Source organism: Pseudorca crassidens, chromosome 10 (genome assembly GCF_039906515.1).
Source record: "Pseudorca crassidens isolate mPseCra1 chromosome 10, mPseCra1.hap1, whole genome shotgun sequence".
NCBI classification, from domain to species: Eukaryota; Metazoa; Chordata; class Mammalia; order Artiodactyla; family Delphinidae; genus Pseudorca; species Pseudorca crassidens.
In genome coordinates, this window is record NC_090305.1 from 99,146,360 (window position 1) to 99,253,490 (window position 107,131).

General features: G+C 48.7%; 1 protein-coding gene across 4 annotated transcripts; it reads left to right on the top strand.

Annotated features, from left to right (window-relative positions):
• Window positions 1-35,452: 35,452 nt before the first annotated feature.
• LMCD1 (LIM and cysteine rich domains 1) lies at window positions 35,453-103,425 on the top strand. 4 transcript variants are annotated; one of them, XR_010947149.1, is made up of 6 exons: window positions 35,454-35,621; window positions 64,380-64,468; window positions 71,012-71,267; window positions 77,635-77,964; window positions 101,513-101,661; window positions 103,216-103,425. XR_010947149.1 is itself a non-coding variant. In XM_067755290.1 (6 exons), exons 1-6 carry the CDS (start codon window positions 35,580-35,582, stop codon window positions 92,779-92,781), a joined length of 1,092 nt encoding a protein of 363 aa, XP_067611391.1. In that variant the 5' UTR covers window positions 35,454-35,579; the 3' UTR covers window positions 92,782-93,286. The 4 variants fall into 4 exon arrangements, 2 of the variants coding, with proteins under 2 accessions (XP_067611392.1, XP_067611391.1); XR_010947150.1 differs by having other exon boundaries at window positions 101,513-101,634; XM_067755290.1 differs by lacking the exons at window positions 101,513-101,661; window positions 103,216-103,425 and adding exons at window positions 90,768-90,983; window positions 92,623-93,286.
• The last annotated feature ends 3,706 nt before the right edge of the window (window positions 103,426-107,131 follow it).

The window sequence follows — 107,131 nt, forward strand, 5'->3', positions numbered from 1 at the left end:
CACCAGTCTTGGCAGACTCCTGAGAGCGTGTGAGGACACATCTCGACCAAGGGACTGCAGTTCTTTCTCTAGTCCCCCGTACAACATCAATCCTGTGTACCTGTAAGTAGGTTTCAACTTTGAGTGCCGGAGTTCAAGATCTTAGCTTGATACTCAAGACCGTTTACAACTGGCCCTGCCTGCTTGCGTATTTTCATATCCTGACAGTGCCTGCATTTTACAGTACATGCTAACCATGCCAAGCTGCTTATCTGGGACCCAAACGTACCTGGACTTTCACGGCCAGCTCACCACTGCACTACAGTCAGGTTCAACATCTCACCTTCTCCCGCGCATACACATGCTTACACACACATACACACAAATACAGAGACACACAAATCCACGCCCTAGAGCATTCAGACCATAAAGCGTAATTTTACTGCCGGTCTGTGGAGAGAAGACTGAAGAAGGGGATTAGACTGCATCATTTGGCCGATGTCCTTTAATGATTCCTTCTAAAATATTTTCTCAAAATTCCTTTCCCTAAGACAACTGTCAACTGTCTCTCTCCTCTCTTGATGCAGAAACCGCTCTCCAACTGAAGTTAACGCTTTCTCCTCATTCCGCCCTCAGCTCAAATATCCATGGAACAAAAAGGGGCTGAGAGGTTGAAAACAGATCATTAGGCGCACCTCGACGACCCAGCATTCCTGGTGAGTCCCAGGCTGTGGAGACATGCGTGCTAACGCTCCATTCACTCACCGTGTGAAGTTTACAAACGTACCAGCCAGCTCTGGCTCTGTGAGTGCACATGCCACTCCCTCTTCCTGGCATGCCCTTCCCACGTTGCCTATCTGATGAACCATTCAAGGCTTCAAGACCCAGGACAAGAATCACCACTTCTGAGACACCTTGGGGATTTCAGACTTGCTTCCTCAGCCAAAGGAAAGAAAACGCAAGTCCAGAGCTGACCACTCTGACTTAGCACCGTTACACAATCCTTGGGTTCTGCACTTGTTGGCACACCCTTTTGCCCTATTATGCCACCAATTCCTTCAAAAAGAAGTCTTCCTGTCTGAATGTCAGCTCAGCACAGTGCCTGGCACTTAGTATGTGCTCAGTAAACGTGTGTCAGGTGGAATTTTACTTTCACCACACAGCTGGGAGTTAGGTGGAGTGGATGTGTATAAAAACAGGAATCCCAGGCAGATTCTTTCTCCTTTCTGAGCCACGGGGTATGCTGAATGCATTCCCTAAGTACTCTCCCTGCATTAATTCATTCAATCATCACAATGATCCTATGAAGTAAATGTTATCATCATCCACATTTTACAGATGATAAAGATAAAATTTTAAATTTCCCTATTGCAGATTTTTAATAGTGTCCAAAATACCTGTTGTCCACCCCTTATATAATCCTATATAAGAGGATTATACACTCATGCAGGGGTATGTGACCTGCTTTGTCCTATGAAAACTAAGACGTGAGGTGTGTCATCTCAAAAGCTTTAAGGACCAGCACATGGTTTCCCCTCTTTTCCCTCGGTCCTATGAATAGCCTGCCTCCTGTCACTCTGGGTCCCAGAGTGAAGAGGATGTGAAACAGAGATGCAGCTGACCACTGTGGCCAAATAGGACAAGCAAGTCCGTTTTTTGTAAGCCACGAAGATTTGGGGGTCATTTGTCACCTCGGCATAACTTAGCCTAAACTGACTAATGAACTCCACAAACCTGGAAAAAAGTTTCCATGTTCCCATGTCAGTAGAAGAGACTAACATCCACCTAGCGACATAAACTATAAACCTGGAATTTATCTCTGCTACCTCTTCTCCCCTCCCCCCAACCCCCCCGACAAAAAAATCCTTTCAAGTCCTGCCAACACGCTTCCTAAATCTCCCTGGGATGGAATGTCTTCAATGTCCCCCTTCATCTGCAATGCCACCATCTCAGGTCAGGTCACCATCATTCTCTCCCCTTGGCTGTTGAAAAGATGTATCTGAACTCCCCAGCCCCACGCTCCACCCACCTGTCCCTCCTTCCACGCTATCCTATAAGGACAGCATCAATCACGTCACCATGGTGCTTGGAAACCTACAACGCCTCCCCCTTATTCTCAGGAGACAGAGCAAAATCCTGAACCTGGAGACAAGTCCCTCCATGACCTGGCTCCTTACCCCTCCCCAGTCTCAGCTTATCCCTCCCTCCTACTTAATCTCACTGGTCCAGCCACTCTGCCCTTCTTTCCACTCTTAGACAAGCCTGCTGTCTTCAACCTTCAGGCCTCGCGTACGCTGTTCCTTCTACCTGGGGTTCTCGCTCCACTTCAGCCATCATGCTCCCCCTTGCTACTCAAATGTCACTTCCTTGGGGAAGCCTCCCATGGCCCCCATCGTTTGGCAAATAGACCTTTATTAAGTGTTTTCACTGGACCATATACTTCCCTTACCTACTATTTTTCACAGTTGCAATTTTAGATGTATTTACAGGATTGTTTTCTGAAGCTGCCTCCCCAACTAGACCATGTTAATGAGAATCATGCCAAATTCACCTTGTAACCTGGACACCCAACAATTTCTGAAACATGGAAGATGCTCAAATGACATCTGATGAGTGAAGGAATGAATAAATATGGGAAGTGGAGACCCTCTCCATGTGGATATTCTAGGGTTCCTTGTAGCGCTTGAAAAATACACGGGCTTGCTTTCCCTCTTAAGCTGGAAAAAAACAACCCTTTCCATTCAATTTGTTGGGTCAGGAAATTCCAGATGCCACAGTAGTAGTATTTTTGTCCGTGTTTCCAATGGTACTTTCTCGTGTAATCTCATCCACTTAGCCCTCCGGCCATGAAGATAAGAAGTTAAATTCAGGCTTGCTCTGGACACTGGCTCGGGACCTAAAGCAAATAGATGAACGTGAGTAGGGACAAGTAGGGCTGTCTCTCTGCAGTCTCGAAGTTAACTTGGTCATAAGCTAAAACGGACCGCCTGTTTTGGGAATGGGTTACAGATGGTGACCAGAAATGGAGCACTTGCTAATATTTTCCCTCAACCGTAAGCCAGAGCTCGGGGCATCCCAGGGGCATAGACTGAGCAGTTTCATATAAACAGTACCAGAGGGCCACAGCGGAGCCCCTGTATTTTTCTAGCCACCGATGGTGACACTGGCTGAGCTACTGCTCTTACTGATGGCAGTCAGAGGGAGGAGGGATGGGCCAGCTGCCAGAAGATGCTCTGGAGCTGGCCAGACTATTTATTTCAGAGAGTTCCCATCTGAGTCCTAGAAAACGGCCTTCAACAGTTGTGTTGAAGTTCGCACAACGGGGGAGCCCAAGCACGAGCAGTATGCTACGGTGAAAAGAAGCAAGTTTTGCCCACGTTCTTGGGTTCAAATCCCAGCATCGCTACTTATCATAATGTAAAAACCGCACAGCTCACTGCATTGCTCTCAGCCTTAGTATCCTCATCTGTTGAATGGGAAGCACAGCAAGGATGATTCCTTCTACCGCTGGGACAACTAAATGCACAGGAAGCACCTAGCAGGTAGGAGGTACTCAATGAACATCCACATCTTCTCTCCATCCCTAACCCTTCTGCCAAGCGTGTAGCAAAGTCGAATCTTCAGCTGTTATCTAAATAATTAAGAGGTCAATTCTTTGAACCTCATACTCTCCTCTTTCACGGAAAGAACGGAAATTTTTACTCCCTTTAGAAGTATGACAATTGGGAGTGACTTAATGAAAACCACTGGAACATTGTAGAAATGCGTGCATATTAAGGAGGACCTCTCCTTCCGTCACAGAAACAATAACATCAATGTCTGTCTCTTCTTGAGTGTCTCCCAGGGGTCAGACACTGAACGGAGTGACTGGCATCCCTGCGGGAGGTGTGACTTTGGGTGAATTACCCATCTGTGCCTCGATGGCCTCTATTGTAGAATAAAGATCATAGCGATACCTTCCTCCTAAGGTTGCTTTGAAGTTAAAGTGAAATATTCTCTTGCACTTAGGTCAGCTTATACGTGTATGCATGTTAAGCATTCGGTAAATGGCAGACGCTGCTTTCCTTAGGAAACACACAGCAGCCAACACGCTGCTCCAAGAGCAGACTGTGTACAGTTCTTCCCAACTGTGTGCTTAGTGCCCTCACATAGATAGCTTGAAGTCAGCGACAGTGGGTGTATTTACTCCAAAGAAATCAGCAAACTACAAATAAGGGCTCTTTATTTTCAGAGAGCTCGTCATCAACCATTTACCAGCACCCCACTCGAATTATGCTTTCTGTTTACCAGTAAAGAAAACAATGCTTCTGGGGAATTTAAGTGACTTACCCAAGGTCACACAGCCAGTAAACGGAAGAGTTGGGGATTAAATCAATTCCACTTGACACCAAATCTCACATTTTTCCCCCATAATAAATGTGCTAACATTTAAAGTAAAGGCAGACGAATCAACTTGCATTTTTAACTGGTTCCTTATACATCCTGAGGGTCTTCAAGACAATTACAACAACTGACTTATTATTTTTAATGTAGCAAACACCTTTATAGCATTTACTTTTATTCTGCAACGGTGCTTCACAGTGTGAATTCATTAAATTCAATGAGGTTGGTTTTATTATTGTCCCACTTTACAGATGAGATAACCGAGGCAGAGAGAAGCTAAGCAACTTGTTCAGAGTGATGTAGCAGAACAGGGATTCAACCCAGATACTCTAACTCCAGAATCTGTCCCCTTAGCCGTGATGGAGACTATGCTTCTGTGTTAACAAGACGCATTGGCTTCGAGCTGCAGCACAAAATCTGTTCCAATCCTTTGCCCTGGGAACTGAGCGGCCCTTTCTTTTTTCCTCCTTGAAGCAGAGAGGAAATATTTATGGATGTCCCACAGCCACACCACGGGGGCAGAAGTCAGTCTACACAAGGGCCTAGCATGTGGAACTCTTCAGTCAGTGAAGTTCTAGTTATTTCTTGAGCTCCACTTTGGAGCAAGCCCTCATGCTGGTGAGAGCAGATGGCTGGAGCCTCTGAGCGGGCAGCCGGAGGTAGTGCGTGGGGACGATCTCCATCACCTCCTAAACTTACTTACTTACTTAATTTATCTGGCTGCGCCGGGTCTCAGCTGCAGCATGCGGGATCTCCGCTGCCACTTGCAGGATTGGTGTGCGGGATCTAGTTCCCTGACCAGGGATCAAACCCAGGCCCCCTGCGTTGGGAGCATGGAGTCTTAACCACTGCACCACCAGGGAAGTCCGTCCTTAACTTTTTATTATAGAAATTTTCAAACAAAGGGGAAAGGTGGAGGGAGGGCTAAATTAGGAGCTTGGGATTAACACATACGCACTACTATATATAAAATAGATAATCAACAAGGACCTACTGTATAGCACAGGGAACTCAATAATCTATAATAATCTATAATGGAAAGGAATCTAAAAAAGAATGGATATATGTATATGTATAACTGAACCACTTTGCTGTACACCTGAAACTAACACAACATTGTAAATCAACTATAATATAAAAATTAAATTAAAAAAATTAAAAATTTTTTTCAAACATTCACAAAGCTAAAGAAATGGATCATTTTCAATTCGAAGACTGATTTCTCTACCGACTGAAAAACCAGAGCATGTTCGACTCACGTATTTCAAGGGTAAATGAGGCAAGTCCAAATATATTCCAATTCCCATCGTTTCTCCCCAGGTCCACTGCTGTGACCTCAGCCCAAGCTGAAGGTCTCACTGCCTGGAAAACTGAGGCAGAGTCCTAACAGGTCTACAGTCTCCCATGCCTGCTGCCCTAAACTCTGCTCCCTTGAAAGCAACCACAGTGAGCTTCGTAAAGTATAAATTACGTTACATAACATCCCTACTGAAGCCCTCCAGTGCCTGCCCATCATACAAGAATCAAATCCAAACTTTTGCCACGGCCCGTAAGACCCCACGAGATCAGCCCGCAGCCGATATCCTCCACCTCATCTCCCACCAGCTCCAGCCAATGGGCTTTCTTTCAGTTCCTCAAACAGGACAAGTTCCTTGGAACCACAACACAGGGTTTTGGTTCCTTAGGAAATAATAACAGGTTTTTGGTTCCAGGAACCACAACACCGACCTTTGCACTTGCTCTTTCCCTACCTTAAATTTTTCTCCAAATGGTGATATGGCTGGTTCCTTGTCATCGTTCAAGGCTCAACTCAAACACCACTTCCTCAGAGCACCTTGCTTGATCACCCCCATTTAAAGCACTCCTCTGGCATGTTCTAGTCAACTTGCTTATGCATTTCTTGTTTAATTGTTTATTGGTTCTCTCCGCTAGCTGGAATGCAAACTGCATGAGAGCAGAGACTTTGTCAAGTTCACAACTGTCTCCCCAGTGCCTGGAACAGTGCCCAAGAGGTGTGTGATCAATATTTGTTGAATAAACTAACAATACATGACGAAAATGAAATATGCAAGGGTGATGGTCTCCCACTCCTACGATTACACAGCATCATATAAGGCTCCACCTCAGGGCTTCTCTGGTGGCACAGTGGTTAAGAATCCGCCTGCCAATGCAGGGGACACGGGTTCGAGCCCTGGTCCAGGAAGATCCCACATGCCGCAGAGCAACTAAGCCCGTGTGCCACAGCTACTGAGTCTGCGCTCTAGAGCCCGCGTGCCACAACTACTGAAGCCCACACGCCTACAGCCCGTGCTCCACAACAAGAGAAGCCACCACAATGAGAAGCCCGTGCACCGCAACAAAGAGCAGCCCCCGTTCGACGGAACTAGAGAAAGCCCGTGCGCAGCAACGAAGACCCAACGCAGCCAGAAATAAATTAATTAATTAATTTTTAAAAAGAGGAAGTGTCCACCTCAGCCGACCAGCGTGACTGAAGCTCCCTCTCTGTTGTTGGCTGCAATGCTCTGAAACAGACAGGGAGAGTCATGTGGCAAGGGGCCCTCCAGGAGCTGAGAGGGGTCCCCAGAAAAAAGCCAGAGAGGAAACGGGGACCTCAGTCCTACAACCAAAGTGGCCAGCCAAGGGAGCTCAGAGGTGATTCCTTCCTCAGCTGAGCCTCTTATGAGACCACAGCCCTGGTTGGCACCTGGGGTGCTGGTTGATAAGACCGAGTGGGGGACCCAGCTAAGCTGTGCCTGGATTCCAAACGCACAGAAGCTTTGAGGTAATTAACATTTGTCTTGTTCTAAGTCACTAAATTTGTGGTAGATGGTTTCACGCCAACAGAAAACTAATACAAAGGAGATTAAAGTCATTCAGTCATTTACAGAAACAAAGGTGCCTTCACTAAAGGTGCCTTCTGCACTCAGGCCAAATCAGAAGCAATTAGCATTTACAGAGCCTGCGATCAAGAACATGAAGACTATGATGCTCTTATTCACTACTTCAGAGACAAAGCTGGTAAACTAGTAGCCAATATGGTGGTGATGTCCTCTGGTAGTTAGCGTTAAACTAAGAAAAATGTCCCTATGCTTCTGTTCTGGAGCAGAAGGGAGAAGAGAGACTTGTTACACCCCCCAGCCAGGGCTGGGGGCAAGAAAGTCCCAAAGGAGGATGTACGTTGTGGCCAAGAACATAGCCGACTGAGACTCTGCGGTCTACAGGAAAAAGAAGAAAGAAAACATCTTGTTGTGCACAACATGGGCCCCAATTATACTGGGGCGCTTCGCCATAAGGGAGCCGCTGGTGGGCCCCAGGGTAGAAGCTGCCCCCTCTTTCAGCTCTCTGTCTCTCTGGGAACCGGCTAGAAGCATCTTCAGATCACTGACTTGCTTAGGGAGGAGCTCAAGGACATGCTGGGGCACCCATCCTCCTGGTCACCGCGCACTCCAGCCCAGGAGGCAGACCTGGGCTCACTGGGAGTTCAGTGATGGTGCTGGTCAGCACTGGCGCTGGGCTGCTGCTGAGCACGAGTTGGGTTTTAGGTCCAACCACTTCCCCAACTCCTGGGTAAATTTCACGACACACGTGTTACAGTCCCATGGGGATCGTCGTCATCCCTCAGAAGTCATGACGGTCAGCACCTTGAGACGGCTGACACCAGGCACCAAACATAGTTTTGAAGAGAAAGTACAAACACATGGCGGAGCCCCAATGCAAAAAAACAACCAAACCATCATAACTAGAACCAAGGGACCTTCCTGGGACACTGTCTTCACACTGACTAGTGATCTGCATCGAAAACATGGAGTGTTTCCCTCCAGGAGGTCGCGACTCAGCTGCCAGGCAGTGACTAGTGTGTGTGGTGGGCACACTCCAGCCACACAGGCACCCCGGGTCCTAGCATCCTCTAGGGGCAAAGAGAAGGGGAACACATGTCAAGGTGTTAGGGAGAAGGACTGAGGGGCTCTCTGGGAAGAAAAGGGGGCACAGAATCAAGAGGGAGATGAACGGGAATGAAGGACACAGGTGCTGGAATAGGACTGGCATGAAATCAAAGGGGAGAGCAATGACCATCTCTAATGAATATCACTCGCCTTCGGTCATAACCAGGTCCCTTGGGAAGTGGTCCTCACAGTGTAGTTCCTGCATGAACAGCATACCTGGAGATGTGTTGAAAGGACAAATTCTCTACTACCAGAAATTCCGGGAGTAGAGCGCAGCAGTCTGTGTTAACAAGCTCTCCAGCTGATCCTGATAAATGAAGTTTGAGAACCACGGCTCTTAGTTATCCAGTGCCCTCAGGTCGTCTTCAGGTTCCAAATCTATGCCACATCTAGAGGATAAATGGGCTTTATGTTCTCACCTTCCCTCACGTAATTGTATGAGCCCTGTCTGCCAGGCCTTCCCATCACTACTCCCCCTGGAAATAAGCCACCTAATTCATACTCAGGTGTCAATGGTTGTCACAGATTGAATTATCAGCCCCAGGTCTTCACCCCTCCCTGCACTTGGCGCCATTTGCCACAAAGCCATGCCATTCCTCCACCAAAGGCACGTTATACAACCCTTTCCCTTTTCTTTGAGCTTTGTCATGTGACTTGCTTTGGCCAACAAGACGTCAGCAGATGTGATACAATTAGGGGCTTGAAATGTGCCTGTGCAGTTGAGCTTACCCTCTGACACCTCTGCCATCCCCATGAGATGGGCTCCCCCAGGGACACGTGACCCCCTCAGCCTGATCCCAGAATGAAGCCATGTGGAGCACAGCCAACCCAGCACAACTGAAGCCAATGCACAGACCGATGAGCAAAATACTTCTTGTCCTAAGATTCTGGATTTATTTCTTACCCAGCAATAGCTGACCAGTACATTGCGCATCAGTGGATTTTGGTGCTCGTCACCTGGTTGATCTATTTCACCTACGACATGAGCCTCCTGAAATCCCAGTGTCTTACGGCAGAGTAGGACTTTCAGGCCCTTGAAAGGGGACAGTAGGGAATAAATTTTAAGAGGACCCGTTTGGTCGATGGGAGCTCTCCACTTCTCTCAAGCAGACTGTGAGCAGGGCTGCCCTGCAAGACACTCCTGGGTCAGACGATGAGATACATAAGGCAGATACATAAGGCAGAATGGGAAACAAGACTGGAAGGAAAGACAGGAAAGAGTTTGAACAGAAAAAGAGACAGCAGGTTAGAGGGAGAAGAAGGTGACCGGCAACAAGCGTCATTTCATATGCTCACTATGTCCCACTGCTGAGGGCTCCCAAAGGGAATCTGTAAGTCTCTCAGCTCCAGGCAAACCCATCTTCATTTATTCCTGCTTCTGACCCTGCCCTGTCACCTGGCTCTTGCTTAGGACGCCCTGTTGCAGCAGTGCCCGGTTGGGAAGCAGCATCCTCTAGGTGGGAGGCGGCCGCGCACTGTTTGTATTGAGAGAATTATTCACTCTGGAAGCCAAGTACTCCCACCCAGATTCTTAGACCGCAATTAATTGTTCCTAAAGTGTTCTCTCTTAGGTGGGGTCACAGCAGTAAAACGCCACATGGGCTCTCAGAGCTGCCTGGGAACTGAGATGGTGAGAGAGGCAGCACGTATAACATGCTAGCTGCCACAGGACAACCACTGGCCACGTGGGAGAAGCTGAGGTTCCTCCCGGTCATTGGCACACACTTCCCCACAGGGCGAATGATGCGTGCTCTGCGCACAGCAGCGGCATCTGTCCCGTAAGTCAAACTCTGTCAAAAGGGGAAACAGTTTAACAAGTACTCCCTGGATACCCAGAGGCGGGGACTTGGCGGTTTTCCACACTGGGTTGCCAATGTCTGAGACAGGCTGTGAATACTCTCTCTTCTCTACCCCAGTGAATTCAGCTGGTTCGTGCCGTGACAACATCAGCCGACGCCCCCCCGCCCCGACCCCCAGCACAGGGACGCGAGCTGACCCAGCTTCTCAGAAAGAAAGGGAGGTTAAGGGCAGCACTGCCGGGTGAGCACGCGCTTTGTGCCACGCACCACGCCAAGTGGTTTTCATAAATTGCTTTCATTCCCGTCTTCACTCTGCAAGGTGGTATCCTCACCCCCATTTTACAGACGAGAAGGCTAAAACTCAGGGAGGTAAGGTCACATAGCTGTTAAGTGGACAGCCAGGGTTGGAATCCAGACTGAGCTAGAAGCCACCATTGGCATTCTTGCCGTAATACACTATAGGCGCTTGTCTACTATATTAATAATCATTTTACTATTAACTTCCTGAGGACAAAGACTGGGCCTCTTCTCTCCCTGGGCTAGGTTCTACACAAACTGTCTCATCTAGTGTTCTCAAGGCTAGTGTTATCCTCATTTTACAGATGAAAAAAGTAAAGCCCAGAGAGGTTTAAGCAACTTGCCTAAGACCACACAGCTAGTAAGTGGCAGAGTCAGGATTTGAACACAAGACTGATTCCAGAGTCTGAATCCCTAATCAGGTGCCCTTTCCTTAGGTTGTGGATGTCTGTGCATTACCACCCAATCCGGCCTGTTGAGAAGCGCTTATGAGTCAGGAAAAGAACTGTCTGAAGAATGTAGGTTTCTCAAAGCCACAAGACACACCCCAGACCTCTTAGAGACATGTGACCTCGCTAACTTCTGTATCTATGGCAACCTTGAAGCTTCAAAAATATTTTGGGAATGAACTCTACCCCCTCACGCAAATGCCCTGACCCAGCCTTTGGAACTCACCTTTGGAAACAGCAAGAATGAAAACAATGAGCGCAGTAGGTCTGAACGAGTGGCTATAAAAGCAAGGCCCTTCTTGGATGAGAAACAATATTAAAAATGTATTCCAAAGGGTCACAGTTCCCCAGCCTGAAAATATCCAAAAATGGAGATAAGAGAGATAAATTGGAAGAAACAGAAAGAGCCACGTTCTAAGATGGTTTTCCCCTCGTTAACCCCCGTCTCCATGAGCTTGGAAAGAGACGCATAGGGTTTCCACATGGACACATCAGAGGCTCCATACCTGAGCTCATACCATAGTAGATGGAACCATTTTTCTCTCTCAAAAGCTGCCTTTGCGGTTTGGTTGGGCCTTGCCTGCCTACCATCTCTCCTCTCTTCCGGGAGCATCACCCTCATTTTCCTGGAGGGGAACTACCATCTCCCACTCGGGTTCCCGGGTTTCAGGAGGGGAGAACTCCACTGTCCGTCCCAAGGGCGCCTGATGTAACCAGGTCTCGCCAGTTGGCATATTCCATGGTCCCGGCTACAAGGATTGGTTCAGGACCTGCTGGCAGCTCAGTCTGGGCTACTCAGAGGGAGTCCGAGGCTTGTGGGGAAGCTCCCGGAAGAGCACCCCTCCTCCCCTGCCAGTGCCGGCAGCTGCAGGAGGGGATGGTACAGGGGGAGACTGTCAGGGGGACCCTGCCTGGAAGGGAACCTGTGAGATGGGGGGAGACTGACTCATTTTGCCAAATGAGGGGTAAGCTCACATTCTCCCTGCACGGCCAGATTTGAACGTGAGAAATGCACAGCTTGGTTCTTTGTCAACAGCTACCCAAAATCCTAGCTCACAGAATAACAATGAGTAGAATCCAGGAGAGAGACACAAACAGCCTATATCCTGGGGCGCTGGACTGGCGATCCAGTATTAACTGGGTATGTCCTATGTCCCACACCCTAGGCCAATGCTCTTCTTACTTTGAGGGCAACTATACTTGCTCCTACTCAAGTGGTCCTTCCTGGAATAATCTCTGCTCATCTCCATCCAGTGCACTCCTACTCATCCTGCAAAACCCTCCACCACCCCCTCCAGGCTCCCACAGCATGGGTCCACATCTCTGTTGTCACCTCTGTCATACTCGTTTCATATCTGCCCCTGTGGCGATGTTTTTTATTGGCAGTGTAAAAATATTCAATGTAAAAATAAATAAAAATCCTAACAGTACACGAGGGAACGAGATAAAAAGCAAGATAAACTCTCTTTCAACCCCGTGTCTCTCTCCAGAGGCAAACATCATCAACACTCAGTGTGAATCCATCCAGGTGCTTCCAGTCGCACTACGCTGAAATGTCCTAGGACATGCGACATTCCGAGGACAGGGATTTGGCTTCCCACGTTTTGTAATGATACCATGGTGCCACTCAGCCTGGATTCCACCCTGGCCCAAACACTGACTATAGTTTGTGACCCGGGACAAGTTAAGTGAACTCTCTGTGCCTCAGTTTCCTCATCTGTAACATGGGATTTGTCTCCTGTCTCATCAGGTTCTTGTGAGCGTTAAATGAGTTGATATATTAAAGCACACAGAACAGGGTCTGGCACACGTACAAATCTTTACTGCTGCCATTAGTCTCTCTCTCCAGTGTCTAGCCCTAAATAAAAAGTTCTGACTAGGTGGGGATGCATTTCTCTCAATCTGTGTGATTTCAAGTGTGCGTGTACCTGGGTGACCTCCAGGACTCCAGCTCGTCCCTCAGGCAGTGTTCTGGAACTTTCTCACTGACACTGCCTCCCCTTGGTAAGATCCACCTTCATCACCACTACCATTTACTGAGTTCTCATGTGCCAGAGCATATCGTATCTCAGTTTACCTCCCGATTTTCTTATTTATAAAAAGTACTCACCATTGTTCATGGCAGCATTATTCACCGTAGCCAAACTACGGAAGCCACCCAAAATACGGGAGAACTTGGTCTAGGTTCCCACAACTAGCAAAAGGTATTCAATTCAAGTCTCTGTCACCCGAAGTATACTACGCGCCCAGTGTGCCTGGTCCATCGTCAGTGCCATTTTCGGTGCTTAATAAGTTATCTCTTGGATGCACAAGACAAGCGAAAGCTATCCTGATGATTAGCCTTAATTTTCCCTCTGCTAGGTGTAGTCAATGGCTTCCTGAAAACAGAGAGACAGCAAATGAAATCAAGGAAGAGTAAGAAAGACGTTAGCACTATCTTTGTTCACCCCGGGACCCCCAAACCCCAAAGCAAGGAAATTCCTTGGTGTTGCCAATCCAGACACCATTTTCCAAGACGACCCACCCCACGCTGTGGACCAGACAAGCCGGAGTGCGGGCTGGCGGGGGATGGTCCCTCCCAACGCATCCGCCACACAGGTACTACAAGCAGAAGAATCAAAGAAGCTTGAGGTAGGTCCCGAAGCTTTGCTGGAAGAAAAGCTGTCGTGGTTCCGAGGAGAAACTGAAGCCCAAAGATGGAGGGACCCATCCAACAACCTCCAGCCCACGGGTGGGGCCACAGGGGCTGGAGCCAGACCTCGCGTTTCAGGCCCACGGACTTTGTAGTAGGAAGACGGTGTGGCCCTGAGATCCTGGATATACACTGGGTCAGACAGGTCCTCCATGGATCGCTACGTGACCTCAAGCAAGTCACTTCACCGCTAGGACACTCGGTTTCTCCACTGATGAAGTGCAGATATTCTTCCGTTTGGATTAGTAACGAAACCCCCCAAAAATCAGTAAGTAAAACACAACCAATGCAATAGAAAAAGCAGGGAAAAGAAACAGACAGTTCACAGGAAAGGAAACATAAGGCCCAAAATAAATAAATTGATCTTCCACGTCACTAGCGATCGAGAAATGCAAATCAGTACCACAACAGGAGACCAACTTTTTTATGTCTATTAGCCTGGAAAACACATTTAAATGTGACGATTCCACACACTGAACTGGATGTAATCTGAAGGCTCTCTTATAAGTTGCTGGTAAGTGTGTAAACTGGTGCAGCCGCTTTGGAAAACTGAGGCCACAGTGTTGACAAGAGCAAAAGTCTGGCAACCACCCAAAACCCCGGAGCAGAACAGTGACTGCATCAACTGTGGGCTATTCCCCAGTGGAATCTTCTAAGGCCATCTCTACAGATATACCAGGAGAAGGGCACAATACAGATGATCTCGGCCACGGCCCTCTAATTATGAGTCCCTTGATACAAAGTTAAAAAAACTAAAATGAAATATACACATGTAGTATGAATGTACACACATGAGATACAATTGTATCAAGAGGAAAAGCCAGAGGCTGGTGGGAATGGGGTTCAGGACAATGGCCACCTCGGAGCCGGTGGCAGGGATGAAATGGGGGAGGGACCCCAATATACTGAGATGTAGTTAGTGTCTGCACTTGAAGGCCAGGCCATGAGTGCTCACTGCATTATTAAAATATGTAAGTTTTCACATGTCGTGAACTTAGAGTCGTTATTAATTTAATCCTGCGAAGCTGAGGACCAGTGACAACGACAACAGTGACTCCTTCTGGCCGGGATGCTGTGAGGCTCCGGCTCCCAGGCACCAGCTGCGGGCTGGCGGTTGGCACACGCCCATAATCTGCATGTGGCTGGAAGACAGCTTCAAGTGAGCTAAAGAAAATAAAATTCCTTTCGCTCTGACTCCCTCGGCCTCAGGGCTCCACCGATCCTGTGAATCATTACAACCTTTCTGCTCTCCTGGGCCTCGTGCTTTTAAATATCACCCAGCTCTTGTCCAGTAGATGACAAGACCCGGTTACTTCCAAAATCGTCAGCTGACATTTTTTTGGATAGCAACCTCTTCAAAGCTCGTGATGTGCCCGCGCTTTCCCTACAGAAAGAACTCTCACAGGCGAGCCTCTGGCCCTGCCCTTTGAAGGATTTCACCCGGTCTGGACTTCGGGTTAAAAGAAAGCTGGCTTTCAGCAGGAAAGGGGTGTGTGTGTGTGTCGGGGTGCTTGTTGACACCGCTCTCCCAGCAGCTGCAGGGAAAGAGTTTTTCGTCCCACGTAACACAAGGGACAGAGAAGTCATTTAAGCTTTATACATACTGGCAGGTTCAAAAAGCAAGTCGCCAGCCTTAAAAACATGTCTCTGTTTCCTGTGGCTAACTTGCAAATCCAGTCATATTTTCAGCTAAGAAGGCAAACAGAGGGGTGGAGGAGATGAAGGAGACCCATCTTAGGCCAGTATCTTTACTGAGAGACCAGGAGGAGAAATGTTACTGGAGTCTTTCCCTTTCAGGGAAAAGGATGGCAGCCAAGCCCACAACAAGCCCCAAGCCCCGGAGTGTAGCTGAAGCAGGCATTTCTTTCCGCCCCTTCAAGAAAAAAATCAGGACACCCGTGAATAGGGTGGCAGACGTATTTGTACCAGAGCCCAGTCTCAGGGCTTAGAGGCAGGGAACAGGGTCGAAGAAGAAACTGTTCTGCGGTCCGCAGAGTTCTAGAATGGAACGGGCTGCCTGGAGAGGTAGCAAGTTCCCATCTCTTAAAAAAAAAATCCATACCTTGTGATAAGCCCCTCTTAGCAAGGATGCTGAGGAATGCGGAATGTTCTGGTAGAACCAGATCAGAAGCTGGAAGCCAGAGGTAGACAGGATGAAATCAAACCCTCTGAAACTAAAGGCAGAAGTCTGCAGAGCTGGAATGCAGGTTCACAGCTTCTACAATATTCTCAAAGAAGCGTGTGACCAAGATGGCTGCTCTCTTGCTCTCTGTACATCCCCTGCTGGACCAGGGCCTGCTTCACCTACACCCTACTCACCTGACCGACCTTCCTACATACTTGTCCCAGGCACCATATAATGACTGGCCTAACTTTAGCCACCATCATAGCTTATCAAAGGGGCAGTGAGGAGTGTGCCCCTCTGCTGGTTTCCTTGGTAACTGATGAGCCAACCAGACATCAATTCCCCTGTAACTGGTAACCTTCCCCTCCCCCACCCCAGAGCAAAGACTGCCGCCATGTCCTGCCCTCTGTCCGTCTCACACAGTGAGGTGTTGCCCCAGGACCCTGCTTCAGACATACAAGCTCCCCCATTCATTAAACCATGGATGTCTCTGTTGCTGACTCCGGGCTCGCTCTTCTGGTCTTAAAGCTGAGCAAGTACAGGGCTTGTATGCCTGTGGGGTGCAGCCCAAGAGACCCTAAGAAAGATGATGAACCAACAGACCAGATACTCTTTAAGGTGCCTCCCCCAACCAGGCCCCAGGTCCTGGAATCCTTTATGTCTCTGAATTCAGGCTGAAGCAAGCAGATATTTTCTTAGACTCAAACAACTACCCTAAGTAGAATGTGGGCTCCAGGAAGCCAAGGATTTCTGCCTTTCCTGCACGGCTGTGGCATCTCCACCTGTGACTGACACGCGCTAGGTACTTGGGGAACATCTGCTGATGAATGTAGGTGAATGAACGCCAGCCAAAGCCTCTATTTCTTCTCCTAAGGTGACCCATGGACCACGATGTCTCATCTGGACGGCCGTGGAGGAGGCAGGGCCCCAGCCAGGGCTCCTCCTGGGACCTTATCTGCACGGATTCGAAGAGTCACCTCTAAATGTCTAGGGATGACCACGTCTGGAACTTATGTCGGCTCCTGACTATTTAATCTGATGGGCAACCCTGAAATGTCTCCTCCTTCCCATCTAGAAAGGAAGGCGTTAACTGTGGCCCCGACACCAGATTTATAAAAGGCTTCCGCTGCCCTTGACCTCCACGTAGCTGATATTGAAACCTAATTGTGTTGATGTTGGTCTCCAAGGTAAACAAAGCTTTACAGGGGAAATGTTTGGACCTAGAGATTCCTGTGTGCTCCAAGTTTGGACGAACAGCCGGAATCGTGAGCATTTCCCTTCATTTCCTTTTAAAGGGCTGTGTTTAGCCCAGCCGAGTGGACAGCCCCAAACCATGCCTACGGGCAATTTTCAAAAACAGTCTCTGAAATACAATCAATTCTTCCCACCTCTGTGGAATTTCACCTGGAGGAAATGCCGAGGACTGCACCTCAATGAAGGCCCCAAGAGCCTAAGAGCCTAAGAGCCAGGAGAGGAGGGGAGAAGACAGCAAGGTTAGCAGAGAAGAGAGAAGGACAATCGGCGGCAGCTAATCTGAACGGCTCATTTCCACCCTTAAAATATGCCCCTTGCAAAATAAAGCCTTTTAATTTTAACTGTGCAATGGCTCAGTGACTCTTTTCAACAACCCTGAGAAAAAGGTCTCACTTTCCCCATTTTATTGATGGGATAACTGAGGTCTCAACACTTGCCCAAGGTCACACAGTTGAGGTACAACCAAGCTGGGATGTATACTGAGATAAACCTGCACTCTTAACCACCAGTTTGCACTGTCTCTTTATGCCCAAATCCTGCCCCTCTCATGACTACAGATACCCTTCTATGGGATATGAAGGATGGTTTCTGAGTTAAATTGTGACTCCTCAGGCCTAGAGAGAAGAGAAAGCGACCATATGAAATGAGGAACTAATACATGGGTGAGTTGTAGAGGCTGGAGATGGGAGTGGAGCTTGGTGGGGAGACCAGTGAGCCTGACCCTGGCCAAATCCGGGCCAGGGCAGGGTTGGAATTGGGGAAGGAGTGTGGCCAGGACTGTGTGCTAGAAACAGCAAGCTGATGATGGCGAGCCAGCCCTCAGGAGGCCCCAAGCAAGATGGACGCCGCTGGGACGAGGAAGTCATCTGGCCCACGGTTCTCCCGGAAGGGGTGAGCCTGGTAGACTTCAGCCTCGTAACCCAGTCTGGGAAGCCGGCCCCTGTTGGGTCTGGCAAGGAGGCATCTATGAGCTAAGCAGGAGAGAATGCCGAGTGTTCCTGGTTTAGAGAAGGAAAGGATCTGCTGCGTCCCCATCACAGCCGGGCCCTCACACGGGGAGGGCGTGGCAGTGTGTCCGGCTACCTTTGTTTCTGATACGTGTAGCGTCGCACCCAAATTAAGGGTTCGGCTCATCCTTGGCACACAGGGCTTAACAATCTGAAAATGATCCCTGTATCGTGCTACTCCAAGTGTGGTCCAGAGCCCAGCAACAACAGCATCACCTGGGAACTCGTCAGAGATGCAGAACCTCAGGCTGTACCCACATCTGCTGAATCAGCATCTTTAAAGCCTGAGAAGCCCTGCCTTACACGGTGCCACAACCTAGGATCAGAACCTCTGAAGCTATACTTTTCGAATCTGCTTGATGTACAAACTCCCCAGGTGAATCAGATACGTGCTGAAGGCTGAAAACCAGGACAGGAGAGCTTTGAAATGTCCTAAGGACACCATCACTGTGGCATTCAAACCACATCTTTCAGATACCTCCTGCACCCAGGAGCAACACAAAAATTTCCTTTGAGATGGCAAGAAAGGTATCATCAGTTGATTTGTAGCCCACCTACTTCTGGAAAAGGACTGGTGATAGCTTATAAACAGAGCAGGCCAGCTAAGCAACATGACACCATGGACTGTGGGGCAATTCCCCAAGCCCGCAACCCACTCAGTGCCTTTCTCCACACATGGGCTATTAAAGAGCCTAAAAGCCCATCACTGTGGTCTCTTTGTGCTTCTTTTTAAAATTATAAGCTTTCCCCAGAAGAAAAAGCACATCTACATTCAGACCCAGTCGGTGATGAGCCTTTTCAGAGCCTGCTTCTCCCCACGGCCATCTGTTAGCAAGTCTTGTCGTTCGACCTACCTCCAGAGAGAACCTTGAAAGCTCCACTTCTCTCCACGTCCACTGCTGCGTCACAGCTCACGTGTGCCTGCCAAGAACTTCCCAGCTGGTCTCTCCGCTCCCACTTCTGCCTGCCTCTGCTCCACTAAGCACTCAAGGTGGTCCCTGAAAGATGCAAGTCCCATCACGTCACATCCCAGCCTAAAGTTAAGAACTGCCTGTATCCATTTCCTTTGGTTGCTGTAACAAATTACCATAAACATGGTGGCTTATGATAAAAATGCCCTGTCCCACAGTCCTGGGGAACACAAGTCCACATCAGTGTCACTGGGTTGAAATTAGCGTGTTGGCAGGGCCACGCTCCCTCTGGAGACTCTAGAAGACAATCTGTTCCTCGCCTCTTCCAGCGTTTCGGGGCTGCTGGCTTTCCTCAGCTTGTGGCCGCATCACCCCAATCTCCCCCTCCCCGGTCACACTGCCTTCTCTTCTTCTGTGACAATGGTCCCTCTGGCTCTTTCTTCACAGGGATACATGCGGTGGCACTCAGGGCCCACCCAGATAATCCTGGATTAATCTCTCCACCGAAAGATCGTTAACTTCATCACACCTGCAAAGTCTGTTTTTGTCCTATCAGATGACATTTACAGATTCTAGGGACGAGGGTGTGGATATCTGTGGGAGGATCACTACTTAGCCTACCACACTACGTTTCCACTGCCCTTTTGCTAAAATCCGAACTCCTTACCATGGCTCTGCGGTCCCTTGTGATCTGGCCCCTACCCACCTCTCAGACCCTCAGACCCCATCTTGTTCCATATTCCCCCTCTCCCAGCACACCCCTCTGTCTGCTTTTAGATTTTCAGGTAAGCATGTCCCTGCCAAAGGGCCTTGGCTCTCGCAGTCCCTTTTGCTTGGAAAACTACTACTCCTGGCCTCAGCTGATGGATGAATGAATGTCTTCTTCCCAAGAACTCAGGAAAAGTAGATAAACAGCAGCATGAGGAGAGACAAACGTTGCCTACCTCCCGATATTGCCTGGTTAAAGGTGCTCCCACCTAGTCTTCCTTCAGGGTCCAAATGCCCCAAAACATCCACAGCCCTTGGTTACCTGTAGACTCCGTCTGGAACGGAGTCACTGTGGACAGCAGGGTCAGAACTGGGAGAGGGATAACGCCAGGGGCACCAGCCCAGGCTCCATGTTCTGGGAGAAAGACCATCCAAGATATAGAAAACTTTTTTGATTTCCTTTTTATGACGCAACTTCTTTTAGTGGTCAATAAACACTCACTGCTGATTTTGTGGGAATTCTGCAAAGGCCACAGCTAAGGGTAGCATCCTGCTCTGGAGACGGGAGGCCTGCCCGTGGTAAAATGACCTTTAATTTTCTCCTGACTCTGAGAAACAGATCTCTCATTAAATGGAATTTCTAGTGTGCTATTATGATGAAAATGTAAATAGCTTTTCCTTGCCCCAAAAAGGAGTTCTGTGAAGTTATACAAATCAACAGCAATCAGTATATTACAGATAGTGGGTGGTCTCAAGGTATCAACTCACCTTGTTCTAATCTGCCTGGGTCTTTCTCCATTAGCAGGGTCAATCCTGCATCCTGGGAAACCCCTTAGTCCCAGATAAACCAGGACAAACTGGTCGCCCTAGTGGTAGCTGAAGGCCTATCCCTAATACTTGAGGAACCCAGGAGAAAAGGGTACAGGCAGAGGCCTATATACGGTATGTCCAAATATACAGAATTTATAAATCAAGCTGACACGCTGCTCAATAAAAATACGGTCTATCTTCCGGCCGTGACAAATGTCTTTAAAACTACCTGGAAGGCTAGGTTTGAATCCCAAGCTCTTGGATTTTCCTGTGACTTCTGTTTCCACCTTCTTTATCCACCCCGAGAGCTGTCCCACACTCTAAGGGATCTTGCTTACACATACGCAGATTCTCAAACGTTATCCACGTGCCGTGAAGGGCCACCTCTTGGTTCGCCATCAGGCCTACTGGTAAACTGTGCCAAGGTCCATCCTCGGAGGAGAATGGTCCCAGAGGAGAGGACCGCTCTGCTCTGGAAGCGGCATTAGAGTCTTTCAAGCAGGAAATTCTGGGGTCTAAGGAACCTAAGCCTGGCCTGGAAGGAGTGGGTGACCAGAGGGCCAGGGTGGGGTCCCCAGGACAGGAGCCACTCTTGCCCTTGGGACTCATCCCTCCCTGGAGGTCCGTTGAAATTGAAACCACAGAATACTTTCCAATGTCCAAACACACCAGGTCCTCCCGGGCAGAGGTCAGAGTTGACCAACCCCGGGAAATAAAGCTTACACAAAACCTTCTGGATGCCCTTAGATGATTCCTAGAGAGAAGGAACTAAGGTCCTCTCTACAGGAAACAAAATTATAGTGTGATGAAGGGGAAAAGTCATGAGGCAAAAAGGAAGTTCTTAGAGAAAGGCTCTCTTGCCTGCAGATAGATAAGAAAAGTATCGGTGACAGAGAGGACACTGGGAACTTGCCAAGCTCCTCCTGCAGCGTCCCCGCTAATCCAGGTTTCTGTTTTCCTTCATGGGCTTTACTTCGATGGGTGATGCAGACTGCAGTCCAAGTACCAGTGTATTGAAAGCAATGCACTCTGGAAATGACTGCTGCTTCTGCAGCCTTGTTCCTGAGTGTGCTGAGTGCCAGGCCATCACTGTTACATAAGCAACAGCACAGAGGTGATTTGACACGAGGTGGTGAGACAGACCATGAAGGTGGAAGGCACTGCTGTGGTGCTTAAAGGACAGTGCCAAACAAGTTGGCTTCAGATAATTCCATTTACTCGCGATGAGACCTCAAGTGAGTAACTTTGCTTATCTGAGCCTTGGTTTTGCTTCTTCAGCAAAAGAGGGATCCAAATAGCACCTACCATATGTGATCGGTACAAAGATGAAATTAGACACAGCATATGAAGAACTCAACCAGTGGCTGTAACACAACCAGTGGCTGTAACACAGTGTTACAAAACATCACCTGCTGGCACTAAGAGGAGTGCTGGTGATAGCTGCAGTACTGCAGGACTAGTTGTCAAGAAGAGACAGTACCACTATAATTATATGGGATTTAGGCAGACTAGTTGGATTCTGAGTCTCACTGTTTGTGAATCTGGAAAAGAAGGAGGCGTCTTTTTTTTTATTGAAGTATAGTTCATTTAAAATGCTGTGTTAGTTTCAGGTGTACAGCAACATGATTCAGTTTATATATACACGTTTATATATATATATTAGTGATTCAGTTAAATATATAATAACTGAATATATAACTAAAAGAATATATTCATTTTCTGATTCTTTTGCATTATAGGTTATTACAAGATATTACATAGAGTTCCCTGTGCTATACAGTAGGTCCTTGTTGTTTATCTCTTTCATATACAGTAGTGTGTATCTGTTAATCTCAGACTCCAAATTTATCCCTCTCTAATGATGGACCATCTTTCATGATAATGAGACATCGGGTAAAAGAATCCCTTTGGGGAAGGGATGATGGATGAACTAAGCCTGTGGTAACTGCAGACACCGAACAGAAAGGACAGGGAGACACGAGGAAACATGACTCACTCATGCCTCCATTGAGAATATGCCCCTGTGAGCACAGAGTCAGCTCAGACCACGTGGGGGACACCAAGAGAAGCTGCTGAGCGCGCTCACCATCATATTCACAACTGTACAGACTCAAGCTGAGTCATCACAGCAGTTCAGTCACATCTCGAGTGATAGAAGGCTGACCACTCACTGGCAAGCCTGAATCACCACCACTGCTACAACTATCGCCATCCCGGGCCAAACTTAGGTACTACTCGATGTGCAGATGAATCACTTCTAAATTAAGCATGAAGATTTCCAAATTAGCTCACAGTCATCTAACATCTGGACGGGAGATATTTATTACTGAACTGGACGAGGGGACATAAGGAGAGAGAAAAAATAGAAAGAAGGCTATGTTCTCTAAGAAAACTATTTTCTTTTGAAATAGACGACCTATTTATGCAAAAATGACTGACTCATTTTCTTTTTCTGATCATCGAAAAGGAAAGCGAGTGCGTATAACGGAGTGCTTTACAACCAAATAAAGATGTCATGTGGGCAGTAGGTTCTTAACTCAGTTTGTATTACTCTAGCTACACTTAAAATGCACGTATGAGCATAACATTGAGTTATTTCTGGGGTGCACTGCCTAAGGTCTTTCTACTCTTACATGTAGCTTCCCTCAAAGCGTTCTCATGCCTTCTGGGAGGCAGGAACACAGCTCACACCAAGATGCCCTCTGACCTGGTCACCCCAAGTTCTTGCTCTTGTTCCCGTGGGCTGCCAGCCTCATTGCAGACCGCTTGGCTCTTTGGAAGTAAGCTAGGAAGGTCCAGAGGCTCTCTTTGCCTTGAGTTCTCTGTGCCTTTGTTACAGGTTTCCCAGTTCCTGGGCACAGGGAGGAAAAAAGCATCTATGGTTATCACCATGAGCTCTGGGAGCAGACAGAACAAGGTTCAATCCTGGCTCTGTCACTTCACTCTGTGCAACTACAGACAAGTTGCTAATCCTCTTTGAGCCTCAGCTTCCTCATCTGTGAAATGGGGATAATTAGAGTCCCTAACTCAGAGTTATTGGGAGGATTAAGTATGACCATCTTTGTAAAGGACTTCGCTCAGTACCTGGCCACATACCAAGAGTTTCATAAATGTGAGCTCTAATTCTTTCTAACGGAGGACTGTCTGGAGTCATTTATTTAGACACCCTGGAAGTTAGGCCACTGGAGTCTGATGTTTTAGGTAACAGAGAACTGTAATATCCAGCCAAACTGATCTTCTTTCCCCTCGGGGCCCATGTCTTTCCTATCGCCATGATCCCCATTCATCACCTTTTGCTGTAATTGCTTGTTTAACATCTGTCTTCCCCAGGAGAGTAGATCCTGTGAATTTTTTTTATCACTGCTGCATGCCCCACACCCAGCAGAGCTTTCGGTACAGAAAGAGATGTGCAGTGGCTGTTTGTCGCATGACTGAAAGACTGCAAAATCAATGGACCCATGGAATGAGACCACGTGACCAAATGAACCGCAGACCAAAAGACTGAATGACCCACTGAGTGACTGACTGAATGAATGAACAGATGAATGACTGAAATTAATCATCTACATTCAACGGATGATCTGAAAATACTTCCTAGCATGACAAAACACAAGACTACTAAATACAGGATTTTAACTTGGACAAGTAGGATCTTTGGGGGGATATAAAATAGTTGGTTTTCAGTATCTCAAGGAGTCCAATTCTTCCACCCCGCTATCAGTGATGGGACGGGTGATAATACCCTACTGGAAAACATTACTCACTCCACACTCATGTGGCCCTCAAACTGCACATCCCTCCCCCACTCCATCATAACCCGGGATCTGCTTGACAGCGTCTGGCCTCGGCGTGTCTATCTGTGTCAGATGACATCATGGCCAAACGATGTTGTCTTGGGCTGTGAGAACAACTGGGAGAATCAAGAGGAAGCAGGCCCCAGATCTTTCAGTGACTAATTTCTGAAAACGAAGCATCTTCCCTGAAATCGCCCACCCCTTCTTCTGGGTGAACTCATCCAGTCTTTCCAGAAAGGCAGCTCAGGGGCAAGGCCTTGCTGGACTCCATCGGGGGGGTTTGGTGTCTTCATACCTTGTTCATCAGCCACAGGACACGCTCATCTTTCAGAAGCTCTGGAGTTCTGCCCACGGACGTCTGGACGTTGTGCTGCATTCCCAGAGGGCCTCTCAGGACATACACAGTTAGCCGGAGAAGATGCAAATTGTTTTTAAATGATAACCTGCCTCAAACTAACAGACTGAAAATGACCATTGGATGGTACTTTGACTATCCTATCCTCCTGAGAATCTGTGATTGTAACGAAATAACTGAAACACTTCCTTAAGGCCATTTGCCCGCTGTGATGAAGGAAAGGACCCCACATCCAGGCTGAGCAAAACCTTAAGGGGCCCTGGGAAGATTTTAAGTGAATGAAGCATGATGACTACCTACCTGAAACTAAGCAAACAGTACCTGCATAATAATTAAATAATAATTACATAGCCACCAGGTATCAAACACCTTCTCCATGCCAGGCGCTAGACAGCATGCTTTCTAGACATCAGCACATTTAACCTGCGTGGCAGTACTATAAGATTGGTATTATTGTTTCCATTTTACAGATAGGTAAACTGAGGCTCCCAGTAGGTGCCCAAGCAGGGATTTGACCCGAATCTGTCTAATATCAAAGCTTGTGCACCTACCCCTCTAGAGGCTGCACCACAGCCCACCGAGATAGGAGGGAAGGGTGACCGCCGACAAAGTGGAATAGAAGGGTGGGATGAAACTCAGGCAGGATAAAGTGGTACCTAAAATCTGGAGGGGAGAAGGGGAAGAACTGAACACAGGACCACAGTTTTCTAATAGATCAACCGTCAACACGTGAGAAAAGGAGAGCCCTCCAAAGAGATTCCAAAGGCTGGAAAGAACAGATGGGTGACATCCTGGAGGGCAGATGTCAGTCCAAGGTAACCAAGCCCCTCCTAACAGTGAGCGCTGTCCAAAACTGCTGGAACTCTCTGGTCAGCGAATGACCTCTTGGACACGGAAAGCATTCAAGCACACAGCAGGAAACAGCCTCGTGGGTGCCACAGAAGTGGGGACGGGGTACCTTGGAGGTCCTGTCCAACTCCCAGTCCCTCTGTTGGCTCTGGGGAAATGCTCACTAAGCATCTGACAATGTCACCCTTGTGTGCGCCCGACCACCATCTGCCGCAGACATGCAAGTAAAACAATCTTTGCAGAACCGGTCCATAGCAGTAGTTTCATCTCTCTCAGGACAGAGGAAGCAATCATGGGGAACCATTATGCTGACCCTACTTGTGATAAACAAGGAAGAATTGGGTGGATGTTAGAAGAGACAGGAATCTTGGGATTGTACATTGTACAACAGTACATTGTACTGTTTGCAATGGATTGGGTACATTCCCTTACTAAAGCTGGGTACCACCCTCTTGAAGTGGGGCTCCTCATTTCCATCTTACAGCTAGAACAATCTAAGAGAGAAGTTCATTTGCCCACGCTGCATCGCTAATAATTGGTTCAAACTCAGATATGCCTGATTTCAAAACCATCCCTCTTTTCTCCAAAGTACATGCTGAACCCAGGGAGGGGATGACTGAGCAGAGCCCTGAGAGCATGGCACTGAGGACAGGTAGGCTGTGAAGGGCAGAAAAGGAATGATAAGTCTGCAGCGTAGAATAAGACACAGGGAGCAGGTCAGAACGGGCTGCTCAGGCAAGTTAATTTATAATCACTGAGGAAAGACAAGAAACACGAAATGGATCAAACCAGAAATCACCTCCTTCACAATTCAGTCTAATTTTGGCCTACAGCCCAAGCTACAAAACTGGTTCCAAATTGCCAATAATGCAGGTTCATAGACAGGACGTCAGGCATTTCAATCTGAACGAAACCCACATGTGTCAACTTTGCCCTCAAAGGTAACATATAAAAGCACCGTCACCATTTTTTTCCAGAGTACAGAATGATTTCAACATCCCATGAGGAGATGTTACCAGGTAACACAGGTTCACAAGGCTTTGGAAAATTAAAATGCCAACATGGCAGACAGAATGGAAAACACGATGATGAGAAAGGATGTTAATGACTACTTTAACTATACTGATTTTTATCTCCTCTCTGTTCCTTAAGTTCTCCTGGGAAACCGCGGTGCTACAAGGCTCCCCCCGACCTCTCGCTCATTAGAGATTTCACGATGGGTCGAACAGGCCTGATTTTCCCCATTATCTGGGGCGTTAAAGTTATTCTCAAATAGATTTTATTCTAAACAGTTGCGATAATTAGCTTGTTGAGGGTTACCTACAACTGGACCACAGGTTTTAAGTGTGTGTTGTGGGCACAGAGGGCTGAAATGCTTTTTATGTCTATGCTAGGGATTCAGACCCTACACCGTAGGAATTAAATGTGATGAACTCAGCCTGACACATGGAGAACAGCCCAAGAAATGGTTGCTGTTGCTTTAGCTGTTGTTTTGTAGTTTTTATTCATACCATCTTTGGAGTTTGACACATGTGGGTCCAATTTCAGGCTCTGCAACCAGCTACATGACCTCAGGAAAATTATGTAACGTCCCTAGGGCTCAGTTTGCTCTACTGTAAAAGGGGGACAAGATCACCGCCTCAGGAAGGTGTTGGGAGGATGCAGTGAAATCGCTCAGGGACAGAGCCTGGCAGAGCTGTGCTGATGCGAGCTCAGAAAGGGCACTTGGACCAATTATCTTGCGCACATCCCTCGAAGCTGGGAATTCCCCCTTGGATAGGCCACTGTAAATCCTCCACCCCACCCCCTGCAAGCTCGTCCACCCGTCCCAGGACCCCCCTACCCCCAAGATCACAATCATTCTCAGGCTAGGAACTCAGAGCTGCACGTTTGCCCCTTAATCCTTAGTGAGTCATATCAACACCCTGGGCCAGTGTGCCAGGCCACACACAAGCATCAATATTTTGCTACCTACCGCTTGGTTGCAAACTCCACGCAGGTCAGCAAATTCCAGTGATTCCAGTTTAGGAAGAGGGTCCAACTCGGCAAATTGCTCCAGGTTCCCCAGTGTCTCACGCGCAAGCCTCATCCTCAAATACTCAAGACGAGCACCCTGTTCGCTGGGGCCTGGCACGGGAATGCTTCACGTTTGGAAGGGCCATCGGGGCCCAGACCCAGCTGCTGCACACAGCCCCGCATTCACTCCTCAAGCCATTTTCAGAAACCAGGGGACCGAGGCACAAGGGAGGGAGAGACCTCAAGTCACCATCACTAGCCGAAGACACTCCACGGTCAGTCTTCTCCTCGAGACTCACAAGCAGCCGGCAGAGCTGCCCAAGAGAAGGCTGCCAAGTTTCTGTCTTGCCTTTCCTAGCATCTCTATCTGGTTTTCCTATTCTAATTAATCGCTAAGCCTCAGATTCTTTTAACTAACTCACATGCCAAGAGCCAAAACGACAACGTGGGAGACCACAGGGCAGCCCGTATCGCCACAACCTAGGGAAGGGGTCCTCTCTAAAGCCCACTTTAGCTTCTGGGTCAGGGGGCTAGCTGGAAACACTCGAAGGGGGAACTGAAGGGGGTTTAACGAAAGGGCAAATCAACGAGGGAGAAAATAGCACCGTTCCATGAACCCACTTGGGAGAAGCAAGCATCCCGGGGCCAGCGACCACAGGAGGCAGGGACCACGCCCAGCCTGAAGGGGCAGAGGGAGAGAGCTGTCCCCAGGCTGACAGGAGCTGTGGTTGCAGGTGGAGTAACACGACCACCTCCAAAACCCAGGCCAATAGGGAAGAAGCGGGGAGATTTAAGACACCCACCTCTAATCTCGAACCGGGGCCTCCTGCTCTGGCTGAGCTGTGCATGAAGAACGCGGGTCGGCCTCCCAGGCCCAGAGCTGGAGGCGACAGGAAAAGGGGCTCTGGAGGGGTCACAGGGAACATCCAAAATGATCCCCAGCTGTCAGGAGTCCTATCTCTACGCCATCGTCCAGGCCGAGCCCTTACCCCGAAGCCAGGCATCTCCTCAATGATCCGTGTTGGGTGTGGATCCCAACTAGCCCTGAGGCTTGAGCAGCTCACATAACACAGCAGAGCTTCATTTTCTCATTTGTAAACGGGATTAACAATAGCTACCACCTGGGGTGGTCTTAAAGCTTAACCACATAAAACGCTGACGGGCACAGAAAAAACACCGAGCACCTGTTCACTTCCTTCCTACCACGCAGACACATGCGTGCGTGCGCACGCAAACGCACCTGCGCACATAAACGCATGCGCGCGCACGCAAATACGCGTGCGAGCTCACAAACGTACGCATGCGCGCGCACACGCGCACGCACACGCACGCGCGCACACAGCGAGGATGGATAGACGGAAGGTAGCAGTAAATACTACACCTATGGAAATTATATGTGGAAAAGGTTCAGTCCGCCAGGACCGTAACTAGAAAGTTCTCGTTGGTAAGAGTAAATGCTGCTTTCCAAAGGCCACACTCATGTAACTTACTGCCCCAGGAAGCGTTAAGAATTGAGGTGGGCTTCCCTGGTGGCGCAGTGGTTGTGAGTCCGCCTGCCGATGCAGGGGACGCGGGCCCGTGCCCCGGTCCGGGAAGATCCCACATGCCGCGAAGCGGCTGGGCCCGTGAGCCATGGCCGCTGAGCCTGCGCGTCCAGAGCCTGTGCTCCGCAACGCGAGAGGCCGCGACAGTGAGAGGCCCGCGTACCACAAAAAAAAAAAAAAAAAGAATTGAGGGGAGCAGATGTATTTCTTTTAAAAATAGATACCAAACATCTTCTCCCCAGGAAGTAGCAGAGAAGTAAATCTTTTAACCATATCCAAGAGCGAAGAGGGTGATAGTATGTTGGTTTTCAATACACCACGAACTTAGCAACTTACAACGGTACTCGTTTATCATCCTGCCGCGTGGTTGTTGGCAGAATTCACCTCCTTACAGACGTGGAACTCGTGGCAGCGCATTTCTTTAAGGCCAGCAGGACAGAGGTAGAGATTTCCTCTGTCTCTGACTTCTGGCTCCTCCTGTGAACAGCTCACCTGATTAGGTCAGGCCCACACAGGATAGTCTCCCTATTAGGGACCTTAATTACATCTGCAAAATCCCTTCACTTTGGCCATAAGACTCAACATCATCACAGAAGTGGAATCCCATCACCTTTGCCACATTCTGTTCGTTAGAAGCAAGTTAAGAGGTACCACCCACACTCACGGGGAAGGGATTATATAAGGGCCTGGGTCATTGGACAGCATCTTAGAATTCTAATACTACAGATGGTTATAGATGAACGTACGGATATGCCTTGTACGGCAAGAGGAATAAATATTGTTATCCTCATTTTTTTCAAGGACTCAGACACTCTTAAATATATTGCCCAAATCACTGAGCTCACGCCCGTGATGAAGCTGAAACACACACGGAGATTTTCTGGGTCTCAATCTCGTGCTCCTTCCACTCCCTCGTCAACCTGGCAAAGAAGGGAATGGCTCCATCGCACCATCAGGCGCAATACATATCTGATGTTCAGAGGAAATTGATCACGTGCTCCCAGTAACTAATGACAAATTTGAGTTGCAAGTGGCCTTGTGGATGACAGCAGCTACACCGCTTTCAGCAGAGCTAGAATCAAATGCGGGGCTCTGGACTCGTGACCCAGTGCTCCTTTGCAATGGACAGATCTTCTTGTGCGTTTCACTGTCCCTGTCAAAGACAGGCTCTAAGGCAGGAGGATAGCTGGGTCCAAGAATCATGTTTTGTTTTCATCCAGATGCTTTGGCCTTACAGGCAAAGCCTTTCTTGATCTAGGAGTCAGTCCATCCAAAAATCTGGAGAAGATTACATAGTTATTCTAAAATTAAAGTTACTGTAAGCATGGCAGGAAAGAAACCAAAAAATTCAAGTCGTGAACAATTCACATATATATGGTACAAATGATGGTCCAAGCTGATACACATTAAAATATATGATGCAGTTCATGGTATACTTATATCAATTAATACACATTAAAATATACTATGTGGTTCACGGATTATTGATATCTACCTACTCTTAAGTGTTCGGTGTTTTTAATGAAAACAATATGTTAACGAAAATCATAACCAAATAGAAGCCACCGTGCATGTTTGCATATTAAAACAACTAAGCCACATTTGCTACATTATAACAGTAAAAACATCATCTTTGTGAGCCATGATGATTGGGGATTTTCTAAATTGGCATGGAACTAAAAGATCTGGGTTCCAGGTTTTGCTTGGCCTCTTTCTAGCTCTCTTACTTTGAGGAAATCACTTTTCCCTCTCAGCTCAATGCTTGAAACACACATAGGAGGCCAGAAACTCAGTTGTGGGTTCCCAGCCTCTCAGCCTCACACTCTGATAATCAGAGGTTGTTAGTTACCAACTGAGTTTCTATTAGAAACTCCTGGGTGTCCTTGCTGTGAGTTAACTAGCAAATCAGATAGTGCCACTCCCCTACTTAAAGCTCTATAACACCCTGTCCAGTATGGTAGCCACTGGCCACGCACGGCTATTAAGCGTTTGCAAAGTAGCTGACCTTAGCTGGGACGCCCTGTAAGTATAAAATACGTACCAGGTTTCAAAGATGTAGCACAGAAAAAGAATATACAACATCTCAATAATGTTTTACATCATTCACAAGTGGATATGACACCATTTCAGATACATGGGGTTAAATATAGTTTACCTTTTTATAACTCTTTTTTAATGCGGCTATTAGAAAATTTTTAATGATATATGAGGCTCATATTATATCTTAGTGGGAAAGCACTGATCTATAGTTTCCTACTGTCCTCAGAAAAAAATTTAAATTCCTTGGGACTTTGCTGCTGGTGCAGTGGTTAAGAATCCACCTGCCAACCCAGGGAACTCAGGTTCAAGCCCTGGTCCGGGAGGATCTCACATGCCACGGAGCAACTAAGCCCGTGCGCCTCAACTACTGAGCCTGCACTCTAGAGCCTGCAAGCCACAACTACTGAGCCCTCGTGCCACAACTACTGAAGCCCTCGTGCCTAGAGCCCGTGCTCCACAACAAGAGAAGCCACCGCCATGAGAAGCCCGTACACCACAACGAAGAGTAGCCCCCGCTCGCTGCAAGTAGAGAAAGCCCGCATGCAGCAACGAAGACCCAGTGCAGCCAAAAATAAATAAATAAAATAAATTTTAAAAAAAATTTAAAACTCCTTAACAGCATCCAAGGTGATCCAGTTCCCACAAGGTCTCCTCACAAATTCTCCTTGTCCCTCATTACTCTCCAACTGTAATGACCCTATGATCCCTCAGACACATCAAGCCCATGCCCACCTTAGGGTCCTAGCACTCATGACTCCATCCTTCTGGAATGTTCTTTCTGTGGCAACTCTGCTCATCGCCATGCTGACTCGAACTCCCTCTTTAGGTTTCATCTCACACATCACCTCCTCAGTCAGGCCTTCCTGGACCACCTGATCTCAAGGGACCACACATCCAGTGACTCACTCCTCCATTTATTTCCTCTGAGGCCCTCATTGCCATTCTTAGTTCCCTGATCTAATGATCTGTTCACCTGTTCCACGCCAGTCTCCCCCAACCGGAATAGAAGCTGTATGAGGGCAGGAACCTTTCCGGTCTTATTCAGTCTATGTCATATCTACAGCTCAGGGCCTCACCCATTAGAGTTCTCAGCTCAATGTTTGTTGAATGCATGAATGAACAGTGAAAAGAGCATGAAACTCAGAGTCAAAAAGTCCCACTTAGGACAAACCCAATGACAAGGATAACGACACCATCACCTTGCTCTGAATGCTGACTCTTGTCCTGTAATCAATCCTTGACAGTCACTATGGGAGGCAGCGTGATAACTCAGAGGACACAGTCTGGAGCTAAAAGCCCTGAGTTTGAATTTCACCTCTGCCACCTGCTGGAGTATGACCTTGGATGGAACCCGTGACTGTCCCAAATCTCCATTTTCTCCCAGAGATATAATTAGAATTATTATGGAATAATTAGAATTGTACCACGGTTGTCTTGAAGGTCAAGTAAGATAAGAGCTTTGTGAATCAAAAAGCCCCAGTGAAATTGATCAGACCAAGACATTCCTGAAGGGGAAGAATTCTTTTATTTACCTGGGTGTCCCCAGCACTTAAAACAGGGCTTGGCTTGAGGCAGGCACCCCCAAAACTACTTGATGGATGAATGAAGGTTCTGATAAGCCCCAGCACCACCAAGCAATGAACCTTGGGGAAATCAGATCTCTTTGCTGTTCCAACCTGGAAAGATACCCCATTTTCTCCCAAAGAGAAGCAAAAGGACCCCAGAGATGGAGTGAGGCTGAGATATAATGGGCCCTATTGCCTCCATTTTCCAGAACAGTCTGGACTATAAGACTCTGTCCAGGTGTCCAGTCAAAACTCTGACTATAGGTCCCCTGGAACCTTTGGCTTGAGAGTAGGATTTAAAGAGTCAGAGTCAGCATCTTCAACTGAGAACAGACTAAGCACTACAGGAAGCAGGGAGCAGCTCTCTGCCTGCGACAGGTTCTTTTCCAGAAAGGAGAGACAAGGCCATCCAAGCAGTAGCTTCTTTTTCTTTTCTTTTTTTAATTCATTAATTTATTTTTGGCTGTGTTGGGTCTTCGTTGCTACGTGCAGGCTTTCTCTAGTTGTGGTGAGCAGGGGCCACTCTTCGCTGCGGTGTACATGCCTCTCACTGCGGTGGCCTCTCTTGTGGAGCACGGGCTCTAGGCACATGGGCTTCAGTGTTGTGGCTCGCGGGCTCCAGAGCACAGGCTCAGCAGTTGTGGCACGAGGGCTCAGGTGCTCCGTGGCACGTGGGATCTTCCCGGACCAGGGCTTGGACCCGTGTCCCCTGCATTGGCAGGCAGATTCATAACCACTGCGCCACCAGGGAGGCCCCCAAGCAGTAGCTTCTGATACTCATATTCTGAGAAAGAGCCACAATACCTGCTTCCTTAATTGAAACTGTAGCCAAGGGTAAAAATAAGAAGAGGGGAAGACTGTCTTTTTTGGAGCTAAACAGTGTTACAGTTCATAAAAGTCAAATTATTCCATGGAACAATAATTTCTCAAAATGGGGCAGGGAGGGTGGCTGGGAAGAGAGTGGGAAATGACTTCACTGGGTAGGCTTCTGCCTAGTTTGCAAGGGATAAAGCCCGCCTTTGTTATTCTCCTGGCTTCTGTTCCCACAGCTCTGAAGTCTAAAGGCTTCTGGCAGGACATCCCAGTTCAACACCATTGTTTCTAGGATTTGCTACTGAAAGGGCTATTCATGTGGAAACCTCTCCCAGTCCAGGCTTCCGTCCGTCAGCCACGGTTAATTTACACTCTGGTTTAATCATGCAGCCCACCTAGGAAATTTGGACAAACCAGACTAGGGGTGGCACTGAGCCATCTCTCCCAGTCCCACCTTGCCAGCTCACTGCTGGTTCAAAGCCAGAACGCAACCTCCATTCATTCCCCAGATGTGTTCTGAGCATCAGTCATGGGCTAGGTGTCCGGGCTACAGGTGGGAGCAAGCGAGACAAACACTAATCAGAGCGGAAATCCATGAAAGGAGAAAAAGATCATCCCGTGTCTCGGAAAACAGGAGTCACAGATAGAAAGCCCTTTCCAGGAATGTGAAAAAAGAACCACAACTTGGGATCACGGGTCAAGATTCGGGATTGCTGAGGATGATGATGTGTTAAGAACCAAACTGGAGGAGGCTTTAAGAAGGAAAGCATCTCCAATAAGAGAAAAAGCCCTAGAAAGTGACCTGCAGCTTCCCTGTCCCCTCACATCAGTCCCACACGACGTACTTTGAAACCACCCTGCATTCTTGCAGCCGGGTTTTATTTTAGCCCACTTGAGCCCTGGTTTCCAGCAGGGGGGCACTGCCAATGTGGGTTACAGGACGGAAACCTCATGACAGAGTACTCTCTTGTCTGGGAAAAAGGTGAAAAGGGGCTGTGTTTAATCCTCTGTCTAGGCTGGGAAAATGGCTCTGGGAACCCAGGTCTGTGGAACTGGCTTAACAGCTGTGGGTTATAGGCAGACAGCATGACACGGTGAGACCTGGCCGATTTTGTCTTCTAGGACTTGTGATGTTAGATGTTGCAAGAGACTTCCTCCCAAGGATGTGAGAAATCCACAGATGGAATCTTGCTTGTCCAGACCTGCATGACTCAATTAATCTAAAAAAATAGGAATTTCCTAGTTTATGGCTTGTTATCCTGTGTTCCTTCTCCCCAGATGAGCTCTCAGGCTCCCTCTCTCAGGTTAAAGCCTTGCTGAAGACTTCGCCTTTGTCCCAGTGACCCTCTCTGATCCTATTCCCTCCTCTGTTAAATGGGAGTGACAATCATCTCATTATCATGGTAGCAATAGCAATACCTGAGATGATTACTAGACAACAATGAGAAAATATGACTACAGGAGTGAAGATGTACATGCTGCCACTTATAAAATCAGGACAGTGTTCTCTTCCTCCCTGAACGGGGAGGACTGACACGAAAGCAAGTTATAAAAGGCAGAATAATACTTTACAAACATTAAGTTTAAAACACAAATCACAACTCACTGCAATCTCACCTCCTCTCCGATGATTGGAAAACTTGCCCAGGTTTGGGAAAAGCTAGCCAGCTTAGTCAAAGCTGCTGCACGCCACCTGCCCACCCCTCTACCACAAGGCAGAAAGGGTGGGCAGGGGAACACAGCTCAGCATTTATTTTTGGACCCAGCTCACTAAAAATACCCGAGCCTTCCTGTTTGATCACTCTCCCTTTTGACCTGAATGGATCGCGGGGCCGGCGGCCCGCCCCACCCTCTGCCCATTGTCCTTTAAAGGAGAAGGGCGTGGGGACGGATTCCTGCCGCTCAGGGACAGATGTGCGCCGCCCGGGCAGGCAGGGGCCGCGGCCGCACTGACGTAAGGGCAGCGCTCACTCAGCTGCAGCCTCCCGGCGGGACCCAGACCAACCGAAGGGAGGGGGGAGCCGTGCGCTGGGATTGGCTGGCCAAGCGCGGGCGCCCGCGCCGATTGGCTGGCGAGGTTTTAGAGGGAGTCCCGCTCTCCAATTAAAGGGCCCCGCCGCGCCGGGCTGCGAGCAGAGCTCGCCCTGGGCCAGCGATCCTGGCCATTCAGCCACCACTGTCCCCGCTGCGCGCCCTCGCGCCTCTGCCTGAGAAGCCAGGCGCTGTTTGTCCACCCCAGAAGAGGATGGCAAAGGTGGCCATGGACCTCAACCCAGGAGTTCAGAAGGTGAGCTGCGATCTGTCTGTACTTACCCAGATTCTTTCTTTGCCCGTTTCCCTCTCCTCTGTGTTTGAGGCGGCTTACCTAGAAGTAAGGAGAAGGAAATTCATTAAATTCCGAGACTTAACAGAAAATAGGAAAGCTGGGAATACATGTTTGAGCTAACAGGCACACCCCCCAAATTTTACTCTTAAAGGCCGTCGTGTAAAGTTTTTGCCAAGGATCTTAGTTCTCTGATGATGATGCTAATTAAAATTTAAATAAGGTAAAACTTTTTCTGAAATGGTAATTCTCTGGTCTGTAGTGGGGGGAAGACCCTACCTTCCCCCTCCTGTGATTGAGGTGAAGGTTTGGGGAGGGGGTTATATTTACTCACAAGGAATCTCCCTTTTTGCTGTCATCCTAGCGTTTTGTGTTTTTCAGACACACACACACACACACACACACACACACACACACACACACACACACACACACACACACACACACACACACACACACACACACACACACACACACACACACACACACACACACACCACCCCCACCCCCCACCCCCCAGTTTCTTTAGTTGCCGATATTGGCACTGGCAGCAATTCCAGCACACGGGAACTAATTTCTGTCCCCAGGGTCTGCACGTTTCCCTTTCAAGAAGGGCTGGCCGGGAGCCCAGAAGGTCACGGGTGAATTACTGCCTGAGGGGCCTGCAGCTGTGCCCTAGCTCCAACCACCGCCAGTTACGTACCTGCAGGCAGTTGGGAGGGGGCACAGGCCGGAGGCTTAGAGGACCTGTGAGCTGGAAGGAAGCCGAGCGTCACAGAGAGTTGCTCCCAGCAGGCAGCAGAGCCTCAGGAAAACCTTTGGCATCGAAACCCCAGCCCTGCCACCTTTTAGCTGCATCACAATGACCGAGTCCCTTTTCTGAGCCTCAGTTCCCTTGTTTCCGATGGGGGGATGATAGGTCCCACCTCCCTCACAGAAGCAGTAACAGCGATGGTACCCTGTAGGGTCATCTCCCAAAGAGAACTTGGTCTTACAGGGCAAATTCCTCTTTAGACATTTGCCATTACCAGAGGCGTGGGGGGGGGGGGGCGTGGAGGGGTGCGTGCAGGAGTAGAATGAGAAGGGGGAAAAAAAAAAACCTATGTCAGAATCAAGATGCAAGCCAGCCACTTAGAGGTGCAGGATTCACGCATCTGATTTCCAGCTACGCCACTGCATGGCTGGCCTGCCCCAGACTCGCATACAGAGAGTGCATGAGACCCTTCTGAATGTGTACACCAGGGCAGACTTCATCAGGGCATCTCTCTGGAATGTACCTGCCCCCATTGCGTTTGCCAGACTGTGTGCAGAACCAGTCACCTCTGCTCCTTTGGAATTCTCACCGCATGTTAGACCTTGGTAAGATACCCGGTAATTTCTACCACCAGTGAGCCAGGCACACACTGCTCTCACTTCTCTACCCACCTTTCTAAACTCCTGGAGGACAAACCTTTCTCTCTCATCTCTGTCCTGATGCAGCACGCCACGCACAGCAGGACTCAATCAACTACAAGTGAACGGGCTAAGACTGTGGTGTTCTCGGACAGTACAATTCGTGCATTACTGTTTTCTAACTTGTGGCGGCAACCGGGATATTTGTGTGTCTGAACTGCCTCCCCAAATTCAGCCAACGTAAAAGAGTTCAGAGCTAAAGGGGCAGCGTCTCACTGTCCACTGGAAAATCAGATGGTTCGGGGTGCTTTCACTACAAGCTAGTGGACGGTTAGTGGGTGAAGGGAAACAGGATACACGGAACACCCCTCCTCAGCACCAGCCCTGGCCACCGCTCGGAGGAAGGCTTGCTTTTACTTTCCTTTGCATGGGAGCGTGTGATTATCTGGATTAGAGGTGGAACACAGCCTCCGACCTGTCACCCTCTAGTGCCAACTTCCTTGGCCTGCAAAGCGTTTATTTTCCATTTAGATCCAATTACAGGCTTAGCGGAAGAATGTGGTGGGTAGAGATGAAAGGGCGGGTATTTTTTACCCTTTGGGACTGTGACAGAGGAGGATGACCACTTGGTTGATTAACCCATGTCATCAACTCAGAAAGTCAAGAAAAGGGAAGGGAACGGGGGGAAAGCGCCACTTGCTTTTGTATAAGCTTGTGCTTCCTGAGCTGTACAGCGGTGATTAAACACTGGGTCACGTCAACAGCACGCTGCACAACTTTTATTGCATAATTTACTTTCAAAATCTGCAACAGTGGGGGTTTTCTAACATCTGGCTTCAGGAGGCATAATCACACTTAGGCATTCTGAAACAATTTCATAGCCCCTTAGAGCTTCAAGGGACCTGTTTACAAAATGAGAAATGATTTCAAATGGGCTACAAGCTGACTCCACTGCCCTGCCCCCAAAGGGATGGGCGCTGCAGGGAATCCCTAGCAGCTGGAAAGTCAGAAAAAAAGTCTTCAAGAGAGAGAACATAAAATCCCAAACCTGGAGTAGGCTTTGAGACCATCTATCCAATTCCGGGCAGACAGGGGGACTGGCCGTGGGTCACATCCATAGTTCGTGGCAGGGCGTAGAAATAGTTCCCTACGTCCTCTCATCTGTGCTGAGTCGAATGCTCCCGTTGGCGGCTCTTGAGTCATGATTTGTTTTTCAACTGGGAAAGAGGTTTCCTAGCATGGAGAGTTTCCCTGAGAATCAGGAACTAGCCACCATGCCCTGGTAACAAAAAGCCTGGAAGGCCAAATGCCATTTCTCTTGGTGGAATCAACCACCACTGTGGATGTGTTCTTCTCTTGTTTATTAAGCAGTTAGTATTCTTGTAACCAGATCTGGGTTCAAATCCCAGCTCCACCACTTACTAGCTGTGTGCTCTTGGGTAAGCTTCTGAGTCTGCGTCCTCATCTGAAAATTGGGAGACACTAAAAGCATCTCCCTCCCAAGGGGCCCATGATCATGAAATGAGCTGATGCTTACAAAGAGCTCAGCACATGAGCGCAAATAGATGTAGCCATTGTTATTGTCAGTGGTGGTTGTGTATTTCAGTGGGTGTGTGATTGCTGAAAGGAGTCTTTTGGGGAATGAAGGACGTGCTCTTTTTTCTTCAGCTGACTGGCCCATCTGACGGGTAACTAATTTTCATTCGGCTGAGTGAAAGCCAGCTGCTCAGCTTTGATAACCTACAGCAATGACCGATGACCTTGTCTTCATCCTAGCCCAACAGATACAAAATCTGCTTACACAACAGAGGTCATCAGTCACTGAGCATTTCACTCTGGAGTGCTGGAATGGTAGGCCTGGAAGCAGACACAGAGCTCTTTTCACTTTATAGATTAGGAAACTGAGACCCATACAGGTCAAGCCCCTTCTCTGAGATTGCTAAGAAGGTGGGCCAGGGCCCATTAGGCTCTGTAAGAATACAGGCCCCTTGGCTGCCAAAGAGCCATTTGCAGGAGTTTGGAAAGGACTAGAACAAAAAGATCAGAGAGCACGTTCACTGCTGACTGTGAGTGTGCCAGTGGACCGGCTCCGGAGGGTTCTATTTCTCACCCCTCAGCACCATGTCAGAGGAGCATGAAAGACTGGTTCGTCCTAGTGCATTGCCAGGTTCAGCTGGGCGTCCCCGTCCACGCTTCTCCACGTCACGTCCCTCCTGGCTTTCCTGTCCTCCAGCTCTGCCCTCCCCTCCATAATTCAGCCCTTCCTGCTTTCACCTCCAGTTCCTGCCGCGTGCAAAACTGCTGGCACACTGCCTGGGCCAGCCAATCCAACATCAACACGGCTCCTCGAGAATTGTCCTTGGCTTCCTCCATCTTAGAAATATATTAAGCTGCCACTTAAAGACTTTAATAGCCAAGCCATTGGATACATGCCCATAGGTGTATAAACAACTTGGCCCAAAGAGAGCCATATTAAAAAAAAAAAAAAGAAAGAGAAAGAAAGAAAGAGAGAGAGAGAGAAAGAATGAGAGAGAGAAAGAATGAGAGAGAGAAAGAAAGAGAGAGAGAAAGAAAAAGAGAGAGAAAGAAAGAAAGAAAGAAGGAAGGAAGGAAGGAAAGAAAGAAAGAAGGAAAGAAAGAAAGAAAGAAAGAAAAGAAAGAAAGAAAAAGAAAGAAAGAAAGAAAGTATCCAAGTCCTTCTTGAAGATCTCCCCAAACAGATGCTGAAGCCACTGCTTGTAAGTTGCAGATGCTTGTCATGTGCAGACACGTCCGAATATATGGGGTTGCAGTTGACAGCTGACTTGCACCAATGCGTCCACCCCCTGAGGTGGTGGAAGGCAGGGAAAGGTACCTCGCAGGTCATCTCTCGGCTTTATTCTAAGCCATCTCAGCTCCAAGGCCTTCTCCCGGCCCAGGGCTTACCAACAGTTCTACAGGCAGGACAGGGGAAAAATGACTCTGGTATTCCCCTCTGGATCCCGTGGTATCCCTTACGGATCTTCCCGTAGTTTGATCTTCTCTCCATGTTAACTGACTAAAGGTGACGAGGGAGAAAAAGAATGGGCTAGATTCAGCAAAGGCCTGGGGACCAGGAAGGAGGGACAGGTGCACAGACTCACATGGGCATCTTCCTTTCCCACCCCCGCTCCTGTTACTTCCGGTGAGGGTAAGTCAGGAGCAGAGAAGTCAGGGAATAGTTCCTCCTGTAACCCCCCCGCTAGGGTCAACTGGGCTCCACAAGAGGTATTCCATTTGACTGTGGCAAGGAGAATCTTTCCTTCCAACTTGCACATTCAAAATAGTGTCTGTATAATAAAGTGGAAATCTGTCCTGATAAGCACAGACCCTGGGAGTTCTTATCTCCCCAGTGTTTATCCGACACCATTTAAATATGTATCATAAGAAAAGTTTTCTGGCTGGGCCAGGGGTCGAGTCATTACAGTAACCGCAAGCACTTACCGGTGACTTTGGGTAGGTCACTTTCCCTAGGAAGTGGCCGACCTTGAATGAGAACTGGGCTTCGTTCCCCCTGCAGTCCGCTGACCTCTCCTGGATACCACACTGTCTCCCAAATAACACATGATTATGGGAAAACAGGGCTAAAACTCAGTTTCACTGAAAGCAGAATTGGGGAACAGCTTTTCGGGACCTCCAGAAAGAAGAGACAGCTGCTGCTCTCTAAGTGGCTTTGTTTGGAAGTATCCCCCTCTTCCCTTTCATTTGCTAATAGAAGAGGATTTGGCTGGCAGCTGCCGTGACCCCACCAGATGCAGGGCCACCAGCTACTTGTACAGGAGACCCTCAAGATCGAACCGTTTCCTTAACGCAACATTGGGGCTATCCTGAACCCATTGTGGGAGCTGAGCACATATCCATGGCACAGATCTGCAGATGCTCCAGAAATGCTGTCTAGATAGCTTTTCTAGAAAGAGTAAAACAAGAAGTCAGGTCTTCTATGTGGGCCAAGACTCTCTTAGTGGCAGAAACTTGTATTTCATATCAAGCCTAAATATTTGATGTGGAAATCCAGTTGCTCACTGTCTGCTCTTTTATATGAGACGTGTTTACATGTTTTCTCAGAAAGGATGTGCTGGTCTTACTTTCATCATGTATTTGGGCTCTTGTCCCCTAAGGATCTGCAGGAAGACTCATCTGTTCTCTGTTAGGGTGGACAAGTTTGGGGAAGGGCACAAGAAAGGAAGGAAAGATGTCTTTTGAGTACACTCAGGATGCTTGATGTCTTCTCACATCCTATCTCTCTTCGCCTTTAGGACTACTGTGCAAAAATATTAATATCCTTTTTACACATGAGTAAATGAACGCTAAGGGTTTAAATGACTTGCCTAAGATCATATGATGACAAGTTAAGAACTCATACCCGGTCTTCTCTGATTCCAAAACTGAAGCTCTTTCCACTACAGGAGGAAACCAGAGGCTTTCATCAGAAGCCGAAATCTGGTGAAGGACTAGGATTATTACTACAGGCTTCACACAGAGATCAAGGTCTTCCTACACATTGACAGTGTGATTCAGGAATGGCCCAGCATTTGCCAAAGGTTACCAGGCATCTGCGCCTCTCTGCTAGTTCTCGGCCATGGCCAGGTGTATACCATCACCCACGCCAAGGCAAAGCTACTTCCCAGATAGAGAAGAAGGACTTTCTAGATTTCTCCCTTCCTGGGTTTCTAGAAGTCTGAACAGTTTCTAGAACTGTCTAGAGAGAAAGCTGGTAGAGAGACAATCTAAAGAATCATACAATATTATCCAGAAATTACTGAAGAAGCAATGATACTTGACAAAAAAAAATCCTAGAGATCCAAGTTCCAGAGCTTCCAGGAAATTCTATCCTGGGGATAAGCTTGGCCTCTGGAATGTGTATCTCTACGTGCCTGGTCAGCCTGACTCACGGTCTACCCAATAACACGGGACTCAGGACCAAGCAAAACAGCCCAAGCCCCCCCAGGACATGCTTTAAAAGGAAATAAGATTGCCGAGGGAGAAGAAACCAAAGGCTGTATTTGGCAAGTCACTCTTCTGAAGGACAAAGTTAGTGCCACGGTCCAGCCCATGGCGGCTGTTTCAAATCCACATGATATGTGCATGGACTGATTTTTTTTTTCCTCCTCCTATTTTAAAACATGGGGTCCTTAAAATTAATCTTTGGAGAAAATGTGAAGGAATCCTTATATAAAAGAGCTGAGACAGATCTAGTGATCTGCTTGGTCAATCCCTTCACGTGGCAGACGGGACATGCGGGGAAAATGTCACATCCAAAATTTACATGGGACACAGCAGAGATGCACTGACTCACAGCATCTTTTAAGAATGAAGGAGAAAAGGGTATCTTCTCTCTTCCGTCACTTCCATGGCCATGGTACCCTGACTTCGTGTCACCCTCACACCTTCAAAGCTCAGAAGGTCAGGTGAACATTTTGGCTGTGAACGTAGCTTTGGCCACATGGTTCAGAGGCCATTTGGAGAAGTGGCTAAACATGCAGCCTTTGCAAGCGTGGAGATCTAGACGTGACACGTAGTTCTGACATTTCCTAGGTCTGCAACCAAGTTGCTTGTCCTCTCTGGACCTCTAGTTCCTCATTTGAGAAAGAGAATTAATAACAGTGCTATATTTAAGCAGGAGTCTAATGAGATAAAGCAGGTAAAGGGCCTGGATGCGTAGTACGCTCTGAAAATAATCCTGCCTCCTGCTATTGGTATGCCCTCTCATCAGCCCAGTGCAGAAATCCCATAGGTAGTTAAGTGCTAGAACGTGGAAGACCAAGTTCAGCTCACTGACGTCACAGGTGGCTTCTAAGGTATCAGACTGCAGGAGCTTCTCTTTGTAGCTAAACTTAGACCTGGCCATAAATAGACTCTGGTCACATCGTCTGCAAAAATCATGACAATGGCAACAATTTGCCTTGGGAGTGTGGTTGCCACACTTGCAAAAAGCAGCCCTCGCCTTTGCTGAGACCACTCGTTGGCCCCAGCTGGGTGATCTGACCCAGGCACTTACCCTCGCCAAGGCCTCGGATGTCTTGCTTATAAGACAGGGTAACAGTCACCCATTTCTTCACTTAGCAGATATTTATTTAGTACCTATTATGGGCTGAGCACTCAGTACAGGGCAATGAATAAGAAAGTTTTGGTTCCTGCCATGTTAACTTGAGTCCAGTGCAATGTGTTTTACATGACGGTAAGAGAAGAACCAAATAATGGCAGTGTTCTTTCACTCTGTGTGTTCCTTGACCTCCCCCATCACACACACACACCCCTCTTCCTCCTCTTTTGCTGTCCACCCTCAGATTTCAGCACTGCACACATCTGAGCCACTCCCAACCTCAGTCATCTCTACAGTGTAACAGTGAAATAAGTACGACAATTCTGCCCCCAGCTGTTGCATTTTAAACAGGGCACTGAGTGAAGAGAAGTCTGAGGCAAGGGGGCTAGTGGCAGCTCTCATGTACCACTGGTAAGCAGCGGCCCCGTCAGCCCCCTCGCCACTGGCGGTAGACCGGTTGTCTGTGCTCAGCCCATGTTCTCAGGCAGCTCAACACCCCAGGCTCTCTCCTTCCTGGTGCTGGTGTCAGAGGCACCAAAGGGCAGGAGCATGGGGTGAGAGCTCTGAGCTGACTAATGCCCCATAAGAAACCTGCCTTAAGAAGGTAGCGTCTATTTGGGCTATATGACTAAGAGGCATTTCCACGTACTGATTCACGAGGCTGCCCACCAAGGTGACTGACCTGGCTAATCCTCTGACTGGAAGAGGTGGAGGGAACGTGGAGCCCAGCCCTGCCCTCATCCTGGAAGAGAGCCACCCACCTGCCGAGGCACACCTGTGCTCCCCACCCCAGCTTTGGCCCTGTGGCCACCAGTGTCCTTGTTAAGGGGGCTGGCTCTGATGGGGGGAGGGGTCAGCATTTGAGGCTTATTTTAGAGGAAGTCTGGGAGGGAGATTTTGTTTTTAATCTTGTTAGTAGATAGAGGAGAGGTTTTTAACCGGGGATCCGTGGATAGAATTGAGGGACGTAAATTAAGAAAACTGTTGCATCCTTGTATACCCAACCTCTAACTGAAATATAGCGTTTCCTTCCATTATAAATGAAGACAAAAGCCGTGGCCGTTCAGCATCCCCTATGCCTTTTTTTGTTTTGTTTCTGTGTATGACATTTAAGTTAGAAAATGATAACTGGAAATAGACCCCGTTCCCTTCATACCGATGGAAATCTGATGTTTTCATAATCCTGTTACAGCCAAGAGAAATGCCGGGCATACCGCTCATGCTTGTCCTTATTCTGAAATAACAGTAATTAAATCCACGGCTGGTCTTGTTAATTAATTTAACAAAGGTCCGTATGTTACTAAATTACAGATTTGTTTTTATATATTGGTCTTATTTCAGTAATATTCATTTCCTTTGTAATCCTACATATTTTAATTTGTGCATTTAAAACATGGTTCTGAGAAGGGACACTTCCACATCAGACAGTCAAAAGGGCTCAAATAGATTAAGACTTCTGTCGACATAAAGCTTTAACAGTATTCTACACACATGCGTGCGCAAATATACACATGTATGCATATATAAACACACATGTACACACACAATCATAGTGGATTGAGATCTGAGGTCCTTAGAATGGACAAACTGGGTTCAAATCCCAGCTCTGCCACGTGTTTCCTATTTGGATAAATCACATTACCTCTAAGCCTCAGTTTCTTCATCTATAAAGTGGGCCTAAAAATTGTCGTCACAACAATAATCTATTAAGTTCTTAACACAGTATTTGACAACTAATGAATGTGTGTTACACAAGAATTATCATCACTATTGAAACAGCCAATAAGAGTGAAATGGTAAAGAGAATGAAAACATTATTTTGATGACACTTATTACCCACCTCTGATTTGGCTGACTTTAAGAATTTATTCTGCGCAAACACGTATTCCATGTAATTATTATAAGCCAGGGACTGAGCTGGGAAGCGGAGAAGTAAAAAGGAAAGAAATCCCAGAGGCTGATGGTTTGAGAGACAGAACAGCCAGTCTGGCCATCAGAGAACCAAAGCAGTGCCAAAGGCCTTGATCAGAGGTACAATCGAGGGAGTGAGGGAGATCAGAAGAGGAAGTACTTAACCTCACCTGGGGAGGTCAGGGAACGCTTACAGAGGAGACGGCATCTGAGCTGCGTGTTGAAAGACAAGGATGAATGAGTAATGGGATCGGGTCACAGGCCAGTTTTATGCGTTCCAAGTCTGAAACGCATATTCTCCATCTGATCTGATTTCTAATTTGGGGAATATCACCCATCTTGAACTACAGAGAAATACATTCCTACGTATCCATCCATCCATCAGGCATGTCTTGTAACTTTCTCGTATGAGAACTTGTTCCTCTCGCCTCTCAACCAAAACCCTTGGGGGTGATAGGATAGCAGAGCCTGCCAGCTGGCATGCTTGAGACTCCTAAGCTCAGCAAAGGAGTTCCAGCAAGCTCGCCCCCAGTCCGTTTGAATTTTTGCAGGAAGATGTAGATTTGTGTTGTGATCAAAGGAAAAAAAAGTTAACTGAGGGTATGCAACATATATGGAAAGAAAGGAACACACAGAGACACACACACACACACAGCACACTCTGCAAAATTCAGCACGCGGTCCTTGTGAGCAGAATGTGAAAACACAATTCAGAGGACCGTAGGATGGTGTGTCCACCCCAAGTTTTATTCACCTTCCAATCCTCAAGTCATTTAAATGGTAATTAGAGGAAAAGAAATCCTACAGAGGATTCCTTGATAAACTGCGAGGAGGAAAATCAGCCTTTCGAAATACGGAGACTTGAGTAACGAGATCCAGACTCTTGCATCAAAACAATTCCTTTTGCTCCGTTCTTCAGATTTCTGACTTGGTCTGAGACTGTGGGTCTCTTCTTGCCATGTTTTTGAGCAGGTGATGCCTCAAAATGAAAACCATATGGTCTGGATATCAAAACGCCACTGGGATGAGTGTTGTCAGTTGATTTTTTTCAGTTGCTTGTGGTACGTTAAACAGAGGAGGGATAAAAATCCCAGATGATTCCCTGCCAGTTATCTGGAAAATGAAATTCTGGGGATCATCCCTGTGTTTGCAAGGATCTGACAAAGAGGTGAGGTTTGATGGAAAAGTGTTTCCTCGAGTCTGTCCTCATTCACAGCCAACAGGCCCAAACAGCCTGTGGAGAAAACACACCTTACACTAAGATTCACACTAATTAGAACGGCTCTTGTCACCACCCTGTACCTTTCCTTGGACCCAGCCCAGGGCTGAGACCATCACAAAGGAAATCATCATATCCTTATTTGAATAATTGTTATACTGTGTATTTCAGCAATTAGAATTAATTTTTAAGAGGTAGAACGGGCCTTACAGGTTCCCTGGGTCAACTTCCTTGTTAACAAAGGAGAGAGATCCAGCAGGTTAGGTCATGTGCTCAAAGTCACAGAGGTAATTAGTAGTAGAGCTAGGATTAGAATTCAGGGTGTCTTAGCATCTCAGGTTCAGAAAGACTTAAAATCTATTTTGTCTGGGCTTCCCTGGTGGCACAGTGGTTGAGAATCCGCCTGCCGATGCAGGGGACGCGGGTTCGTGCCCCGGCCCAGGAAGATCCCACATGCTGCGGAGTGGCTGGGCCCGTGAGCCATGGCCACTGAGCCTGCGCGTCCAGAGCCTGTGCTCCGCAACAGGAGAGGCCACAACAGTGAGAGGCCCGTGTATTGCAAAAAACAACAACAACAAAAAAAACTATTTTGTCCAAGTAGCCTGTCCAAAACCTTAAATGGGAGATGAACCAGAGCGCCAGATGCTGTAAGAACCACTGGCAAGCACTGAAACTTCGTCAAGAGATCTGGTTTTTTGAACCCCTTTAATTATTAGACAGCTCTTTCTTATGTTGAGCTAAAATCTCTCTCTCTCTGCAACTTCCCACCACTCCCCATTGGTTCTCTCTGTTTTCTCAGTTCCTTAGTTCAAGGATGCAATGGCCACGTTTTTCTAACATTCTGGTTCTGGTTCACCGACCAAGTCCTACACATTGGTCAAGACTGAGGTCAGAGCATCTATTTCCTGGCTTACTTCCTACCCGCTGGGAAGCCTAGAATATGCTTTTAACGGAGTGACATGGCCCACAGACAGCCCCCACTTTTTGTTTTGGCATCAGTTTTGAGACGTGTGTCACCTCCTCCAGGTAGGTACTTCCATCCTTACCCAGTAGGGAAGGCCACTTCTGTGCTACCAAACTATCCTGTTCCTTGGAAGAGAGTTTTTTTTTTTTAAGTGGGAAGACATGTCAAGTGAAAGGAAATAGGAAATTTTAAATCACTAAGGGAAGAACTCCAAACCCATATCATAAACACTCATGAAAAATCAACACTGTTCCACATGCACAGTACCTGATTGATCAAAAATAAGGGGGGGTGGGTAACAGGAAATCAGAGGCAGCTATGAAGGAAAAGAAGAAAACCTTGGTAAATAGGGTAATATCTTTCTGAAAAGCTTTTAAAGATGATTTGCAACGTTGTCATAGCTTATTACTCTATGGAACGCTAGAACAGTAAGAAAGTAGTCTAAGCTTTATATCCTTATGACTCTTGCGTCTGGAGAGAATGCTTAGTAAATAAACATGAAAGCTGGTCATCAAAATTAACTCGATTTCATTAAAAGATACCACTAAGAATCGAAAGACAACCCAGAGAGAGAAAATATTCATAGTACATATATCTGACAAAGGATTGTAACGCAAAATAGATAAATAACCTCTATAAATCAATAGTTTTGAAAAAGCAATCCATTTTTCTTAATAGGTGAAGACTTCAACAGGCATGTCACAAAAAAAGATGTCTAAATGGCTAATAAGTATAGGAAAAGGTGCTCAACCTCATGACTCATCAGAGAAATACAAATTAAAGGCACAATCAGATAGCATTATACACCCTACAGAATGATTGAAATTAAACAGTGACAAGAGCAAGTGTTGAGGGACTTCCCTGCTGGCGCAGTGGTTAAGAATCCGCCTGCCAGTGCAGGGGACACGGGTTCGAGCCCTGGTCCAGGAAGATCCCACATGCCACGGAGCAATTAAGCCCGTGCGCCACGACTACTGAGCCTGCGCGCCTAGAGCCCGTGCTCTGCAGCAAGAGAAGCCACCACAATGAGAAGCCCGTGCACCGCAATGAAGAGTAGCCCCCGCTCGCCACAACTAGAGAAGACCCGTGCGCAGCAACAAAGACCCAACGCAGCCAAAGATAAATAAACAAAATAAATTTAAGAGCGAGTGTTATAAGGACGTGGAGCAGCTGAACTCACATACAGGGAGAACGTACGGGACACACCCACTTGGGAAAACTGTTCGGTGACCTCTAATAAGATTGAACATACACCTACCCTGTGACCGACCCAGCAGGGTCTATATCCATGAGACAGGAGCACAGATGCCTACCAAAAAACCTGGACAAGAGTAGCTGGAGAAGTTTTATTCATAATAGCCAAACTCCGGAAATAATTCAAACTTTCATCAACAGGAGAATGAATAAATACATTATTTTACATCTACACAACAGAAAACTACTTAGTATTAAAAAAACTACTAACATATACATCCACATGGGTAATCTTAAATAAGTTGGACAGAAGAACTCATACTCAAAAGACGACCTACCGTCTAATTCCATTTGTGTGAGATTCAAAAACAGGCACAACCCATCTACAGTGACGGAAGTCAGAATAGTGGTTAAGAAGAGGTTGTTACTGACTAGAAAGGGGCATGAGGGAACTTTCTGGAGCACAGGAAGTGTTCTTTATCTGGATGGTGGTCCCAGGGGATATACATATAAAGTACTCAAGTGAATACGTGGGATTTCTGAATTTTTACTGCATGTAAATTTTACCTTGAAGCACTGTTAGAAAATAATCAAGACAATATCTGACAAATAACTGGAAAGGGCTGCACATTCAAGCAGAAGGATGTGGGCACAAAGAGGTTGAGGGCTGAGTTCTTGCTTCAGCCCCGGGGAGGTACCACTGTAACAGACAGCTTTGTTCCAGGGAGCTGCCACTAGGACACTTTAGAATCTCTCCAGTGACTTTAGTCTGGCATTAAAGTTTCTGCGTGATGGGGCCCTGTTCAGCCTTATCCATCACTACAACATTCTGCTTACCCAACCTGATCTGTCAATTTTTCCCTGAAAACACTTGTTCTTCCTCACTCGCTTACTAAAAGGACTTCTTCTCCATGGGCCAAAGTCCCATCCGTTCCTTCCTCCATGAAGCCTGCAGTGCAGACAAAGTTCTCTCTCCCAGCATGGATTTTGCTCTCCTACTGAATGGACGTTTAGTTTCCCAAATGGTCCTGGAACACGTGTTATCACTGTCCCACCCGCCTAACTCCTGTCCCGTAACATCTTTTTTGTCCCTACATCCTCCATTAGTAAGCTCCTTGAGGGCAGGGATTGTGCCTTAATTCTCCTTTGTGTCACCTCGGAAAGGCTGGCATACAGTAAGGGCTCAGTAATATTATGGACAGAAAAGGAAATGGGATGGAATCAGGATACAGGAGAGAGAAGGAAAGGTATCAAAAGAAGTGAGAGCAGGTTGGTTCTCCTTCCTGACAGAGACAAGGAATCCTGAGAGGATAGAAAGGGGGGGAGAGAAGATGGGGTCGGAGGACACAGACAGACATGGAATAGACTAGGTGAGACTATTAACCTCTTCCACAGCCCCATACACGTTGCTTAATCTAAAACCTTCTTGAGGGGGATGGGGAAGACACCGTTCCAAAGCAGACTCGGAACTTTTGAAGTCTGGTCCCAAGTTTTATTATCCTCCTTCAGACTCATCTATAAAAGGATGGACTTTAAGATGGCAGATGAGCCAAGCTTTCATTTGTTTCCTTCCTTCAGACAACAAACTGAAACCTTCGTCTGAACCTTGAGGCCCCCTGTTTCTGGCTGGAAGTCTCTTGAGACCAAACTCCAGTGATTTCTCTGATCTGGGGAGGAAGTTGGCTGGGACCTCTCAACAACGCCAGCCGCATCTCAGAAGGGTTGGCCCTTCTGAGAGATAAGATCCAGAGGGACGACTGAAAACTGGCTGAAATTTAGTCCAAACCACTCATAGCTCAGGCCGATATCTACTTTAAGTTTCTAGTCCTTAATGAATATTTATACCAAAATAGAGCCAGTGGAAAAGTTCCATCTGTGTGGATTTTAAGAGTTTTGCCTTCCCTCAGCCACGTTAACAAACTCAGGAAAGTGGCAGGATTCCTGCCAAGCACATGCTCTTTGAAGTGCAAGAAATTCTGAGAAGGGCCCTGGACCCATCATATTTCTTCTCATCCTGAAGGCTCAGAGTCGGCATTCCCTTCTTTAAAAATGCTTAGTATCAACACCTCTCGGTACTTTACAGCTTCAGCCCAGCCTTTGACACTGTGCTGACCGTGAGCGCTTTTTTGAAAGAGTAGATAAGCCTATTCAAAGCTCCGCTGGGCGAAATTGCTTTGCTGGTTGCTACTTCTTCCCATCTTTTGAAAATCTGAATGGTCTAGTTAATCACTTTAATTCTCCTCTTTACTCTGCGAGTGGAAAAATGGCCCCACATTTTCTCCTCACTTTTATTAGTCATTCCATACTCCTCGGGACCAAATCACCAGAAACTTGAACCAGTCCTGCTCTTGGTATGCGGGGCAAAAACAGAAGCCTTGCCCTTGCGCTTGGCATATTAACTGCACTTATCAAGCACAGGCTACGTGCCAGGCATCGTGCTACATAGTTTCTTCCTAATCTTTACGCAAGTCCTATTTTACAGATGAGTAAACTAAGGTTCAGAGGGATGAGGTAAATTGCCACAGTGACATAGCTAATGTGATGAACATGAATTAAATGTTCAGGTCCCCGTCTTCCCTCTAAACCATTTCTCATCTATACCGAACATGTTTACAGGGTTCCAGGACTATGGGCCATGAACCTGTTGGTCACAGATGAATTGAGTTGGTACCCAGACATGCATTAACAATGCTGAATCACAGTAGTCAGAATTTGTCTCCCTTTTCAGTTCTTTCATCCTTTGGATTATATCCAGGAGGAAGTCTGCACCTGGTGCTAAAATGGCTTTAACACCTGGATCACCTGCCCAGTGTCACTTTGAACAGATGGAGAGTGGTCCTCAGGTTCAGAGCTTTAAAATGGCAAGAGTATTAGCTAGAATTGAATGTTGTTGTTTCATATTTATTGTATTTTTTATGGCTACCTCCTATTCTTTCAAAACAAACAACTTTTTATTGAAGCATAGTTGATTTGTAATGTATTAGTTTCAGGTGTACAGCAAAGTGATTCAGTTATACACACACACACACACGTGTGTGTAGATATATATTCTTTTTCAGATTCTTTTCTATTATAGGTTATTATAAGATATTGAATATAGTTTTCAGTGCTATACAGTACGCCCTTGTTGTTTACCTCTTTTACATACGATAGTATATATCTGTTAATCCCAAACTCCTAATTTATCCCTCCCCCCCGCCCTTCCCCTTTGGTAACCATAAATTTGTTTTCTATGTCTGTGGCTTAATTCCTATTTTTATACAGTTTAGGGATAAAGGTTTTTTTTAGGAAATAGGTTTTTTAAAAGTGATGAAGAAAAATTATAAATAAACAATCACACAGATGGTATACTGAGGATAGGATTTAGGAAGAAGGAAATAGGGCTTCATAAACACCTAGTACTTCATAATACCTGATCTCTGCAGCACTTTCCAATTTTCAGTATCTCTTATATAAATTACCACACTGGATTCTCACAACAACCCCATGAAACTGGTAGGAATTATCCGTTTTAAAGATGATGCATTGAAAAACTTGAGGTTCAGAGAGCAGGAACTGCTCACCGTGGTCACACAGGCAGTGAAGAAAGCAGCCGGAGTTCAGGTTCAACTCCAGCATGTACGATGCTCCGCCAGCACTCCGCCGGCGCATCACGTCAAGGGCAAGAGCAGATGAAGGGCTGTTGCGAAGCAACGGGCCAAGGCCAGAAATGCCAAGGAAAGTCTGCAGAACTTGATGACTCTCCCGATTGGCCTGAGTTTTCACAAGTTCCCCGTGCTTGTATATATTCTATTTCATGGACAAGCCTGCGTTTGCTCCATTCTGGGTTTCTCTAGAGAAGTCTGACTCTCCTTCTAGTGAGTCCCCTTCCAGAAGGTTCAGAAACTGGTCCTCCCATCAGGGCAACATCTCCTACCTTCTGGGGCCCACTACAGAAGGGGTGACACAAACTAGAAATGGGCCCCTCAAGGAGGAAAAGCCAGCCTCCGCCCGGTAAGAAGAGCATTTCTTCCAGCAGTTGACTAAGGTTCAGACCGCAGGTCCAGGTGACTGGATGAGCAGGGATTCCATAAACGTGGGAGAACCAGTGGGTTTGGGTGGCAAAGGAGGTGAGTTGGCAGTTCCATCAGTCTATCCACAGAGAGTTTGCAGGAGCTGAACACACTCCTGGAAATGATGCCAAGAGCCAGAGGGAAGAGTTGAAGCCGTTTGAGCAGATTGATGCATAAGAGAGAAGCATCCTGAGAACCAAGGGGAGACCAGAGCCAGTGCTGGAACCTTGGAGGAGGGAGGGGAGCAAGTGAGGGGGGCGGAGAAGGGCTGCCCAGGCGGGTTGGGTGACCAGGGAAGGCTAGAATTCTGGAAACCACAGGAAACCAGGGTGGACCTTCTTCCAACTTGTCCTGCAGACAGCCGCCTCAAATGGAAGAGCCCTATCATGTGTTAGCTCTTACGGCACCAAGAAGCATTGCTCGAAGGCAAAACTGAAAGCGTTACCAAGGAAGCTATTGAAACCCATGTTTATTGAGGAGCTGCTACGTGCAAGGCACTGCCAAAGGCACTGGTGATAGAGAAATGAACTAGACACACAGGGACCCTGCCCCCATAGAACTTACGGCCCAGCAGGAAAGAATGACATTAAAGAGTTATATCCATGATTAAATAATTACAGTCATGATGGGTACCACAAAGGAGTACAAGATACAGCCTTTTCTAAGACCCTGTGACAGGGGTAGCTAAAGGACGAACAGGAGTGTGTTAGGTGAAGGGAGAGAGATGAGGAAGATGGTCCAAGCAGAGGGAACTGCATATGGGCTGGCTTAGAGGTATAGAGGAATTTGGCATCTTTTCTAGGGCATATGGTTAAATGAATAATTCTAAATTTACTCCAGAGATAATTTTCTGGAAAGGAACTTAGCTTCAGTATCTCTGATTTTACATCTTCATTGTGTTCCATGACCTTCAAAGGTGGGACCTTGAAAAGTGGCAAAGTGAATGACCATCTGCTAATTTTTGCTTCATAAAAGTGAAAAACTTGGCCTAAACCCTCTCTAAGGTGTTTCCCTTTCTAAGAATCAGTGCTTTTCTTGTGTCAGGTTTTTATAAACGCTGAATTCAACTCTATAGAGTATGGACAACTAGTGCTTTATGTAGGGGGAAAATCAAGGAAAGGATGAAATATTTGAAAGTGTATTTAATGTTAGTTTTAATAGCAATAAAGAGAGAAGAGAGAAGTCATTTATAAGAAGGATACTTGATTTAAACCAAGAAAATGTCTCATGAAAAACACAAGTGCTTTCTTTCCATCAAGGCACCAGTGTTGGCTGAAGGAAACGTGCGTCTCAATGCTTCCCTTGTCCTATACGTTAACCGTGAGACTCCCAGCAGGAATCATTTATATAAGCAAAGCCTTCAGACATTTAATAACAGTGTTGTACAGTTACACGCACATTTCCTTTTAAGATTTTAAGATTCAGATAGGCAAGATAAAAAATCCTCCAACTTGGTTTGCTAAGTGCCCGCCCCCGTTTCCAAAATTAACCCCAATAACAGTGTGTTATCCTTGGAAAGCTCAGTGATGCTGCAAGTTCAGAATTCAGATGCACACACCCCAAATTACATCCTTACAGGAAGCCGTTCTTGAGACATCAGGCCTCTAGAATCAGGAGAGTCGTAGGAAAACTGGAGAGAGATAATGAGTAAATATTGCCAGCCTCAAGCTCACAGTTTTACACTTGAGGAAGAGTCTACTAGGGGTCCAAACCTAAGAACCACGCAGCCAGTGAGGTTTTCACTTCCGAGGGTAACCTGGGGGCACCAAGCTTGCTCTCGTTTGGGAAAGGGGCGGGGGGGGGGGGCGGTAAAGACTCCCTGCAAGGACTTTATTTTCTTTTATCTCAACTCTCCCGAGCTACTTCGTAAACCTGTAAATAAGATTCCCAGGAGGACCGGATAACTTCTGGCTCTGAGCAAGGGGCTTTACTTCCATCTCCCCCAAAGCTGGCAGGGCCTATCTAAGAAAGAAAAAAGACAACTCCAAGGAAAAAAAAAGATCGTGTCGGAGCCTCTGGAAACACTTAAGTTAGGCAAGAAATGCCAGGTCAGCTCCTGCCCTGTGGAAATCCCTTTCACAGCTGAAGAAACTGTGCGCATGCTCTGGGAAGCTGAGTGTCTCAAAAGGTCCATAAAAAGTCTGGGGGGTTGGGCGGGGCGCGAGGCAGGAGGACCTCTCCTCACATTGACTAAGTAAGCAGCCAGAGACATGTTCAGATCATGGGCGGGCTTTTCTAGAAACGAGCGATTCTCAAAAAACGGGAGAGAAGGGTTTTGCCCCCTGGGCTGGTTTGATCTGTCTGTGCTTGGCGATGCGCTATGCACGGTACCCCGGGCAGCGTCTGCAGTTGGTTGAAAGGGAGCTAGAGTCAAAGGGAAATAAGAGTTCAGTCCTAAAAATCCTATCACCTGAGTCCAGCAGGGTCCCTCACACAGAGGATTTGTGGACCCGCTTTGGATACAACCACACGTAAACATCAGCTATCAGCGAGAAGCTGGCAGCCCAAGAGGCTGGGTTGCTTTCCGCCCTGCCAATAGAATGTTAAACAAAGGAGTCAGAGTCCTGGGCCGGGGCTGACAACTCCCTAGATTTTCCATAGCTCTCACACAGATCCAGCCCCCAGCCGTCAGCGACTGAATTTAGGATATGGGACTTTTTTGCCCCCCTCAGTACTGCTCTCTTTCGAAGCGACTCCAGCCCCATCACCTGTGAAAGGAAATAAAAGATCCTCTGCGAATATTTCAAGGCTGCTCCCTTGCAAGGGCTCTGGCGGTGCCAGCCCTGCCACTTCAATTGGTTCACAGAATTGCTACAGCGATTCAGTCCAAACAGCCTTCCTGTCAGGCCTTTCCATGAGCTGCCAACCCTTGAAAAATGTCCTGATTTGAGTCTTGGTCGCCTCTTGGATTATTTTTTGATGAAAGTGCTAAAAACACAGAAGAGTCAAGTTATCGAAAAGGCAGACAGAAAGAAGGCAAAGAAAAAAGGGCTAGATAATCCCCTATCGCGGCTGCCTGAGCATTCGGTGTCCGCACCGTCCTGCCAAGTGATGATGTGGTACGAGGCAGACATCACTAACAGACTGAGCCAAGCAGGCCAGATAGCTGAGGCGATCACGGCGGCAATCATTCGCTTTTCATCGGGGGGAACCTTCCAGGAGGCAGCCGGTTGAGCGTGGGGTCAGCTCTGGGGGTGCAGTGCGGTTTGAGAACCAGCCACCCCAAAGGCAGGGGGTCTGGGCATTCGTGCCTTTCTGGAACCAGCCTCAAATCAGTGAGGCTTGTCTGACAAGGGTTCGGGGAGGGGAGGCTGAAGCAGGGTCTTACACAGAGGAGGCTTTCATTTTATATCTCCCTGTCCACATATGGATTTGTTTTCCTACTTGGTTTTCATAGCCAGATTAACCCTTTTTGTTCACACATGATGCGAACCGTGGGGATCTCCGATCATTTCCTCCCCCGGAGGGGAACAGAACCAAATAAGTGATTACAACTATCAGAAATATTCTGTAAATGGTCGTATATGGTGGTCAGGAACTTAAGGGGGGAGGGGGGAGGGGACCTAGTCTAGGAAAATCAAGGAAGCAAGAAGAGGAACTGGATGGTGGTTTCTAGGACTTTCCTGGGACATGCTCATCGGGGAGCCTGAGTAGATGATTGGGACCCACTTCAGGGACAGCTGATGTGGGAGATACAGAAGCAGCAGGCTTCTCGCCCCACAAAGGGTCTGGGCCCACCATGCTTCCTGTTTACCCTTCACGTGCTCTAGAGCATCCGTGAATTCAATGCTCCTTCCTGGCCACCCTGATTTTAACTTAATTGTACCTGTTAAACATGGATGTATTGAGAGAAAGGGGACAGTTCCTGGGGACATATCCAGAGAAAACTCTAATTCAAAAAATTAATGCAGCCCAATGTTTATAACAGCACTATTTACAATAGCCGAGACACGGAAGCAACCTAGGTGTCCACCGACAGAAGAATGTATAAAGAAGACGTGGTACATATATACAATGGAGTACTACTCAGCCATAAAAAAGAATGAAATAATGCCATGTGCGGCAACATGAATGGACTTAGAGATTATCATATGAAATGAAGCAAGTCCAAAAGAGAAAGACAAATCATATGATATCACTTACGTGTAGAATCTAAAAAAGAATGATGCAAATGAACTTATTTACAAAACAGAAATAGAGTCACAGATATAGAAAACAAACTTGGGATTACCAAAGGGGAAGGGGGTGGGGGGGATAAGTTAGGAGTTTGGGATTAGCAGGTACAAACTACTGTATATAAAGTAGATAAACAACAAGGTCCTACTGTACAGCACAGGGAACTACATTCAACTTAAAAAAAAAAGGACAGCAAAGGAGAACATGGTATATCTTACCCCAAACCCAAATTCTCCTAGAGCCGAACCTGTACAAAGTATCTTGATGGACAAAACAAAACCCAGATGAAACACCATTTCTCACAGGAGTGAAAAGTGAAAAGTACTCTTGTTGGGCATTTGTTAACAACTTTCTTTGGGACACCAGACACTCCTAACACCCTGAGCTAAATCCATCAGACTAACTCTTCCAACCACCGCCAGTCCATGGGATAAATTTCAACACACACATGTAACAGGAAAAATAATTGAGTCTTTACCCTAAAATACTAGCAACTCAGCCACTTCCGCAATCAGTTCGTCACCCACCCAATGTTTTCCTTTTCTGTCACTTTAAACAGGATTGGTCTTTAAAACCAGAAAGAAAAAAGAAAAAGTTTTCCATGCACAGAATTCTAAGCACTAGATCAGTAGGGCTCATCTGAATTTGTTTAGTCTATGCATTTTTATCCTCATTGCACAAGTTAGGGAAAGAGAGTCTCTTTTCCTAATTGGAGAGATTTCTTCACATCCGTGCTTGTCCAGACAGAGGAAGAGAAGTTCCCAAGCAGCAAACGTGGGGAGAAACAGTAGATTTGGACACACACACACACACACACACACACACACTCTGCCCCCAGATATGACCTCTAATGTAGACGAGGATGTTGCTTCTGCTTCTGGGACTCACTGTGGTTTTAGGGGGCACTTTATCCAAACCTGTCTCCGTGGTGACTTACACGTCATCCTAGAGAGCGTGGGTCAGACGGCGCAGGATGGAAATTTGGAAAAGGGGAGAGACTGCCAGCATTCGGTTGTGCACACTCTTGTCTGTGGCTACCATGTTCTGAGCCAGTCCTCTTAAGGCGGAGGGAATAAAAGACAGAACCCGCCAGGGTCTGGGCTACACATCCCAGTCTTTCCTCTCTTATTTGGGGAAACAGGGTTCTCTTGGCCAAGACCTGAAGCCATGGCCAGGTTGCGCTCCTCCATCTGGCACGACCCCTCAGCCCCTGCTTTGGCCCCGGGTGGGCAGGGGGAGGACCACCCCTGACCTCAAGCCTGGTAGAGGGTCTCAGGATCCGTGAGAGCCCCCGAGGGGCTTCAGGCAGCCAGTGAAATTTAAAGGAAGAGGAAGGGTGTGGTTTCCTTTCTGCGTGGCTGTTAAGAAAGTTACTGCATTTGGCAAGGAAGCCTGGGAGGCAGGCCTGTGCCAGGGCAGATGGGACCAAAATGAAAGGACAACAATAAAATTCAGGCGGCCTGTAAAAACTCACATTGGAGGGGGTGGTGGTCTGCGAGTGGAGTCTGGGAGGGGGAGACATTAAGCTAAGGATCTGAGAGCCTTCAAGTCCACGCTGGACAGCTGAGGGCCCAGTGGTGAGGCCTGGATGTTCCCAAACTTGTCTTCACTTTAAAATCCCCTGGGGAACTTCCAAAAACGCCTACAGCCCGTGGTCCATCCCCAGAGATTGCAGCTAAACTGCTCTGGGATTCAGCCTAGGCTTGGGAAGTGCGAAAAGATCCCCAGGTGATTCTAATGGGCAGACGAGTCTGGGAACCACTGATGGAGTCTCTGGCTACTCAAAGTGTGGTCCCCAGACCAGCAGCATTGGCTTCTTCTGGGAGGTCAGGAGTACTACGGAATATCAGGCTCCCCCCGGACTTGCTAGACTAGAATCTGCACACTAGCCAGATGCCAGGTGATCTGTATGCTAATCAGAGTGTCTGATTCACTTGCGAAGCGCTGCTTCACACACACACACACACACACACACACACACACACACACACACACACACACACAGACTAGGTCAGATCCTTCTCCTTCCTGGCGTGGATTGCATTTGTAATTGTGTATCTATGTGAGTTATTACAGAAGTCAGTGTACGGGCCCCAAAATATCTAGAAAAGGTTTCTTAACATTGCCTATAGTGCATGGGTTAAATTAAAATGTAAACTTCAGAGTTTCAGTGAGTGCCAGCTCCCTGGCCTGGTCCTATGCATTCGTGACCAGCAGTCATTTCAGGCCTCCAGTGCAGGGCAGATAAACTAGGTGAAGCCAGGGCCTGGCTTTCTCTCCCATAGGCACTGCCCGTGGTTCTGATTCTCCTTCTCCTCTGGCTGCCACCTCTCCCACTGAAGCCTGTCTGTTGCCTTGAACATCTGCACTTTATTTAGCAGAACAGGGTTAATTGGTAGAAATCCTGGAACCAAGGTGAGCATGACCTTGTCCTACTGCCCTTGCCCCTAACCCTTCCAGGACCTCCCATCCCTCCAGAAGCACTGCCCATCCCCTTGGACCCAAGTGGCCCGAGGCCCGAGTCAAGGCTAGGCTCGTGGGAGGCTGTCTGGGGTCTGGAGACGCCCAGCGTGGTAATAAGTCACAGGACCTAGATTCCAAAGGCATGAGTGTGAATCATGGCCTGAGCATTGTACCCTATCAGTTCTGTGAGCTTGTTTTCCTCCTGAGGCAAATGCAAGATACTGACATCCTAGGGTTGTTGTGAAAACCAAGTGAGATAAGGGATGTGAATACACTCTGTAAACTCTGAAGTGCTGTACCTGTGGTGGAAGGTGCCACAGCACAGGAGATGAGAGCATAGCAAGGAAGTAACACCTGCATGGTTTCACTTCCTGGCTCCATCACTTACTGGCTATTGGATCTCGAAGCGGAGGCATAACCTCGCTGGGCCTGTTTCCTCGCCTGAAAATGAGGTTACTAAGAGTGCCTCTCTGGTGGGTTCATCAAGAAGCTTAAATTAAATATTATGAAAATGCTTGGTGTACGCCCCGCACATAAGATGTACTCAATCAATGTTAGCTACAATCATGACCCTTAGGAAAGACAAAACAGTTTTGCTTAAAGTTATAATACAAATAAGGACAGACTAAGGAGCCCGCCCTTCCCCAGAGGGGCTCCAGTCCAGGCCATTCTGAAGAGGCAAGGTGCTTCTCCTCCCTCAGACTCACGGGCCTACGTCACCTGCTGACTGGGAATAATGACTATACCTCACAGGGGTGCCATCACTGTTAAGGAAGAGCTCTCTACACCTTCTCTCCTGGGACCCCGGGGGAAAAGGGACGTTTTTAAGTAACAAAGCACATTGACCAGTAACACAGGTATGCTTATAGAGTTTACCTGTAAAAGACAAGTCAGAATACTTGGCTTGGAAGAGAATTTAGTGTCAGTTCAGAACGCCCCAGCTCAAAAAGCAAACCCATGGGTAGTCAGGAGGGCATGTGATGGTGTTAAGATACAGTTTTCAAGAGGTAAAAGCATGATTCTTGTGCAACTATAAAATGAAACTTGGCAAAGATTATATTCAACTCATTATATAAGGAAGGAACCAGTAAGCTATTTAGAGCAGTTCAAACAGCATTTGAAGAGTTAGGGGTTCCTAGGCAATCTAATGTTAGGACAAGATTGATAGGTTAGGTATATAACTAGTTAATGTCCCACAGGACCATCAACCGTAACCCTTGGGGTCGTCTTTTTCAAAAGGACAGAAACTGTTCGTATTGGTATCTCCACTGGACAAAAATCTACATGTTAACGTGGAACTTCACCGAGTCTAAGGATAGCAAGAAGTAAATTTCTCTAGATAATCCCTGCAGGGATGGGGTGGGGTGGAGAAAATGTCATATTGCCACCATATGACATTGAAGGGCGTGCCACCCACCTTTCTGCCTTCCATCCGAGTTTTGGACTTTTTTTTTTTTTTAAACAATGGTAAATACTTACCTCACTTTACAAACAACCTTTCTCTTACATGATGCTTACAACAGCCCTATTGAGGCAAAAAGGGCAGAGAAAACTCATTTCCAGAGGAGAAAACTGAGTTACACGAGGAGAGAGAGAAGCTGGGCTTGGAGGAGAATCCCGTTTTCTAATTCCAAGTCTCATGCTCGTCTTGAAACTCCATCTCACCCTTGCCCTTCTCTGCTCCCCTTCGTTTCAGCCCCCCATTGCTCTCGGTGGCACTGTTCGCCTTTCAGACTTCCCTTGGGGTTCACTTAAGGTAAATGCTCGAGGAGGGAGGAGACCCTGCCACTCCCCACCCTTTGTATCCTAGGGGCTTCTGGTCTCATCCACGTCCTTTTAAGTCCCCGACACCATTCAGTTCCACAGCATTAGAGGAACCACACATCCTACTACCCCGAGCCAAAGAAAGTTGTCCAAACACTTTATCCTCCCCTCGGGAAAAAGGAGCGCTTGTCTTCTCAGCTGCTGTGAGCCACTTTGCCATCGTTCATCTGAGACGGCATCCACATCAGAGAGACCCACTGTTTACAAACCGGAATATCTCATTGGAAACACCTGTTCTGGTTGACGTCTTCCCTTCGTCGATAAACAGGATGGTCATTTTCTGTGTCAGGGAGAGCTGGGTCTGTCTGCCTCCTTGGTGAATGGCACGTAGGGGACAGATGTGTGTTTATTGTGTTAAACTGTCAGCCAGGAGACCGGCAGCAAGTGTGGCCTGAGGGCCCAAATCGGTTTCTTCCGTTTCTTCCTCGCAAGGCCATTTAGTTTTCTCACCCACGGACTTCTGCTGTCATGGAAACTGTCCCACTAGCAGGATAGAGACTCAGCCCGACCCTGCTTCCTGCATCCAGTGAGAGAGGCAACATTTATAATCATGAAACAAAGTAGACAGTAAGAAAGTATATGGGGTGTGCGGTTAGGGAAGTATTTCCTCTGAAGTCGCCTAGAACTCTGAAGCTGGGAAAAAAAATTTTTTTGAGAACATCTGATTCAGAGTATGTTTATAGGAGGTAGACTGACAACAGCAAACACTCGGTGCATAATAAGTGCATGCTAAGCCCTTTCCGTGCGGCAGCCCATTGAACCCTCTCAGTGACTCCAGGGGGCAGGGTGGTTCTTACTGGCCCCATGACACAGATGAAGAAACAGACTCCACGAATCACTCACTGGCCCAAGTCCAACAGAAGAAAGGGACAGAACTGGGACGAAAATGCACACCTCTGACCCCGAAGCCCGGACCTCTTGACTTGAAACAGCTGCCTTCTCCTATCTCTCTTGCCTCTGTCATAAGCTAGCTCTTGAACGGCGCTGGACGCCCCGGTCCATCCAGCGTCCACCACTTTTATTGGATCATATAATCCTTCCCACCTCCGCCATAAGCCACTTTGTAAGAGCCCACAGAACGAGGATTCCACGCAACAGGATATGGGCCACCCCGATCCAGGCCAGTTTTCTCATTTCCCAGAGGACCACCTTGGGCTGGGCAGGGAAACGACTCGCCTCTAGCTGCACAGCTAATAAATGTCAGCGTTGACACCATAGAGCCAGCCCCCCGACCCACGGGCCCGAGCTCGGCTGTACTGGGCCGCCTTGCATCTAAACCAAACCCTGAGCCAGCAGTTCAGCTCTCCCGGCCAAGCATCAGGACTAATCCCCTTGTAGGCTGGCTGTTAAATCCGACAGTCGTTAGAACAGTGCTCCAGTGGGCGGGGTGATTTGCCACTTAGGAAATTCTCCCGCGTAGCTCTTCTGTTTCGGGCTTTGCTGCCTCCGGGTAAACCTAAAACCATCCAGTGATGAAGCCTGATTCATACATCATACACCTCCCCGCAAAACTTCAAATCATTTAAACATGAAGTGTTGTGGGATCGTTGTATTTCAGCTAGTAGAATCCAACGCGTCAGGAACAACAGGCAAGGTTTTCTACGCCAACAGCTTTAGGGAGCAAAGTTGCACCCACGAATGAAAGTTCCCCAGCTCAGACAACGAGACGGTGGTGAGCATCGTCTTGGTTTTCCATTTTAACATGACTCTAGCACGGAATAGGCACAAATATAAACATGCATCCCTTCAAATACGTGCCACATGGCTCTTACTCCCAAGGCTGTGAAGGTGTATTAGACAGAACAGTGAAGTGCCTGAGGACGTGGTATCAACAGCAGTCACCACGCAGGAGGTGTGGAGCTGGGTATTATCGCGGGAAGACTTGGGCGGGAGAAGAGAAATATTGTGAAGGATAACTGTTTCTTCCTACGTCCTTCTTTGAATTCTGACACTAGCAATGAGGACGGCCTCACGACTTGTCTTCTCCCCACTTACAAGCAGAGAGAGTAGAGGTGTCATGCCCCACAGAGCATGCTCAGATCGTGACACCCTACCCACCCAGCCCTTTTGTACCCTTCTGCCCTTGCATACCTCCTCCTTCTGCTAGGACCTCCTTCTCCTCCTTTTCTGCCCGCTCACCATGCACAGCCCCAATCCTGAGTCACCGCCTCTGAGAAGCCTCTCTGGAATTCCCATTCGGGTTAACACCTTCCTCTGCGCTCCTAAGGTCTGTGTGCAAGATAATAGCAGCTACCATTTGTAGTGGCTAAGGTGGCTGGGCACATTGCATGCGTTAGCTCTGTACCCATTTGACAGGTAAAGAAACTGAGGCCCAGTTTGTCCAAGGCCACACGGCTGTTAAGTCACGAAGCTGGGTGTGGAATCCAGGTCTCTCAGGCTCCAAAGTCCATGTCTTTCTACTACACAACAGGCAGCCATCCTTGCCTCAAATTAATCCCTTCCCAGGAAAGGGGATAAGTATGTGTTTCTCCATCTCCCCCTAGACTGTGTATTCCTCTAGGGCACCGCGAGTCTTACCATGTATCCCTGTGCCTGGCACATAGCAGATGCTAAATAAATGGTTAAATGAATCAATAGTTTGTTGAATGAGAAGCTTATCCCTTTATCCCACAAGTTGATGGAACACTGCTTCTGATAAAATCCTAGTACATGTGGTTCCCGTCCCAAGTCAGCACCCACCCCACAGTGGAGAGTCAGGTCAGTTTCTCAGCTGGCAGACCATATACTAATTCCCACCGCTTCTCCAAGTTTCATGTCCTATGAATCTCCTGGGAATTGTGTTAAAGTGCAGGTTCGAATTCGAAAGGGCTGAGACCCTCCTGGGTGGGGCGTTTCCTGCAGGCTTCTGGTGATGCTGCTGGTTCGAAGACCCCATCTGAGAGCCAGCCGGGTCTAAATACATCAGCAAGCAGCAGCCGTGCACTTTGGTTACCTGGGGCTGGTAATGAACAATAAAACCTGTCTCGTGCGTTGCGCTCTCCCAAAAGACGACCGGGTTTCAAATGCTCCTGATTTTCCGTGATTTAGCAAAATATTTAAGCTATGCTTTGAGCTGTAAACATCTGGCAGCATGAACCTTTGTTTGTGCCTGTAGCTTTGGTATAATCACACCCTATCAATAAATGAGAGACAGGAGGCACTCACTGGAAGATTCCATTCCAGTGACAAGTGGATCAGGGGAGCGGGTGAGGGTTGGGGAAGGCGCGATGAGCCCCAGGGCATTTCTGCTGGGAAAGTTCCACCCTTCCACACTTGCCTAACCCGTGGCCACTTTCCCGACTGGTCTCCTCCATTTCTGGTAAACAGTAAAGTGATGGCTTATTCATCTCGAGACCTTTGAACCCCACACAATCGCTTTGCTGGCATGCCAAGTCTTTAGAGGTCAAGCATCCCTGGTCCAAGACGTTTGGAAGGAAAACACCCTCTTTTCTGTCTCCTTTTCCAGATGTCCCTGGGCCAGCAGCAGTCAGCAAGAGGTGTGCCTTGTCTGAGATGCAAGGGGACGTGTTCGGGCTTCGAGCCACATTCATGGAGGTAACGGAGCTTGTCAGGAGAGGCTCTGCCTGCCTTCATTTCTTGGCTGTCCTTTCTGGGAACCCTGGTCATTCTCTGATGGGACTGCTTAGGATGCATGTGTTGCTGGTGGACTGGCTCCGGGGTGAATGCCTTCTTGCTTGGCTTAATTCAGAAATGACAGAAAAGCCCTTGAGGGGCCAAGATGAAGGAGGAGTTCAGGGCTTTATAAACCATTTCCAGGTGGAGGCTGCCAAGCTCAGCCCGGTGAGGATGCTCTGGGAAGCGGTGGACAGTCGTTAGCTCGTGCCTGGTCCACGCTGGGTAGACCTGTCTGTCCTGGGGTTTGGGGTATGGGCTTCATCTCCCCCTCCTGCACCATCATCCCCCTGGGGTTCTGACCAAAGAGTGCCCCTGGGACAGAAATAAAAATCACTGTGTCCACAGTACTTAAAAACCAGGACCTGGTATTCACATCCAAGGCAGGAGGGCTGTGAGATCCAGCTGGACTTGGACTCACGGCGCTGTTCTTTTTTTTTTCATTGAGGACTCTGAAAACAAGAGGTAGGGCTGCCGCTCTGCACAGTCCCCGGGCACTATTCACATCAGCATCTGTGTGGACCGTATGCCCTGGAGGTGTGCAGGGCACAGCCTGCGGGACCGTCCCTGCAGCCCTGGGAGAGAGGCTAAGCCCTGTAGGGCACGAGAGCTAAAAAGGAGCTTTTGTCTCCACTGCCAGAGGGTTGCCTTGGGCACTCAGTGGAAGAACAAAATTGGGGAGATGTTTGTCTCAGAGAAGTTGATTTCCGCTGTGAGATAGCAGTTACCAAAAATACTTATTGAGCTGAGCTAAGTCTTTTCTACTTAAACGCTAAAATAACCCTAAGCAGGAGGTACTAGTATGTCCACTTTACAGATGAGGAAACTGAGGGTGGGTATTGGGGGCAGAATTTGGACTCAGGTCTGTATGAAGCCCCATCCCACACTGTCAACCATTCTGCATGCAGTACTGCGGTCCAAGCACAAGATTGTTCCTTGACGTTATGCCCAGGCAGTCCCCACTTCGGAGGAGCTCATATGGTCTTCTGGACGCCAGGGACCATCAAGGTCATCCAATCCCAACATCCGTCCCCTGCACAAATTCCTCCCACAGCTAGGATGTCCTTCCAGGACGAAGAGCTCCCCACGCATCTATTTTGGCCACTTGAGCTCTTTCTGGCCTTGAAAAGAGGCTGCCTCCCTATCATTTCACCCCGTTGGTCCTGAATCTGCCACCAGGGTGTCAGAGAACAAGGCTGGCCCCTCATCAGCTCTCTGAAGACAAGCAAGGATGCCTCCCTCAAGAGTTCTTGGAGCCGAGGGATAACGTTCCCTAAATGCACACGTGGCGTCAGTGCAGTAATGTTTCCATTCTCTCAAGGACCACAGTCCCGCGCTGCTATCTGGCATCTGAAAATGGGTGTTTGATATATTTTGTCTGGTTTCCTAGTTGTTTATGGCAGGAGGGCAGTTCTGGACACTGTTCCTCTCGGCTAGGAGCAGAAGCCTCTCAGCATTGTTTTCATCCCACTTCCTCATCATCCTACAAGTTCTTTGAACGTCAAGCGAACTTGTCCTTGAGAAACACAGACTGCAGCTTTTAGGTCCTGCCCATCCAGTGTCACCTTGGAACAACCTTAATAGGGACCTAAATTTCAGGCTTCGTGGAGCAGTGAGGTCGCAGAGCCTTAGCAGGGAAACCGTGTCAAACCGTTTTTATGCTTCAGTTCTCATGTTCTCAATAGTTTGAAAGATATTTAAAGGGTCAGAGTGGCAGCCAGTCTGGTTTCATGGGAAAGTTTCCTAACTAATAATCACAGGACAGAATTCATGTGCTGACTCTGCTTGAATAAGACACTTCCCTTCTCTAAGCCTCAGATTTCCCATCTGAAAAATGGGAAGCTTGGAGCTGGTGGGCCCTAGGATCCCCTTCCAGCTTTACAATTCCATAGTTTCAGGCAAACTGTCTGGAATCCAATTACGGATTCACATGGTTGGTAGAATTAGAATGGTCTTCATATTTGCAGCACAGAATAAGTAGAATTACTTAGAGAGGAGGGTACAGAGTGAAGGCAAAAGCAGACTTTCAGAACAAACATATCGTGGAGATGGAAGGGGAGGTCCCCCCAGCAGCCTTCAGCAACCCGCTTTCCAAATGGCCATGCCGGAGTCCCTGCCCGCAAGGGCCAACCTCACAGGATGCTGAGCTACCACACACGGCGGAGGGAAGCGGGCCTCCGGAAGGCCAAGCTTTTCAGAGACAGCCCAGGGCACGGCTTCTTCCTCGCATGCAGAGACTTACCATCATCATCACCGTCATCATTCTAATAGCTTTATGTTTTAAAGGCACACCAATTTCAGTGAGCAGAGGGAAAAACCCTGATCTGAGGGAAGCAGGGGACATACTATGAAAAATGGAAGGGAGACCACTGGCTCTGCAAATTACAAAATTTTACACCCTTTGGGGGTCTCTCTGGATAGATTCCCCCAATCTCCTCATCGCGGCACCCCTTTGATGTTAATTCTGCTCCTCTCACCGGGTCAGGATCTTCATAGATGGCGGCGCAGTAATACAATAGCTGGGCTTCCTGTGCTCTTGGAGTGACAACCTATAGAAAGTGCGCCTGAGGTGCCTAAGTTCCTGAAAGGGACATACTCATGCCTCTCGCGCTTTGGGGTGCGTGAGAATCCCCTCTGGAACAGGGTCGCGAGTGCCCGGGCCCAGATCGCACTCCAGACGCGTGTATCTAACTGGCGGGGGCCGAGCGGGGCATCCCCAAGTTAACACAGCTCCCCAGGTGATCTGGGTGTGCAGCAAAGCTTGAAAATTCATCAACTAGATCAGGGGTCAGCAAACTTTCTTTAAAGAGCCAGATAGGGCTTCCCTGGTGGCGCAGTGGTTGAGAGTCCGCCTGCCGATGCAGGGGACGTGGGTTGGTGCCCCGGTCCGGGAAGATCCCACGTGCCGCGGAGCGGCTGGGCCCGTGAGCCATGGCCGCTGAACCTGCGCGTCCGGAGGCTGTGCTGCGCAACGGGAGAGGCTACAGCAGTGAGAGGCCCGCATACCGCAAAAAATAAAAATAAATAAAGAGCCAGATAGTAATCGTTTTCGGCTTCACAAGCCACATGGCCTCTGTCACACCTATTCAGCTTGGCCCTTGTCGCAGGAAATCATCCATAGACAGTAGGTAAATGAATGAATGTGACTGTGTTGTAATAAATCTTTATTTAGGGACACTGAAATTCAAATTTCTCATCATTTTCATGTGTCCCAAAAGAGTTCATAGGCCATATAAAAAGAGGTGATGGACTGGATTCTGCCAGTGGGCTGTAGTTTGCCAGCCCCTGATATAGACCAACCCTCTCATTTTACAGATAAGAAACCTGCCAGGGGTCTGTGGTGGGCTAGTGTTCAGGCTGGGATTAGAGCCCAAGGCCATGCCATTTCCATAATTCCAGGTTGCCTATGACAGGTTGCAGAAATGGCCGTTGTGACACCATTGAGGATCTTTCCAGATGTGTCTGTGTCCCCTGCAATCTGGGTGCCTGGAAAGAGCGGGGTGGGACCAAGGGGGTGTCCGCCTCATCGGTAAAGTCTCAGAAACGTGTCTGGTGACATGAAGAGCATGAAGAAAGGAAAAATAATGTGGACACAATCTCAAAGAACATCTATTTGTCAGCATTTTGCATTTCAAAGCGTTCTGCGTTCCCAACGCCTCGCACAGCATCCTGAGCGTCTACATGAACCAACAGAGCAAAGGGCAGCTTCCTCCCCAACTTCCACGTATGGAAGGTTTGGGGACGTCAGAGGACCCGGTGGGACACTGGGCTTTCCTTCACTTCCTTCCTCGTCTTCCTCTCTCCGCTTCCTGCTCTGCTGCTGCCTCCCTCACCCACCCCCATAAACCAAAAGTGCCCTCACCTGTCTTCTTAAAGAGTCAGTTTCCTCCATGACTGGCTCATAAAGAATATTATTGGGTCATGAATAAAATGCCCCAGTTCCATAAAACAAGCCACCCGTTCTCATGAGCACGAAAAGAAAAGCCTTCTTGCATTTGCCCTGTACCGTCTTTAGGGTCCTATTCATCTTGAGAGATAATTTCTCTGGAATTATCATTGAGATCTGCGATTTTAACATGTCTCAAATGGCAGCCCACTGAATGTGAACTTGAACTGGAAGCTTCTCCTCAAATAACGCTGGAAATGCTGCCTTCTCTTCCCCTTAACGTCACACTGCACACCCGTGCGTTAAAAACAAGAAGCAGCCTTGCACTGAAGAAATGTGTTTAACCTTCTGTAGCCTGCTGACCTCCATCACCGCTGAGCCCTTTCCCTGGGCCACATCCTGACCTCCTGGGGGAACGGGTCCAGGCAGCAGAACCGCCCCCCCACCCAGAGCATCTGCGACTCCCACGTGAACTGGTCAAGACAGCAGAACCGCCCGCCCCCCACCCAGAGCATCTGCGACTCCCACGTGGCCCAACCTGATTCTACCTTATGTTATGGTTTCCAGCTGATTTTCTCTGCCTCTCCCACCCCAACTGCAGTCTCCTTGAAGGTTGTGATAGGGCCTCCTTCTTTTCACATTAGACTAGGATTTCTCAACCTCAGCACTACTGACATTTGGGACCAGATAATTCTTTGCTGTGGAGGGAGCTGTCCTGTGCATCGCAGGATGTTTACCAGCATCCTGGCCCCTACACTATAGACGTCATAGCACCCCATTGGGACTATCGAAAGTGTCTCCACGCTCAGCCTTAAAAAAGAACAAAATAATGCCATTTGCAGCAACATGGATGGACCTCGAGATTGTCACACTGAGTGAAGTAAGTCAGACCCAGAAAGACAAATATTATATGATATTGCTTATATGTGGAATCTAAAAAAAGGGTACAAATGAACTTACTTACAAAACAGAAGTAGAGTCATGGATGTAGAAAACAATCTTATGGTTACCAGGGTATGGGGGGTGGAGGCATAAATCGGGCGGCTGGGATTGACATATACATGGGAAAAGAATCTAAAAAAAAAAAAAGAAACTAACACAACATTGTAAATCAACTATGCTCCAATAAAAAGTTTTTTTAAAAAAAGTGTCTCGGGCTTCCCTGGTGGCGCAGTGGTTGAGAGTCCGCCTGCCGGTGCGGGGGACGCGGGTTCGTGCCCCGGCCCGGGAAGATCCCACATGCCGCAGAGCGGCTGGGCCCGTGGGCCATGGCCGCTGAGCCTGAGCGTCCGGAGCCTGTGCTCTGCAAGGGGTGAGGCCACAGCAGTGAGAGGCCCGCGTACCGCAAAAAAAAAAAAAAAAGTGTCTCCAGACATTGTCAAATGCCCCCTGGGGACAGATCTGACCTTGGCTGGGAACCACTGATGTAGACCATCAAGGCATGCGTCTGGTAGCCCCACAGTCAAAATTTGTGCTAAATGATTAAATGCGTCAGTCTCCTGAGTTTAGAAGAGAAAAGAAGGGTTCCTCCAGGCAGGCCTGGCTGTGAAGCACCCATGCAACTGCCCTGACACGTCTCTGGCTTAGGCCTGCCCCATCCCGCGGTAGGTCTTGATGTAGCTCACTTGACCTGACAAGCTCTAAATCGCGTGTGTTCCAGCATCTGAGACACAGCACGCCTGAGGGGACACGGCCAGGAAGGGAGGGGAGCGGTTTTCCTCTCACACTGGGAACCCCCTGGGTATCTAAACCTTAACAGCAGGACACAAAGCAGCCAACTGCTTCTGTTTTTAATTGTCGGAGGGAAGGGTCAGGCCTCAAGTCACCGTGAAGCTTCCCCAGGATGCTTTTTCTTTTCCCAGCCCCAGGACAAAGCCTTGGCAAGGGACATCCATCTCTCCAGCCCGAGGGGTTTCCTAAACTCATTCCCTTCCCCCCAGGTCCTGTCCACCAGTTTCCTGAAGAAAATTTCCAGCTGTATTTTAAATTCAGGATGAGTGCTAAAGAGTTTACAAGTTGCTGAAGCTCTGAGGCTCATGAGTCTTGGGAGGCAATTTCAATAATTCTTTAGGGCACGGATCAGTAGACTTTTTTTTAATAAAGGGCCAGAGAGTAGATATTTTAGGCTCGGTGGGCCACGTGATCTCTGCTGCAATTACTTATCTGCTGTTGCCGCCCAAAGACAATATGTAAATGATGGGCATAGCTGTGTTCCAATAAAACTTTATTTACAGAAGCAAGTTGTGGGCCTGGTTTAGCCCACAGGCTGCGAAGACTCCTGCTGTAGAACATCTCCAGTGATGAACCAGCCTTTGCCAGCCCAGTGACCAAGAGGAAAAACGTGCTGCTCTTTTTACCCACGAAAGTCATACCCACATTCCCCACAGATAGATAGGAAGACGTGAGTTTCTGACATCAAAGGCCTTTTGGGCTCCGGTTACCATTTGTCTGCTGCTAACCTTTTCAAGTTACTAAAGTTAAACTTTGAGCTTGCTTTCCAAAGCGTAGGCGCTGCCAGCGGGAGATTCTGCCTCTCTTTTCTGGAGGTTGATCTCACTTGTCCCCATCCCACCCCCCAGGAAAATGTGCAAGTCATGCAAATGCAGTCAGGAGGACCACTGCCTGAGCTCGGACCTGGAAGACGATCGGAAAATTGGCCGCTTGCTGATGGACTCCAAGTATTCCACCCTCACGGCCCGAGTGAAAGGCGGGGACGGCATCCGGATTTACAAGAGGAACCGAATGATCATGACCAACCCCATTGCCACCGGGAAAGATCCCACCTTTGACACCATCACCTATGAGTGGGCTCCCCCTGGAGTCACCCAGAAACTGGTAAGAGAGCTTCCTGCAACCAAGTGGTTGTTTCCCTGCCCTTGTAAATAGGAGCCGTGCCACAGGTTCCTGGATGTCCAAGACGAGGTAAGAAGTGGGCAAGTTTGCAAAAATGGTAGGAACATCGCTTTGGTTTCGAACCTGCTCCTGCCTCGCTCTGTGATCTTGAAGTGAAAACTGCCTGGGCCTCAGTTTTCCTCATCCATGAAATGGGTAGAGGTGTTCACGTGAATTCTAAGGGGCCCTTTCAGCTCTAGTACAGGGTTGCTCATGGTTCCCTTTAGGTTCCCCACTTCCGAACAGAGGATGGTTTATTGTTCAGAACTCTCAGAGTGCTCATGTTCATCCATAAGTTCCTCATTTTCCCTCAAAGTGGCCTGGGATGTGCCCTTTGCAAGTCTCGGGGAGAGCACAGGAACACTTCTCTCTTCTCCCTAACTCCTGGGCTTAAAAGAGAGAAGTAAATTGGCTTTACACAACCCTAGGGAAGAGGCACCCAGAGAAGGACAAGGCCCAGAGAGAGCAGGTGACTTGCACAAGGTCACCCCGTGGCTGCCCACGAAAAGGACCCAAGAAAAGTCCCCATGCACTGGCCTCACCCCAGACCATTAAATCGGAAGCTGCAGATTGCAGGATCAGAATTATCAGTCACGAGTATTTAAACGAAGCCCCAAGTGATACCCCACGTGGGCCCCCTTCAAGACGCAGAGCAGTGGACCAGCACCCCTCAAATTTCCACAAGCGTAAAAGCCATCTGGAGAGCTTGCAGAAACACATCGAGTAGGCTCAGGGCCGTTCTGAGAATCTGCAGTCCTGCCAAGCTCCCAGGTCATGCCGACGCTGCCGGCTCCCAGAGCACACCTGGAGTAGCAAGGACCCAGATGGTTTCTACAGGTTAGTGAGATTAAGAAAACCCTACAGTGTTAGAGATGCAAGCCTGACGCTGAATTCCATCTCTCCCGGGAGAAAAGGAGAGCCTTTTGAGACCCGTGTGTCCCTGTCCCTGCGGACTCCCCCCACAGCTCCTGCTACGCCCCCTCACTGAGTACCTTGCATGGCAATGACCTTCCACCTTCCTGCCCTGGACCACTCTACGGCAGGCCTGGGCTCCCTAGGCTCTTGCCCTCCTCGGGGACTTTGCACATGCTGTTCCCTCTCCTTGAAACATCCTTTCCCGGTTCTCTGCATGGCTGGCTCCTTCTGCCAGTCCTATCTCAGACAGGCCGTCCCTCACTACCCAACCTGTGGAACATGTCACCCATCCCTCTGCTACATTTCTTCTCTCTCCCAGTTCTCCATGGTTTCTTTAGAAGCTCTTATTTCGAGCTGCCATTGTCTCATGCGTGTCTGTGCTTCGTCATCACCTCTCCCCTACACTGGAGTGAAGCCAGGCCCACGAGAGCACGCGCATGCCTGTCCTGTGTACCGTCTCACTCCTCGCCTTCCACTGCACAGGGCATGCAGCAGGCTTGAGGCGTATTTGTGCCACGTCGCCTCCCAGCCAAGGACATTCCACGTGTGGTCTGGGGACTGGCACTGCTCCACAAAATCCTTGTGACTGGCCCCCGATCGGAAGCACAGAAATTGAGAATAAATGTTGGGAAAATGTTGTGGCACTTGACATCCAAGTGCGTGATGGCTGATCAGAGCTCCCGCGTGGTCAGCCTCACGTGAAAATCTCATGTGGCCTGAGCTACGTTCTCATCACGTGCACTGAGCCCACAAATCATCCTGCAATCCGTGGAAAAAACACCAAACAAATCTTGATCCTTCACCATAGACGGTTCGAGCAGCACAGTGCTATGCTGGAGCTTAAGAGGGGGAAAAACATCCCTTCTAGACAAAGCGAAGAGAGGCAAAGTTTCCTTGGGTTTTTTTTAAAGCTTTGCTTTTTGAGAAGCATATTTTAAAAGAACAGGTCAGCCTGCATGAGCTCAGCCACCCTGTGAAGTGAGGGTTAGTTTACGTGTGAGGAAACACAGAATGCTGAGCTGGACTTCGACAGCTCCAGTGGGTAGGCAGGGGCAGGTCGGGGGCCACGGGGGGCGGCACGGAATAGCGGCAGTGCCGGGCGGTTCCGAACGCGGGTCTGCCCTCCGGCACCCGGGCCTGGGTGAGCCATCAGTGGGTCTCCAAGATGTGAGCGGAAACTAAAGCAAGCAGCTCATAAAAGAGCCAGCTGTGGGCGTCAGGAACTGACTGGTGAAAACCCCAAACGCTTCAGCCCCAGACTAATCAGAGGAAGGCATCGTCGGGCCGTGATTAATGCCGGCTCATAAAACCACATGGGATAAAGGCCGCTCTGTCTGCCCTGCGTCTGGCCTGCCCGAGCAAATCACATTTCTGAGATTGGACGACTTTCTTCCCACTCACCCTTCCGACTTTTTTTTTAATTACCAAGTGATCAGGACTGATTACATTTTGGAAGTGGAACTGAATCTTGCTCTCTGTCACCCTTCCCAACCAGAATAAAAGCCAGAGAAATGCTTCAAAGACTAAAGTCTTCAAAGACTAAAGTCACAAGAAACCTAATTGCTAGTATGTACTGAGTACTTACTATGAGCCAGGCACTACGCTAAGAGCCACACATGCACAATCGCATCTGATTTTCCAACACTGTTAGGGCTGTACTGTTATTACCCTCAGCTACAGAAGAAGAAACCGAGGCTCAGGGAGGTGAATGGGTCTTTGAAAGCTAGCCGGGAATTTGTGGGGAGGCAAGATGGAGAAGATGAAGGGAACCAGCATCCATGGAGTATTTGTATATGAAGGATATCAACACCTCACCACTCCCTGTGCGCTGGGTGCATTACTGCCCCCATTTTACAGGAGAGCAAACAGAAGCTGTTGAGGCGCGCATGCAGGGCTGGCATTCACTCATACCCCATCCTCTGCTCCCTTACCCGTGGCAGTCAGCGCACTGTCTCCCACTGAGCCCTCCTTGGGCCTCAGAATCCTACTCAACACAGCACTCCAGGCTGCCATGATTGACCAGGATTAACGTGTAACGTGAAGCCCATTTGCTCTCTTTGTCTGACAGCTGGAGAAGAATCAGAAAGCACAGAATCAGGACTGGGTTTTCTGATTCCAGAGTCTGTGTGTGTCCCACTGCCCAACCCTGGGAAAAGAGCATCCTTCTCCTCCACTTTTCTCTCTGCTCTTTTGATTTCTGTCCTGAAAAAGCCTGGTTCCAGGAACCTCTTCACCCAGTATGGCTGTGCCAGACAGCAGAGCACCAAATGGTTCAGAGAGTTTCTCACGAAAAACTTAAAACCTAAACCAATCTTTCCAACTGATCCTAGAAAAGGCATCTTGCTAAAGGTTTTGGGAACATGACCGTAGTCGGCTTCGTGGAGAAACACCTGAGAGCTTCTCTTGCAGGCTCTGAGCACCACCGGCAGCTCACTCTGACCTGGCCTCCCTCCCCGTCTTCCCTTCCCGAGTCCATGCCAACTGATAGTGATTGCCTGAGGGCTGCCTTGAGGTGGGTTCTGAGACCCTCATCAGGGTTGATTAGCAATGTCTGCCATCAGCGTGTGGCTCGGGAGTGTGGGAGGGGCCTCAGGCCAGCCGGGCAAGGCCAGCCATCACGAAACACATGCCCGTGGTAGCCAGATGCTGGGGCCTTGCCAGAGCAAAGGCAGAGAGCTGGTACCCGGCTGGGGCTTTGAGGACACTGTGAGTGCAGGCGCAACCTCAGCCGCAGGGCTGACTTACAAAGTCGGGCAGGGAGGGGTGCAGGCCCTAGAAGACCAGAGCCACACACAGATCCAGGGACTACAGCCTCCTGGCACCAGGCAATGCTTCCACAGCCCCCTCACCCTGAAATGATGACAAAAGGAAACTCCCCCAGAGATTGGGGGACATTTCTTTTATCTTTGCAAATCATCCAACTTGTAGACATTCAGTATAGAAGAAGTTGAGACCCAAGCTGCTGAGTTCAAAGCTGTCTCTACCGCATACTAGCTGTGTGACCTTCGGGAGGTTACTTAACTTCTCTGTGCCTCAGTTTCCCAAGGGATAATATTAGTACCTTTCTCCTAGGGGTGTTGTGAGAATTAAATGGGTTAACATAGGTCAGACACTTAGAAGAAGGTCTGGAACGCAGCGAGCAGCACGTAGGTGTTAGCTGTCCCTACCGTTCCTCATACCACTCCAATGGGGGAAGAAAGCAGGCTTCCTAGAAGAGGCTGCTCTCCCATCAGCCGAATCCTCCGTGCAACTGGGGCTGCTTCAGCACTCGGAGTCAGTGAGATACTGGCCAGGTCTGGACGCCCATTCTGGCAGCATGAGCAAAGCTCTTGTTTCCACTGCTGCAAAATTCTTCCTGAGATTCTAGGAGCCGGGCAGGCCCCAGGCAAGAAATAGGAAGGGCTGGCGGGGGTATTTCCCCTGCCCCGCCCCTGCTGCATCTCCCCAGGGTCCTGTGCCCTACCGCACCCTCATCCATCTCCTCAGGGCCCTGTGCCCCACCCCAGCCTGCTGGCTGTTGGGCCGCTGCTTCCCGTCCTCTGTTGGTCCCATCCCTTCCCCCACCCACTGCCCTCGGATGTCCTACTTCAGACTCCCCCAGGAGGACCTATACAAGCACTCACTTCCAGGCCCCTGCAGGCTCCTAAAACAGAGTGGGCCTGGGAAGCTCTCCCACAAGGGCGCCAAGCGAGTCCTATGCACCGCAAAGTTTGAGACAAGGGTCTTCAGATCTACCCGTCTGGCCTGTTCTCGTCGGAGGCCACCTGCAGTTTCACGCTGATCAAGAGAAAAGCCACGGGCTTCCCAAGACACAGCAGGGATCAGCCCCTGCCAGACGTGTCGTCAGCTGGGGGGCCCCCCCGGGGCTTCTGGTTCTTCTGAGTGTTGGGTGAAGGGCCTGGGACTCTGGCCAGCCAGCCTACTCTGGCCCCTTTTCGGGGCTGCGGACTCGGCTGAGTGACACTGCTCTCCTCTTACTTGTGAGGCAGATCAAGTGAGGTGGCCACTGACTCCTCACAATGGCCCAGACCCTAACGAGCATGCTTTCTACCCTGAACTTTGCAGATGAGGAAACGGAGGCCCAGAGAGGCTGGGTGCTTTCTTGATCTTACACGGAGAGCAGCAGCAGGGCCGGAGCTAGAAACCCACATTTCCTGGCACCCCAGGATTCCGTGCACCACCCAGGCCATTTCCTGCGTCTAGAAGGTGCCCTGAGAGTATGAGGGGCTGTGCAGAGGAACAGGGACGAAGAGGGTATGCGTGAGCCCGCAGGGCCGGGAGGTCTCAGCCGGGCCCCCCGGGATGCAGGGCTGAGCCGCCGAGGGTGGGGTGCTCACAGCCCCCCTCAACTGCATTCCCACACCTGCCTCTCCCTGTTCTCAAAAGGCTCTTACCCGGAATTCATTTATTATGAAACTCAGCAAACCAGGCTCTGGAGTAGCACCCCCCTCCCCCAGGTTCTCATACCCTGTTCCGTACAGACAGGCCGCAGCTGGGACTGTCCATTATGAATCGCATTTTCCATGTTGGTTAACACAACTCCAGGGTGAGGCCAGCCTCAAAGACGAGATATGGGGCAGGCAGATTCTAAGAGGGTAAATACGGCAGCAGCCACGGGGGCGTGGGAATGAGGCCGTCTGGTGGGCGAGGCAGGTATGGGTCAGGGTTAGGTCGGGCACAGTGGTGGAGAACAGTAGTCCAGGACCAACAACTGGCCCTTCACACTTTCTCATGCTGTGTGGCCTCGACCTTCACCTTCCCCTAATCTCCCCGTCCCTGGGACCCACCCAAGTGTAAGATTTCTGCTCATCTCACAAAAGCAAGCAAGCCAGCCAACAGAAGGCCATTGGACAGTCATCCACGGACATATGAATATTCAGGTGGTCTAGCATCTGTGCCAGCCCTGTTGGTGTGGAAATGGGACTGACCTGAGACCTTGTCGATCTACTATTAGAAGGTGCCTTTGCATATTTTTAAATTAATAAACTATGAAATACCTTCTGCCTGTAGTGATTTAATTATACTTTGCCAAGAAAAGCGATTTTAAACTAGATCGACTTTTTTTTTTTAAATGAGAAGCATGGCCACGAGGTAAATGAGGTAAAAATATTCAGTTTTGAAGGAAACAAAAATCCTTGTTGCAAAGCCAGCAAATCTAAAAGGAACGTCTACTGAAATTACCCGATTCTCATCGAGACTGTGAATCTGTGAGTGTGACTCAGGGGAGAGCGGAAGCTTATTTAGGTCTCTTTCCAGTGTTCCCCAAATTCACCCCGCTTCTTCCTTGAGGATAATCCTTGGGTTCTGCAGAGACCTGCAGAAGCCCAGGTCTCGCCAGGGCTCAGATCTCTGCCCAGTGCTTGGGAATCATGGTGCTGGGTCTCCTCTTCCCCAGGGCCTGCAGTACATGGAGCTCATCCCCAAGGAGAAGCAGCCAGTGACGGGCACCGAGGGCGCCTACTACCGCCGGCGCCAGCTCTTGCGTCAGCTCCCTATCTACGACCAGGACCCCTCTCGCTGCCGCGGACTTTTGGAGAACGAGCTGAAAGTGATGGAGGAGTTTGTGAAGCAGTATAAGAGCGAGGCCCTGGGTGTGGGCGAAGTGGCCCTCCCCGGGCAGGGCGGCTTGCCCAAGGAGGAGGGGAAGCAGCAGGAGAAGCCCGAGGGCGCAGAGACAGCCGCCCCAACTACCAACGGCAGCATCAGCGACCCGTCCAAGGAACACGTAAGTCTCTCCCATCCATCCATCCATCCATCCATCCATCCATCCATCGGGTCTGGCTGAAACCGCCCAGGCCAGGGCTGCAGGGTCAGGGCCCCAGCCCCAGGCTCTGTTCCCTCATTCCTGCCTTCATTCGTGGTCACGATCCAGGAGAGGTCACAGACAAGCAAACCGTCGCAGTGCGGAGAAAGGGCATCTGTCCTGGCTTGGGGGTGAGGGTAGGCTTGGGGGAGGAGGTGAGGCCCATGCTGGCCTTGGAAGAATAATTAAGAGTGCCCCAGGCCTTCGGGCTCTTCGGGGAAGACCTGTGTTGCCTTAAAGAGGTGATCACGTGCAAAAAAAGGTGAAAGTCTCAGACAGCACAGCACAGTCAGAGGACTGAATGAAGTCCCAGGTGGCTGGAAGTGTGGTACCAGGGTGCAGGGGGGCCCAAGGCTGGCGAGGTCAGCAGGGGCACGCTTCCGGAAGGGTCATGCCCTCCGTCCATCCATCACTCAAGCATTGATTGGCCTGTACTGTCCTCCGAGCCCCGGGAAATCAAAGAGGCAGAGGACACTGTCCCCGTATTGGGATGCCATAGATTTAGGACTTTACTGCAAGGGCCGTAGGGAGAGCTGGCGGGCTTGAGATTCGGGCCACGTGGGGCTGTTTGCTAACGTTCATGGGCCCCCAACCCCTGTCAGCCAAGAGGCTTCATGCTTCTACGTGACATTTGGAGATAAAAGTCCCAATATATAGGGTCCTCAGGCAAACCACCTGCCTTGCTGGGAACAGGCTAGCCGTCACCCGCGTGAGCCAGACACCCCCGGGAAATGCCAGCCGGAACGATGCCGTCAGTACATCCGGAAGGGGCGGGTCTTTCTTCTCTGTAGGGACTCACACTTGTTATCCAAAACCTGCGTCCTGCATCTCCCACCCCCGCCCCCTGGGCCCGTTCATTTGGGATTGCCATCCAACACAAAGAACAAGGAGACAAAAAGACAAAAGAATGAAATGGATTTTCACTAGCACAAATTAGTGATGGTCTTGAAAAGACCATTTCTCAGGAAGAATTCACATGCCAGGAACTTCTGAAAACATTAGATCCAGTTACCACGTTTCATAAACTAGCCTTGTCCCCAGTCCTGCCTTCTATCCACCCTCCAGCAGCCATCGATCTTTAACACATTAGTACTGTGTAATTCCAAGCTGGAACGCAACGTCTTTAAGTCTGTGACGTTTCCCAGTTGCCATTCCCAAGAGAGAAATGCTGGTCTGAGAACGTATTTTATCCTGGACTCAGCCCACGGGTTTGGACAGTGTGGAAGTGGGGCAGAGGCGGCCTGAGATCCCAGGGCCTTGGCAACAGTCAACTTTAGGAAATGGCTGTGACACTTTGGAAGCATTTAAACAAGACCAGGCAGTAAATAGGGAATGCGAAGGAAGCCGATATTGGTGGGTCGGGCTGGCTGGGAAGACAGACTTTTCCTTCCTGACCCTAACCCCAATCTTAATTAGATAACAAATTATGTCATTAGTAGACTCACGTCCATCACCCTCTCTAAATGCTGAGTCCTGTCTTGTCCATCTCTGTATCCGCAGCAGCAGTCATCTATATAATATAGAGAATAGGTGCTTGATAAATACGCGATCTATGAATGACTGAACAAGGGAATGAATGAATGAATGTTCAAACTAAATTTTGTTTTCGTTTTTGTCTGCGTCCGGTCTCAGTTGCAGCACGCAGGATCCTTCGTTGTGGCGTGCAGGCGTCTCTTTAGTTGTGGCGCGTGGGCTCTGTAGTTGCGGCACGCAGGCTTAGTTACCCCACAGCATGTGGGATCTTAGCTCCCCAACCAGGGATCAAACCGGCGTCCCCTGCAGTGCAAGATGGATTCTCAGCCACTGGACCACCAGGGAAGTCCCATGTTCGAACTAAATTGATCCTCGAAAGATGGGGACCACTAGGGTGTCCATTTTGCCTGAAAGGACGATGAGATTTCAAGTTCACATGCCTGAAGCACCTGCTACATGCCACGTGCTGTGCTCAGTACTTCCAGGTCTTGGATTAATTCGAACTGTTACCTGGTAGGTGGATTTCACCAGCCCCATTTTACAGGTGAGCAGTCAGAGATTCAGAGAAGAATGGTGGCTTGTCAGAGGCCCCATCGTTTCTAAAGGGCAGAAGCTGGATCATCATACTCTTTCTACTGCGTGATGCTGAGTTATAAAACCCTGCTTGTTATCTGTATTTAACTCCCTGTTTATCTCCTTGAAGCCGGGGAGCAAATTCTATTAAGGTAGCTAAGTAACCTGCCAGGCCATAGATGGCTTGTCCCCAGCAGCCCTGCCTTTGGGGCCTGGCTGTGGGCTCGCTGCCTGAACTGCTCTGCTCTACCCCAGGGGGCGGCATATCTAGGGGACATGGGTGCTGGCTGTCCTATGTGCTGGGCTCCTCTTGTTCTCATAAAAGGGCAGGTAGGACAGTTACCACAGACAGGCATCAGGCACGAAGCCTGACTTTTGCTCCCCTGACGAGGGCCACAGACTTTGCTAGAAGCAGTCAGGGCATTCAACTTGAGAACCCAGGTACAGGGAGGAAGCATAGGACTGACACCCCAAATCCAACAGTGATTTATGAAAGAAAAGGTGGCAAAAAGAAGGCCATGTGAAATGTATTACACTGGAGCTACGATGGTAACGTATCACACTTTATCATCCTAACGGCGACGTTATTACTGTTGTTAGTGGCTACCATTTAGCGGGCTTTCTCTGGACCGAGGACAGAGCTAAGCAGGAGGGTATCTGATGTAAAGCTCCCAACCGCCCAAGGGAGGCTATAGGATTCGAACCAACTCAGCCCTCTTTCCTGTTTCCCAAAGCTTATTCCTAGAAAGCTCATGGCCATGAAGCTGTAAACGGGCCATGTAAAGGGGACATCAGACTAAACAAAACGAAATGGGTTTCTTTAGGGCTGGACTTCTCAGAGCCTTTAGGAGGCCACGGCCGTGGTTCTTGAACTAAAGTCACCTGGAAGCTGGCTAAAATCCAGAGGCCTGGGTCCCACCCCAGACTTGTTGGTGCAGGTGGAGTCTGAGAACCTGAAATCCTGGCGAGTCTCCAGGTTGATGCCAACGCTGGGGGCCACACTTTGAGAACCGCCGCTAAAGAGGGTTAAAAATGATCTTACATTTAAGCTCAGTCAAAATGATACTGCCGATCTGGTATACAGGAGGATCCGAGAGATGCTAATGGGGGCATTTTCTAGATTTATGTGGCCCCCGGGCTTAGGGTGTACGGCTTTGAGAACACTGCACAGCACTCTTGAATTCCTTGAACTCTCCACAGGGAGTGGTGGAAACACAGGCACAGAACGTAGCCCCCTGATCTATACCCGCCCCGAATGCCCCATCCCAGAGCGCACTACACTCTACACTTGGCAGCCGGAGGCCACGCGCCCTGCTTTCTCTGAGCTGCCGGTAGCCTACACCCCACGGCGGTTCTCCCAGGAGCTCGCTCGGCTCTGTCCTGCTGCTGGGCGGCCTGTTGCAGTCGTGCCCTTCCTCGGAGACCCTGGCTGCCAAGTCCTCCCCGCAACCCCAGGCCCCTCCACCAGACTGTCCAGACCAGAGGAGCATTATCGCCAGAAGGCTTCTCCAAGTCGCCTGTGTGGAATCCCCACCCACGGGCTGAGCGCTGGGTGAAGCCGTAGGGCGGTGGGCCAGCTGGGTGATGGGAGCAGCGCCCTCTGAGCCGACCCGTCCTCATGGCCGGGACTCTTCACTTACTCGGATCTGAGTAAGGCCCTCCGCCAGGCCTTCCCACGGGCCCCGTGACAGGACGGGAGGCCTGAAATCAGCCGTGGCACGTCTGGGAATGAACCCCAAAGCTGCGGCCGCCCATGCCGACCTCAGGGCAGGTCCCTGCAAGTGTCATCCTGACCCTGAGCTCAGGAGAGGCCGTGGCATGGCAAATGCCCTGAGAGTCATCCCACTTCATGAGGAAACGCCACGGCACAAAAATCCCAGATACTAACCAACCACTGTCACTCCCAAAGCAGGCCCTTTAAATCAGTGAGGCCAAGTAAAAACACCCCACTATTTAGCCTCTTTCCCTGATCTGCCCCCCTGTGTGTGCGTGTAGCGGCGAGGGTGGTGGGGAATTGTTACTTCACAGCAGGCTCATTCATCTCTTTGAATCCTCCCAACGACCGGCAAGACGGCTTGGGGTCGTTATGCCCATTTCACAGACGTGGAGCCTGAGGCACAGAGAGGTTAACTGGTTTGCCGGCGAGGTTCCAGCCCAGGTCCTTCTGCGTCACCAGCCCTGCGGGGTCCCAGCAGGGTGGGGACAAAGCAAGGGCACGTGCATTTATGTTTGTCGGGGTGGATGGCAGTGTGCAGAGTTACTCCCAGCCCAGCCTGGTGAAGAACTTGAGGGCCTCTCGTCTGTGAGCCAAGAACAAGGGAAGGACGTGCCTGCCCCGCCCCAGTCCCATCCACCACGGGTTCTCGGGGGTCTTGGGGGCTTCGAAGTGTTCCGCGGCCGTGGAGCTGCCCACCCCAGCAGCCCAGACCATTCCACAGCAGCACGGTGGGGCCCCATATCTGCTTTCCAGGCCCCCACTCCCGACCTCTCCCACCTGGATGGATCCTACGGACACTGGACCTCAATGCTCAGACGGTGAACAGCTCTACCAGACCATTTCCCTGCGTTTAGAAAGTTTACTGGATGTTTTCTCCGAAATTAAATATACCAATTTCCTGGGCATGGTCATCCTGCCCAGGAATTTCCGCCCTTCCCTACACCCCAAACTTGTAACCGAAGAAAGACGAAAGAAAGCCAGGACATAGCATTTAATGTCATCTCCGCCCCTTCGTAGTTTTCATCCCTGCCGGGAGACCCCAGCTCCTGCCTCATGGGCCAAGCTGTGGCCCGAGAGAAAGTGACTAAGAGGAGAACAGACTGAAAGAAGTGAAGACATTGCTGGAAGTCGTAAAGATGTGTTAATTTGGTCCCAAATTACAGTGTAACGCCCCTGCCCCCTTTCCCCACAAGAATGCACAAAGGAGGGACCGGAGGTGTGGGTCCCCTCCCTCCCACGAGGTGGGCCTCTCAGATGGAAACTTAACAGCCGCTGGCGGCTCAGCCCAACTCCAGCCCCGACAAGGGACATACTTGTGGGCAAGGGACTTCCAAAGCTTGGTCCGAGCAGATGTTTGGCTTGTGGGCCGGCAGGCTGGCTTTCCTGCCAGCCCCTCTCTGCGAATTTGAAACCACTGTGCGCCCCCAGGCCTGCAAGCCATGCCTGAGCTGGAGGACAGAGGATCAAAGGAAGCCCCCCTGCCCCGCAAACTGCCATGGTTACCAGGCTTCTCAGCATCTGCCTACCACCTTGTTCACAGGGGAGATATTTTAATGACATTAAAGGAGATTTGATTTGCCACAGAAAATTCCTTTTATCCTGCTTTCCATACTGTAAATACTTTGCCGTGTTGCCTCATAAGGCTTCACAACTATCTTTCCCGCCCCCCCGCAAAGTGGGCTACGTAATAGTCCATTGACTAAAACAGGGGTTGGCGAACTTTTCCTATAAAGGGCAGATCGTGAATATTTCAGGCTTTACGAGCCACGAGGTCTCAGTCATAACCACTGGCCTCTGTCCTTGTGGCGCTGACGCAGCCAAAGACAATACCTCAACAGATGACCAGGGCTGTGTCCCAATAAAACTTTATTTGCAAAACCAGGCAGCAGGCTGGATCTGGCCCCAGGGATGTACTTTGCTGACCCTGGCACTAGAAGAACCATAAAAAATGGTTTTCACCATTTATGAATGACCTGGGCTTTGTTCCGTTTTATTTTGCTACTGGAGGTTACTTGGGGATGCTGATAATTCTGAGGATAGTGTCATCTGCCATTCGTTGACGACCTACATCGTGCCACGCAGCACGCCAGAGGCTTCACACGGTGGTTCCATTCAATCCCAAGAACTACCCGGCAAGATATATCATCCCCCTCTCTAGCTGTCTAGCTGGTGAGCCGTGAAGCCAGAACTGGAACTCAGGCCTGCCTCACCTCAAACCCCGCACAGACTCCAAAGGACGGCAGCTCCCGCTTCCAGAGCCCCCGTGTGGCCCAGACACCTGGCGAGGCCTCTGCAACAGAGATGACCGCACGTAAGCCTCGTCCCTACTCAGCAGCAGCCCGCTGTAGGGATACACTTGTCAAAGCCAGATTCGGGAACACCCCAGGCTGACATTCTCTCTTCCAAGTGTCGCATTTGGGAAGCCTTCCTGGCCCCATCCTCCCCCTTCACCAGATAAGCAGTGAGGGAGATGCGGTTAGAAACGCCTGCATTCTGCCTTGCTTGGGAGAGGGCCCCCTCCTCGAGGACCTGCCCCTAGAAGATGCGGGAGACAAAGCACTGGTGGGCCCACAGCACTGACCCCACGTGCAAAGCAATCCCCAAGATCAGGGCCCACCGTGTGTCACAGATGCGGAAACTGAGGCTCGCAGATCCCCCCAGATGAAGCTACGGCGGAACCTCGTGCTAAGGCCGGGACCCTAACCGCAGCGCCTGCGGCCACCCACCTATTCTGCACCACAAGGAACCTCGGGAAGGTGCCCATGTGGGGCAAGAGAACGCAAGAGGCTAAAGATGCCAGCCGTGACACTGGGCCAGAAAAGAGGAAAAAAAACCCAAAAAACTGCCGATAGACGAGGCTGCAAAGCAAAGATGGTGAATAATCGCCATAAGAGGAAATGGAGAGATGCTGTTTATAAATAAATTGTTGAGTATTTGTGTTGGAAAGAACCCAGTGCCTGAATTCAAGGCCCCTGAGTCAATATTTACTGTATTGTAATGGTGCGCTTTTCACGAGGCAATCTGGGTTTAGACTGGGGAGGCCTTTGGATAAGGGCCTTCCAGAAAAGAACCGCCATGATTGGAACAGAACTGCTGGCAGCCGCGGCAGACGGATTACGGCTGGTTTACCGGTCTCTCAGCATCTGCAGATCTGTCCCTGGAGGCCAGCTCGGCTCATCCCTGGAGACAGCTCTTTGGCCGTGGAAGCTGGGGCCACCGTCCTGAATCTGCTGCTTCCTGAAACACTTTGTGTCTTGGTTACTTCCATTTCAGAAGCCTGAATAACTCTGCGTGCCCACGTGTGCTGCTCCTGTTACCTGGGGCCGCACAGCAAACCACCCTGAGATGCTGCGGCTTAGAACACCTGTTCCAAATCGTCTGTTTTCTCGCAGATCAGCAACCTGCGCAGGGCTCAGCGGGAGAGCTTGTCTCTGTCCCTGACATCTGGGCTTGATGCTTGGAAGACAGATACGGCTAGGGCTGGACCAGCAGGGGCCCCGGCCTCTCCCTCTATCTCTGTGTTTTCTCCATGTGGCTGCCCTCGGATGCGGGTCTCAGGACTCCCAAGAAAGAGCCCGTGGAAGCTGTGTTGCCTTTATGACCTGCCTCAGGGATCTACAGCATCCCTTCCACCACATTCTGTTCTACAGAAGCGAGTTACTACGGCGGGACCATATGCAAAGAAAGGGAATATGGGTATTGGTTGGAGGAGGGTCCAAGAAGTTGCCGGCATCATTTCCACACCTCACGGCGGAGGGAACCCCAGCGCTGCAGGGTCTGAGCTTTGCAGGCAGCTGAATCTAGAATGCTCCTCAGCTTTCTCAGTGCAAGTGTTTACAAAATCCCGAAGTACAGAATATACGAACTCTTTCATTTAGACGCTTGTGATGAAGAATCTCTCACCATTTGAACGGGGCAAGACAGAACTTCAGTGGCACCAGGAGAAACGTCACATGTGTTCTACCTACGACAGGTCTGTGCTACAGCTCCTTCCCCCAGAGGGACCACAGTCTGCAAACTAGGTCACGAGGCAAAGGCTGGGCAGATTCCCATGAGAAGGCTCTAGTTTTAGACAGTTGGGAGTCTGAATGAGAACCCACTGACATGCTAATGATCAATGGTCTTCTCTGTGCCTTTTAGCCTAGTTCCAAAGGACTTCTACTCGACCAAAAGTGGCTTCTCTAGAGGGGAAGTCACCTGGGAATGACCACATTGGGCTTTCTTCAAAATGGTCTAGAATTTAAGCATACCAGGAATTCAAATTGGCTTTTGCTGTCATGGAACCTAATTGGTCATGTCATTTTTGCTGAGTTCTTATATAAGGTCATGTTCAAACGCTCTATGACAGTGGGTCTCGAAGTGCGGTCCCCTGACCATACCAGCATCCCCTGGGAGTCTGAAAATGCCCCTGCCCCCTCCCAGACCTACTAATCAGACACTCGGGGTGGGGAGATGCAGCACTCTGAGCGGCCCTCTAGGGATGCTGGGGCAGACTCGAGGCTGAGAACGCTGTCTTGGAGGGGGTGGGATGGGAGAGGGAGAAAAGCAGGCCCACCAAGGCGGGCACTGATTGTAGCTGAGTCTGGGGTAGTGACAGAAGATGAAACTCACATGATGTGATTCTCTGGCCTTGCACAGAGGGAAAGAACAGAGATGGAAAAACACAGAGCTCATGGGTGGGAGGAATGACCTCTTGCCAAGCTACGTGCTCATGGTGCTACTGAAAGGAACCCAGGCCTCCAAACCAGAAGCAGATGCTGCCTTCGACGTCTTTGTCATCTTAGGAAATGGATTTAGCTCCTCAACTTTCTATAAGGAGGGCTTCGTAGGGATAACAGGAGATTTTCGCTAATTATTACTGAACCCTTGTCAAGTTCATTAATTCTATTATCTCATTTAATCATGCAACAGACCTGTGATGTTCCGAGTATTATTTGGCAGGTGAAAAAACTAAGGTGCAGAGAGGTTGGGTAACTTGCCCAAGGTCACACAGCTAGCCCCCCTCTCGACCACCCACTGCAATTTAGAAACTGTAAACCTCCCTTCCAAGGATGGTAGGAGAATAAGTTTGTGCAGAGAAGGGCAGGACCAGGATCACAGGACCCCAGGCAGGCTGGGCAGTCGGACTCTTGGTTGTGAGGCTGCCCCTAGTGGCTGAGGGGCCACCAGCTGACAGAGCCGAGACACTGTCAGATCTCTTGTCCTTTGAGACCACAGGGAAGGGGGCATGGAAAATAGCTCAGAGGCCAGAAGAAGAAATTGCTTCCTGATGCATGTTGACAGGACTCATTACTCTGACAGCATGTTTCCATAAAATGTCAATGACACTGTTTGCTTAAAAAAGGACTGGCTACTGGTGGTAACAGGGTGCACAGCCAGGGATGCTGGGGGACAAGGAGGGAAGAGACACTCCTCTGAGAGGCTCCTGACAAAGCCCATTCAGACAGTGCTCCCAGAGTTATCCCCTCACAGTGCAAACCACACCCCAGCACTCCAGAACCAGCAATGGCTTCCCACTATCTCCAAAGCGAAGTCCCAACCCACAGTTCAGAGTCACCCGTGATCACCCCCAAACTGCTTCCTGACCTCACATCCCTCTATTTCCTTCTGTGGGTCGCGGGCGCCTGCTGGTACCCACCAGACACATCCAGGTACATTTGTATCCCTCCCTTTCCCCACTTCTGTGTTAGGCACATCTGGAAACTTGGAGTCAGGCGCCCCGCTGATGTATCCTGGTGATACTCGACCAGGTGTGGTGGATGGACAGTAAGCCCCTTCTGTGTGGGAGGAAAGGGGCAAGACAAACAGACAGAAAATTCACTTGCTTCTCAAACAGCCCTCACCAGACAGTTTACACTTCTAGAGATGTGACAGTCAATGAACGCGGATCCATCACCTATTTTTGGTTTGTTTTGTTTGTTTGTTTTTAATTTTTTGCCACACTGTGAGGCTTGCGGTATCTTGGTTCCCCCACCAGGGATCGAACCCGTGCCCCCTGGTGTGGAAGCGTGGAGTCCTAACCACTGGACCACCAGGGAATTCTCCATCACCTATTTTTGGTTCAGACCCTCTGATGAGTTCCAGGTGAGCTGGGGCTCAGTCACATACAGAAGGACAGGGTTCACTTTGGTGAAGGACTCACACCCGTCATTCTTGTGGGCATAATCGAAACCAAAAATCCAGCACGTTCTAAGGCACGTCATCATCAGGCAGCCAGGAGCAGTTAACCAAACACACTCCTCACCTGAACACGAGCTCAGCCATGACCGTGCTTAGGGACCACACTCAGTACGTGGACGTATTCTGTCATTTGGTTTTCTTTCCCCAATTGCCACCATTTTAATTTTTATTTCCTCTTCGTACACAAGAGTGTATTAAGTATGCAGTTAAAGTATGTAAAGAATTCTAAGTGTTTAGGCTCTGAATATAGGCCTCTTCATCTTTACACAGCAAAACAATAAATATCTCTATTTGGGCTGATATATAATTTGTGCTTAGTAAGACAGAGTGTTCATCTCAAGCCAGGGATCAGTAAATATTTTCTGTAGAGGGCCAGCTGATCTATCTCTCAGGTGTTGTGGACCAAGAGCTGGCGTTGATGATATCACGTAGGTACTTTATGTAACAAGAGAGAAAATAAATATCCACAAATTTTTTTTGAAATTCAAAATACAGTAGTATAATTAAGACAGGTTTCTGCAACACAGGCCGTATTAGCTAGCTCAGGCTGCCATAACAGAACATTGCAGGCCAGGTGGCTTAAACAACAGAAATGTATTTTTTTTCCCAGTTCTGGAGACTAGAAGTCCAAGATCAAGGTGCTGGCAGGGTTGGGTTCTGGTGAGACCCCTCTTTCTAGCTTGCAGAGGGCCACCTTCTCACTGTACCCTGACATGGCCTCCCCTGTGTGTACACCCAGAAAGAGAAAGAGACAGCCATCCATCTCTGGTCTCTCTTCTTATAAGGACGCCAGTCCTATTTGATTAGGGCCCCACCCTAATGACCTCATTTAACCTCAGTTAACTCCTTAAAGGCCCCATCTCCAAATACAGTCACATTGGGGGTCAGGGCTTCAACATGTTAACTGGGGGAGGGGCACCATTCAGTCCAAAACCCCGGTCTACTATGAGAAGAATGGAATTCTTTTTTGGGAGAAAACATTTCACTAAATTAGAGTTCAGATGTAAAACCCATTCGACGCTGATGGTTCCTACAAGAACAGGCAGAGGCAGGTAGTTTGCTGACTCTGATGTAACGGCCGCACGGTGGAGCAGAAAGAACCTTGGCTTTGGGGTCAGGCTTGGCCTGTGTTCAAATCCCAGCTTTGCCTTTCGTCAGCTATTGCTACCCAGCAATCACTGAATCTCTGTGAACCTGGCTTTGGCCATGTCTGGGGGGGAAATATAGGTCTCCTTAAAAGGGAGATAAGTCTAGAAGGGCAAGTAACTCTCTCGGGTTTCCGTAAGGGTGTCAGTCGGGAGGGAAAACACCTGAGCTGGACACACAACTGCCCCAGGGAGATGCCAGCCAGCATCATCCTCGTCATCAGAGTTCTGAGGAGGTGAGAACTCCAAAACGACTGGATTTTACAGATGGAGGATGTCGTCTGGATAGGACGTGATGAGAACGGCCGTTTAGCTCTGTGGTCTTCCTCCCAGTGCAGTCATGATAATAACATCAGGCAAATCCCAACTGAGGGACGGTCTACCAAATATCTGACTGGTACTCCTCCAAGGTTATGAAAAACAAGGCAAGTCTCAGAAACTGTCACAGCCCAGAGGAGCCTAAGGAGACATGATCGCTACCTGTAATGTGGGATCCTGGATCCAGTCCTACAAGAGGAAAAGGACAGTAGGTCGAATCTAAGCACATCTGGATAAAGTTTGGACTTCGGTTAATAACAACATATCAATACTGGTTAACTGAATGTGACAAGTACACCATATTAACGTAAGGTGCTAAGAACAGAGGAAAGCAGGTGCGGGGTATACGAGAATTCTCTGTACTATGACGACAATTTTTCTGTACGTCGAAAACTGTTCTAAAATTTTAAGTTTATTAAAAATGAATCCTCCATAGGTAAAAGAGCCATTCAAAGTGCCAGGTGGACCGGTGGGTTTTAATGTAACCGGGATGAAAGGTTGGTTGATACTCTACACTAACTAACCTTTGAGAAACTAACACTTGTCTAATTTTGATGGAATAGCAAAGAAAAATACTCCACACTTATCTAGAAAGGCTATTTAAAATGCCTGCCTCCCTTTTTCAATTTCTAATCAGTGTAAGGTCAGATTTTTTTTCATCTATTTCAGAGAAAACCACATGATGCAAAAGATAAAAAGCTAAAACAGTTATAAGAATCGAGAAATCCTCTACTGAGCCAGTCATGAGAGATTTGCAAAAATGTAACCAATGCCACACTATGACTCAATTTTTCTGTTTTGGAAAATCTAGTTATTTTTAATTACAAATATTTATGTTAACATGCTGTTGGTTTACTATTTTTTAATGAATTAATAGTTATTTAATTTTTTTCCTCAGTTCTAATTTCTTGTATGGTAAATATCAATAGCTATTACCCACATGAACAAAAACTCTTTGGGCTTCTCAAAAATTTTTAAGAGTCTAAAGGGTCTTGAGAACAAAAAGTGTGAGAATGACTGTGCTAAACAAATACTGGGTTGGCCAAAAAGTTCATTCAGGTTTGCCCATAAGATCTTACAGAAAAAGCCAAATGAACTTTATGGCCAAACCGATACTTTACTGAGTCCTCACAACTACCTACTAGGTAGGCAGTATTATTATTATCCCACTTTGCAGATGAGAAAACTGAGGAACAGAGAGGTACAGTAACTGCTCAAGGTCACCCAGGAAGTAAAGAGACTGGAGTTGAAACTCGAACCCAGGTCACGATGCACTCCTGACTACCTTGTGTCCTGGGGCTCCTCCCCCACCCTTCCAGGTCTGTGAGCTCTGCAAGGGGGTGGCCCCCGCCGACAGCCCTGTGGTCTACTCGGACAGGGCAGGCTACAGCAAGCAGTGGCATCCTGCCTGCTTCGTGTGCACCAAGTGCTCCGAGCCGCTGGTGGACCTCATCTACTTCTGGAAGGACGGGGCGCCCTGGTGTGGTCGTCATTACTGCGAGAGCCTGCGGCCCCGGTGCTCTGGCTGCGACGAGGTGAGGACCAGTGGGATGGGCACCCCCAGACTGCAGGAGGGGACCCAGAGGCCCAGGGGAGTGTAGCTTCGTGATGATGTGAGCCACAGATAGGAAAACTGAGGCTCAGATCCCCCTTCACACTCTCAGCCTCTGTTTTCCCATCTGCACAGTGGGGCAGAAATTAGTTCCCACCCCCGGGCCTGTTGGGATGGGTCAGACACAGAGCTCCTGTCAAGTCTCATCCTTGGCACAAGGCTTGGCACTAAGTAAGGGCTCAGAAGAACACTATGGGCTGCCGCCAGGAGGCAGATGACCCACATTCAAACTGGGCTCCGCATCTGTGAGGCGTGTGTGTCCCTAACCCCTGTGCTTCCGTTTTATAACTTACTACATGGGAGGGTAACAGTGCCCATCCCATGGAATTGCTGTGAGGATAAATGAGATCGTGCCTGAAAATGCTTGGCATGGGGCCCGAGTAACTAAGAAGTGGAAGCCGCTGTGAGTCTTAGGGTCATGTAATACAAGCTGATACAATAAAATCATGGAGCAGTAACATAACACAATCGGACAGTTACGAGATGCTGTGAAAGGGGTTCAGCTCTCCAACATGGGTTTAGACTAGAGAAACTCTAAGGTGTATGAAGAGTGACAATAATGGCTATGACAGTAATAACTACCGCCTGCATGCCTTTGGTGACGAGAAACTCACTACCTTCATCTGTGGCACATACGAGGGTTAGAAGTGTCTTCCTCACTTTAAGCCAACATCTGCCTCCTCCCACTTTTCACGTGTTGGTCTCCGTGTGAAGTTAAGACCCTGTAATCGTCCTACCTCATACCTGTGTGGGCAAGGATGTTACAGAAGGAAAAGGGCTGTCAGCAGTCCTGGTCCCACCCACCTCATTTCTGTGAGATCAACAGTACGCTCGCGGTAACAACACCTCATCCTAACGTGCTACAGACGTTGTATGTGATGTGCCGTTACATCTCACAACAGTCTTTCAGGGACAGAGAATCATTATCTCCATTTGACATTTGAGAAAAGTGCAGCTCAGAGAGGTCAGCGATAATCAGAAAGCATTGACTTTGTCTCTGTTGCCATTCCGAGTACTCCATCTGTAGCAACACACGCGGCCCTCATAAAACCCCATGGGACGGGTAGTATGTATATCCCCATCCTACAGATGTGGAAACTGAGGCACAGGGAGGTTGAGTAATTTGCCCAAAGTCATGCAGCTGGTAGTTAAGTGAAAACACGTACCTGGTCCGTTTGACCCCAAAATCAGAAAGCACATTTAACCAGTATGCCGTTCTGCTCTCTGGTTCCTCACCAGATTGTACAGATGTTCCTTTATTCCAAGCCCAAGCAACTGGGCTTTGGATTTGGCCCAGACAGCATCATAGATGTCAGATACATAAAACCTGTCAATAGCGGAGGATTTTTTTTTTTTTTTGATCCCGGAAGCTAAGATGCAACATGACCTTCGCCAAATACTGTACTTACTGTCATAGATTTATGTCAGATTTCTCCACTGAGGCATTGAAAGGTCAAAACAAGCATGGGGGACGAGGGACCACCATCTTACGGCTTGTCTCCCACGCCCTGTCTACTAGGGACAAAACCTGAGCTGAACGATTCTTCTGCTCCCCTCCCCAGATAATATTCTCAGAGGACTACCAGTGCGTGGAAGACCTGGCCTGGCACCGGGAGCACTTTGTCTGCGAGGGCTGCGAGCAGCAGCTGGGCGGCCGGGCGTACATCATCTCCAGGGCTCAGCTTCTGTGCCCAGCGTGCAGCAAGTCCAAACGCTCCTGAAGGGCTGTGCACCCACGGCTGGAATCCACAGGATCCCACCGAGAAGCACAGCCACGTGTGCCAAGGCCATCCTAAGGGTCTGGCGAGACAGCCAGCAAGCAACAAAAACAGTGATCTTTCTTCAGTGGAGATATATACATACACACACATATTCTAGATCGGGTGGGGAGGGATCCTTGAGGGTCAATAGCTTCAAAGCCAGAGATGTTCTGAGAAGTCTTAGGATGCAGTTATTTTGTTTTTGCTGCTGTTGTTGTTTCCCAGCTACCAACGAAACACATCCTGCCCGGGCTCTCTAGGAGGAGTTTCCCAGAATGCAACTCTGAGTGATCAAATCACACAGCTGGAGGATGTGCGTGCTTTTCTCGTGAAGCTGGGGGCTCCTCCAGGAGCAGCCTGGGATCCCGATGCTCGTTTGTTGCCTCCCTTTCAAATGGAATTTGAATCTTAAATAAAAAAATGTTGGCATGATAAATATATCAATAAAAGTTTTACGAAGTTCGCACATGCCCTGATCTCATTATTTACACCTGGCAGTCATTTCACGGCATCCGTTTTGCGCCAAGATCCTGAGTGCCGGTGCTAGCGGAAGGCACTGGAAATGCAGGTGTGCCTCTTCATCAACTGTGTCTCATCAGACTCCTTTGGGGACTGAAGGGTCTCGGGGCAGAACTCCCATCCCCCCAGTTCTGGGTACCCCCAGAGCACTGATGGAAACGAGCGTGTCGTGTTTCACGGGACACCTAAGAGCAGCCTCTTGAAAACCAGGGAGCAGAAACTCAGGTGTTCTCCAAGTCCCGGCAGGTGACGAGTGAGCCCCTTTGGGTGGAAGACCAGGCAGGGGACTCAAAGCAACCAAACAGGGCCACCTAAGCTCAACCAATGGGCGCCACATGGGACACGGTGGCCAGTGCAGGCCAACCTGAAGAAATATGGCTTTTAAGAGAAATCGCTCCCTTTTTTAAACGTTGCCAACGGAACACTGAATGAGCCGAACAGAATAGCTCTTCGGGCGAGGCTGTCTCTCTTTTATGGCCTCTCTGTGCACTTACAGTCTCCAAATTCGTTTCCTCCCCACAATTTCAGAAAAAAAGACCTTTCTTTTTCTACTGTGGATATAAAGGTGAAAAAGACCTGAGGCTTAGGAGCTCACAGTCTCATCACCACGGCCTCTCTTTCCTTTTTTTTTTTTTTTTAGTCACGCCATGAGTTCCCCGACCAGGGATCAAACCCGCGTCCTCTGCATTGGAAGTGCGGAGTCTTAACCGCTGGACCGCCAGGGAAGTCCTGGCCTCTCTTTATTAAACTGCCCATCTATTGCCCAGTTTCTTTCATTTCACCACCCACATTTTGCTCGCATTAACTCGTCTACAATACCTCCATTCATGTGGTTTGCAAGCTGGACGAAAGCCATTGCCCTATCCTTCGCAGGTGTTTTTCTGCTTCCAGCTCATCTCTCCAGCCCCCGTGTTTCTCTGCCATGTCCACCTTCTCAAAGAGGAGCTTTCGGACCCATCCTTCCAGGATCCCTGTTGCCCCTCAACTTAACAACCAAGTCCTCATCCTGACATGTGAGTCCTTCCAACACTTGGCTTAGCTGTCCTTCTGGTCTTAAAACCCTTTCTTTCTCTAGATTTCGACTTCCCTGTTTCACGTAAACATTCAGAAACTCCTTTTGATCAAGACTCTCTCCCCTGCCACCACTGCCCTGGTCTGTGCTGGGTCCTTGAAGACCCATTCCTTCTACAGAAATTCTACCTGTCCTAGAAGGAGCTTCTGAAACATAACCTGCTTCTCAGCAGCCCTCCCTGAAGCGCCAATGGAACAGGCACCTGTTCATTCCCTCATGCACTCATTCACAAGTATTCACTGAGCACTACAGAATTCCAATGCGCATGCTGAGTACAGGGGGTACAGTGCTCACAGAAAGAACAGTGCCCCTGGACTTTACAGTCTGTGCAGGAGATGGGCCTCGGGCAAATATTCCCACAAGTTGATGTAAAATTACCGCTTCTATGGATGGTATGAAGGTGGGGTGGGGGTGGGGAATCGGGTCTCTATAAAGCAAATGAAAGAGATTGGACCTAATCAGGGATGTCAGGAAAGGTGCTCCTGGGAAAGTGACACTTGAACTGAGATCTAAAGGGCAGTAGACGCCGAGTAGCCAAAGAGGGAAAGGAAGATGGTTAAAGATGGATGCATGGATGGCATGTGCAAAGACCCTGTGGCTGAAGCAGCACCAGTTTATTCAATATCTACTTATTGCTGTTGGAGATACAGTGGTGACCATGAATGGGACTGAAGGAAGATGGGTGTGGCAGGTCCACAGACGGAGGATGGATGCTGAGGTACAAGAGGGTCTCCAGCTTTGTGGGCAACAGAAAAGACCTGCTTCTGTCCTACGAGCAACAGGGAGCCTTCCGAGAGTTTTCAGCAGGGGTTGGTAATGGCGGGACAGAGAGATTACGGGATACATGATCTCTCCTCTGTTGAAACCCCAGCGTGATGCCTGATCGATTTTGTCCTGGTGCCTCTGTCCACACCACTGTGGACAGGAGTAATGTCCCCCACAGACCCCAGTGGATGCCACCCAGAACGTGCTCCTGCCTTCCTGGTGTCTACTAATGACACCAACCTTGCACTTGGAACACCGAATCCTCTCTGACACCCCCCTTCTCCTCTGATGGTCACTCAGTGCAGTCTTCTCTCCCATCACCTCTTCCTTCCATCCCCAACGTTGTATTTCACCTTGAACATTTTCGGCCCAGACTGACAACGATCTCCTGGTGAGTCTCCCTGCCACGAACTCACCCTGTCCACACACTACTCAGGTGGACCCTTCAGAAACACATCCTCGCCGTGCACTCTCCTCTACAGAACAGGGGCTCCCTGTTCGCACATGGGAGAAAGTCAAAGCTTCTTAGGTTTGCAATCAAGTTTCTTAATTTTCCCGGCCCCAACCCACCTTGCTTACTGCTCCCTTTCCAGAAGCCAAATGCATAGCACACAGGCTCCTCTACGGGACCCAGCCTTCCCCACCTCTGCCCGCCGCCCCGGCTGTTCCCTTTGCCTGGAGTTCCCCACACGGTGCCCTATTACTGCCTCTTCCATGGGGCTGCCATAACTGAGCGGGACGCCGCACCAAAACTGGAAAGACATACGCTCTACAGTGTAACGGCGTTAATTCTCGCATGGTTTATCCCCCATGTCAGCAGGAAGCACAGCTGCCATTCTCACCACTCCCCTTCTCCAGCCTCACCCTCCCTACAAGGGTATCATAGGGGCCCTTGCCCTTCATCTGTGCTCTCAAAATACCCCAGGCTTACGGCGATAACGGCACTGATTCTACTGTGCTATAAGTATTAGTTTGAGAAAGGCTCCCCCATGCACTTCTTGAGAAAATACTCTCATCTTTAGTCTCCAATCCTTAGAATAATGCCTAGCAACAAAATCATAGAATAAACAGCCGGGGGCCCTTCGAGGATTCACTGTTGCTCATGGCACTGGATTCCAAAAGGGCCTAAATCAACTATGAAAACTTCAGAATGAGGCAGACACCGTTGGCTGCCTATGTGCGGCCATCCTCCGCCCCATTTCCTTCTTTGTGGGGAGAGCCCACTTCCCGCGATACAAACTCACTTTCCCAGCTTCTTCTGCAGCTGGGGAAACAGCGTGTGACTCAAGGCTGGCCAACGGGGCTTCACCTTTGGGGAGCTACTTAGAAATATTCTCTTCCTTGATGAAAAGAGCTGCTCTGGAGGGAACAGCCCTACTTTCTTTTTCTTTTGATATTATTTCAAACTTAGAAAAAAAGCCACAACAAAGAACTTGTCTTCTTGAACCATTTGAGGGTGTTGCTGACACTATGCCCCATCACCCCATCAATATTCCAGTGTGTGATTCCTACAAACAAGGACATTCTCCTACCTAACCAGGAAACCACCATCAAAATCAGGGACTAACATTCTACCAGTCTGATCCTCAGATCCCCGTCACCAGTTGTCCCAATAAGGTCTTTTATAATAATTTCACCAGTTGTCCCAATAAGGTCTTTTATAATAATTTCACCAGTTGTCCCAATAAGGTCTTTTATAATAATTTCACCAGTTGTCCCAATAAGGTCTTTTATAATAATTTCACCAGTTGTCCCAATAAGGTCTTTTATAAAAAAAAAAGATCCACTCCAGGATTATGCACTGCCTTTAGTTAACTTGTCTCTTTAGTTTTCTTCAATTGGGAAGTGTTTCTAGTTCCTTCCTTGACAGTTATGATCTCAACATCTTAAAAGATTAAAAGCCACATAGTAAGTGGAATGTCCCTCAAATTGGCTGTGTCTGATATCCTCATAATCAGACGCAGGTTATGCTTTTTTGGCAGGAAGGCCATGCAAGTGATGCTATCGGATAATACAAGATTTTTATTTGTTCCATTAGTGTTGCTATTAATTTTCAACACTTGATGATACTGAATTTTTCCATTGTCAAGTGACTCCTTTTCCCTTGGTGTTTAATGAGCATTTTGTGGGAAGGTGCTTTGAGACTATGTTAACATCCTGGTTCCTCATCAAAATTCCACCCATAGGTTGTCAGAATCCACTGAGGTTTCTTGACTGAATTATTACTATGACAGTTGCCAAATGTTGATGTTTTTTCTAATTCAATCATTCCTTCCATGTTTATTACTTAGCATTCTACTATAAGGAAAAGCTCTGTTTTCTCCCTATTTATGTATTTATTCATATTTTACATCAGCTTGGAGTGATGGATTTCTATTTTATTAAATTGTTTATAATCTATTATTACCATTATTTATTTTGATGTTCAAACTGTCCCAAATTAGGCCAATGAAAAGCTTTTACAAGCTGGCTGCTATGTCCTTTTAACAGGTCCCCACCATCCTTTGAACATAATTTTACATTGTGACACCACAAGGAACTCTCAGTTCATCTTAAACTTCTCCTGCCCCAGTTTTGGATTCAGCCATTTCTCAAGGAGTCTCGTCTTCTTAAGCTGGGTGCTGTCAGGCTGGAACGTCTTAGAACCTTGAAGACACAAGTGAACCAAGCTAATAAGCTGAGAGTGATGGAGCTGAGACTCAAACAGTGTCTAGATCCTTGGTTATATCCTCAAGCCAGTGAACTTAGTTCTGGCTTTCTTGTTACTTGAGACAATTTCCTTCTTCTTTATGCTGCGTTATACATTTGTTACTTGTGTAATACGTTTCTTCACCATATAGTTTCCCTTTAGTGAGGTTTTATTCATTGTAGCCAGAAACGATGGGACTAATACCCAAGATGTTTCACATTTTAGCTCGAGTGAATTAAACATTTCTGAAGCCATTACACCCTCTGCTTCATCTGGATGTTTCAACAAATCTGTCTGGGGAGGACACAGGCGATAGTGACATGAGGGCTTGACTCACTGGGTTATGAGACTTTGGCTCCAAAAGTTTGGCTTCACATATGAGACAGTTCCATGGAAGCGGAGAGGGTGCCACGGCATGTGTGCAGACCACCCATGCCTTTGACGAGCTGAGCCTGGAGATGACCATGTTGAAGGAAGAAGTGTGTTTGCTCCTTCTCAACCATGATCTGTGTTCATTCAGATGCTACTTGTTTGAAGCAAAATGATCTCCTGGACCAATTCCCTCGGTCCTATGATAATAGAATCCGCACGCATCAGATATCGTGTTTCTTTGGTCTGAGTTTGGGACAACTTTGGTGCTTTTTTTTAAGATTTTTTTTTGTGAACCATTTTTAAAGTCGTTATTGAATTTGTTACAATGTTGCTTCTGTTTTATGTTTTGGCTTTTTGGCCACGAGGCATGTGGGTTCTTAGCTCCCCGAACCCACACCCCCTGCATTGGAAGGTGAAGTCTCAACCACTGGACCACCAGGGAAGTCCCACAACTTTGGTTCTTAAACAGCAGAAAGGATTTGGACTTGCAGACAGAAGAAATATTATCCAGGCCTCTCTTGTTGCAAGGGAAGGAAGTCCAATGCAAACCAGTTTAAACAACAACAATGAAAAGAAGAACCTGGAGGGAATCCACATTCTAGAATCTACGTTCTCGTTGAGAATCTGCTTCCTTTCTCCATCTCTCGCCTCTGTTTTCCTCCATGTCAGCTTCGTCCTCAGGCAGACCAGCCCAGATGGTAGCAGATGGCAGCCCCCAGAACCCAATAAAGGTCACATTCACCCTCGGAGCCAGTGAGCCCAATGAAAGGGGAGTGTCTCTTTCTGGGGCTTTCTGGGAACGACTTTGATTGGCCCAACATGGGTCATGTGCCTATCCCTCGACCAATGATTGTGCCCAGACAGCCGGGGTACCCTGACTGGCAGTGCCTTGATCACGTGCCAACCAGCCAACCCCTGAGGGGAGGAGAAGGGATTTGAAAAGACAGTCACCCCTTGGGGCTTCCCTGGTGGTGCAGTGGTTAAGAATCCACCTGCCATTGCAGGGGACACAGGTTTGAGCCCTGGTCCGGGAAGATCCCACATGCCATGGAGCAGCTAAGCCCGTGCACCCCAACTACTGAGCCTGCACTCTAGAGCCCGCGAGCCACAACTACTGAGCCCATGTGCCACAACTATTGAAGCCCACGCACCTAGAGCCCGTGCTCCTCAACAAGAGAAGCCACAGCAAGGAAAAGCCCGCACACTGCAACTAGAGAAAAGCCTGCGCACAGCAATGAAGACCCAGTGCAGCCAAAAATTAATTAATTAAAAAAAGAAAAGAATAGACAGCCACCCCCAAATCACATAAATCAGGCCCCTTGTAGAAAAGAGAGTCCCTGTTAGAACTGCAGGTGGCAAAGGAAATCCTTCTGGGCAAAGAGAGGCAGGATGGATAAAACTACAGGAGCAAAGCACAGAGAAGGAGCAGTTTGAGAAGTTGGAAGAGAGCCAAGCCAAGGAATCTAAGGATAAGACCATCCCGGGATTGGGGAATGCAGGCTCCCGGGGGAGCACAGCAAACAGCAAGGGTGGAAGCCAAGTCACAACACTCATCTTGAACTAATTATCATGCTACTAAAACTCTCGTTTGTCTTGATTTTTTTTAAATTACTGGCAAGAAAAGACATGTTTTTAAAGGTCTGCATAAAATGGTATTCCCTAAAGGATTTTATTGGAACCTTTTTTTTTTAATGACATGAAAGATGATGGAGACTTACTAAACGGTCTTTATGGGAAAAGTTTAATAAATGGGAAGGATGTACTTCCAGGAGTTCAAATATGGCAAGTTTTAAAATAGAAGAGTGACACAAGCAGCTAATGATCCCAATATGCCAGATTATGCAGGCTGCTGGCACAGGTTCTGGGTTTTAATCAAATATATAAATTATGCAAGATTGTTGCAAGGAATTGCAAGCCTTTGCCCTACAAGGGAATGGTTTGTGCATCGTCTGACAGGAGAGCTCTGTGGAGTTCATCTTCAGCTGATAAGGGGAGAGGAAGCAGGAGCCAGCGGGTGGGCGGGCATCTTTGGCCAATGCAAAGAGACCATCTGTGCCAAAGCTGGACAGAAGAATATGCTCCAGCCAGAGCCCCCGGCCAAGGAGGAAGGTGTTTGTTCAATATGTGGCCTGTGTGGTCCCCTCTGCAGGGGAGGTGTCTGTGACATCTTAAGCCAGAGCTTGTAAACACTGAGCTTTCAGTGCTTGTTCCTACCCAAAAAGCCACCCTTCAGCCACCTCCACCTCAAGGCTCAGCAGGAATGCTCCCTCTTCCAGGAAGCCCTTCCTGATTCCTCCAGATGTTCAGAGTCTCAACCAACTGTGTACCTGATGTGGCCCTTGACCAGACTGTACTTATGTCAGACTCCACGTTTGTCTTCCGAACAACAGGCAAAACTCATTCACTGGTTCATTCTTTGATTCACTCATGCACCATGCTTTTACCCGGGGCCTCCTATGCCCCAGGCACTGTGCTAGGCCTGGGAAATACAATAGTGAACAAAGGAGACACGGTTTCTGCACTCATGGCATCAACATCTATCAGAGGAGAGCGACCAGTAACAGACCATCATCTACTCAGACACGCCTGCAGCCCAGCAGAATCCCAGCTTCCGTTCCTTCCCAAAGTCTCCCCAGCCTCCTCGCAAATAGGTCAGTAGGGGGCCTGGTCTTTCTCCCTTGCTCACCAAATAGATCCTACACGTCTGGTAGCGCAAGCACAGCCACTGACGGCACGGGCTTGGGAGCTAGGCACCTCAAGTCTAAACCCAACTCCATTTTGTCACTTAGATAAGTCATTTCGCTTTGTTCCCAAGTTTCTCCTTTATAAAATGGGGATAGTAATATCATTTCCTTTACAGGGCTGTTCTGAGGATTAAGTGGGCATATGCATGTTAAAAGACCTAGAACAGCCCCTGGCACACAATAAGTGCTCAGTAAGTACTGGCTTTCATCATCGCTGTGGCTTCTATTACCCAACAGCGGACCTTGGAAGAAGATGGCTTAATTGGAATCTCCTCTACTCTTGGAAACAGTGGTTTGCTTTCTCTGCTGTTGTTTTTAATTTTGTATTTTTATTTTAAGTTCATCAGCAAACTTCCTTTTCTTATTTCTCATCTCTGAGACCTGGCGAATGCCCAAATATGACCAACCTACCCACGGAGAGAGACATTTCAGCATCCTGCTCTACATACACACACACACAGAGTTGTGAATGTAAAGTGCTGTCCTCTGTGAATCTGTAGAGGTTAACTATCTTGTTTCCTTGGTTCCAAGGTACACATGAAATGAAAACACGGCATTCCTAGAATGGGGACTCATCTCGGAGGGACGATGCACGTTCACCGTGGTTGAGTTTCGCCCTCCAGCCCCCTACAAAGTTGTCACTTGAGTGAATGGTACGTGCAGTGAGCTGAAATCCACAGGTGAGGTGACATCACATCAACCGGAAACAACTCGCGTAAGGAAATCTTCCTCCAAGGGCGCTGCTCTAAGACATGGTGTTCTTTGGCTTCTGTCACAGCACGACAGAGTGTGACAAGCCGGAGTTCTAGGTCAGGGCAACCAGCGCTTTTCCATCTAGGAGAAACCGCATGGCTGGCTTTGGTAACCGGACGGGATTCACGTGGAACCAGAGACTGAAAATTGTCGTCCACTTTCAGAAGTTGCACGTCTCCCCGCCACCACCCACCACAACGCCCCACTTCCGCCAAAGTGGTTTTCCCACCATATATGACCGGTGTAACTTCTCTAAAAGGAATCAGTTCAGTACAGGCTGAATTATCACAAGCTCCAAATGAGCGTGTGGGCCTGAGGGAATGGGCCATGATTGCATCTATATATTCACATTTTTTTTAAGAAAGCATTTTTTAGAATCAAAAGATTGTTAAAATAAGGACCTGGAAGAAAATGCCAAATGTTCTAGATGAAACACCCACATCCTAAAGCGAAAACACCTCATGTTGGAAGGACGAACAGCAGTTTACGTGGCTCCAGAGACGCGTCCGCTGAACTGGTGTGAAGTCAGAAAGTACCTGGCAGCCCGCCACGGCCTTGGAGGCCGGCTTTTCTTCTAACTCTTATTGCTTCTTCCATATTCAGAGCGCCAAGTGCCTTCTGATGGGTAAACGTGTCTGTTTCGGTTCGGTGGTTGAGACGCTGTCCATCTGCCAGTTAGGGTGAGATCTTCCAGGTTTTGCCCAAATTGTGACTGCCTTCTAACGTCTGGCGAGAGAATCCTGCAGGAGAATGCACACCTGGCCCTAAAAATCGGCCATCGGCTTCATACGGAGAGTGACTTGGGGATGAAGCTCACGCTGGTGTCGGGGCACTGCTCACTCTAGGAAACTTCTTTCTATCCCAAAGGCAAACCCACTTCCAAAGGTTTTATGACACCATGTGACATCCTCCGTGCTAGGAAACTTTCCAAGAGGAAAGGAATAGTCTTTAGAAAGAGAGCAAAGGTGAACCTTATCTGTTCCATTTATAATGAAGAACTACAGATATTTTCTCTAATTCTTTAAAATTACATGGCTTTTATTCAAAAGGCTAAGTCATCTGCGGGCAACCGTGCAGTGACCTGAATGATTATTCCAGGGACCCTATTAGAAATGCGTGCAGCGCCGGGCTTCCTGTCGGCGGGGTAGAAGAGGGGTTGCCATCCCCCCTCCCTGGTAACTTTGTAATAGGGAAGAACAAATTTGACTCCCTATTACATCTGTTTCTTTTACTTTAACCTTTGTGCTCTATTGCTTTTGCTTCAGTTAAGAATGTTGAAATATATAGAAAAAAATATATATAAATATATAAAATATATAGAAAAACCTTTATATATATATATATATATATAAATGGCCTGAAATATATAGGATAACCCATGCTCAAGGCTCTGACCTTTAAGGTTATAACACTTTTCCATTCATATAGAGGTAAAAAGTTGCAGAACAGAGGATAACATTTGTCTTATTGGAAATTTACAGGAACGTCACGACCTGACCTACGACCTAGGTAGACAGCTGCAAGAACAAAGGATTCCAACACCAAGAAGTCTGCAACAAACAACCACGCCCCTCCCTTACCTTGCCTTTAAAAGCGCTTTGCTGAAACCCTTCAGGGATTTGGGCTTTTCTGGGCACGAGCCACCCCCCACCCCTTGCGTGGCCCTGCAATAAACCTTTCTCTGCTCCAAACTCCGACATTTCAGTTGGTTTGGTCTCGACGTGTGTCAGGCACACGAACTTGCATTAGGTAACATCTGGAGGCCAGACATCTGGGTTCTCCTTCCCTTCTGCAAACACTCTAGCTGCAGTGTTGCAGGAAAAGGTTTAGGAAGAGGAAACAGAACTCACACTATTACCCCAGCCCCAAATGACCCATTGGAGGAGTGAATCCCAGCTGCTACATACAGAGAGGAACTTTCTGAGGTTCCTGATGACGAGGACACCACTCTACACCCATCTCTCTGCTGGCCTGGTATCTGGGCCCTGCTGGCAGACTAGGGTAGGGCAGGGAAGAATTCGTTTCCCCTCTACCCATCTTAGGTTCACTGGCTGGGGCCCACCAATCAAACTGATGAAAGAAAGATTAATAGGAGGACAAAATCTTTTAATTTCATACCTGTGCCCAGGAGTTCACAAAGAAAACTGTGGCTCAAGAAGGCAGCCAGATGAATGGGCTTATGGAGCATCTTAGACAAAACAGAGGGGTTTGGGGCTTCCCTGGTGGCGCAGTGGTTGGGAGTCCGCCTGCCGATGCAGGGGACGCGGGTTCGTGCCGCGGTCCGGGAGGATCCCACATGCCGCGGAGCGGCTGGGTCCGTGAGCCATGGCCGCTGAGCCTGCGCGTCCGGAGACTGTGCTCCGCAGCGGGAGAGGCCACAGCGGCACGTACCGCAAAACAAAAACAAAAACAAAAACAAAGGGGTTTGGGCTTTGGGGGATGGGGGCAGGGCAGTTACAGGAAGGTAACCAGTACAAGTCCAATGAACTAGAGCTGTTGAGGAGGGTTTGTTAGGCAGGTTTAAGGCCAAGCGTTCTCCATTAATCACAGCTGTTAAGAGTCCTCCTCTTCAAACGATGAGACAGGGAGCTACCTTTACAAATAGAAGTTTTCTTTGTGAATCCAAACGTCCTTCTGCGCCCTGTTTTCACAGCTTTTCCTGCATCTGCTGCTTCTTCATGGCCTTCAGCTCATTTGGGGGTGGTGCATTCCCACAAGCATCCTTAACCTAGACCTTTTCTAGCCAGGGCCCTCTTTCTTGGGGGTTCTTAGATAGGGGACAACAGGGAACCAGCCCAGAAAGCAGAAAGCCTGGGCTCAGCCCTGGGCTCTCCTGCTCCCTGGCAAGTCACGGGAGCTCTCTCACCTCAGTATCACCTGCAAAGTGGGGCTGAGTGTCCCTCACGCCCACGCCTCAGCACTGCTGTGGACCAAATGGGAGACAGGATAGGAAGGATGTGTGTGAATCGTAAAGAGCCCTATTCACGCACAGTCTGCTTATCTGACATTCTCAGAAGAAATACTGGCTTTCTCCCGATCCGGTTTGAGATGAACATTCTCTCAGCAGCCCCTAACGGGCTAACTCAGGCACGTGCAAACATTTTTCGAACTCTTCATGTCAGTGATATTTATACAGCTTCCTCGTATATGAAATCAATTAAAGCAGGGCTGTAGCACGAGCTACAGGCAGGCAGCCAGAGACTCACCCAATCCACTTATGCATCAAACTGACGGCAACAGCTGAGGCCTCCCCTCAGACCCCAGGGCTCCCAGGAACCGGGGGCGGGGGCGGGGGGGAGCTCTAGACCAGACCGTGCCCTAAGGCTCATCCCTGAGAGACAGGAACAGAAGCCAGATCCATCTCCTTCTGGAAGTTCCTTAAGGAAGGACGTTGGGAGGGAAGAGAAGGCAGAACAGACCATTTATTTGACCACATGGTTCAAATCAGAGGGGCGGAAAGGGGTGTCACTGGGGGCGAGGACTCCGAAACGTCCAATGGCCTGAAACGAGGCTGGCAACTTGGGCCCAGGTTGTAAAGGTCAGGTTCATGACTCCCCTTCAAGTCCTGTCAAGCTCAGCCTTTCGTCACACGCTGCAAGCGAAAACTACCACCCAAGCTCTGTCCAGACAGCCCGCGTGGTGATGGATACGAGGGGAACGGAGGGAACTTTCCACGTGTTCGATTTTCTTAACCAGCCAACCAGGTAGAGAAGCATTTTGGCCCTGGGGCAGCCGGTTCCCAGGCCAGCTTCAGGGTCTTGCAGGTAGAGGACTGGGGCCCCATCCCACCCACGATGCTGATGTCAGGAGGCGAGCTAGCCTCGAAAAGGACCTGGAGCTACCCTGGGGGTCGCCCCTTCTGTCTGACCGACCTCAGACTCGATCAGGAGACAACGGGTCCTAAACGTGAAACACGATCACAGCTCCTGGCCTCACATAATTAGCAAGGGCTACTAGCTCAGTCCCGGTTTTCCCCCAAACCGACACACCCTGTGGCTCTTGCAAAAGCAAGCTCGAAACAACTGTGTTTATTTCCTTGATTGTGTCACTGAACATTGCCAGATATCCAGTGTGGAGCTGAGGAAGACTACACCGGGGAAAATGTAAGGACAGTTCAAGTAGGCAGGCGTTACTGTACCGTAACGCAGCCTAGAAACACTGTTTCTGGCGACCCTCACACATGTTCTACCTACACCGCAGTAGGGGTGACTCATCTCCTTTTTGCAAATGATAAAACTCTGGCTCAGACAGGTTATGGAACAAGCCGAGGGTCACTTGGTGGAGAGCTGGCAAAGCAGGAGAGGTGATAACTTGGGTGGTAGGGATTTTATACATGAGGAAACTGAAGCCCCAAGACAACCGTGACTCGCTCAGGACCACACGACTGGGACGTAGCAGAGCTGGGACTGGACGCCCGTTTTCCTGGTTCCTGGTCCTGAGATTTTTCACCTCCTCTGTAAAAGCAGTGCTAATAACCGGCGAAGCAAGTAGCAATTATTAAGGATGTGTTTGCCACTATTTTTGTTGTCTTCCTTGTAATTTTTTGACCAAAGGTCAGAGAATTTAATTGAGGTTGGCAAGCAAAGGAGGAATTGATCCTAAACACACTCACATTTTTCTTGTTTTATTGTAATTCTGCCCATATATTCTGCCTGCAGTTCAATTTGGTCCTCTGCTCTCAATTTAAAAGTAAACAAAATCCCACCACCCCAGTTAGTTTCATCCACATTGGCCCGGTCCCCAGGGGCTCACAGAAACCCTGTGTTAGCCACTTTGACTGCAGTTCAATGAACCGAGAGGCAAATATGACCTCCATTCTCACAGAATCCACATTAAAATATTGGCTGGCCCGGCAAACACTTCTGAGCCTCGTACTCCAATGAGGACGTGTTAACAGGAGGCAAGAAAAACGGCTCACGACCCCGGCTGAGCCGCCCAGATCAAGGCACCGGCCCAGGTTCCTGGACTCTGTTCACAGTTCACTCCAAGGGCAGTGGAGCGGGAAGCTCGGGGCCCAGGACGTTCCATCATGGGCTCTTCCCTGGCACTCAGGGAAGAGCCCAGCTTTGCCAGCCCTCAAGAAGGCTCTGCAAGGGGCCACTTTATAAGAAGCATTGCTGGTTTCCCGGCAGGGGAGCAATGTTGAAGAGAAAGTTGAGCACTTTGGGAACCCCATGGCCCAGTGAGAAAGACAAGCTCACCAAGCCAGCACGGGGTGGGGGGATGTCTCTGTCTCCGGTTTGTACGGGTCTGCTCCCTGGTGCTCTGTTCTCCACTCAGTCCGGAGGACCTGTCCTGGGGCACCCTCATCGTCCGGCGTAGCACCTGGCACTTGTCGCCTCCCAACTGGTCTGTACCCTTGTCCCCCCATGACCCATTCTCCACAGCTGGTGATTG

What these genes read in the sequence shown, in the direction of transcription:
- LMCD1 (XM_067755290.1), top strand. Translation starts at nt 35,580, where the DNA reads ATGGCAAAGGTGGCCATGGACCTCAACCCAGGAGTTCAGAAG. An exon ending in TCAACCCAGGAGTTCAGAAG is followed by an intron (nt 35,622 to 64,379) that starts GTGAGCTGCGAT and finishes CTCCTTTTCCAG; the next exon opens with ATGTCCCTGGGCCAGCAGCA. An exon ending in TTCGAGCCACATTCATGGAG is followed by an intron (nt 64,469 to 71,011) that starts GTAACGGAGCTT and finishes CCCACCCCCCAG; the next exon opens with GAAAATGTGCAAGTCATGCA.